The 136,356-nt window shown below is 34.6% G+C and overlaps 4 protein-coding genes, 2 non-coding genes and 1 pseudogene across 6 annotated transcripts; 3 read left to right on the top strand and 4 right to left on the bottom strand.

The window, feature by feature from the left end:
* Positions 1 to 29,201: 29,201 nt before the first annotated feature.
* Trnah-gug lies at positions 29,202 to 29,273 on the bottom strand. Its single transcript has one exon. It is a non-coding gene; the product is annotated as a tRNA-His (tRNA).
* A 94-nt stretch (positions 29,274 to 29,367) lies between these two features.
* On the bottom strand, positions 29,368 to 29,439 carry Trnag-ucc. The gene has a single exon. It is a non-coding gene; the product is annotated as a tRNA-Gly (tRNA).
* A 6,744-nt stretch (positions 29,440 to 36,183) lies between these two features.
* On the top strand, positions 36,184 to 54,373 carry LOC119766502 (annotated as a pseudogene).
* A 7,553-nt stretch (positions 54,374 to 61,926) lies between these two features.
* Positions 61,927 to 98,109, top strand: LOC6032174 (guanine nucleotide-binding protein subunit alpha homolog). Its single transcript, XM_001842767.2, has 6 exons — positions 61,927 to 62,744; positions 82,421 to 82,559; positions 84,688 to 84,896; positions 96,725 to 96,856; positions 97,203 to 97,342; positions 97,404 to 98,109. Exons 1-6 carry the CDS (start codon positions 62,511 to 62,513, stop codon positions 97,759 to 97,761), a joined length of 1,212 nt encoding a protein of 403 aa, XP_001842819.2. The 5' UTR covers positions 61,927 to 62,510; the 3' UTR covers positions 97,762 to 98,109.
* A 6,384-nt stretch (positions 98,110 to 104,493) lies between these two features.
* On the bottom strand, positions 104,494 to 105,666 carry LOC6032176 (methyltransferase N6AMT1). The gene has a single exon (XM_001842769.2). It carries the CDS (start codon positions 105,608 to 105,610, stop codon positions 104,942 to 104,944), a length of 669 nt encoding a protein of 222 aa, XP_001842821.2. The 5' UTR covers positions 105,611 to 105,666; the 3' UTR covers positions 104,494 to 104,941.
* Positions 105,667 to 109,402: 3,736 nt separating this feature from the next.
* On the top strand, positions 109,403 to 110,629 carry LOC6032179 (cyclin-dependent kinase 1). The gene is made up of 2 exons (XM_001842772.2): positions 109,403 to 109,565; positions 109,631 to 110,629. The coding sequence occupies exons 1-2, from the start codon at positions 109,417 to 109,419 to the stop codon at positions 110,376 to 110,378; spliced, it is 897 nt and encodes a 298-aa protein (XP_001842824.1). The 5' UTR covers positions 109,403 to 109,416; the 3' UTR covers positions 110,379 to 110,629.
* A 5,933-nt stretch (positions 110,630 to 116,562) lies between these two features.
* LOC6032181 (stress-activated protein kinase JNK) lies at positions 116,563 to 126,029 on the bottom strand. Its single transcript, XM_038257874.1, has 5 exons — positions 125,569 to 126,029; positions 117,861 to 118,012; positions 117,669 to 117,798; positions 117,398 to 117,595; positions 116,563 to 117,319 (listed from the first exon to the last, which is right to left on the bottom strand). The coding sequence occupies exons 2-5, from the start codon at positions 117,992 to 117,994 to the stop codon at positions 116,651 to 116,653; spliced, it is 1,131 nt and encodes a 376-aa protein (XP_038113802.1). The 5' UTR covers positions 117,995 to 118,012; positions 125,569 to 126,029; the 3' UTR covers positions 116,563 to 116,650.
* Positions 126,030 to 136,356: the final 10,327 nt, after the last annotated feature.

The following is a 136,356-nucleotide window of genomic DNA, read 5'->3' as shown; positions in this document are numbered from 1 at the left end:
TATTTTGCTTATTTTGCTTATTTTGCTTATTTTGCTTATTTTGCTTATTTTGCTTATTTTGCTTATTTTGCTTATTTTGCTTATTTTGCTTATTTTGCTTATTTTGCTTATTTTGCTTATTTTGCTCAATTTGCAAAATTTGCTAATTTTGATATTTTGCTAATTTTAATCAGTTCAATTATTGATCAGCTGTCAAAAACTAATTTGTATTTGAAAGTACCATATAAATGGAGTTTAAATATTTCAATGTGAAACCACGTAGGTTCAACCGTACCAGCTGAGGAGTCAAAGTCGAAGTCACTGCCACAGAAAAGTGAACTCAACGAAAAAAAAATCAGAGGTTTAATAAGTGCCGCGAATCGACCCGTCAACGCACGTGGGGCCAGTGCAAATTGCTAATTGAAGAGCTATCGCAACGGGAGATTGACGAGATGACCCACTTTTCCAAGGGAGAGAGATTGGGGAAACTCTTCTGGTTGAGGACAAAGAACAGTTGGTGACGATACTGAAGCAGTTGGGTGTAGTGATACTAACTTTTAGTTGTAAATTTTGTTTGTTACACATCAAGCAGACACTTCAAACAAATAATACATCATTGCTCATTAGGTACCCATAGCTTTAAACAGGGTTGCCAGATCTTCAATATTTTTAAGTCATTGTTTTTTCTCAATTTTTTTTTAAACCTGTTTCAAAATGAGGTAATTGGTAGTTTAAAGGAACGATTTCGAATAATTTTTCAGTGAGATTCTGTAAGACATTAATTTTCTTCAAGGAATTTAATAATAATCCTCACAAAAAGAACCTTTGCGGTTGCCCCTAAATTTGAAAGCCTCCCTTCCAAAAGAGCTTCCCCTTTCACTTTCTTGTAAAGTACAATTTCAAGAAGGAGGGAAAAATTCCTTGCCGTTCACTTCACCAACGTTTCGTGAAAAGCAAGCCGTGGAAAATCGCTACCCGGAAGGCGCATTGCAGTAATTTCTTCTCACTTTCCTGGCACCAAATCGACGACGCCAACTACGACGTCGACGACGATCGGCAGCTCTTTTGCGGGAAAATAATTGTAAATTTTCCCCGAATTAAATATTCATAATGGTAGCTTAATTCTGTGCTTCTTCTTCTTTTTTTTTGTTGCTGGTGGTTGGCTCACGTTACGTTCATGGCACCACGCCGTTCAATTATTAAATTATATGATTTATTCATTATTGCTTTATTGGCTGCCGATTTTTTGCCTGTATTTTTGCATTCAGCAACAAACCGTGGGTAAAGCGAGAAAGCCGGGGAAAAATACGCTGCAAGCGTACTTTTAATGCTATAATTTGGCGGTTCGATGGAGATGAGGGCTTTTTTTACTGCTGCTTCGCCGAAATTACCAATCGAGAGTGGATGAGATGAGATAAAGTTGATTATAATTTTTAATTGAGCAGATGATGGTGGGTTGTTAGCGAGAGGGGGTTTTCATTGGAAAATTGTTGGGTGAGATAAGATTAATAGTTGAAGTTAACAAAATGAAATCCTTTTTGATTTTGTGTTATTCATTTTTCATTTTTCCAGTAAAACTGAAATACAATGTTTAAAAAATATGCCTGCTCAGAGGCATTCTTCCCCATGCCTTCAAAACACGCAAAAAAGGTTCCAAAGCAAATATTCGCTCAAATAGTATCCGAGCTATTTTCCTCCGCATAACCCATCCAATCAACATTCCATATTTTCCACTTCTGACAGTCTGAACGACGTCGACGGCAAACAGGTATCGAGTTTCCTTGTTGGATTTTCTTGCTTTTCACTAGGGCTAATGTCACTATTTTGGGACTGCTCTTCAAAAAGATGGTTACTTTACATAAAAATTGATATTTCAAAAATAATTGTTTGGTTTAAAACAGTGACAATTACCCTTCGAATCTAAAAAAAAACTGTGGAAGAAAGGTTGGAAAATGCATTTCCCTTTTGTTTCTGGCGCTCGGAAAAGCCACTCCGAAAACACAATCCATCAATATTGTTCCGGCATATTTGCATCGTACAAAAAAAAGTTGAAAAAAAAAACATTTATTGGTCGCGTACAGGTAGTTGTTTTCCCGTCGTCTTTCAGGAAGCAGAAGAAGAAAAAAAGGTTCAATTCCTTAAAAGCGAAACCCATTCTCGCCAATCGGTGGAAAATTGACTTTTCCACCAGCAGCTTTCCAAAAGCACCGGGTAAAACCGGTATTCATCGTTTGAAGATTCGTCTGAAGCGAATCCTTGAAAAGACTCTTTTTCCCCCAAGCTCAACTGCAAGGTGGAAAGTGAGCCACACGAGCCAGACATAAGCAGGCGGTGAAAAATGTAAACGAGTGCGAATTAAAGGATCCCCGTATGCAGTTTTCCATGGCACACTGCTGTGATGTGACCTGGTGGTGGGGAGTCGTCGTCTTACAGAAGGTGGAAATTGTGTTTGAGATTGGAATTTCACGCCAACTTGGATGTCTCCGAAGCTGCTGGGTGGGGGACCAGCTGAGAAAATAAAAACCTTGTCCCAGAGAGTAACGTAGGGGAAATGGAGGGCGTTTCCGGGGAAATGCGGGCAAATGTGAATGGAATTTGTTAATTTGAATTTCTTTTCGCAGACGGTGCCGATAAAATGGTAATGTGCTTCCGGTTGTTTGAAAGAAGTGATGAAGTCTCAATAATTATAAGGTGAAAATGTCGTTTGATCTATTTGAGTTCGAGTCCTTCAATTTTGTTTCAAGGCAAGCAAAAAAAATAAATTTGAGCAAATCTTCCCACCAAATGATAAACAACCATTTGACATTGACCTCCCAGACCAAAAATTGAATTTTAAGGTTAACTAGGGAGAAACCACCCAAAAGCGCGACTTCGTTAACCTTTTTGCACCCACCCAACCAGATGGTCCCCGGCAACTGACCAGCACAAATTTCTCCCTGCAAAAAAAAAAAAAAAAACATAAAAACCTAGCACCAAATCCATCAATCATGATTCCACGCGCGCACGAAGTTTGGTCTAGCCTCAGTGGCCTAAGGCCATGGTGAGTAATTGGTTGGTGGAAAGATTTAATCATCTTCACCGTTTAACGGGCACACGCACGTTTTGGTTGAGCAAGATTTGGTGATTTGGTTAAATTTGAGAGGATTGTGAAATTCTCTGGTGTCAACTTTTACTAAAAAAAATTAAGCTCCTTCATCCAAAATTACGCAGAATTCTTGAGATAAAAAAAAACTTCTAAATGTTGATTGTGTCACAGGTGGATAAATATCCTTTCAGACTTGAATTTTGAATAAAATATGTTTCATCTTATGATGAAATTTTCCGATTTTTTCGAAAAAAATATTTCGAAAAATTATTAAATAAAACAAACATTTGAAAAGGGCCAAACATTGAATATTACGCCCATTTAAAATACTAGTCTAGATTTAATTTTCTTCAAAATATTTTTTTGAAAAGATCGGAAAATTTCAAGAATGTTTCATGTACTAACATTGAAAATCGGACCATTAGTTGCTGAGATATCGACATTAGCAAATGGTGGGTTGTTTGGGTGAGACTTAAAAAACTTCAATTTTCGTGTTTCTTTTCCTTAAAGCGGCTGTATCTCAGCAACCTGAGGTCCAATCTTCAATGTTTCATAGACAATTTTATTGCAAATTTTTTGATCTTTTAAAAAAATGTTTTTAGAAATGGTCACTCATGGTCACTATTTTTAAAAATCGAAAAACTGCAAATATTTTTCTCAAATCAAACTTTCGGTGGCTATATCTTGAAAACGGAGCCCTTTATCAAAAAATCTGTAAAGTACTTTTCGATTGGAAATTTAATTTTACATAAAAATTATTTAAATTTTTTTTGCGCGAAATTCATTTTTTTTTTCTAAAAATCACTTTTTTCAAAAAATCATAACTCGGCGGCAGATTCTTTGACCATGTTTCTCTATGGCTCAAAAGTTGCGGATTTTGTCCCCTAAAACATATAAAAAAACTCGAAAATAAAAAAATACGTATTTTGAGAAATTTAGTTTTTGTGAAAAAAAATTGATCTGCATTTTTTTCCGTGTACCTATTTTTTTCTCAATAGATTGTTGAGAACCTACAACTTTGCCGAAGACACCAAATTGATCAGAAAATTCACTCAAAAGTTACAGCTGTTTGAATATTTACATACCATTTTTGTATGGACAGCTGCCAAAATTGTATGGAGACTTGTATGGGTGAACCAATGACACAAAATAGCTTTTTTGGTCATAGGAAAGGCCCCCACAAAGTTTGAGCCAACTAAAAAAATACAAAAAAAAATCCATTTCCGGTTTTGGTAGAGAATTGCTCTTATATACAATTCGGAAAATTGCAATGAATTGAAATAGAGAAAATTGAATTTTTTTTACGTGTTGTTCAACTGAGCAACTCTCCACGATGAAAAAAAAATGCATTTTCAGAATATTGACTACGCCATCAAAACATTGGACGCTCGATTTATATAAAAATCCCTTTGACACCAAATGTCTATCTAATCACCTTTTGATGCTGCAAAAGATTGAAAAACATGCCTTTTTTCATGTTCAAAGATTAAAAGGGTCGTACCGCACCTCCGTCACGAGATATCAAAAAACGGACCTCGGATTCCTGTTCAGGCACAAAAATTCGGGGCAGCTTTTCCCGATTTCGTGTGAGCTGGTAGAGAAATACCCACATATCAAAATTTCAGAAAATGTAAAAAATTGTATTCTAGCAACTTGACTTCAAGTTAAAAAAAATATTTATAAAAAACTGGATATTTTTTTAAAGTGTTTCTATTTACTTTAAAGTTCTGGCTAAAACATAAAATTTTGCCTAAGAGTACCATACAAAATTTAACTTTTTTTGTTTGGACCTGGGTAATTCTCTACCAACTCACACGAAATCGGGAAAAGTTGCCCCGACCCCTCGTCGATTTGCGTGAAACTTTGTCCTAAGGGGTAACTTTTGTCCCTGATCACGAATCCGAGGTCCGTTTTTTGATATCTCGTGACGGAGGGGCGGTACCCTTCCATTTGCACATGCGAAAAAGAGGTGTTTTTCAATAATTTGCAACCTGAAACGGTGATGAGATAGAAATTTGGTGTCAAAGGGACTTTTATGTAAAATTTGACGCCCGATTTGATGGCGTACTCAGAATCCGAAAGCGTATTTTCATCGAAAAAACACTAAAAAGTTTTAAAATTCTCCCATTTTCCGTTACTCGACTGTAAAAAAATTTGGAACATGTCATTTTATGGGAAATTTAATGTACTTTTCGAATCTACATTGTCCCAGAAGGGTCATTTTTTCATTTAGAACAAAATTTTTCATTTTAAAATTTCGTGTTTTTCCTAACTTTGCAGGGTTATTTTTTAGAGTGTAACAATATTCTACAAAGTTGTAGAGCAGACAATTACAAAAATTTTGATATAATCACATAAGGGGTTTGCTTATAAACATCACGAGTTATCGCGATTTTACAAAAAAAAAGTTTTGAAAAAGTTGCTTTTTGCGTTTCTCTTTGTTTCGTCGTCCGTGTCTGTCGCGGGTGACCATGAACGGCCTGGATCGATGACGACCAACTTTTTCAAAACTTTTTTTCGTAAATTCGCCATAACTCGTGATGTTTATAAGCAAACCCCTTATGTCTATATATCAAAATTTTTGTAATTGTCTGTTCTACAACTTTGTAGAACATTGTTATACTCTAAAAAATAACCCTGCAAAGTTAGAAAAAACACGAAATTTTAAAATGAAAAATTTTGTTCTAAATGAAAAAATGACCCTTCTGGGACAATGTAGATTCGAAAAGTACATTAAATTTCCCATAAAATGACATGTTCCAAATTTTTTACAGTCGAGTAACGGAAAATGGGAGAATTTTAAAACTTTTTAGTGTTTTTTCGATGAAAATACGTTTTTCGGAATTCTGAGTACGCCATCAAATCAGGCGTCTAATTTTACATAAAAGTCCCTTTGACACCAAATTTCTATCTCATCACCGTTTCAGGCTGCAAATTATTGAAAAACACCTCTTTTTTCGCATGTGCAAAAATGGAAGGGGTCGTACCGCCCCTCCGTCACGAGATATCAAAAAACGGACCTCGGATTCATGATCAGGGACAAAAGTTACCCCTTAGGACAAAGTTTCACGCAAATCGAAGAGGGGTCGGGGCAACTGCTGTGTGAGTTGGCGGAGAGTTACCCACCTATTTGTATGATAATAAGCTAAATAACATTCGATTACCTAGCGCCCAATTTCAATTTATTCGATTTCGGACGGGTCGTAAAAAAATAACAGTGTTTACTTTGACGTGGGGCTAGATCTTTTCTGCTGATATATGTAAAATTGTTTTAACGTTTTTAACTGATGGTATCATTTGGGCAAATTTACTTATTTCTGATAAAAGATAAGAAATGCTTTGATGGATGGTTGTTCCTGAAATATTCTGTCATTTTTGTAGTTGACATGGGTCCAACCGGTTGCAATTTGACGCTATTTGTCTTACTATCATGTATTCATGGAGGAATCTCATCAGTGGGCACAGTTAATTACATTGTATCAATCATTGAATATTTAGCGAGCACCGAAACCGGCATCCCTCGATTGGTAGCATACGGAACATCCCAGGATAATCCATTCAACAACACACTGGGAAGAGTTGTTGAAGATTCTCGGTTGAAGTATGTGACAAAATTTATAACAACAGGGGAATTGTTTGAGAAGGGGGATCAGTTTCCAGTGAAACCCTTACTTGTTTTAGTCCAGGGTGAACCCAGCGTGGCAAAATTTCGTAAATTGTTTAAACACTTAAGTGATTATGATCCCAGTACGAAAATACTCATTTTGACTAAAAATTTCGGTGCATCATATGCAGGGTATAAACTAATCCTTAGCCATCTTTGTTTCCAGAATGTGGTTTATCTCGATGAGGAAAACTCTCGAACAATATTGACTGACATAGTTTCAAGTGTTCAGTTAGATTTTCTGGCAGAACCAAATAAACTTTATAAGAAAACAGCTGTAAGAGATATTCAAGGAAAACCGATTACTTACTCCCTTAGAAGTGCTTTGAATATTAGATAGCCCGCTTTGAGATGGTTGAAGGAAACGTCCAAAGTTTTGAACACAACGACTCGTGAAGTACCACACTCTTGTAATTCAACAGCTTTAAACGATCTTATGGACAAGTGTTTCCTAAATCATAAGTTGGTGCACAAGGTAGATTTCGATCCATGGTCGTATACGATTAAGGAATTAGATAAAACATTTTTCATATTTCTCCTCACCACATTGACAAAAGAACAAATCGTGCTGATTCCAAGGAATCCCATTAGCACTGAAGAGCTTTTCATGATTCCGTTTCAATGGCAAGTTTGGACCGCTATTCTGGTGCTTCTATTGGTATTTGAAGCGGTGACACTGATTTTTCCATCAATTTTCCGAAACGATCCGTTTCTACTAGCCATTTGTGGGTTCGAGCGTTACAACCTTCACAAAGCTAGATGTTTGGAACGAATACTATTCATATCCTTAATCGCACTCATGTTCTTCATAATCCGAGCTTACGAGACGAAATTTTTATCATTTATGATGAGCAAGCCGGTGACTCGTGACATTAGAACGATTCAAGATTTGGTTGATTTTAAGGCTAGAATCAAATACAACAGATTGACTATTCCCTTCGTTGATGATCAGCGAGAGCTGAACGGTTTGCTAGTGAACAGCAATGACAGCTTGCTCAAAATGGACCTGATTCATGCGTATATTGCAGAGCGAAGTTTTGGCCAATTGAAGTTGCTGCCGAGATATTACGACCCAGTGAACAAATTGTACCGATACAGCATTATGGAGCAAACGCTCGGAATTTTTCCTGTTGTGTATGAATTCGCTCCACGAAGTCCACTCATTGATAGTTTTGGCTACGCTTTAAATGTTTTTATTGAGAGTGGAATATTTAGTTACTGGGATGAGATGTTTGAATACCAACCTGGACGATGTTCAAGGTTTTATCAGCAAACGCATTCTAGTAGTATTTTACTGTTCGATGATATTTTTTTCTGTTTTATCTCTAACTTCGTATGGATTCGTTGTAAGCAGCTTAACTTTCATCATAGAAATTGCTTTTCGAAAACTCAAATTAAGATTTATGTTTATGGAACAATCATTGTTCTTTAATACAACAAAGTAGAAATCTATGAACGGTGTTCAAACTCAGCACCACCAGCAAGGACTGACGCCTTAGCCCGCTCGGCCATCAATACGATGAAGATTGAAAAGGTTAAACACATTCGGTCAAGTACGTTTCCCATACTGGTGGGCTACGTATTTCAGGGTGTAATATAACATACAATTTCAAAAAATAATGCAAAATTTATTTTACACCCAGGCCATTAACACGCAGCTGGATTATTACTTTTTTTGCTGTGAACGTTTGAACATTTGTTAAAGTCAACTATTTTCGATATTTGTTTAGAAACAAATTCATAACAGATTCACTAAGTAGATCTTTATCTGCGATCAGGACAAAGTTCGTTGCTTTCGCGAGTTTACAAGATCTGACATTTAGTGGAGTTGTATTAACGGTTAGAGTTTGTCATCAAAACACTTTTTTACGGTTCAATAAATTCAACTTAAACTAAATAATCCAACCAAGTCTTTATTTCCAATGACATCAAAATGTAAGAAACATTTCTCAATTTAAGAACGAATAATTAGGAAGGATTGAATGAACAAACGTAATGATAAACAAGCAAAAATTGCAAAACGTAGTCCCACGTCAGCTCAAACACATTTTGATAAATTTATCGTCATCTTTCTTGCAATTTCGGCTGTTTGGTGTGACTTTTGGCAGGTGTGTGTTTTCGTGCCGTTTTACGATGGGAAACGCAAACTCATCTTTTCTCTAAAGACCAACACCAAGATCCAACCCATTTGCGTCACTTGGCGCTTCTTGGGAGGGTGAGCAAAAAGGTGAACATGTTTTCTGCAGTTTCCCAAGCCCCAAAATTGAAGCAGCAGTGGCGCCAAACAAAAAGCAACACGCATGGGAAAATTGCCAGATGACAGAGGTTTTCTTTTCGACAGTGTTTTTCTTCAATGTTTTAATATTGTTGTGTAAAAAAATGAAAAAAAAACACCTACAAAAAAAAACAAAACAATTTGCCAATTAAAAATTTTGTTTTTTTTATTGCATTTTTGCATAAAAAAAAGTTATGAAATGTTCAAATTTACACCGATTCAAAGATTTTTGTGTTAAATTTTAACGATTAACGTAGATCTCATGATTGAAAAAATCTAATTACAAAAATCTGGAGCGAAATAGCCTTTTTTTCAAGCACATTGAAAGGAAGAGTATGTTGAGACTTCTAAATTGCAAGTTTCAAATTGTCCAAAAAACCAACCCAAGAATGTTATGTTAAGGTTCAGTCTCTTCCGCTTGCAATTTTCTTTTCCCCCAAATTATTTGGGGAGCAAAAAGGGAAGCCCCAACAGTAGATTTATTGCTTCTCTGTTGGTTTTTGCTCTACCTCACACAAAAATCGGAGGGAAACCGTTTTCCAGGAAGTTAATGAAGCCTACCCGGATAAACGAAAACTATATGAATTCTAGTGAGGACCTTAAAACAACCTTATGAGTTATGGTCACCATTTGTAATAATGTTATTTGGCGGACCTTGATAACTATTTGTCAAACGGTCACCATAAGTAATAGAGTTATTTTAATGTTTGTAATGGTAAACAATTTTCTTGATGACTTTAAAAAACTATTTGAGGATGTTTACTCAAATGGTTACCCTAAATCATAAGGTGATTTTTAAGTTCAAATGGTTCATATTGATTCACGATTACCATATAGAAACATTAAATACCCATTTGAAAAATAGTTAGAATTTGCAAAAAGCGTTTACCAAATTTGACTAAGTTTTGTTTTCAAATGAAAGAATCAAACTTTTTTGTCTGTAGCTTCATAAAGGGTTGGGTTTGTGCTGGAGTCGGATTTGGGCAACTTTCGGAACAAGATTTTGTCTGACTAAGTTGCCGGAAAAGTGTACGATCTACTCAACGATGGTGGGGCTGATAAAAGCGAAGAATTACAACTTTGGCGGAGAGTTTGTGAACCATATGGCAAAGGCATACACTTTACGGTGAAGTGTTCGTCGTGCAGCTGCACCAGTAGTACCAAGTTATGTGGACATCATTTGGCTTACTTGGCCCTGGATTTTACCCACATATGAGCTGCCAAAGGAAGCCAATCCGAAGTTTACCAATTTTAATTGACAGAATCTAAACCAGGGGTGCCCAAAGTACGGCCCGCGGGCCAAACGTGGCCCGCGAGGTGATATTTTGTGGCCCGCGGACCCATTTTGAATGATCATGTAAAATGGCCCGTTGACCACTTGTAAATTGATTTTATACTTTTTCAAAATTATGGTTTATTTTAAGCTTTTATATGCTAATCTTTTTTATTTTTCTGTTAATAAAAATAAACTTATAATTTATCAACATTTTGATCCCCACTTAAGGATACAAATAATTTGTTCAAAATATTTTATAATTAAAAAAATTTCACACGTTTCAATGTGAGTGAAACTAGTAAATATCGTCAAAACTTTCATGAAACATTTTTAAAAAATATAAAAAAAACGTTCAAGTTTGACTTAGGTAGAATTCTGTAATAGATGCAGAAATAAAAGTTTTCTTTAGTAATTTGCAAGTCATATTGACCCTTTTATGAACTGACCCTCAAACTTACATTGCACTTCCTTAGGGATTCAAACTCATTACAGTTAGATAACGAATCTGATTGACTATCAACTGATTCAGGCAGATAAAATGTGGAAATCGGAGGATCAAGCTTGCAGCAAATATTTTACAAAGCTTTCGTCGATCAACCCACCCCTCCACCATTATTAAAAAATTGACTCGAAAAACCAGGAGTAAAAATATATTTTCAAAAAACTTAAAAAAATTGAATTTAAGTGCATTCAGCTGAAATTAATCAAATAAGCATTCCTTTGCATTTAAAATCATTCGAGCATATTTGGGTTTATTAAAAATAATTTGAATTTTAGTAAATTTTCGATGAAATAAATAAATGTTGTGTTGCTTTTTTGAAAATAATGATTGCAGGTTAACTATACGGAAGCTTAAAACATGTTGAAATTCTGGATCTCAACGATTTTTCATTAGCCCCAGTTAACTTATAGAAGAATTGTTCAACATGTAATGTCACCACCATTTTCGAAATATAAAAACAAAACTTTTTTTTTTTTTTGGAAACACAAGTACTTTCAGCTAAAAACTTTTTTTTCAAATACCAGAAACAACAAAATCAACAATACCGATAGAAACCTGTTATTTTGTGGTTTCTATTATTTTGAAAAGACTTTTTTTTTAAATAACAGAAATGTAATCTTTTACATTAAAATAACGTAATTTTTTTTAACAACTTTTTTTTGTAAATTTGGCCCGCACGCTCATTTAAGCTTCAAATTTGGCACGGCCTTCAAAAACTTTGAGCACCCCTGATCTAAACCAACAAAAAGAGAAAACAAACTGAGGAGCTCAAGAACAAAAAGGCTCGAAAATGTCGGTTCCTTTTGATGCACTACAATTCCTTTGAGTTTCGTTGACGGTTTAATTTTAAGCATATCATGTTTGTGATAATTGTTACTTTATTTCAATTGTATGAGCGAATCATTTTTCAACAGTTGATAATTTTGGATTTACGGCATATTTGCGAGAGCAGGTAACGAGCGTAGCGAGAGAAGAGAAACGAAAGAGCGCGCCAGGCAGAGTATTATTACTCTGCTTTGCGCGCTCTCTCGTTTCTCTTCTCTCGCTATGCTCGTTACCTGCACTCGTTGCAGACAGGCGCAGGCAGAAACAGTCTGAAGTGAAACGTTTGTGCGGCTGGTTGTTGTCTACGTTTTGTGCGCAGGTATAATTTTCAAACAAATCATTTGATTTACCAGATACTTTGTTTACATTTTTCTTGTTGATCATTTCAGGATCATCAACGGAACAGCTGGTGCTGGAGGATTCGGCGGCGGCCGACCGACAAAACAAAATCGAAGCGAACGCACGATTGGCATTAATCAAGGAAATCATTTGAATCATCAGATAAGTACACATATTTGAATGTTACATTCTACTCGATACTTTGTGATTTATTTTTCTTATTTTTTCAGGTTTGGACGACTTTGGCAGTATGATCAACCGAACAGAATCGGCAATCAACTAGAATTAAAGCAGAAAAAGTTTTAATATTATTGTTGTGAACCATCCGTCAAAAAGTGAACAATTCTGTAAAAAATAGGTAGGTAAAAATGCTAGAAAAACTATTAAAAACCATTTCAAAACTATTTCTCAAATAGTGGAACTGGGAGAAAATTATAGAATTAACCTTAAATAACCATGTGAAAACTATTTCTAAAACAGTAGCGCTCGGTAAAAATAGCAAGAAAAACCCTAAATAACCATTTACGAACCATTTGTAAAACAGTAGCAGCAAGGTTAAAAATTGTAAGAAAAACCTTAAAATACCATTTAAAAACCATTTCTGAAACAGTAAAAACCGGAGGAAAAAGGTCGCTTCCACGCGAAAATTAACTTCATTTTTACCATTACACAAATGGTAATCTGACGAAACGTTGTTCGGAGATTTTTAAGGTTACCGTTGCTAACCACCCTCATCTCAGATGGTCGAACTTTATGAAAAATGGTAGGGTACCATTTCCGATATGGTATTTTTAAGGTTTTCCTACCATTTTTCAAATAGTGGTTACGATCTCTGAAATGGTGAGAAAACCATTTAACACATAGTTTTTTTAAGGTTCTCGTTTATGCGGGTACAGCCTCGAGGCTTTCTGCTTGAAACACTGTTGGGACCACATTTCGTCAGTCGCCTCGTCGAGCAAAACTGGGTGCCGGAATTTAATTTTGCTCGTGTTTTGCTGTCGTCAGTCAGTCACACAAGTGGAGTGGCAGACATTCGGACGGACAGGCGGCAAGCAGATTCCGTGTTAGTAGGTAATTTTTCGGGAGGTCCCCAACTGGTGCGCAAGTGACAGTCATTACCGGTGACTTTGTAGGTCAAGCCGGTGCTCTTGGAGATTTTAGTGTGGAGTAGGCCAAATGAGGATTCGTAATTTTAAGGTTTTTTGTTGACAGAAATTTATTTTTATTTTTTTTAAGAGGGAGATTATTTTCAGGATTTTTTAATGTGCACACTAAGAAAAATAAAAATGTTACCTAAATGTATGTGTAACATGTAGAATTATACATAAGCTATGTAAATTTACAAAACTATCGAGGTAACACAATACATTATTAACTTTTTTTATAGTGTTCATACTGTTGTAGATTTATTTATTTTTTTACTTTATGTTATGTGTTGTTTCACATTAATCATGTTCAACTTTTTAATGGTATTCTACCCTTTCCAACTCCAAATCAGTTACAGAAAATAAAGGTGCATTTTAAAAACGTGTCAAAATCAAATCAAACCATCCACATTAACGACCCCCGGGTCTTTTGTGGTCTCTATTGCAAGTTTCTGCTCGAACCTAGGAGTCCGAAGGCTTGAATGGGGAGAGCACCCAATCCTCTGTTTACTCCAAGGAACCTTCCACCCCAGTGTTTGAACTGACGACCTTTGGATTGCGAGTCCAACCGCCGCCAGCGATTCCACCGGAGTAGGCTTGGTTTGGTGTGTTGTTTGTACTTATGGCATGGAGACGACTCCTACACCTGGAATGACTTAACGGCCTAACAACCAAGGCCGGGACCGACATTTTACTTCCTCATCCGATGGAAGGTTGGAGCAGATGGGAATCGAACCCAGAAACATCCGCTTACAAAGCGGACAGCGTAACCATTCGGCCACGCACTGCCACAACTAAAACCGTGTCGTGAATTGCTATTTTTAGCTTCAGCTTAATGGAATATCTATTTGTTTTGCTCAATTTTAATATAAGGGTCACACTTGGTTGTACGTAATGCATCATTGCAATACTTTATTGCACAAAAAGCTTTTTGATTGCTGTAATTTAAGCTCATGGTTCTGAACGAACCATTAGTTTGACGGTCACTTGTAGTTGAATTTCTTTTTTTTAAATAAGTTTTTTCTCAGTTGCGCATTAGAAATGGCTCAGGTTGGAAGGACTTTTGGATTGGCCTTACTCCTTTTCTCTTTCTTCAGGAAAGCTCATTCTGAAGACACATCCAGCTACATTGTCACAGTTATCCAACACCTGGTAGAAACCAGTGAATATGGTACACCGAAACTGATATTCTACGGAACCTCACCGGAGGATCCGTTCGATAATGTTTTGGGAAGAGTCCTACAAGACCAACGACTTCAGTTTACAGCCAAGTATCTACTCAACTGTGACGTTCTGCTCGACAATGAGAAGCTCCCGGTGCAACCGTCATTACTTCTTATTCAAGGTGAACCACCTAAGGAAAAGTTCCAACACGTTTTCGCACAACTAAAAGCATTTGATCCCAATACTAAGATATTGATTGTTGTTAAATCATTGATGAGTGCTTGCTTCAGAGTGTACAAACAAATCCTTGGTCATCTGTATTATCACAACGTGGTTTATCTAAGTGAGGAAAGTCGTCAGGTTGCAATATCCACTATAGTGGACAGTGTTCAGATGGATTATTTCCCCGAATCGAAAGACTTGTTTAGAACAACCCAGAGGCAAAATCTCAAAAGAAAACCAATAACGTACACCCAGAGAAGTGAGTTGTCAAATGAATTGCCCACGATGAGATGGTTAAAGGAAACTTCGTGCTACTTGAACGCAACAACGCAAGAGATATCGCACACGTGTGATTCTTTCCCAGACCACGAACAAGCCCACGAGTGCTTTTGGAAGCACAAGTACGAGCATAACATTGACTTTGATCCTTGGATCTACTCAGTGATGAGGGTAGATAAGGACTTGTTTCAAACGCTGCTGACTACGTTGACAGACAGCCAGGTCATCATAGTGCCGAGGTTTCCAATCAACACCATCCAGTTGTTTACGATGCCATTCAAGTGGAAACTTTGGTTCACAATTATCCTGCTACTGATCGGTTTGGAAATCGTAAAACTCATTTTCTCAACAAGATTTCGGAACGATCCGATTTTACTGGTAGTCTGTGGTTACGAACGCTACACTCTTCATAAAGCGCGAAGTTTTGAAAAAGGCTTGCTTCTCTACTTTATTTTACTAATGTTTTTCATAACCAGAGCTTACGAGACCAAAATCCTATCATTTATGGTTAGCAGACCCGCAACGAAGGAGATCAGAACTTTGCGTGATTTGAGAGAGTCTGGCATCAAAATCAAGTACGATCCTTCATCTCACTTTTTTGTCAAGCAACAAGAGGAATTGGCAGATATGTTAGAGCCCAGCAATGACAAGTGGGATGAAATGGATCAGATTCATGGATATATAGTTGAAAAACATATGGCTGAATCTTGGCTGTTATTTAAATCATATGATCATGTCAACAAGCTTTACCGGTACAACGTTATGGATCAAACCCTCGGAATGTTTTCGCTTGTTTATTGGTTTTCACCTAGAAATCCAATGGTGAGCATTTTTGGTTACACGCTGACTGTTTTCATAGAAAGTGGAATCTATGATTTCTGGGATACAATGTCTGATTACGTACCGGATTGGAATTTAAATTTATTACAAGAATTTGATTTGAGTAGTTTTATATCCTATGGAGATATTTTCCCCGTACTTGTGTTGATTTCCTACGGCTTTGTAGTGAGTGTTGCTGTGTTTATTGTGGAAATAATGGTAAACAAATTACCGTTTAAGTGTAAGAAATTTTAACGTTTTTCTCATCGCATCAATCACATATCAATTTAGTATGTCTTTAAATCATCAAAACTGTGTTAGTGTTATCTGTGAATCAATATTAAAAATGAATGTAATTCATCGTACATTTACAAGAAAATAAATCAAACTGAATCGACTTTCACGGAATTCAATAGAGATGATCTTGCCAAATCGTTCAATGAGAAATGCATAATTTCAAAAATGTCCCATAGCATACACACTTTTCACGACTACTTTTATAAGAATGCGTTTATACAAACCTTGGTGTTTTTTTCTCATTCTCAAGTGCAATAAACTGAAATCAATTTAAAATGTATTTCTCTGCAATTAGAATCAATTTTTGCATGTTTGGGTTTTTCCATCACAAAGCATTTTAAAATTGCAAAAAAAAACTGAACATGTCTCTAATAATTTCACCTAAAAATGCCTAATGCTTGAAAACGGTTCAATCAAAAATCATTTTAGATTGCAAATTGGTATTAGCATCTCACATTGATTTTCGTAGTTTTGCTTGCCAATATTTTTGATTTTTTTTCCAAAAATCACAATTTCGATGCCTTTGTGCTCTCTTATGCTAAATAGATAGGAAAACTAGTAAGCTGAGTACTAGAGAGCACAGAAGATTTTGCACCATCCTTATTCTAGCGCAATTAAGCAAATAGTAAAATCGGGTTTTTTCTGTGTACAGTTTTTTCGTATTTTTTTGTTTTCTTATATTATTTCGTATGGGTTCTGGGACCCCATTTTAGTTAAATTTGCATGGTTGAATGAATTAAAAAATACTTCATTTCAATATTTCATCACCGCCATTTTGGCCGCCATCTTGGATTTGATAATTCTAAATCACTTTAGAGTAGTCATACTAAAGCTCAACAATCAAAAATTAGGCAACGAAACAATTTTTTCCATGATTCGATTACCCGAAATGTAATTTTGCCAAGGCCTTTGAATAATGGAGTATCAAAAAAATAAAAATAAAATAAACATAAAAAACTGTTTAAGAATGCATTTTATACTAAGTTCAGTCGTTTTGCAATCATTCGTTTTCAAAATATGTAAGATGTGTGTGTGTGTGCAACCAACCAAACGGGACCACGCGGTCACTTCTTACAAATTGAGTTGTTTCCATGTATTTTTAGATCTACATTCTATACATGCAAATAACTCGCATAGGCATTTGGAAGGTGTTAGCTCTGCCGAGCTTCGGTGACCCATTTCTACGCTGGCTAGCCGAGCGCGAGGTACTTCAGCTTTATCGACAAGCCCCGCCCTGAAGAACGTTTGCACCAATCGGGTTCAAACGTTATTTAGAACTTCCGAACCCTTGTCAAATGGACAAGGACCCAGCGCGTATATAGTTGATAGTAACAGTATTCCTAATTCCATTCATAGCTCACCAAGCCGTGATGGCCTAGTGGTTAGCATTTTTGCTTATCAATCCAAAGGACGGGGGATCGAACCCCGACTCGAGCGAGTTTGATTTTTCGTTCATGTTCAGAGTTTCAAGATTTATAATTCCTATACTTTCTCGTTGGGAGCAGATGGGAATCGAACCCTGGACCATTCGCTTACAAAGCGAACACCGTGACCAGTCAGCCACGGCCGCTCCTGCGTTTTCAAAATATGTAAGATTTGACGAAAACAAAAATTTAACCCCAACATGCAAAAAATGATTCTAAAAGCAGGGGAATACATTTTAAATTTATTTCATTGAAATTTCAAAGATTTGTTTGCCCCCTAATTTTTCGGCCCGATTTTTAAGAGGGGAGGGGAGGGGTTGTGATAAAAATTTGTGACAGTTTAATAATTACAAAAAAATACAAAAAACTTAAATTTATATTTTTGTGATACAATGCTAAAAAATTAGTTTCATTTATCATATTAAAAACTTTTTTTTAAAACGCTTGTTGTTAAACACTCAAGCTTTCAAATCACTTCAATCCCTTGTAAATTGTTGAAGTCCTTAAATCATTTTTTTACCTTTCCCGAAATAATTATTTCAGAAAGTTCAGTCACATGATTTTGTTGAGAAAATAAATACTTTTTCAGCATTGTATTGAAAAAAGCAATCCCGTTATTTGTAGCAATTACACTCCCGAAACTCAGTTCACACGTTTCGTGCTGGGATTTGTGTGACCTCATTTTATTCACTCCTATAATTAACGCGTTCCCTTTGAAACCTTTTCCAAGTCACCTGTGCTTCATTTTGGCAAAGATATATTTGGCATCCTTAGCAGCAATGCAACTGATGCTGGAAAAAGAAAGAATAATTGCTGGTGGCCCATTTCATTTAAGAAACTGGAATGTTTCTTATTATTAAACTTTTTTATATAAAATTATATCAAAGCTTACCAAACCACTAAAGATGCATCCCAAGTGGCTTCAAAGCCCTCAAGTAAATTCCAATCCAGTTCACATCTCACCACAGTCAGCAATCCTATCGATTCCACACAACACACACAAACCGAGAGATGGCCCGTAATCAGATTTCAATTGATGGTAAATTAATTAAGTTCGAATGTAAACGATTTTCCTTCCGCCTCTCGAGAGCGATATTGAGGGAGGGGTAATGCCTAGAAAGGGTGCACTCGCCTTTCAATCTTCAACAACAAGAACAAGGAAACTAATTAAACTTCAAGTGAAATGCGAAAATTAAATTTAAACAATTGCCTCCTTGCTCCCCTCCGATTTTGATCCTGCCCCCTTCTTCCAAGTGTGGCTTCACATTTCTTGTTGCACTTGGCAACATCGATTGGAAAAGCGAGCGAATGTTTTCACACGACGGGCAACAACAGCAAAAAAGAAAAAGTGACGAACGGTTGAGAGGCTTCTTGAAATTAATTGAAAACCATTGCCTCCTCCTGCTCGAGCAGGGAAAAGCACGCCCCGGAAAAATTGGAGCGATCCTCTTTTTTGAAGGGTGAGAGGGAAGGGGAAGTTGTCGAAACAGGAAACAGAAGCTGAAAATTTATTTCCCACTTAATTTTCTCCTTCCGGTGCAGTGGCATTGGGGTTTGGACGGGTTCTTGCTCGGATACTTTGCCAATCGTCGAATGCCTTCGAGCAAGCCCGGAAATTCTTTTTTTTTTCTTTGAGTCTTTTTCAATCTGGGTGGAGCACGTTCTTGGAGGCGATAATATGGTATGAGGATGTGTTTTTGACAGATTTTAATAACAAAAACAATTTTTGTGTTTTGCTATCAAATCCAATTTTCGAAACTCGTAATTTTAACACACTGATAATCTAAATAATTCTTTAAAGTGTTTCAGAGTGTTCACTAACAAGCTTTGATTTGATTTTTGAAGTGTTGACATCTAAATAAATTTTCGAGATTTTTTTTCATAATTTGCCGTAAAACCTGAACTTTTTGCAGTTCAACAATAGCTTGCTTATAAAAACTTCAATCGTGAATACAACTCCACCAGCAACATGTCCATATGAAATGACCAAAAAAGCAGGAAAAATGTCCCTAAAATAAAGTACACTATTTGTATTTATCTGTTTCCAATACTTGGAATTCTGTCTTGATTTATAGCCATGTGATGTTTCCCAATGATTGAAAATTCCACTTTCAATAAACTTAGTTAACGTAAAGCCAAACACAGCTTTTAGCGGGCTTCGGGCAGAAAACTTGTACACAACTGGAAACATCCCAAAAGGTTGCTCCATTACACTGTAGCGATACATTTTGTTCTCAGAATCGTAATACATCGGGAGTAGTTTCAACTCGCTGATGCTTCTCTCAGCTATGTAGGCATGAATCAGGTCCAAGTTTGGCAAAGTATCATTGCTTTCTACTAGCAATTCTCCCAGAGCTCTTTCTTCGACGACAAAAGGATTCACTTTTGGGTTATATTTGAGTTTTACGCCAGATTGTGCCATATCTTGGAATGATCTGATCTCCCGCGTTGCTGGTTTGCTAACCATGAACGAAAGGATTTTGGTTTCGTATGCTCTGGTCATGAAAAACATCACAAAGACGAAGAAAATCAGAACCGATTTTTCCAAAATACTAGCTTTATGGAGGTTGTATCGCTCATATCCGCAGACAATCAGCAGAATCGGATCGTTCTTGAATCGCACTGGAAAAAGGAATTTGACGACTTCCAGTGCACCTAACAGCAACTGTAATGCGATCCATACCGGCCACTGAAATGGCATCGTGAACAGTTGAAACGTGTTGATGGGAAATCGTGGAACCAAAATGACCAAATCTTCCGTCATAGATGTTAGCAGAGCATGAAACAGTACTTTGTCAATCTTTCGAACAGAGTAAATCCAAAAGTCGAAATCCACCTTATTGGTTACCATATGAGTCATGAAACACTTGTCCGTAAGATCAACATTCACCGTTGAGCTACACGAGTGTGGAACCTCACGTACGGTTGTATAAAAGTAGAGGGAAGTTTCCTGTAACCACCTCATTGGAGGATAACCTGCTGAAAGTGGACTTCTTTGAGAGTACGTAATGGGTCTTCCTTGAACATTTTGTCTGTGCAATCTGTCGATTAATTCTTCTGCATTAGGGAAACAATTAAGTGGAGTAATTTCCCAAATTTTGAAACTCACAGTCCAAGTATTTTCTTCATCCAAAAATATCAAATTGCTGAAGAACAAATACTCGCTCAAAAAAGCTTTGTAAACTACAAAACTTTCCGAGTAAACATCAACCAATACAATTACTTTAGTATCAGGATCAAATATTTCCAATTGATCGAAAAGCTGTTGATGCTCCGAAGAGACAATTTCACCTTGGATTACAAGGAGTGTAGGTCTAGCGGGTAACTGTTCGTTGTCGAGCCGAGTTTCTCCGGTGATGACAAATTTGGTGATGAATTGCAGCCTCGGATCTTGGAGAACCCTACCGAGCCTGTTGTCGAATTGATGGTTCTGTGAGGTTCCGTAGAAAATCAATCTTGGGACACCAACTTCAAAAGCCGCCAAGTGTTGTACCACCGACACAATGTAGCTGGTCATGTCCTCAGAAGAGCTGGACCCTAGCAGGTAGCAAAATAATGCGAATAAAATACGTAATCGCGAAGCCATGGCTGACGACTTACAAATGGATGTTTGGTTTTGTGAAAGGATTCATATCTAAAATCAATATTTAGTACGGTTTGTCACGATTTGTTTAAGTATATACTTTCTCTTCTAGTATTCCGTTTTACCAAATCGGAACTTTTTGCATTATTTTTATGAACTGGAAGTGTTGTAAACATTATTCATTTTTATACATGTGTTTATAAAATGTTGCTGGCCATTGATATGAAATAAGCATATACCTTGAAATTTTTTATATTTTTTTGGTGTCATCTGCAATTTTTTTTTCAGGAGCGGCCGTGGCTGACTGGTTACGGTGTTCGCTTTCTAAGCGAATGGTCCTGGGTTCGATTCCCGTCTGCTCCCAACGAGAAAGTATAGGAAATATTAATCTTGAAACTCTGAACATGAACGAAAAATCAAAGTCGCCCGAGTCGGGGTTCGATCCCCCGTCCTTTGGATTGGTAAGCAAAAATGCTAACCACTAGGCCATCACGGCTGGGTGAGCGATGCCTGGAATTAGGAATACTGTTACTATCAAATTATATACGCGCTGGGTCCTTGTCCATTTGACAAGGGTTCGGAAGTTCTAAATAACGTTTGAACCCAATTGGTTCTTCAGGGTGGGGCTTGTCGATAAAAGCTGAGGGACCTCGCGCTCGGTTAGCCAGCTTAAAAATGGGTCACCGAAGCTCGGCAGAGCTAACACCTTCCAAATGCCTATGCGAGTTATTTGCATGTATAGAATGAAGATTTAAAAAATACATGGAAACAACTCAATTTGTAAAAAGCGACCGCGTGGTCCCGTTTGGTTGGTTGCACACACACACACACACACACACACACACACACACACACACACACACACACATCTGCAAATATTATTTTTTTCGAATCAAATTGGAGCGATTATAAGCAAAAAACTATAAGAAAAACTTACTAAAAATAATAAGATCTTCTCATTCTAGCAATGCACTAGCCATTGCAAGCATTTTAAGGGTCGTTCTTAGGCAAAATTGGCTGAAATTTTAGAAAAAAAAAAACTTTGAAAAGCACACGATTGAGTTTTAAGAGTGAAAACTTTAAAAATCGTTTTTTGACGAAAATACGTTTTTTCCGGAATTATTGGTTATTTGAAATCATAATTTGGTTTCATAGCTTTTTTTAAACAAAATAGTTGTCTACAAAATAGCGAAAATCTTGTCAAACTTATTTTAGAGACAAGACTTCAGAGGCAAACTAAATTTAATTATAAAAAAGTGCCACACAGAAATTTCGGAAAATAATTGTTCTATATTTTCACACTTCCAAAATCAAGTTCAAAATACTAAGGATCTACTGAGGATCTACTAAAATAAATACTATCGCATGGCTTGAAAAAAAGTCTCAAACTTCTTCTTCAAACATGAATAACGCTAATACAAATTTTATTTCAAAGTTTGAGAAGAAAATGATACTGATGTAAACAATATGTATTTACATAAAAAAATGGTCAAACGCTGTTAACTGTTCAAAATTTGAAAAGGGATACATTTCTCGAGCAGGGGAAATAACTGGAAAAATTCAAGTGCTGTTTTGTCAGAACGTCAGGAATTGTTATTAAAACGCCTGGATTAGCCGTCATAAAACCAGAAAAAAATATAAAATAATCCGATAACAGAGAAAAAACTTGTTCCCGGTACCTTAATTTTGTAGTAATTAGCTTGTTATTAAATTTGATTATTTGGTGGGATCGAATTTGATATTATTTTTAAATTTGAATTTTTTCGAACAAATTGTTGATTTCCTTGTGGATTATATCATTTTAAAAAAATCTACCTTTAAATATTATTTTTTACAATATTTTGGTCTAGAGACCACATTTCATGGCCAAAATAATGTACTTGACAAAATTGGTCAACATTTTCCCATAGTTCTGATCATATTTACCAAAATAACAAATTTGTTTAGGCACTAAAAAACTTTTCGGACAAAATGTTGATTTTCTTGGTGGGTACATCGATAATAAAAAATAAGCTTTCAAATTTTTACTTTTTAGAAAAGCTTTGATATAAAGACCACAATTAATGGCAAAAAAATGTCCTTGATAAAATTGGTCTAACTTCCCCATAGTTCTATCCATACAGCAATTCCATTTGAAAAGAGCCTAAACCGAAAAAAAAGTTCTCCGATCGGGCTCAAAATTTTTCTGGGGGTTCCTTGGCCAAAATAATTAGACCCGTATTTTTTTGTTTGGCCATTAGGGTGACCTACATCGTGCTAGGGTAGTTCGAATTATGGCAATTTTCGTCATTTTTCGCAAAAACCACTTTTTTCGAAAAATCATATCTCCGCGCCATTTCATCCGATTTTAGCTGTCTTAGATGCAAAAGAAAGGTGATGAGTTTGGCTATTTGGGAAAAATAGTAAAAAGTTCCAAAAATCTAGCTTAACTATTGAAAAGTCTTATGAAAACATAAAATGGCGTTTTGACCGTGTCTGGACCAAAGAGCCTATGTCTGAAAATATTTTATCGGATTCCTCGAAAATTTCACATAATATATCAAAATTGGCGATGTCGAACCGTACGTTTTGGAGATACGATTTTTGAAAATAAAAATGCGTTTTTCGACGCGCCACGCGCAAAAACGGGAAAATGACGAAATCGGCAAAAAATCAACTTTTTTCACTAAAACTGCGATAACTTTAAAATTTCAGCGATGACCTATAGATGTTTGGGTATCAAAATTTTTGTAATTGAAAGACGCAACTTTTGGTACCATAACATCTATAGGTCATCGCTGAAATTTTAAAGTTATCGCAGTTTTAGTAAAAAAAGTTGATTTTTTGCCGATTTCGTCATTTTCCTGTTTTTGCGCGTGGCGCGTCGAAAACTCAGTTTTATTTTCAAAAATCATATCTCTGAAATGTACGGTTCGACATCGCCAATTTTATATTTTATGTGAAATTTTCCGAGGAATCCGATAAAATATTTTCAGACATAGGCTCTTTGGTCCAGACATGGGCAAAACGCCATTTTAAGTTTTCATACGACTTTTTCAATAGTTAAGCTAGATTTTGGAACTTCTTACTATTTTTCCCAAATAGCCAAACTCATCACCTTTCTTTGCGTCTAGGACAGCTAAAATCGGATGAAATGGCGGAGATATGATTTTTCGAAAAAGTGGTTTTTGCGAAAATGACGAAATTGCCATTTTTCGAACCACCCTAGCACGATGTAGGTCACCCTAATGGCCAAACAAAAAAATACGGGTCTAATTATTTTGGCCAAGGAACCCCCAGAAAAATTTTGAGCCCGATCGGAGAACTTTTTTTTCGGTTTAGGCTCTTTTCAAATGGAATTGCTGCATATTTACAAAAATAAAAAAAATAATAACAAATTTGGATGTAGTAGAATAAAACCAGAGAGAAGGGAAATGAAAGCTCTTTGATAAACATTCTACAAAAAATAACAAAGTTGTTTATGACTGCTGATTATCACATGTTGTAATTGTTTTACTCTTTAGCATCCTCTCATAAGATTTATTCAACAATAAATAAAAGAAAAAAAAATAATAAAAAATGGAATGGAGCCACTTGCATGAAAAAAGTGTTATAAAATTTATTATATACTGAGTGTTAAATTATTTAGAAATCATTAATTTCAAAACATGTAAGATTTGACGAAAACAATAATTTCAGCGAAAAAAAGTGTTTGCGGTACTGTACATCCAAAATTCACAAAAAAATCAAAAGATTTTCGAACATAACCCAAACATGCTAGAATTGAGTCTAAATGCAGGGGAATGCATTTTAAATGTATTCCAATTTACATGAAAAATTGGAAATACTTTGAATACGTTTTTTACACCCTGATTTTCCGGGCCGACTTTGAGGGGGGTGACAAAAACATTACAAAATAATTGTACTAGCCTAATTTGAAACAAAAAAAACTGTTTGAAAAAGAATATGTTAATTGAAAAATTCTGAATATTTTCTGAAGTGAGATCATTATTAAAACCTTCATCAGCCCGAAATCACACTCCTTCACCCTCGCACCAAACGATAACCAAACTCAAGTGGGTGAATTTTCCACGTGGGTGAAGCCTTTTTGTTGGGTGGGAAATGCTACAGAAAGAAAAACAGAAGAAGAACAAGAAGCATCAAATAGTTCAACATGGGTTTTGTATTGTGCTGTAGCAGTTTGTTTCCTCTCGTTCTCGGGCGGGGTTTGCTGCTCCACACTTGATTTAATCGCAATTATTTATCAAGTGACAGTTGAACATGGCATACTGGTGCACAATCGCAATTACAACTAATTAAACATTTTTTGCGACACTTGCTGCACGCGCTGGTGGGAGGTGACACGGACGGAAGGGGCTGTAAATTTTCTCGTTTCAGCGGGTTTCTTTCAGCGTCAGATATATATGGGGTAATTTATGGCAATATTTTATAAATTTGTGGGAAATTTATCAATTTCGGCGCAGGAAGCTTAAACAAACAGCCCACCGAAACGTTATCTCATGTAAATTCTAATTGTGAAAAATGAACTGACCAATTTGACCCGACATTCGAAAGCCAAATCGGACAAATCGATCCCTTCGTTAAGGTTGGGCTCTTCACAACCGGATTAACTTCCAGCTGAGCGCAGCATCAGGTTGGGGGAAGAAAAAGAGCGTGGAACCAAATCGGCGATCGATTTATCAACGGCGCCCACCGACGGGGTTTTTCTGTGTGTGGATTAATTAGATTTATTAGAGGCCCAACTAAATCATCCGCGGCGATCACAACAGGGCGATATTAACTGTCCCAATGTTGGGATGCTGTAGCTGGTTTATGCGTGTTTGAGGTGGTGACAGCAAAGCTAGGTCGCGATACATATTTATGAGCTTTTGAGACCATGGCACTGAGAAATGCAGTGGAATGTATTTTTATTTTCTCAATTATTACTTCAGTAATTTATATTTGCAATAAACGATCTCAATAATGAACACCAAAAAACTTAAAACGAATCCGTACAAAACTGTTTGAAATACTGGAAATAAATCCGAAAAGGTCAGCAAATTTGTTGCATTTCTTGATATCGAGGTTTTTTTCCTTCTTGATTATCATAAATCAAATCCCAATAGCGCAAGATCCCACTTTCAATCAGGACAGTGTGCGTATATCTGAAAGCTTCCTTCAGTGGATTTCGTACTGAAAATTCATGAGCCACGACAAACATTCCAAGCGTTTGGTCCATAATCCGATACCTTTGTAATCTGTTCTCCGAATCGTAATATCGGGACAAAAGGCGCTCCGTAATCCTTCTTTCACTAACATATGCATTGATGTAGTCCATTTGTGAGACATCTTCACTACAATTGATCAACTTGTTCCGAAGTGTTGCATGATTTGCGATGTCAGGTGCTCCAAGAAGATTCACTTTAAGTTTTACTTCTGAATCTATTAGTTCTTGGATAGATTTAATTTCTCGTGTTGCCGGCCTACTTATCATAACAGAAAGAAATTTCGTTTCAAAAGCATGAGTAATGAAGAAAGTAAACACTATGAAACCGAGAAGAACTAGTTTTTCCATTGATCTAGCCTTGTGTAGATTGAATCGCTCATACCCACATACTACCAGCAGAATGGGATCGTTTCGGAAAACCGCTGGAAAAGTCAACGATAAAATTTTGACCGCACAAAACATTGCAACTATCAACACCCAGACATTCCACTCAAAAGGCAAAGTAAACAGCTTGACAATGCTGATTGGTGATCTGGGAACCAGAATTACGTTATCTTCTGTAAGAGTCGTCAGCAAGAACTTGAACAAAGTATTCTCAACTCTTCGCAAGGAATACACCCAAACCACCTCAACTCTTCGCAAGGAATACACCCAAACGTCGAAATCAACTTTGTTCGAGAATTTGTGATTTATAAAGCACTGATCCATCATATTAGTTGTTACAGTCTTTGGACACGAGTGCGATATCTCACGAGTGGTCGTATTCATGAAGGTGGCTGTCTCCCTTAACCATCTTAGTGAGGGCTTGCTTGAATCCAAGGGACTTCTTAGAGAGTATGTGATGGGTCTTCCGCGGAGATTTTGCCTGGGTGAGGTCCTGTACAGTTTCTTTGGGTTAGGGAATCCTCTCAGTGGAACACTTTTCTCTAAGTTAGTAATAACTGTGCGATGATCTTCGCCGTCCAAATATACTACTTTGTGATAAGAAAGATATTGACCGAGAAATGTTCGATATACTCTGTAATCGTCTGAACTAGTGCTAACCAGGACTATTATTCTGGTAATGGGATCGAACGTTCTTAATATTCTAAAAAGTTGAGGAAATCTTGACGAATCGGGCTTTCCCTCAATCAGAAACAATGAAGGTCGTACCGGTAAATCTTTTGTATGCTCAGTGATTACGAATTTCGTAGCATATTCCAGCCGTGGATCTTTAAGAATTGATTCAATATGGTTTTCAAATGGATACGTTAGCTATGTTCCATAAAATATCAATGTCAGAGTACCAGATTCGATTTCCGATAAATGACGAATGACAGACACAGTGTAATTTACCACATCCATATCCATAGAACAACTTGTAGAAAACAGGCAGTACAGAGGAATAATAGAAAGGAAAAATCTTCTTTTCTGGACCATGGTTCGATAGAAACTGTGAACACATTACGTACAAAGTGCTTATCTGAAAGGTTCCCGTATCTTATATCTTCCACTTTTATTTAAATTTAGTGTTTTCTCAACACTCACCTATTAAAGATTGATGTCAGCGGTTTCGAAGCTCAATGAACAAAAAAATCGGTAAAAAGGAACATTTCTGATATTTTCTGTTCGGATCATATAAAACGAGTCCATACAAATTAAATTTTATCAGCGATTTGGTATCTTCGACAAAGTTGTATTTAGTAGTAATACATAGTAGTTTGAAATACTTTTTTACATCGAAAGTTAAATTATAACATAAATCTGCATTTTTGAAGAATAAAAACAAGGGATTGAAAAAACAAAATTTCAAGCAACAAATTGAGTCAGCAATTTTTTAAATATTAAATCAAATTTGCAGTAAAAAAAGAACACAAAAATTTAGAGTTATAGCCATTCAATAACTCTAATACCTTTTTTCGATTTTTCATCATAGTGAGTGCACATTTCTTAGGCCCTTTTGAACTGTTAGTATTGGATTTATTTATGTTTTTAAGAGATCAGGAAATTGTGATGAATGATCCAATTAAAAAAAGTAGAGTACTATGCGATTGCAAATTCGATTTAAATCAAAAAATTATGTTTCACAAATAATAATTTTTTTTTCATCTTCCCCTAAAATTCATGATTTAAAAAAAACCATAGCTCGGCGTCAATTTTTTTTCCATGCTTCTCTATGGTTTCAAAGTCTCCTAAAACAAATATAAAAAAAGAAAATTAAAAATACGGAATTTGTGAATTCTACTTAATGTGTTAAATAGTTAATTTTTAAACTTGGTATTTTTTTTAAAGAATTCAGCTATTTTTTCTGAATATGTAGTCTTAAGCAATACCTACAATTTTGCCAGAATTGTATGGAGCTGATAAGAGCAAACCAATGATGAAATTTTGCTTCATTATTCATAAGGTAGCCTACAAGAATTTTTTTTCAAATTAAAAAAATGTCATGAAGTCGGCTGATTCAGTCGACAATTGCTACATTAAACATTATTTTTTTAAAGAAAAAAAAACTCAATAATCCGTCCACAGATTTGCAATGTAAAAAAAAATTTAAGGAATCTTTTAGAATTTATTTTTATTTTTTTTTTGAGTCCATAAAAATTGAAAAATTGTAATATTTCTCATTTTTTTATTGCAGCATATTATTTTTTTTAAACACTTTTTTTGAATATAATTTTGTCCGTTCTTGTTCATGGCTCAACAGTTGCGGGGTTTTGTCCCCTGAAATATATAAAAATAGAGACTTCGTAAAAAAAATGAAAAAAGTTTATTTAAAAATTAGTAAAATAAAATATCTACCCATTATTTTTTTTTTAAGTTGTCATAGAAACTTTGCCGATCGATCAGAAAACTCCTTAAAGATTTTCGAATACTACTATTGTTTACTGCCAAAATTGTATGAAGACTTGACACAAAACGGCTTCTTTAGTAAAAGGGAAGGCCCCTACAATTTCCGGAATTCGGGGAGAGCTGCTAAAATATTTTTTTTAAACACTCACAAGATGAAATAAATCAGTTTTTCATAACATAAACTTGCTCAACCGAAATCATCGAAGGGCAAAAATAACATTTAAATCAGCGTTAAAAGGCAAATAAAAAATTCACCCTCATCCGTGACAATGTACTCAATTTGCACATTGCCGTGACCAGGATTCGAACCTGGGTTACTACGGCCACAACGTAGGGTCCTAACCACTAGACGATCACGGCTATTGAGGGTGCTACAATAATCGCTTCGTCACTCAACATCACCAGTCCATCGTAAAAAAATCTCGTTAAAAAAACAACTCACAAAAAAACATCCTGCGTCGGCCGGGAATCGAACCCGGATCAACTGCTTGGAAGGCAACTATGCTGACCATTACACCACCGACGCCTTGTGATTAAGGGGAAGTTCAGTTGACGCCGGGAATGGGTGGAAGCCAAAATTCATTATATTTTGACTCAATGTTTTTGTGTGGCACTCAGCAGCGCAATTCAATGTCATAAATTACTCGTAAGCAAAGGGCCTTGAAGCTGAGATGGCAGATAAAAGTTATTTTGCGATTGTTGTTGAGAGGTCGCGTGACATGGTAACACTTTATACCCTTGCTGTGCTAGTTCAGTTTTAAAATATTTAAAAAAATATATTTTGCATTTTTTTTGTTGTTAAATTTGAAGTGAATATTAACAAAAATATTGTCATGAAAATATCTTATTTTAATTGATAAAAAATATTGACTCTAGAACTTCCACAACTTTGCACAACCGATTGCAAAATACATCACCATCTTGTATTGGATCACCATGCGTCCAACCAGAAAACAGATGTCATATTTCCCTGTCATCACGAACATCACCGTTGACTTGCACTGGCTGACCAAAGAAGCACGCGCCACATTCAAGTAGGCAGGCACACGTGCTGCGTCCGTAAGCTGAGAACCTCAACCTTCAAGGCCAACTCGATCTATTCCCGGATCATCAGCTGGTCAATGGGTTGTATTTGAGATGTTTTTTTTTTAATGAAAATTAAATAATATTTTCAAAATATTGGCAAAGTGTACTTGCTCTCTAAAAACTTAATTGTCCGATCATCGAACAAATGAATCCCCATGTTGCAATCAGCATAGTTCAGCAACATTGCATAAATTATAATTTTAATTGAATTAAATTGCTGCTCGGTGATGGAAATGCATGTTTCTGTCTCACAATTTGCGACTCACTATCGAGTGCCCAAAATGCTCGAGCGATATTCTTCTATTAACGCCACATTTATCATCGATTTCGAACGCAACGAACTGCTCGTTCTCCCCCAGGACTTCGCTCCAGCCAGGCCTGACACTAATTAATCATTTAATTCAATCCAAACTGTTGAAGAGGAAACAAATGAGATGGAAATGAAGAGGATTTATGGCACGTGCACGCATATCATCGTCCTCGCGGCGTCGTTTTGTAAAACAGTTTGATGTGCTGTGGGAGGGGGTAGTTGGGAGGCACTTGAAAATTACCGAATTAATATTCACTTTGCGTCGCAAAATCACCGTAATCAGCGATGATTTATGGATGCTGGGAAAGCTCACTTTTGCGGATGCAAAAATTTCTTTAAAATTTAATGCATTTTCAACAATTTTCAGGAAAATTCGTGCAAATCCAAGCCAAATATTAGTGCAATTTCATCAGCCATAACTCATCGATGGATGCGTTCTTTCTCCAAAACTTATACACAAAGCTTTTGGTGAAAGTTTACCCTAGGATAGAGCGCGCAGCATACAAAAAAAAAAGTTCAATCAATGCAAGAGTAATCCTCGGTGCTTTCAAAATTGCTGCAGTCTGCTGGATGTCTCTTGGAGCAACGAATTCAGGGACGACGCACCGACGGACGACGGCTGAGCACGTCTGCTCGAACGAAGGGAAATTTATGGCACACCGTAAGCCCATCATAAATCAACATTTTTCCACCGAATGTCCTATGGGCAAGTGTTGAAAATGAAACGGGTTAGAAATCATCGGGAGAGGAAAGAAAACTGGATGCAAATCGATCTGCAACGAAATTGGATTTGTGCAAGGCAACGGCTCAATTTGCAATTGTTGCAAAGTTTATGCGGTGGTGATGAACGACAACAAAATAACAAAGTCATTAAAAAAATGTCAAAAATATCAAGTTTATTTTTATTTTCAAAATTTCATAATTTGCAAATTGCGGATAAAGAGACGCAAAATTTCCAACAGAATTTCAGAAAAGTTTTTAGTAAAAAATACTTTTTTTTTACAAAATGCCATAATTAGCCTTACATTATGAAATTTTGAATAGATGTTAACGACATTTGATTATTTGGTATAAAATAATGAAATTTGACAAAATACCGTATTTCAAAAAAACACTCAACTTTTTTTTGTATCTTTTGCTCCATAATTCGTCCATACAAGTTTTCATACATTTTTGGCAGCTTTTGTATGGATAAAAAGGTTATTACAATTTTCTAAAATCTGCATCTTGAGAATGGATTTATAATCGATTAGTGTCTTCGTTGAAGTTGTAGGTATTGCTTAGGACTTATAAGGATAAAAATACCCTACTATTTTTCTCTATAATTCAAAACTTTTTTTTTGGTTAAATCACGATAACTCGTGATGTTTATAAGCAATCCCCTTATGTTTATATATCAAAATTTTTGTAATTGTCTGCTCTACAACTTTGTAGAACATTGTTACACTCTAAAAAATAACCCTGCAAAGTTAGAAAAAAGCACGAAATTTTAAAATGAAAAATTTTGTTCTAAATAAAAAAAAAGACCCTGGGTCAATGTAGATTCAAAAAGTACATTAAATTTCCCATAAAATGACATGTTCCAAATTTTTTTACAGTTGAGTAACGGAAAATGCCAGAGTTTTTAAAACTTTTTTAGTGTTTTTTCGATGAAAAATACGTTTTTTCGGAATTCTGAGTACTCCATCAAATCGGGTGTCTAATTTTACATAAAAGTCCCTTTGACACCAAATTTTCACCGTTTCAGGCTGCAAATTATTGAAAAACACCTCTTTTTTCGCATGTTCAAAAATGAAAGGGGTCGTAACGCATCTCCGCCACAAGATATCGAAAAACGGACCTCGGATTCGTAATCAGGGACAAAAGTTACCTCTTAGGACAAAGTTTCACGCAAATCGTAAAGGGGTCGGGGCAACTGCTGTGTGAGTTGGCGGAGAATTACCCAGTAACAAAAAATAATATACTAATATTTTTAAATTTTTTTACAAAAAGAATGAAACTGCGGAAAAAATCAATTAAAAAAACGTTACTTAATCCACCTTTAGGTGGTTGGTGCCTTCCTCACATTCATAAAGTCAATACATTCAGTAAAAATAGCAACATTCCCTTAACATGCATGTTTAACAAATCAACTTTATTACTAATTTATTTTGATAGGGTTCGCAGACCTTTAATTTTTCTGGCTCATCGGCACTTAAGTGCTAATAACTTTTGAAAGGGGTGGCAGATCCTCGATGTATTAGGCTCATTTGAAAGGTCTTTCGATTGTCTAACTAACGACAGGTCGCATGATGGACCCGGACATCATTTTTACTGAAATATCTGAGATCCGGCCTCCAAAAAGTGTATAAATAACAGTTAAGTCCTAATAACTTTTGATAGGGTTGTCAGATCCTTGATGTTTTAGGCTCATTTGAAAGGTCTTTCGATTATCTAACTAACAACAGGTCGCATGATGGACCCAGACATCATTTTTACTGAAATATCTGAGATCCGGCCTCCAAAAAGTGTATAAATAACAGTTAAGTCCTAATAACTTTTGATAGGGTTGTCAGATCCTTGATGTTTTAGGCTCATTTGAAAGGTATTTTGATTATCTAACTAACGACAGGTCACATGATGGACCCGGACATCATTTTTACTAAAATATCTGAGATCCGGCCTCCAAAAAGTGTATAAATTACACTTAAGTGCCAATAACTTTTGATAGGGTTGTCAGATCCTTGATGTTTTAGGCTCATTTGAAAGGTCTTTCGATTATCTAACTAAAAATGGGTTGCATGATGGACCCGGACATCATTATCATTGAAATATCTGAGATCCGGCCTCCAAAAAGTGTATAAATAACACTTAAGTGCTAATAACTTTTGATAGGGTTGTCAGATCTTCAATGTTTTGGGCTCATTGGAAAGGTCTTTTTAATACCTTTCTGAAAATGTATAACATGATAGGGTTTCTTGCAAAAACCACCCTTTTTACAATCTTCCGGACATACGCCAAAATCGTTTTTTTTTAGCATAACTTTTGAAGTACTTAACTAAACTTGCTGATTTTAAATAGAGACCTATGGGACCCCAAGACGGATCAAATGAGACTGCTACGGTCAAAATCCGTTCATCCAGTCCGGAGATAATCAAGTGACATTTTTTTTGTCCACCCACCTACACACATCCACACAGACATTTGCTCAGAACAAAATTCTGAGTCGATAGGTATACGTGAAGGTGGGTCTACGAGGTCAAATTAAGAAGTTCATTTTTCGAGTGATTTTATAGCCTTTCCTCAGTAAGGTGAGGAAGGCAAAACATTCTTGACCAAAAAAAATAACTGTAACTACATGGAAAAATGTCGATTAAAATCAATTTATCTTAAACTACACCATTTTTGACTAAAAATTAACTAAAAAAAAAACATTTAATTTTCATTGTAAATCACTCAGTGCTTTACACTGGAATTCCACAAAAATTGAAAATATTTTTGATCGATCCCAGACATGCTAAATATGATTTTAAACGTAGGAAAATGCATTCCTAATTGTTTTCAGTTGGTAAAACTTCTATTTCCTTTAAAATTTAGAAGTTTTCTGAAACAAAATTTTTTTAGCTCTCTGTTTTTCGAACCGATTTTGAAGGGGGCGAAATAAACTTTGAAAAATATTTGCAACGGTCTTAACGACATTTGGTTATTTGATATAAAAGACTGAAATTAATAGCTATAATTCGTCCATACAAGTTTTCAATCATTTTTGGCTATCCATACAAAAAGGCTACTACAATATTCAAAAATCTGTATCTTGAGAACGGATTTTCTGATCAATTTGGTGTCTTTGGTGAAGTTTTACGTGATGCCTAGGACATCCAAGAAAAAAATACAATAAAAAAAATTACGAATTTTTTACTTTATTTTTCATTAAATTGTAAGCCCAAAAAAATTCATTGCAAATTCATCATTAAAAAAGTGCTGCCGATTTTTTGAAAAAATCATAATTTAAGAATTACATCAAAAAGGTCGATAATTTGAAGTTTTTAAATGTTAACACAAAAAAAAAATAGCGTTGAATTTTTAAGTGACGATAACTTAGCAAATATCAGATTTCAATTTCCTCAACTTTTCCAAAGACACTAAATAGATCAGAAAATCCGTTCTCATGATACTGATTTTGAATTTAGCCTTTTCGTACAGCTGTTCAAAACTTATTTGAACGATCTAATCATGCAAATTACAGCTTTCGTCATAGAAAAAGTAAACACAAAGTTTTAGTCAAATTCAAATTCCAAAATAATTGCAGATTTTTGGGAGATTTAGCCTTTATTAAAAAAAATCAGTATTCATAATTTTCAATACGCAAAACGAGAAAGAATGAATTTTTACAACATTAATTTTTTTTTGTTTAATTTTTAAGTGTTCATAAAGCTGCTTTTTAAAAATAATACTAAAATTTTCAAAATATTATCCAGACTAAACAATCCGAAGTTTTATTGTTCGACGTTTGATTATGCAAAGATTTCAAAAAAAAACTTCAGGTAATAGAAAAGGGAAAAGTTTCACGTTTTTTAACAATAAATTTTTGTTCATCGACCACAAATGACCCATCAAGTTTGAACTCACCGACCCTAAATTAATCAAATTCGAGTAGTAAATTGCCTGTTTCATTACCAAATCAACATCAATACTTCACCACCAGCATAATTGCCGCCATCTTGAATTACATATTCTAAGATAAATTGAGAGCAATTTTGGGGTCATGTTCGTGCTCAACGATCCAGAATAAGATAATGATTTATTTTTATTTTTCGCTAAACATATGCATGAACCAATGAAAAAATATGTTTTTATAACTGTGTTATAAATTTCAAAAACAAAAAAGAATAAACCGATTTTACTGAAAAGTAGAAAACTGATACATTTTTAATAGTTCCTAACACGTCATGCAAATCTTCGCTCCCACGGTATAAAGCTTCTTCCGCTGGATCGCAAATCAATGGTTCACATTTCACTTGCTCGAAGGCTAATGGCGACCCAAATTTCCGGTGACGTTGACCACGACCTTCCCTTCCTTTATTTGGTTCCGCATCACCCAGGGGGGAAATAGAAAGGAAATAAAACAAATGTTATTGGCTGCCGCCCAGATTTAATCGTCACCTTTTCAGCAATATGTTCAGGACAAATATTTGAAAAATATAACATCAAAAATTTCTTTTTATCGAATTAGGTAAAAAGCATAATTTTAAAAAATTCGCATCTCAATAAAAAACATGTTTAACGTAAGCCCTTTTCAAAATTACACCCACCTTGTTCATCCGTGGTCAAAATCTCCCAGACAAGAAATGGATATTTGATGAGGCCGAGTTAAGACACTTTACACCTCTCTCTAGTTAGGCGAGACCACGGGGATGCTACGGCTGTCATTTGCATACAATGTCACTGAAGCCTAAAAAGTACCAAAGTTTTGGTGTCTAGTGTCAAAATTATGGGGAGTAACATGACGAAAAGGGCGCAAAATCGAATGGACGAAAATCATTTTTTCTTTATTTTTGTTTTGTTAGTTAAAATTAAATTAAATGTGTACAATTATCCGGGGCAAATCGGGACACATGGGTTGAATTGGGAAGTGATTTTATCATTGTTTTAGCCCAATATTTGGATATTTTTTTATTGGTTTCAGTTATAGATTAGACGCAAAATTAGTTTCTAAATTTGAACTTTTATGTTCAAAAACAGCTGTTCATAGAAGGTTTTCAGGTCGAAAATTTACCAACACATTCAAACCACAGGTACCATAGAAGTTGGTTTGTTTGACTCAAAAACGTAAATGTGGTAAAATGTACCATGCTTCCTCGAAACTGTATGGTGAGCTCCACGACGTCCCTAACAATGGACTATGCCCTGTTCGTGGACTCGCTCTTAAGGTTTCCCAACAACATAGTTGAGCTCACATATTGGTTCAACCGCCTCAAATTGCAGATAAAAATTAAAATTATGATGATCTGTAAGTTAATTGGCCAAATTAGAATTTGCGAAATTCATTTCAGATGATTTTAAAAAGACACCTGCTGGTAAGCTTTGCCTGAGAACTGATGCTAGACCATATATTGTTGTTTGTGGCATTTTTGGTTTATTTCAATTAAAAGAATCATTCCGAGCAGCAACAGGACTTTTTTTTCCAAAAAAATTAAATAAGATTTATTATATTTTGATTTGTGACCCTCTGAAATGTTAATCCCGAAACAGCGCCACCAAACATTTGGTGGCGGCTTCAGCAAGCTACGTCAGTATCACGGGCCTGGGCGAGACCCCTGAAGGCTCAGTCACGAACTTTGTGGCAGTCGTCAGCGAAGATCATCATCATATTGGCGCGAAACCCCGTGCGAGCTTTGACCCAGTTTCCCGGCCAACTATTTCGCAATTTTCGAACCTCCGCCACCGATCGTTATCGGCTCTTCTCTCTCTCGATTCGTGGTACGGGTTCATGAATTGACCAAAGTTTGATTGATGGCCTTTTAGTGAGTGTTTGAGCCCTGAGAAAGTGAGAGCAACAATTTGAATTGAATGGAATCGGATCCGATGGGGGCTTTTCGGTTTGCAACTGTCAAGATTGATGACAAAATTGGAAATTTATGATGATCTACATTAATCCCACAGCACGAGTGCTCACGAGAAAGCTCATTTCGGAGCTGGAGGTAAAAGTTGCATCCAAGCAAGCAAACCCAGGTGACATTTAGCAAGCAGACTTTAGTCCGGTATCGATCATCGAAGCATGCTTGGACGACGGTATGCGCATCGAGTGAAAGGTATTAGCTGTGTAGGAAAATAATCGAAACAGAGAGAAAAAAAACATAGATTTATGACATCGACCTTAACCGTGTTTTGCGGGAAAGTGGAACCGTTTCGGTCGCGGCCGTTTGAAGTGGCTGGGCTGCGACATAAATGTTCCGTTTAGTGCTGCTCGAGATTGCCTGCTTTGATAGTTATTGGTTTTTAGTTGGAGATTTTCCTTTTATGGTCATATCGAATGAGACAATATTTATTGACCTACTTTATGGAGGATGCAATATTGCTCTCTTTTACAATATATTTTTTATTCTGCAAACCAATCATAAAAGATAAACAATCAAAATTAATGGTTTATTACCTTGATGAAATGGGTATTCTATGCGCTTATGATCATTTGAAAACACCGACCAACTTTTTTTGCACGGTTTTAAAATAAATTCAAAATTTATAATCATTTTTTTTTTGACACTCATTTATTTTAAATAAATGTACAAATCTTTGACAGAATTTCAATTTAATAAGGCGTCATCCATAAAGTATGTCACGCTCTGGGGGGGGAGGGGGGGTCTGAGCAAGTGTGACATTGCATGTTAAAAGTATAGGAAAAGCGTGACAAAGGGGGGAAGGGGGGGTAAATTTTGACTGATTTTAGCGTGACGTACTTTATGGATGAAGCCTAACATGATTTTTAACAACTTTTCTCAGTTTTAAAAATGTTCAAAGCCATTGTAATTACGTGAGGAAAATGCAAAAAAAAATGGCAATTCTCTAGAATTTTGCATTCCATACAAGTCTCCATACAATATACGGTCTTACGAAATGGGCATGTGAATGTTCGAAAACCTGTGGATCGAATATCAGGACTTAATAGGAAAAATAGGTACACGGAAAAAATAATTCCCGATTTATTTATTTTTCTTTCTTCACTAAAAGGGCACTAAAATAGGCAACTTTTGTGTAATTTTCTAATTGTCGGTATTTTATATGTTTATGGGACTGAAAAAGGAATCTTTTGCGCTAGGGTTTAGGATGCTGCAAAATGTAATACAAATGATAAGCACTTTCAAAAAAAAATAAATCGATAAACATTTTTGAAAAAAGAAATGTTTGAAAAAAAAATATTAAAATTTTTTGAAAATTATTTTTCAATGCAAGAACCAATTTGCAACCGAAAACGACTTTGTCCATTTTTTTATAAATTGTACAATTTAAAAGCTATAGACACTGAGAGGTGAAATTTTCGAAAAAAGTTTTTTATAACTATTTGTATTTTACTGCATTTTATAATGTTAATCTTGATTTCAAAATTTTCAAATATATATTTTTTTGAAGATGTCAAAAAATTCCACAGATGTTTCATTTTTTTACATAGAAAAATGGATCATTAGCTGCTGATATATTGACACTAAAAAAATCGATGCTGTTTTGATGAGACTTAGAAAACATATTCTTTCCAAAACATTTCACAATTATTTTATTTAATCCGCAGTATCAGCAACCAAAGGTTTTAATTTCAATGTTTCTCAGACCAATTTATTGGAATTTTCTGAACCTTCGAAACAATTATTTTTATAATTGGACACTATTTCAAAAAAAAAATTAAAAACATAAATTATATAGTTGAAACCAAAATTAAAGTGGCAATATCTTTAAAACGGTGTACTTTTTTTAAATTTACGTAAAAGACTTATCAATCGCAAATTAGATTTAACATTAAAGACAGAATTCCAAAAAATGAGTTTAATTTATTTTAAAAAAAACATTTTTTTTATCTCGGTTTCAAAATTTTTATCTGTATTTCTCTAAGGCCAAAAAGTGGCAGGATTTTGTCCCCTAAAACATATCAAATATTTCAAAAAATGAAAAATACGGATATTGAGAAAATGATCTTTATAAAAAAGGTTAAAATAAAAAAAACCAGGAAAAAAGAAAATCATTGCACGTTTAATTTTTTTATACTAATATTAATTTTGTATGCGGAATGAAATTTGCAACTCTTAAATGTTTAACATATTTTGATATAAGTTGTTGATATACAGCCAAAATTGTGTGTTTTTGTTATCCTAATTCCAGAATATCCAGAATGTTTTTTTAATAATAGCAAATTGCGTATCGTTTTTAATTGAGTTTTAAACAGCAAAATTTAAAAAAATAAATGGAATCTGATATTTCACTGCCAGAATTTCACACCACATTCTCATCAACACGAGCACCATCAAATATTGATTTCCTCTCAAATTAAAAAAAAAACGTCACTTCAAATACCACAATCCTCGCAGCAACAAGCTCGACCAAAACGAGTTAATTAAATTTATCAACAGCAGGATTTTCCGCTTTTGGGAAAATGCGCCTGTCATTCTTCCGATTATCTCCAATCTCTCAAACCACTGCTGCTACTCTGCATTTGGTATCTGCATTTGAATCTGGCACCGACCAACCGGAAATGGATGGTGCACAAAATTCTTTCCGGGCCCAGGCCAGCGTGCAAAATCGTCCTCAAAACATGCATAACGGATGCACTGATTCGTTGTGTGTTGTTCGAGAGAGAGAGAGTGTGCTCGTCACAATCACAGAAAATAATAAAACGGCATAAAATTTTCATCGAGTTTGTCATCCGCGAGAAGTTTTTGGGATCGGAAGCAGGGGGGTTTGCGGGGAAATGGGAGGATGATGATGTTTAGACATCATCAAGTGTGGGACTAAGCTCCGTGATGGGCTTGGTCAGAAAGTTTTCCAAGGACGATGTTCTGTTTTGGCACGGTTCCCAGTTTGCTCTCATGCATGGCACAATTTAGCAACCATGCCACAACATTCCCATTTGTTCGACTGTCATTGATGCATACATTTTAAATCAGATTAGTTGTACCCCCACTACACACGTGGTCGCTCTCCACGTGGTCTTCCGCAGGCCCCAATTCCGGCGTGTGTGTGTTTGTGCTCTCTGGACTGTGTAAAACGAGACTTCTGTCTGTGTCGGATTGGATTATAATTTGCGTTGGACATTCCAAGTCCTAGCTGGGAAACGTTGAGAAGGAATTGGAAAAGTATGAAACATTCAAAAATCCATCAAATTTAACGTTTCTAGAGAATATCCAACCTAGTTGGCAAATTTCATTCACTCTACATCAAGCGACCGCAGCTTACTTGGTTAGGTCGCTGGTCCTAATGTCACTGACTGGGTTCAATTCCCGCTCTCAACAAGTTTTTCTTTCCTACACTGCGCTCGATATTCTTTTCCATGATTCTCCCAAATTGCATGGCTTAGATAAGCTTCACAGAGAGTCCATCGAGTTCACTAAATCCTGTCGTCGAGTACCCTCCTCTGAACGCCGGTTCTGGAAAGGGCGTCCGTTTTATGAATTTATAACTGGATCGCCGTTGTTTGTCCCGCACAATCACTAATCGGCTCGAGGGACGGTCAGTTTGTCCTTTCTAGGCCCGGAACTGGAATGCAATTGGTGAGCGACTCTTGAACGTTTCAACGATTTCTGAGGGGGTCGTTCAAAGACTACGTAAGATTTTTTTCTGATTTTTTTTTAAGAAAGTTCAAAAAATACATGAATTTGATTTGGAAATGTGAAGATTACAAAAAAAAAAATGCGTAACATAACTCAAGAACGACCCCTAGAGGATAAATTCGCTTAGCTTGGCATCACGTCGACTCACTTAAATGATGAGGGCTGGTCCAGCACTACGGCGGTGATTTATCTAGCCCGGGGCGGTTTGTGTTTATTTGTCCGTGTCATGTTTATAGTTTTCGATTTTCCCGCGATTTCGCGTGACTTTATCCTAATTTACGTTCGGCAAAATATCTGAAAAAAACAACGTAAATCCAGCAGAACCAAAACAGTTGACCAAATTTATTTCTTTTTCCGGACAGTTTTTTTTTCGCTCTCTCGCTAGTTTAGAGGTAGATTATATCACGATTTGATTTATTCGCTGTCTGGAGAGGCCGGTTGTTGCCGAAAAAAGTGCCATCGTGACAACATCCAGAATTGAGGGCGTGGGCGGTCGCAGTCGGCGGCGTGTTCTCAGCAGATTCTTACTGGCCTTTTTAGTGGACAAGTGGAATTGAAAAATTGTTGAGAATAAATCAATTTGTCCACTTTGGAGGATATTATTACCGTCGGGGTGGGACACTACATCATCCTTTTTAGGGGGAGTTTCATAACGCGAAAGAGGTTTAGTATTAACATGAATCACGGCGAGTCACGAGTTTGTTGGCAACCTTGTTAGTTTGGTCTAAAAGGTGAGACTAGTGTGGTGTGTCACATTTCCTAATTTAGATTTATGAGGATGTTTTTAATCGGTCTATTTATGATGATGAAAATACAAACTCTAAATCGTGTAAAGAAATAAGAATGAATTATAAAAAAAATAACATTTTGTAATTTAATTGTTCTCCTGAACTATTTATCAAATTATGTAATTCTATCTTAAACAGTAACAAATAAATTACAACAAAAAAACCAGTGAAAAAATTACTTCAACTTGCGTTTACCTTTTAATAATCTTTACTTTTAAAATTATGAACATTTGCGGTCCTAACGGAACATTAAAGAATTTCTGATGTTACTCATTTTTTTGAAGACGCTTGGTAGATTGAACACGAGTTTGTAATGTTAAATTTTACTAAGAAAATTTTGTTTTTTAAATATTTTTATTTTGTGTTTCTTAAGAACCATTGAGCAACTTTTTTTAACAAATAATATTAATGTTCACTATAACCTAGTTTAATTTATGTTTTTATTTTTATTGTTTTATACCAAATATCAAAAGTTTTTAAATTTTTCATGTTTTCTGTGATATTTTAAAACATGAAACTTACCAGTGTTCAGGTTGGTACTACCAATTCGGTAGTCGAAAACTGAACTTATGTCTTAATCATTTCGTGATGATTTTAGTTAAGTTTTTTTAACGAATATGGATCATTTTCCACAAACTTCGCTCTCTTCGATTTCCATGAAATTTTGCAATCAGGAGTAATTTTTGGTCCCTGATCACGAATCCGAGCCAAGCACAAGCTACAAAAACGTTCAAAGGGTTCTTATTCATAATTTGCACAATTTTCCCAAAAAAAAAAACTGTCAAAAGCACACGTTCAAGTATTAGGGATAAAAATTTCGAAAATCTGGTCGAAATCATCACGTTTACAAAAAAAAAACACTTTTACGTAAATTTCTATAACTCTCTTTCCTTATGTTTATATATCAACATTTTTGTTTTTGTCTGTTCTAATCTTTGTAGAATATTTTTACACTCTTAAAATTAACCCTGCAAAGTTACACAAAAAACGTGATTTAAACATATTTTTGTTGCTATATTTGCCCCCCTGGTATCTCAATTTTTTACACTTGAGTTATGATAAATGGCAGCAATCTTAAAACTATTTTTAAACATTTTTTTTATGTAAATTTTCAGGCAGAATTTTAAACTCAGAATCGTCAATAATCAGAAAATACAAATTGTTTTACTGAGATTTGTTTGTCAAATTAAGTAAAAATAAATCTAAATATTAATGTAAAAAGCAACAATGAGAAATTCATTTTAAATCGCTATCAGCTTTTTAAAGAATAGCATTGAATAGCATTTCGGTCCTATGATTCTTTAAGCTTCTTTGAAATGTGAAATGGGATTGTAAATATAAATCTACGACCGAAAACGCAATATCGACTAAGAAATCATAATAGTTTATGGAGACTTCCATAGAGTGATGACTTTTATGCACAGAAATGGATGGTAACATTTAAATTCAGTTAAAAAATCACAAGAGATTCAAACAATGTTGCAATATAATCATACAAGTATCGTCTTCCTTTATTAAAATTTCAGTTACATCAACTCATCGTCACACAACCGCCCAAAGCTGCATAATCACTTTCCTCTTCTGTAAACCCGTCCAAGTCTTCTTCCCGCTGACGTTGGCAGTCTCCAAGGCCCCAAGTCATCTCTCGCAGACAACACTTTCTCCTTCATTTCGCGACCGACGTCTGTCGTTCGTCGACCGACCTTAAGATATTGCCTGCTTCTTTGCTGCATCACCCTTTTGATGATCGACAAATTCGCTGCGATGCCAAGGGCACTTCCACCGACGCCGTCGAGTTGCTTTTTCGTTCGTTGTGAGATGATTTATTGGTGAATTGGAATTTCCCCCTGCGAGAGTAGATGACGTGTTTTGAACTGACTTGTTTTGCCTAGGGTTCATTCATATTTGACGATAGTAGAAATTAAACTTTATTTATTATTTACTTTGAATTTATTATCCAAATTCAAGCTTCTTAAAGTGTCTGAATTGACCCAAAATTTTCAAAATATGATATTAAAATTGATGATAAAAGAGTCATTTCGTAATTTATGAATGACCCAAATTTCACGCGGAAGTAGCACCGCCGATCATGATGTTGTCGCAACCCGATTACTTCGAAATCTCTCACCCTCAATTTTCGGTGGGGAGACCCAATTTGTCACCGATTTGGCTGTCGGCACCTCTTTTCTCGACCTTGAAGCGTTTTTTTTTGTGTGCCACTTTTTTGTGCCATGACAATCGGATCAAATGGTTTTGAGGTTTTGCCTTTTGAGTCTCCTTTATTTTTTTATTTTTTTGAGTTTATCAGCGAAACGGTGCGATGTCTATTATCGCCTTTGTGCTAATTTTCGTCAGCTGTGAAATTAGCTGTGACAGCTTATATTTGGCTCAGATTAACATTTTCGGGCATTTTTGCTTAAACTTATATGGTTAGTAATATTGTTGATTGAGTCCATAGAATGACCTTAAAATATTTATTTAAACCTTATTTAAGGTTTAGGTAGAAAACAAAATTGATTACGTTTCGATCAGACCCTCAGCATTCCATACCTCAAACTTGCGATCTTTATCTCCAATCCTTCAACTTAAGTGCCCGAGTACAGTGACTTAAGTAACTCATAAGTAGGGAAAACCCCCCTCCAACAACCTCCTACTGACACAGAAAATTGCCCTGCACAACTCGGGCGAGAAACTGTACCTCAACAGATGACGTAACGTTGCAGGATCGATTAACATTAGCTCAACACACATGTTCCGTGAGTGGAATGTCGGTTGGCTGAGGTCCATCAGGGGGGGGCCTAATGACTCTGACGGCGGCATGGTATCATTATGGTAATTATGGCCACACCACACTCTACTATAGTAGTTGAACTATATGCACTTCCCTTTGATGATTACGTTGGGTCAGACGACGAAGTGGCTTAGCGTGTAGGGGCTTGCTGACCGATTGACTGTACAAATACTACTCAAACTTCAAATAAAAAAATAAAAAAATACCGATCTTGCAAAAAATAAATTCAATGAAAAGTTTCTGATAGTGCAAGACTTAAGAAAAACTTCATCGTCAAAGATAATGACGAACGTCACGCATACCTAAGTCACTTATAATGGACCGACTGGACATCACAACGTCACAGAGCAGCGACGACGTCTCGCGATATTCCGGTCACGCATGACCGATAGACGACCGAACGTTATGATATCAAATCTAGCGCGGAACGTTGACGCCGTCTCGTCACTCGGCAGTCACCACTTGGCCACACGTTTGCGGATCTTTGCGGCAAATAAGTTGCATAATATTGCTTTATCGGACGAGAAAAAAACCCAAATATGAAATATTGATATTTATAACTTGGATTTTCGGATATCTAGAAAAAAAAATACAGAATTCAAAGTAGACTTTAACTTAATCCCAATTTATATGTATCATAACAAATTCTAACTTTTAAATAAGTAATAGTAAATAAAACAGCAATATTTCACGCAGCAATTAAAAATCTTTTATTTTATAATAATTGTTTAGTTGTTATCATCATACTTTTTCTTAAATATGTCTAGTAGGTACTTCTATCTATATTTTATCTGTTCATGTTACTGATTGTGATAATCTTACATGTGTTAACCACAAACTGTTACGTTGAAATCTTTGCAATAAAGCATGGTCAAAACACACATTTTATTCAAGCATTTTATTATTATTGTTCACTATATTTTTAACAATTAAACATCCAAGCTCGATAAAAATAGCGAATTTCTATGGAAACTCCTCCTTTTTCTCATGCTTGGAAGTTTAGGTGTTCATGTTTTGTATGTTTAATTTTTTGTTAGAAACGTGACTTTTTTACGTTTTAAAGTCATGATGGAACATGATGATAACTAAAAATATTTTTTTCGAAAAGTCAGGCTTCAATTAAAAAAAATGCCAAGAATCCATTTATCAACCATTTTTGATCATTAAGTTTTGGAAAGAAGAACTCTTAAAATTTTAGAAAATTTATGGGTGGGAAGTTTTACTTGTTTTATGTGACTTTGCCAATTATTTTAAAAATGACATTTTTTAGGGGTCAACTTTGGCTGTGTTTTTGACTAACGTTTCCTATATTTTAAGTAAAAAGAAGTAATTTTTCAATTGTCCCAGACTATGTCTCTACGCATTTTTTTATAATTTAAATGAAAATGGTGCCATTTTAAAGCAGAAATGTGAAAAAAGCAAAAAAATTAAAAAGTGACTGTAAAAACATGAAAAAAGGCAAAATGTAATGATAGTATGTGGTAGAATGGGCCAAATACTACCAAAAACAAACATAAACTAAACAAGATAAATGCAAAATAAAATACTAAAAATGAAACAAGAAAAACATAAAACAAGAGAGGTTAAGTTTTTCGTAGAACAAAAGTTGCTCAAAATGACCTCCTGAACACGGGAAAAATAAAAACTTTCGAAAAAAAAAATTGGGCAATAGAGGATTAAAAAAACATTAAACATTAAAGATTGGACCAATTCTAAGATATAGCCTCTGAAAGATTTCATAAATTAAAATTTGTAGTGTATTTTCTGATATTTTCCAATAAAAATGCTTTATGAGATTGTGAGATTTACTTCTACAAATAACATAAAGCCACATTTATATCAAGAAATAAATTCAAAGAAACTATAACGTCGTGGCAGTTGTTTTGATAAAATAATAAGTGTTTACGAGAAAATGCTTACTAAATCGTTTTCAGTTGTTTGCAAGTAGGGTGACGAGCGGGAATTCTTGGGATACAAATCCCGGGAAATTGGTCATTCTTGAGCCTCTCAATTCCCGAGAAATTTGGTCGATACTCCCGGGAATTGTTTTTACTAATAAATATTGAGCCAAAAAAATCCAATCAACGAAATGTTTAAACAATTGTTGTAAAAATAAATAAATAACAAGTTGATGTCTACCCCCACCAATTACGACACAGACTAATTCATTAAACTCAGGAAAAATCATTCAGTGAGAGTAAGAAATGAAGAAAATCATTCGGTACAGTTTTGAAACCCAACAGAAACATTGAATTGAACTCGTACTAGAAGATTTGGAAAACTTTTTCAACAAGCAAAAATATTTTAATAACTATGACTTAATAATATAATTTTTTTGAAAATGTTTTAATTTTTTAATTCTTTAAAATTTGTGTCAACAAATCAATTATTTAGCCAAAAATTTAGTTTCCCCCCCGGGAAATCCCAGGAAATTGTAAAATTCAACATTCGATTCCCGGTAAATTTAAAATCTCGAGAATCATAATTGCAAGACTACTTGTTTTATAACTTTGTTTTTAAAATATATTTCCATCTGAATTTGTGGACCCAACTTGAAAGACGGACATAAACTTTGAAAAATATTTGCTAAGGACATTAAAGAACCTATACATGTCCAAAATGATCAAGAAAATTTGATCCCCCTTTGATAATTCTGTTCTTATCACAAGCAAATAAAGGTATTTTAATAATGAAGAAAACCTTTTACAGAATGAGAAACTTTTCCACACTGAATTTTTAATAAATAGAGAATATTTGCATAGAATTTTACAAGTAATTTGCAAACTTTTTTAAGATCTGTATTTATTTACTGTGAGCTTGGTAATGGTTTTACGTTTCTGCATTGATTTTTTATGAAAATAGTTAAGAATGTCTCGAAAAGAACAGCGAAGTTTCTTATTCCCCATTACAAGTTTTAGTTGAAAGTATCTGTAGATTTTTACGAACTGTTTTCTAACTTTTCTCTTGAAATCAACTATTTGCAACCAGCGATTGATTAACTCGCCAATAAACACAATTAAACCAAGAACGAATCCATACCAAATAACCACCATCACTGGCAAAATATCGTCAAAAGTTAAAACCCTGCCCGGTTCCAGGCATTCACCAATCATTCCATACTCTTCACGTTCGTACAGCTCATTCCAGTGCGTCCAGATTCCACTTTCAATTAATGCAGTTAGTGCAAACTCGAAAGTGCCAATAAGTGGATATCTCTCCATAAAACCATAACAACGTACTTCCATATTAAGGGACTCATCCATGACCCGGTAGCGATACATTCTATGCTCATGGTCGTAGTAGTTTGGTATCTCGAGGTTTGCCAAGTATCGAAATTTGACGTAGGCATGTTCTGTGTCCCAGGTTTGATCAAAACTTGTACTATTTGTTACAATGCTACCTATCAAACTATGATTAGCCAAATAAGGCATTAATAAAAGATTTGCTCTGATTTTAACTCCGGACTCCAACAAATCTTGCATCGTTTGAATTTCTCGTACTGCTGGTCTGCTGATCATCATTGATATAATTTTCTTCTCGTATGCGCAGGTCATAAAAAACATCAAAATCGTTAATGAAATCAAAACTAATCTTTCTAGAAATCCCGCCTTATGTAAACTTAACCTCTCAAATCCACAAACAACCAACAGTATTGGATCATTAATGAAATATGATGGAAATGCTATTTTAACAATTTCTGTAATGATAAGTACAATTGTGATGACAATCCATACCTCCATATCAAATGGAAACGTAAAAATCTGTACAATATCGATCGGAAATCTTGGAACTACGATCGCATGGTCATCGGTCAGTGTCGTAAACAGAACACTTCGATATTTAACATCAATAGCGCGCCAATACAACTGCGATGTGTCAACTTGTACATAATTATTGACAAAATGGTTTTTGTAGCAATCCCGCATAAACGAGAACCTTAAAAAAACTTTGTGTTAAATGGTTTTCTCACCATTTCAGAGATCGTAACCACTATTTGAAAAATGGTAGGAAAACCTTAAAAATACCATATCGGAAATGGTACCCAACCATTTTTCATAAAGTTCGACCATCTGAATTGAGGGTGGTTAGCAACGGTAACCTTAAAAATCCCCGAACAACGTTTCGTCAAATTACCATTTGTGTAATGGTAAAAATAAAGTAATTTTTCGCGAAAAAGCGACGTTTTTCCACCGGTTTTTACTGTTTGAGAAATGGTTTTAAAAAAGTATTTTAAGGTTTTTCTTACAAATTTTAGCCTTGCGTCTACTATTTTAGAAAGGGTTTGTAAATGTTTTTTTAGGGTTTTTCTTGCTATTTTTACCGAGCGCTACTATTTTGGAAAAAGTTTTCACATGGTTATTTAAGGTTAATTCTATAATTTCCTGCAGTTCCACTGTTTGCAAAATAGTTTTTAAATTGTTATTTAAGGTTTATCCATACATTTTCGACCCGTTTTTACTATTTGATAAATGGTTATTTAATGGTAAGTTAAGGTTTATCTTAAATTTGTACCTACCAAATTTGCACAGAATTGTTCACTTTTTGACGGATGGTTCACAACAATAATATTAGAACTTTTTCGGCTTTGATTCTAGTTGATTGCCGATTCTGTTCGGTTGATCATACTGCCTAAGTCGTCCAAACCTGAAAAAATAAGAAAAAAAAATCACAAAGTATCGAGTAGAATGTCACATTCAAATATGTGTACTTATCTGATGATTCAAATGATTTCCTTGATTAATGCCAATCGTGCGTTCGCTTCGATTTCGTTTTGTCGGTCGGCTGCCGCCAAGATCTCTTTAGATTGTCGATCGAATCCTCCAGCACCAGCTGTTCCGTTGTTTCAAGTTCTCCACGGCGCTGAAATGATCAACAAGAAAAATGTAAAAAAAAGTATCTGGTAAATCAAATGATTTGTTTGAAAATTATACCTGCGCACAAAACGTAGACAACAACCAGCCGCACAAACGTTTCACTTCAGACTGTTTTTGCCTGCGCCTGCCTGGAACGAGTGCAGGTAACGAGCATAGCGAGAGAAGAGAAACGAGAGAGCACGCAAAGCAGAGTAATAATACCCTGCCTGGCGCTCTCTTTCGTTTCTCTTCTCTCGCTACGCTCGTTACCAGCTCTCGCAAATATGCCGTAAATCCAAAATTATCAACTGTTGAAAAATGATTCGCTCAAACAATTGAAATAATGTAACAATTATCAAAAACATGATATGCTTACAATTGAATCGTTCACGATAAAGGAATTGTACATAGAAAAAATGTGAATTTACACGGCACTGAATCAATGTTTTTAATATAAATATGCTCAATGTAAATTTGTAACTCAATTTAAAGAGTTGTATTGCATAGAGCCTTCATGTAAAACGACTTTCAACCACGCTTTCAACCTAATGCATGTATATCATGTAAATGGTTTTGATTTTGTTGTCAACTGGTAATTTTAATTTATGAAAATCATGTAAATTAGCATTTAATGTAAATTTGATTTGAACTGTTGTATGTTCTTGTCAATGACAGTTCAATATTGTTGACGATTGCGGGTGAAGGTGCGGGAGAGTTTTGTAGACGAATGTTAACTTTTACCGTAAGTTCAAGTAATTTGTGATCATTTATGATACTAATAAACATTTTAACATGATTTTCTCAAGTTGACATAATATGAGAAGGGAACCAAGACCAAAGCCAAACTAAGTTCCATGTGCACTGTAGGGTTGAAGATCCAATCATAAACAAAACATTACTGGCAGCACACTAAAAAAATCTTATTATTACATGTAACGGAATTTCAAATTTAACAGAAAAATACAAGATGTAAATGATAATCTGATTTAAAATTATGATTGTTTTGTTGTAATGTCACTATTCCGCTTTCAAACCATCCAGCATCAGGCATCACATAAAAATAAGTTTAATTCGATTTGATTTTACATCTTATTTGATGCACATAACTGGAGCGTGTTTTGAGATGTAATTTTCAATCGAAGCAAACCCAATTTTAAGTTGGTTTGATTACATTCCCTTGACAGTGCAATTGTGACAGCCATCTTGGAAGCTTGTCAATTTTGGAACTGTGAATGTTGTTCGCAGGTCTTCGTCGAAAATAACCGAAAACCTACAAAAAACGTCCTAGAATCCCATTTTCTCGACCAAATAAGTTAAGGTGAGTTTAATAAACCTTAAGCTGCAACTAGAATTAATGCAATTGAAAGAGAAACTTTGTTTTCCCTTTTTTGCTAGCTGTACGTGATGGATCTTTCAGGAGCGAAGAGAAGCAAACGCTGGTTGCCGGTGCTACAAGACCAGTCTGGGGAATCTCCTTTCTCTCAGGACCAAGCCACTTTGCGAATATGTCCCACCGATCGAAGCGGAATAGCTAGTTTGGGCCTGGTCGGAGAGGAGCAGCTTGAGCAGTCGGCCACACCGAACCAGACACCAAAGAAACAACTTCTTCAACGATTCTTTTTGGGCTCCGATTAGGCTGCAGTTGCTGCGGGATTCTGGCCGACTCTGCTGTAGTCGATTACTGGGTCAGGTGATGTCAGAAAATGGTTCGTTCCCGGCCGCGGATTCGGATTGAAGTGAATAACCATCGTGAAATATGTGCTGACAGCTCGTGCTCCTGTGGAATATTACGGAACATTCCAGGTCTAGTGTGATCCGCAATGAGTTAAAAGTGAGTCTGATTTTTAAGAGTGTTTTGCGGAGTGTTGTAATTTTATGTTTTGTCAGTGAAAATAAATGCTTTCAAACATATAAAAGACGATTTTATTTCTAACCTATAAATCACGTTTCACCCAGCAGCAATCCATTAAAATTACATCAATTAGAAAATTACATCATCGTGTTTTCAATTAATGTAAAATTCAGTGTCAAGGTGAATCCTAGAATGGATCATGTAATTCTCAAATCCGATGTAATTTTGTGTTAGTTTTGACGCTCCAGTTATGTGCATCAAAATGACAGAAAATTACACGATTATTTTTAAGTGTGAGCAGCACTATAGAGCTTTATGACGTTTCGCGTACGCACACTAGCGCACCATTTGATTTTTCTGCACCGGACAAAATTTAACCTCACTTTTTTTCGTGTACGTACACGCTATACATGCGCACGTAGATATCTCTATTGGCTGATGCACGAAGTGATTTGTTTACTTTTTTCGGCACCCTCAGCAAACGTCAAACCATACAAAATTGCTGCCGGATCTTTTCCGGGAGAGTTCCGGAAAAAAGATCCGGAAGCAATTTGTACTGATTTGACGTTTGGTGAGAATGCCGAAAAGTTTGGTTATGTTACTGTTGCAAAAGACGATAGTGGGTCATCCTTTCCCATGTCGTCGCCAAGATTAACTTTTACGGTTCGAGTCGGGTTGAGAGAAATGATTCACCAACTATCAGCTAAAGTTTAGCAGATTAAACGTGTGAGTAAAATTAAAAGGTGACTAAATACTGTCAATTTACCTTCAGAAAACTCTGTTCGAGATCTAGGAAGTGTGATCCACTCTTAGTTCTGTAATTCTTCTTGTGCTGAATTGTCTCATCACAAACAAAGTAAATAATCTGGACCAAAACCGTCTCCGGAATCTTGCAGAATACTCTGATCAGCAACAATTCATAGAACAAAAACCCTTCCGGAAGCTCGAAAGGAAGGACGAAACAAACAGCGGTCCCGAAGAGTGCAATTTTGACGATTTGGTAATATCACTCACGAAATAACATTTTTTCACTTTTCAGATTAAAAAAAAACCATCGCCAACCACTGAATCATTCTGAAACTCGATCGTTCTGAGCGTGCCGTATTGCCCCAGCGGATATGTGTCAACAGCGTCGGGGGGAATACCAGATTAAGTTGCAATTCGGATCATAAACGTTCCGTCGGGATATTCTGCACCTCCATCCCCTCCACGGTATGCACGTAGAAATTCTAGCAGGTGCATTCCGTGTCGTGATCCATCTGGGCTTTGTATCCTTCGTCCAATTTGTAATCCGAGTGTACAAATATTTGGTTTGCCGTCTTCTGGCGGGGAACTGAACCTTACCAGTTGGTCGTCCGAATACGTTTTCATTGAGTTGTTCCGCATCCGCTCGATGCCGGAACCGGGTTTGGCAGAACGGCTGAGAACCTAGGTACTTCGCGAACATAACATTATTAAAAAAAAATCCTAAATTTTTCTCGACTGTGGAAAATTTTCAGACAGTTCGGGTGACAGTTGTTTGAAACTCAAACCTTTCGCACCAAACACTTCAAAATGGCTCTTCATACTGTAAAGAAAACTCATCTCACTCATTCAAATGGTTGTTGCCATGAGGTGTGAGCAAGATGCACGATTCTTTAGCAACTGGCAGTGCCCATTTGAAATGTTCTTTGCGCTTTGTCAGGTTCAGGTGGGCAAGTTGACAACAGGCCAAGGATGTAGAACTAGCAAGGTGCATGCATAAGAATGTCGGAGTTGCAGATGATCTTGATTTAGGGTGATCTCTATAATTAAATATTTTTGCAAATATTTTTTTAAAGATTTTGTCCTTCCTATTTTTTAAGAAATCTGAAAATTTAAATGAAATTTTCAGTGGAATCAGCTGAAAACAGTTTTAAAAAACACGCTTGAGTTAATGTGAGTTTAAAACAACAAATTGCAAACCGACTGTACTGCTGTATTATGCATTTTACATGCATTTTTCCATTAAAATTTTGAAATTCTGACTTTTTATTTGAATTTTTATATTTTTTATTTGAGCAAAAGTTTAACATACCAATTTTTTGTGCTTTTCGGGTGTTTTTTCATAGCTCTCTCAAGTCAAGAATTAAAAACACCCAAAAAGCAAAAAAAAATGACATAAAATACTCAAGGTATACTCGCATTCTTTTTCAAAATGTCATTAATAAAGAACGTCACTCTAAAATCCCCCTCTTTGTCACGCTTTTCCTATACTTATATCATGCAATGACACGCTCAAACCCTTCCCAACCCCTCCTTAAGGCTAGTATGCAGATCGGAAGCAAAGGGGTCAAGAAACAGCTTTACGAACAGCAGAACAAAGGAGAGGGAGCGTTTTCTTGGGGCTTTTCTTCACCCTCTCTGACTTGCTTGCACTGCCGCTGCTGCCCATTTGATTTTTTTCTTGACCGTTTCCTTCCGAAGTGCGTATACCGCTTTAGAACGTTAAATACTTTAAGAATGACGCCCAAAAGGAAATTTTTAGCAGTTTACCCCGACAACAACTCCGACATTTCAATGCCTACCTTTACCAGTCTATTTTCTGCATTTTCCATGACAGCTTCAAAACTCTAGACGTAAAATGACGTAAACGACCAACACCAAACAAAAACAGTTTGCTGTCACTTTTTTCGCGGAGACGATTAAATTTGTTCAATTTCGGATTGTTGTAATATGTTCCGGAACCGGGAATGTGTTATTGAGGTGGAAAAGACAGTCTTAAAAACTTATCCACACGTGCTTTGAGGTGGTCCCAAACAAGGAAAAGGACGCCGTGGCCCCGAAAGGGCCCGGCAAAACCGGTGGTGGTCCAAAAGCAGAAGCGCGAAAACCGCAAGAACGCGCTGTTGGCCGATGGAGTACGTCATTTTAAGAAGGGCACGATCGCCGCCCGGAAGGAGCATTTCTCGCTGAAGAGCCTGAAGATGGTCCACACGAAGAAGCCCAAGGTAATCATTATGGTGGTGAAGAAGATTGGCGGTGCGAAGAACGTTGGTGAGCATAAGGTACTGGTGAAGAAATAAATGAGCTACCTGCCGACCAAGTCGCTGATCCGTAAGCGGTCCGCCAAGCGGTGCTTCCGGAACCACAAGCGCTACATCCACAAGACGCCGAAGAAGGTTAAGGTGATGATCCTGTTGGCCGGTCGCCATAAGGGAAAGCGCATCGTCCTGCTAATACCCGCAAGTCGGGTCTGCTGCTGGTAACCGGTCCGCACAGCCGCCCGGTTCATCGCGTCTCGCAGAACTACGTCATCGTGACCAAGCCCCGCGTCGATCTACGCAAGGCCAAAATCTCGAAGCACATCAACGACGGTTACTTCCGCTGGGCCTGCAAGAAGAAAACCTGTACCGAGAAGGACATCTTTGCCGAAAAGGAGGTGAAGTACGTGCCGTCGGGGCAGCGCAAGGCCGATCAGAAGTCCTTGGACGAGGAGGTCCTGAAGGCCATCAAGGCGCACCCGTAGAACAAGGTGATTCGCCGGTACATCAAGACAATGTCCTCCATGCCAACGTTAATATTTACTTAATGTTAAGCCTTTAGAGGGTTAAGCTAAAGAGTTGAATCTTTTCTTTTAGGTCGTGTGCAGCACCAGTCTGAGAATTTCTTGGGCCAACAGAGACTTAGCAGCACATGCAACGCAAATGCTGAAGGAATCCTCATGGTACAGCTAAAGAAGACTCAACCCACAAACACATCATTGAGTAAGTACATTCCGTATTGCAAAAATCACCAGATTAGATTTGATTTCTACTATCAAGTACAAAAATTAAAATTCGTTTGTGTATAAAATTTGCCCCATTGAATCTAGATTTCGATTCTATTTTCAAACACTGTTTTGTATTGATGGCTGAAAGTTATACTTTTGAGAATTGTTTGATTACCATTCTTGAGTATTCAAACATGTTTGTATAATGCTCAAATTTGGTAAACGCTTTTGCAAATTGTAACTATTTTTCACATTGTTATTTAATACTTCTATATGGTACTCGTGAATCAATATAAACCATTTGAACTTCAAAATGACCTTATGATTTAGGGTAACCATTTGAGTAAACATCCTCAAATAGTTTTTTAAAGGCATCAAGAAAATTGTTGACCATTACAAACATTAAAATAACTCTATTACTAATGGTAACCATTTGATAAAAAGTCATGAAGGTCCGACAGTTGAACCATTTGAAGTTTAAAATTACCTTATGATTTAGGGTAACCATTTGAGAAAACATCTGCAAATAGTTATTTAAAGTTATCAAGAAAAATGTTTACCATTACAAACATTAAAATAACTCTATTACTTATGGTGACTATTTGACAAATAGTTATCAAGGTCCGCCATATAACATTATTACAAATGGTGACCATAACTCATAAGGTTGTTTTAAGGTCCGCACTAGAATTCATATAGTTTTCGTTTATCCGGGATGATTAACAAGTTTGCCTGAGTACTTATGGCACCGGTGCTTAACTTCCACGATCGTTGCATTGCTGAAAATTCTCGTTTCATTCACCCATTTATACGTAGGAGCGCTAGGTTTCAAAACACCTTCAGTTGAATACGTGATAGGACCCCCCTGCAAGTCATGTCGTATAGAATTTTGAAACAACTCGTGGGATTTGGGCAAATATTTTTCCCATATACTTTCGGCAATGCGAAGCTGGAATGTTTGCTGATTAGTTTCGTCCAGATATGATACGTCCCCAAACAATAAATATTTTGACAGGATATCCATGAACGCGCCAAAGTCAGGCGTTTGGGTGTTTGTCAGCACGACAATTTTGGTGTTGGGATCAAAAATCGTGAAAGTTTGCACGATTTTTTCGGAAATTGGTGCAATGTTCTCACCGTGAACTAGAACCAGAGTCGGTCTCTTTGGCAGTTGGGTATAGTTGAGCGCACTTTCCGCACTTAAAACGTATTTCGTCACAAGATCTAACCTTGGTGAGCTGATCACGCGATCTAATGCATTGTCAAATGGATTTTTGGATGAGAGTCCGTAAAATAAGCACCGCGCAGTACCGCCTACCACTTCCGCGAGATGTTCTATCACTGACACGAGATAACCGGAAAGGTCAAACGAGGAGTTTGATCCAGTAAAAGATGCGAACAAGGACAATAGCAACAGCTTTTGACCGAACGATTCCATTTCTGAAGTTTAACTAAATAATATTCGCTATTTTTTTCTGACTGTACAAAGTTCAGCACGTGTAGTTCAACTTTCCATACATGCAATCATAGATACATTACAATTAAGGTTAATATGAAATAATGGTGATAATCATATAAGATCATCCAGTGTTGGATAGAATAATCAACAAAAATCTTTACAGATGATGCAACTTTTTATGAGAAATTTTGTGAAATTCAAGTTCGGTGGAATTAACGTCTAAAATAGTTATATTAATAAAAAGTGAAATGATTCATTGACTTGAGCTTAATAATTTAGGAGTTTATTGACTTTTGATCTCATTGAAGTAAAAAATGAATCACAACTGATCTAATTAATTTTGAATAAGTATGTATGTCATTTTGTTCTGGCCGGATGAAATCAATTTAAAACAATGGCCTCAGTAAATGAATAATGTTGTCGTACAGCAAAACCATTACTTTCGCAAAACAATAATATATAATATTTTTGCAAAAAAAAGTTGCAGTTGTTAGTCTCACAAAACGAATCAAAAATTTAACAAAAATATGTATTTTGGGTCTCGTGGCGCAGGGGTAGCGGCTTCGGCTGCCGATCCCGATGATGCTATGAGACGCGGGTTCGATTCCCGCCTTATCCACTGAGCTTCTATCGGATGGTGAAGTAAAACGTCGGTCCCGGTTTCTCCTGTCTCGTCAGAGGCGCTGGAGCAGAAATCCCACGTTAGAGGAAGGCCATGCCCCGGGGGGCGTAGTGCCAATAGTTTCGTTTTTATGTATTTTGGGAAATAGTTTTTTTTTTGTGAAAAGAAGTTACAGTCATCCCATATATTCGGAACACCCACAAATTCGGAACACTTTTGTGATAATTTGTCAATAACATGGCAAATGCAGCATTTCTGTCGACCCTACTTTTTTAAGGACCTTTATTTGGACATTCTCTTGCTATTTCACTAGTAAAAGTAGTACTTTTTGAACTTTTTATTCATTTTAAGACTATTTCATTCAGAGCAGCAAAACACTGCCTCGAAATTGCCTGTTTCATAATTGTGGGATGTTATTGTGCCTCCCACAATTGTGGAACACCTGAATTCTACTGATATTTTCACAAAAAAAGTTATCAGACCATTCATAAAACATAACTAAGCTTGAGTTTCGTTGGTTTCAGTGCGTGAAGACATTATTTTGTAAAAATTATGTACTCATGGAGAGAACCAAAGTTTGTTTACTCCGTAAGAAAAAAGTGTTCCGAATTTGTAGATTTCAAGGGTCAAAGTTTTTCAAAAAAATGATATAAAAGTTAAATTTGCAGTTGTTCGATACAGCACTCGAAAGATCGCAAGAAAAGCTTTCAAATGAAGGTAAAAGCGAATCATTAAGTTGAATTATCGATTTGCTATGATTTTTTGAACATTGGCCGATCTGTAAACTGTTCCGAATATGAGGGATGACTGTTATTAAAAAAAAGTTAAAATTAATTTTTTTTCGTATTTTTTTTTCGAATAGTCCTTATTAATACCTACAACTTTGCCGAAGACAACAAATTGTTCAGAAAATTTCTACAAAAGTACTGATTTTCAAATACTCACTAACCATTTTCTATGAACAGCTGCCATAATTATATGGAGCCTTATATGGGTGAACCAATTACACAAAAAGGCTTCTTTGAACATAGGGAAGGCCCTCGAAAAGCTTGAGCCAATGAAAACAATATAAACAAAATCCAGTTTCTGTGTAGAATTGCTCATTCGAAAAAATGACTTTCGATTATCCGAAGAGAAATTCTAGAGTTTTCTTAATAGGTCCTACAAACATATGAAAGACAATAGTTTATAGGACCTTTTAAAAAAGGCAATAATTTATCCAAGGCATTCAGATAATCGAGTCTGGACTGTGATTTGATAGACAACATAATCCAGCTGAATAACTTGAATTTCACAGACCACGAACATTTTTTTTGTGGTTTTTAATTTCACTTTTTGTCCCTAAATCTTGATTTGCAAAAAACACTATTTTTATTTATTAAAAATTCTGAAAAAGAGACATCAAATGACAACTTTTCAGAAATTTCCAGAACGATCTTTTAGAAAACAATGTTATTATTTTTTAAATCAAGACTAATATTTCAAGAGGTCCAAACATTCAATATTACACAAAATTAACTATATAAAGATTGGTCTTTTGGAAACAAAATACAAAAGCTTTTGTGATTCAATTTATTATTTCTCGTTTGTATTGCACATTTTTAATTTTATAAAACGCCTAATTTGGTGCATCTCCACACGCTCTCAACATACTATTTGAGCAACATAAACATAATCCCGAAGCTCACGGTAAATGAGCTTGCCCCGGACAAAACAGCTCAACAGCGATTAAACGGTGCGTTTTGAAGGATTTTTGAATAATTTTCCCCGAAGGTCCTCTCAGCCAGCGGCAGCAGCAGTAAAAAGGGGTTTACGGTGCAAAATCCTCATTAGCTCAAATGGTAAGTAATTGCTGGAACGTGGTGTTGTTTTTTGCTGGGTAAAACAATGCCAAACCCCGGTGAGGGGACAAAATATTAGCCTTAAAAAGCGAAGAGGTGAAGAGGCAAATTTTACCTGGTTAGAAAACGGTTCGGCTACCTTTCGAAGGTTAAGTTTGCTAAAAAGTATGGATGATCTTCAGTTTAAAAAATATCAATCCACCCAAAAGTGTAGTAAAAAGTTCTTTCTGGTAAGTTAATTTAATTTCACTTTTTTTTATTTATAATAAATGCAAAAATATTCCAAATTGTTTTCATTTCAAATAAGAAAAGTAACATTAAAAATGCAAATCCTTCCGAAAAGCTAAGCCATAACCACTTCGTGACGACTTAGCTAGAAATTTCTCCCGAAGCTTTATTGCCAATTCCTGAAAAGCATAACCCCGAAACATCGATCATAAAAACATAAAAGGCGCTTGCACTCATCCTCGGTTCGGTTAAAAACGTTTTGCAGCTATTTTTTGCCCCTTTCTCCGTTTTATGTTTTTGGGATCTCTTTTTTCAAAGGTCTTCCAAATGTACGCAAAAGAAGGATCATCGGGGTTTTGCTTCATTTTTTCTGAGACCAGCATAATGCACAGTTTCGTAGAAGAAGGGAGAAGAGAAAAACAACAACAATAACAACAGCAACGAGCATAAACTTTTTTGCACAGAACGCACACAATCCTAAGCATGCAAATATCAACGAAAACAACAACAACAGAATAAGCCAGTTATGCGAAGCAAAAAGAGAGAGAGAAAAGAGCATAGATTAGAATGAGGAGTGAGATAGTTTTGCTTTTTGGGTGGGAGTGAATAGTGGAGAGGGAAGGTGGATTATGCTTAGTGAGAGAGTGAGCATAGAATGGATTATGCTTGAAGAAATTTTCCTTGGTATGAAATTCGGGTAGTTTGAACGGTGAAGGATTTTTTTTATAATATGAATAGTTGTGAATCATAATTAAGGCCATTGCAAATAATTTTCAAAGTTTATGTTACCCCCCCCCCCACCCCTACCTTTTTAAAGTAGGCCTGCGTAATCAGAGGGCAAAAATTTTTTTTCGAAAAACTTCAAAATTTAAATGAAAATTAAACTTTTATCAACTGAAAACCAGTTTAAATGCATTTTCCTGCGTTTATAATCATATTTAGCATGTTTGAACTCCTTTGAAAACATTGAAAATTTTCATAAAATACCAATGTACAATCCACCGAAAAGCTTTTTTTTTCGCGAAAAAAAAAATTCCGACGTTACATCGATATTTTGAAAACTATTGATTAGAAAGCAACTGGGCGCGTGTAAAATGCATTTTAAAACACTTTTTTTCATAAAAATGTTGAAACCTAGGCTTGTAATTTAAATTTTTATATTTTTTTGTTTTTTTAAATTGTATTGTTGAATATAACCTCTTTTTATGAAATTTTACATCAGAACAAGTAAAATTATCGTAAACATACGACGTAAACTTACACATGATAAGATGTAATATTTCATATTTTTCTGACACAAAATCTGTCAACATTGAGATAAAGTTACAAAAAATAAGGTAATATTAAACCAAAAAATTGTTTAAACTTCTAAAATTTTATTGTGAATATTTACATTTTTTCAATATGTGATTTGAAACATTCCAAAAGGTTTTTTGCCTTCCTCACTTTACTGAGGAAAGGCTATAAAATCACTCGAAAAACGAACTTTTTAGTTAGACCTCCTAGACCTACCGTCATTTGTACATATCGACTCAGAATCACCAGCTGAGCAAATGTCTGTGTGTTTGGCTGTATGTAGACATGTGTACCAAATCAATGTCACTGGAATATCTTGTCACAGGCTCAACCGATTTTGGCCGGAATGGTTTTAATCGATCTGTCTTAACGTCCCCTAAGTTGATATTTAAATTCATGCAGTTTTCTCATGTATTTAAAAAGTTATGTTAAAAAAAACTGTTTCATATTAAATTAAAATTATGGTAAAAAGGGTGGTTTTTTCATGAAACCCTCACATGTTACATATTTTTAGAAAGCATATGAGAAGACCTTTCTTGTGGATTAAGAATTTTCAAGATCTGACTTTCCTATCTAAGATAACAAGCAGTTTAAAAAATGGTCTGAATTTACATAACCTCAAATGGTCCCGTCTGGTCGTCACGAAAAAAGCCTTGTAGAGGGATGCCATTTTCTTGAAAGGCGGTGTCTGTATTATCTTGACAAACAGTCTGTAGGAAGTCTGTTTTTTTAACTCGTCACTTATTTTTATTAGGACCTCTCAGGTGCTGCGATCACGTTAGGGGAGATCCATAAACCATGTGGACACTTTAGGGGATTGTAATCATTCTATAAATGAGAGGAAGGCACCAACCACCTAAAGGTGAATTAAGTTACGTTTTTTAATTTTATCTTTTGATACGAAAAACTATATAATTCATGATTGTTAATTTTTTATAACTTTTGTTGGAAAAAAATCAATAATATCAGGGTTAGGGCTGAGGTTGAGAGGGAAGGGGGGTAACAATATTTAAAAAATATAAATAAAAATAAAATCAAGAATTTCAACATTTCCATGGAAAAAATGCATGGAAAATTAATTATGTAACAGTACTGTTTCCAATCATTAGTTTTAAAAAATCTCAGATTCATAGAAAATATTTAAAAAATAAAATTAACTAAAATTTTAATTATTTGTATGCGAATTTAAATCAAATTGTAAATGAAATGAAATTTTGAAATTTTTGAGAGACAAAACTTTGAAAATATTTTTTTATGTCCTTATCTAGTTTATAATGCTTAATTTAAAAAAAAAAACAATTTTCCTCGTTGTTTTTTTCACATGTCCAGTAGTTTTCATATTTTTTTTTCATATTTTTATTTTTCAATGCAACCAAAATCATTACAAAAAACTACTGTCAGTCGAATTACATCTTTTTACTATAATGTAAAAAACGGTTTATTATAAACAAGTTGTAATTACATTTTGTTAGACGCTGATTTTGAAATATTTTTCTAGTTATAAGAGGTGAAATTTATAAAAACGCACCAATATGCTAAAATCCATAAAAAATATTTTTCTTGGAAATAGCAAAACAAAATTGTAAAAATAAGATATTTAAAAAAATAATATATCATAAAACAATTTCTAATCTGAAATCTAATTCAGGGTTCAAACAATCGCGCTGCTCCATTCAAAACGTCTACAGAATCCACCTCTACACCAACACAACAAACTCAACCCAGTCATCCCTCGCATTCTCACCCCTCACAGCCCTCTGACTCACGCCCCAACACGCAACGGGGAAACCTGCTCACTGGCTCACCCTCTCTCTCGTTCGCGCTCACTCGCTCTCACTGCTGCGCTACTGTCGTCCGCGGCTGGCGAGAGCCCGTTTAGTCTACGTGAAAGAGCTGAAATTGTCGGGCTTGACGTCGGTTCGCTCGTACCCAAATTGGCCAAATTTGTCGTGTTTTCCGGCGCGTTCCGGGTCGAAAGTGTGCGAAAGGCGGGGGTGAGTGTTTGCGAGGCTGATCTGGGTCGAAATTTGGCCACTTCCGGTGGGTTTTCCCAGGGAAAAGTGCGTATTTCCCTTCGCGACGTGTTTCCCCTTTCGCGAGAGTGACGTTTCCCAGCACGTCCACACACAAGCAGGCGACGACAAGACGGGGTGTGTTTTTTTGTTGTGTGTGAGCGATGGCGATGCGGTTGTGTGCGTGAGAGCAAAGGATTACACGCACACACACACACAGCGGCAAGGGGTTGGTGATAGAAAAGTGTGAGAGCGCGAGCGCTCAGTGAGAAGTGAGACGGGGGTGAGCAAGTGAGCAAATATTTCCGAGTGTAAAGAAGCAAAACAAAACAAAATAAGCTGGTGTTTGTTATTGTCAAAGTTTCCCGGCGATGGTGGTGTGGCCGCCGTTGTCGTCGTCGTCGTTGTTGTTGTTGATGCTGTGATGCGATTTAAAGATGGCGACAGCAAACAACCGAAGTAGGCACGTTGATGGGGGTGGGGGTAGTGCAAGGGGAGGGGGAGCAGGTGAGGGTGCCTTATCGAAGCTGGCCTGCTCCCGGTCCTGCTGTGGGGACCTGTTCGGATATCTGCTGCGGCTTCGGGTCAGTCCGGAGGAACTCGAGCAGCGGTACAAATCGCGAGAGATTGACAAGTTTCTCGAGAAGGATAAGCATGCGTTTCGGAGACAGGTACGTTCAAAGAGGGGATTGTTATTGTTTAGGGTTTCGGGAAGGTCAGGGTTGCCAGAATGTTGTTGTCACCGTTTCTAGCCTAAAATCACGGATACGCACACCCTGTGCCTGTTGTACTTCTACCGCGGCACCGTCAAAATCCAAGACCTGCGGCGGACTAAAGCGTTGGACGGTTTTTGGGTAAACTGGTGGACGTAGCGCAATGCCACCATTGCTCGAACTACCACCGGCAGCCCCACTGCGTAAAGTTTGGTGAAATACACCTCTCGAAAGGCGGACAGAGCAAACCAAGTCGCACGTCAAGTGTGCGAACTGTGACGACAACCATACCGGCAATTACCGCGGATGCAAAAAGTCACCGGTGAAAATCTCTTTACCCTGCCGGATTTATTTGCACTTGCTGAGCGGAGATGATAACGGGGTTTTGGACCTACCGTAATAAGGCGGAGCAATTTATGGCCATCGGGGAGCTGATGATTAAGCACATCTTCGAAGGACATAAAACCAATGATCTGGATATAATGTTTCTCTACTTCTATCCACTTTCCGTTGCATTTTTACCAAGTTTTATTTTCATTTTTTCTTACTCTTCGTAGTTTAAAGAAATAATTGTTCCAAAATGGATTATGATGCAACAGACATCTGAAAGGAACTCCAAAACTCTGTTATGTACTGCAAAAGAACTTGATGTATCTTGATCATTCACATATGACTTATATGACAATATATTATCATGCCGTTGTTTTCTGATCTATCTTGGCCACATCTTGGCCAGATCTGGATACTAATGAGGACACTTTCCAAACATGGAAAGAAATCCTATCATCCAAGTTCATTAAGATTGATATGTCGGATAATAGGGTTTCTTCCAAAGTCCGAAAGAGTCCCCAAGCGGCCACCTACGACCGGTAGATTGTCATACCTTTCAATTTCATGAAGTTTGATATTCAACATTGTTGTGTACCCGGGGGCGCGAACCAAACGAGCGGCCACAAAGTCGCAAGAATAAACTAGACTTTAGCTTAACAAATAGAACACGTTTATTCTCTAACAGCGACTAACAGTAATGATCGCAGAAAAACTAAAAGTACAATTGCATCTCCGATCGCGCCTCTCTCGACCTGGGTGCTACCAAGGAGCACAGCGAGTCGCGAAATTGTTGGAACGGCTGGTGGTTCTGTGGGAACCCAACATCTCCCCCCTTTAAGCCCAGAGTCCCGGGGTGTAGCGATCCGGAGCTCTGCGGTCTCGTTCAGAACGGCGCGGGAAAGGTCGATCGTCTCCAGGTAGAACCGGTGAATTTCCGCTCGGCAGTGGCTGCGTCTCGATCTCGAAGTTGTCCAGCAGGATGTCCAGCGGAAGTGTGCCAGGTTGAACTTCCGCCGATGTTGCGTTAGCGACGCGACGGCGTCGTATCTGGTTGGTGTGCACCTTGATTGGACGGTTGGATCCTTCGAGCTTGATGATGATGTTGTTTCATCAAATAGTCTAGTTGGGATCTCGAATAGGTCTTTTTCGGTCCCGTTTCCCCATCCTAAGCTTTCATTTGAGACTAAGAAAACAAGATTTCGGTCAAAGGCAAACCTATTGAAAGTTTGGCAAGCTTTCCGGTAAAAATATTTTCGAGACTGAATCAAGTCTTATAGAAATGGACAAAATCAACAAAAATGGCTAACATTTTTTTGCCGTGTTTTTGGACTTAGAACTCGAAACTATAGTCAATATGAAGACTTGTTTTTTAAATTTATTCGAAGAATCGATTTTCGCGATCGGTTTTTGAAAATTTTATAAATATATATTTTTATAAGAGACGTACCACCCTGTGTGCAGCATCTAAAGCTTCACAAAAAAAAGCAAATTATAACGTGGGCTCAAATTTTACTTTTAAACTTTAAAAGCAAATAAAATCATAGAGAAAGCGTATCTCACCGGATTAAGTAAGCTTTGCCTACCTCACCTTACTGAGGAAAGTCTGTAAAATCACTAGAAAAATGAACTTCTTGATTTCACCTCGTAGACGTATACCTATCGACTTAGAATCAAATTCTGAACGAATGTTTGTGCGTGTGTCTGGATGTGAATCCGTGCACCCAAAAAAAATCACTCGACCGATTCTTAGCGAAGCTACACCAAAATGTCACTTTTTTCAATTTTCAATGTGATTTTTAATATGAAAGATTTCATTTTTATTTTGATCCAATAATTGCAATGTGCTTTAAATGCTTTTTCTTACCTCAAAAGCCAAAAATATTGACCAAATATGGTCTGCAAGCCATTGAATGGGAGAGGAGTTTTTTCATAAATCTGCTCCTTTCGTTGTCCCGTCACAAAAAGAAATGGCTGGCAAAAACTCAAATTTCAACCTATTCGTTCAGTTCAAGGAGCAAAAGATTCGTTTTTTAATTTGTGATAATGTGTAGAAGAGCAAAAAATTTTAAAAAACAAACTGGCAAAACTGTAGCGATTTTGGTAGTGTGCCTTTTAAAAGTCCAGTTTTACGATGTTGTCCCGTCACGCTACATTTTTATTTCAGGGGAAGCACAAGTACTATATGGTTCATTCTGCATGATATTTCTTTGTAGAAAAATCAATTAGCTTTCCAAATATGTAATAACATTGGGGGGTTTCTTCTTTTATTTTGCTACTACAGCCAAAACGCTGAAAAAAACTGATATTTTTTTTGAAAAGGAGCCGAAGAATCGGTCACTCGATCTCCGGACTGAGGTCCCGTAAGCCCCTAGTCAATAATATAAAGTTTAAGTTTAAGTTATGCTGAAAAACGATTTTGGTGTTCAGAAGATTGTAAAAAGGTCGGTTTTTGTAAGAAAACCCGACTTGTTGTATATTTTTAGAAAAGTATTTGAAAACCCTTTCCAATGAGCTCCTTTCCAATGAGCTGAAACAACGAAGATCTGACAACCCTATCGAAAGTTATGAGCACTGAAGTGTTATTTATACACTTTTTAGAGGCCGGATCTAAGATATTCCGATGGAAACGATGGCCGGATCATTCAAACGAGTCCAAAAGATTAAAGATCTGCCAACCCTATCCATTTATGAGTATAAGAAAGCTATATTTCGAGAACATTTTTGTAGGTTGGACATTTTTATTTATAATGTGAGGAAGGCATCAAACTCATACGGTGGATTAAATAACTTTTTTTTTTTTTGATAAAGTGGAACATACAAATGTAAACATTAAGTGTATCCCCTCACACATTATGTCAATGTCCATCGGATCAAGCGGGATACACTCAATGTTTATACTTGTTTATTTGACCATCTCAAAAAAAAGTCCAGATCCACACCATTCCTAAGTAAAATCACTCATCTGCCACCACTGACTAGCTCTTCAGCGCTACTGCTTTCTGTTTGACTCAGTGGTTTATCCATGTTTATCAACGCAACCCAAGAACACACACACCAACACAACAACCGCCGCATTTCAAAACATCTCACTCAGCTCACCTCAGCCAACTCACTGCTCGATCTCTCACCGACTGCTGCTGCTGTTGAGTGTCGATTTCGCGAGCATTTCGCACACGGCCAACCGCGATGAGTGAGCTGTGTTTGCAAAATATCAGCCCTCTCTCACTAAACTGACCGACTGATGGAGGGTGAGCGAGAGAGGGGGGAAGTTGGTTGAGCAGCTGGAGGATTGATGAATGTTTTGTTGTGGTGGATCGTGAAGAAGTTTCTCGCAATGAAAGCGAACTCGATCTTTCACTCTTTGGGACTGACAAGTTACACTTTTTTTGTAATTTTGTTTATATTTAAATGCTTTTTGAACAGTTAAAAAAAATACTTAAAGTTATTCCCGGAAATCGCCAACCTACATTTTAGTGGTGCCACCTTGCAAGTCGTGCCAAATCATTTAGTAACCGTTCGTAATGAACTATAATTACCGTTTTACGGTGAGTGGAAAGTCCAACTTTAGCCATTTTTCTCTTGCATCCGTTTGTATTATGTACTTAAAAGTTGGCGGGTTTAACCTTAAGCTACCGTCCTGAAACCCTTGGAACTTTCCTTTATTACACCCCGGTTGAGTAACAACAAGTCTGCATTGTAGTTGCTGGCAGTCGTGGCACAGTCAGTGCTGTAGATTGTTGTGATTATACTATATTAGGGGCTGACTAACTAATTATAAATAAACGTGCGTGTGCATGATGGAAGTCTCTCTGGTTCATATCACGACGACGACCCACGGATCTTGGGCCCGAAGACGATGACGTCGACGACGCCGATCGGTTTGACTTTGCATGTCATCAGTTGGGCACAGTTGAAAAAATCAACTGAATTTTTATCTAATTCAACTCAATAACTTGTTGAAAAGACTGTTTTAATCAATTTTAAAAAATGTTTCTAAAATCCACCTTCTCAACAATTTCTTACTGTCTACACTGTCATAACCGAACTAAAATCCGTGTTGGAAGACACGACTAGTCCAAGAGGAGTAATAAGTAAGCAGTGTGGTAGAGGTGGTACCGAGAGATAGATGATGCAAGATCCGTCGACGACGACGTCGCGAGCAGGAACTCGCTGTTTGGATTTGGATAGGGTTGGGTGGACGGTGATGTAAACAACACAAACGGTCAACGGAGTTTACTGGGTCAGTCGCCAGAGAGCTGTGGTAGTGATTAGCGAATGGAGCATAAGAAATCTCCAATTTGTCACACGCGCTTGTTGGTTTCTTGGGAGGTGTGGGGATTTCGGACGAAGTTTTGCGAACGAATGTGCGATATGAGATTGATTAGTCATGGCTGAGTCTTATTCGTGAAATCATTCTGACTCCGTCATCCCCTGAAATGAATGGTTAGTTTTAGGAATATGGATTCATTTGGATTTGATTTGAAAACGTTACCTTATCCACCTTAAGGTGGTTGATGCCTTCTTCATATTGATATACAGTACAGACTCTATTATCCTAAGCCTCTATTATCCGTATGGGACTCCGGATCGATTTATGTTACAAAAAAAAAAAAAAAGTTTTTCAATTTTCTAGCTTTTAACATCCAATTCGAGTTCTGCGACACCATTTAAGTCAAATTTGAATATGATTGTCTTTTAAATTAAAAATTACAATTTTTCAATACAGTCCAGACTCAATTTTCCGAAGGGCTTAGAAAAATTTCACTTCAGATAATCGAATCATTGAACAATCAAATCACGATTTTTTTTGTTGTCTTACTTTTGTTTGTTGAGCTTGAATATGTCCCCAAACATGCTCTAAAGTGATTTAGAATTTTTAATTCCAAGATGGAGGCCAAAATGTCGGTGCTGAAATACTGAGAAATTTGATATGCTGAAAGGCAATAAGCAACTCAAATTTGACTAAAATGGGGTCGAAAATTTGCCATTTTTGTGCCCCTTGATTCCCTGGAAATTTGGTCGAGACTCCCGGGAATTTTGATACTTATAAATATTGAGGCAAAAAAAATTAAAAATACAATCAGTGATAAAAGAAAAGTTGAATTTCACAAGCAAGAAACAAACATAAAGCTATTTTTAAGTTCGATTTTATCAATGCTTCTTTGATTTGCAAATTCTGAAAGTTTAAAATCAAAGTTGTAAAAAATCCTAACATTTGAAATTGATAACACGACCACTTAGATATGGAGCCAAATTTTCTATTAAAAATTTAGCAGTTACAGTGCATAAATTTAAAACCAAGGTATTTAACATAAGCAAACTTCTTTCCTTCAAGATTATATGCAGAATTTGAGGCATGTAATTTTGAGTTTCGAAAATAAATTATTAGGTATTTAAGTAAAAAAAAAACTCGGGCATTTTCTATATTGTTAAGAAACGCCTACTGTTCTTACTCAGTTAAATTTCCCTTGAAACTGTAAATATTCCTTTGCTACTTATTAAAATTTCAGAACGAAAAAAAATTCAAATAATGCTTAGGAATCTTAGTTGTCAGCAAAAAAATACGATCTTGCATACCTATATCTATATACCTATATACATACCTATACCTATATACATACCTGTTCTTTAAATTCTGTACAGTCATGAGTCCAAACCATTGAACTGAACTTGTACTAGCAGATTTAGAAAGCTTTTTCAACAAGTAGAAAGTATTTACAAAAAAAATCACTATCGATTCTCGAGAATCGTCACCCTCTAGTCATACTTAAGCTTCACAATCAAAAATAAGACAACAAAAAAGGTTTTTTTTTTCGTGATTCGATTATCCGAATTTTATTATCCGTCGCCTGAGAGTCGTTTTCGCTCGCGAATGGTTGCGAGCTCCAGTCGGCAAAGATTTGCTCGGCGATGAGTGAGTGATTTCTGATCTTTGAACCGAAAATCAGGAATCTTAATTCTAGGTACATGACGTTCACATCTATGTTAGGGCAGTGCATTTTCTGAGGCAAATTTCAATATATTTTTTTCGACTTTTTACATTGAAAATATTTGCATAGGCAAAAATTGTAAAAAGTAAAAAAAATGCATACATATATACTTAGTAAAAATAGATATTTTTTCATAATATAACATTTTTTCCGAGCAGTCCTAAGCCATGGCTACATTTTTCGAAAACAACTAATTTCTCAGAAAAGCATTTCTCAAAATACAGATTTTTGAATATTTTAATAAGATTTTTTTTGTATGGAGAGCTGCCAAAATTGAATAGAGTCTTGTTTGGACCCCCTTCAAAATTGTTCTCAAAAATCAGTGGGCAAAAACATTTTTTTTTTTTTTCAAAAAACTTCAAAATTTCCATGAAAATAGAAATGTAACCAACTGAAAACAATCTAAAATGCATTTTTCTGCATTGATAATCATATTTAGCATGTTTGGGCTTGTTTAAAAATGTTTTGAATTTTTATGCAATTCCAATGTTATTTGTCGCAAAAAAAAATAAAATTTTCGTCAATACTTAAATATTTTGAAAACTAATGATTGCAAAACAACTGGGCAGATGTAAAATGAATTTTTTAACACTTTTTTCATTCAAATGTCAATACCGTGGGTTGTAATTTAAATTTTAATATTTTTTTTATTTTTTTCTATGAAAATGAATCCAAATCGGAAAACGAAATGCAAGTCCGGATTCATTAGTTTCTAAATAACAAATTTTCTATTAAAAATTTAGCAGTTACAGTGCATAAATTTAAAACCAAGGTATTTAACATAAGCAAACTTCTTTCCTTCAAGATTATATGCAGAATTTGAGGCATGTAATTTTGAGTTTCGAAAATAAATTATTAGGTATTTAAGTAAAAAAAAAACTCGGGCATTTTCTATATTGTTAAGAAACGCCTACTGTTCTTACTCAGTTAAATTTCCCTTGAAACTGTAAATATTCCTTTGCTACTTATTAAAATTTCAGAACGAAAAAAAATTCAAATAATGCTTAGGAATCTTAGTTGTCAGCAAAAAAATACGATCTTGCATACCTATATCTATATACCTATATACATACCTATACCTATATACATACCTGTTCTTTAAATTCTGTACAGTCATGAGTCCAAACCATTGAACTGAACTTGTACTAGCAGATTTAGAAAGCTTTTTCAACAAGTAGAAAGTATTTACAAAAAAAATCACTATCGATTCTCGAGAATCGTCACCCTCTAGTCATACTTAAGCTTCACAATCAAAAATAAGACAACAAAAAAGGTTTTTTTTTTCGTGATTCGATTATCCGAATTTTATTATCCGTCGCCTGAGAGTCGTTTTCGCTCGCGAATGGTTGCGAGCTCCAGTCGGCAAAGATTTGCTCGGCGATGAGTGAGTGATTTCTGATCTTTGAACCGAAAATCAGGAATCTTAATTCTAGGTACATGACGTTCACATCTATGTTAGGGCAGTGCATTTTCTGAGGCAAATTTCAATATATTTTTTTCGACTTTTTACATTGAAAATATTTGCATAGGCAAAAATTGTAAAAAGTAAAAAAAATGCATACATATATACTTAGTAAAAATAGATATTTTTTCATAATATAACATTTTTTTCCGAGCAGTCCTAAGCCATGGCTACATTTTTTCGAAAACAACTAATTTCTCAGAAAAGCATTTCTCAAAATACAGATTTTTGAATATTTTAATAAGATTTTTTTTGTATGGAGAGCTGCCAAAATTGAATAGAGTCTTGTTTGGACCCCCTTCAAAATTGTTCTCAAAAATCAGTGGGCAAAAACATTTTTTTTTTTTTTTCAAAAAACTTCAAAATTTCCATGAAAATAGAAATGTAACCAACTGAAAACAATCTAAAATGCATTTTTCTGCATTGATAATCATATTTAGCATGTTTGGGCTTGTTTAAAAATGTTTTGAATTTTTATGCAATTCCAATGTTATTTGTCGCAAAAAAAAATAAAATTTTCGTCAATACTTAAATATTTTGAAAACTAATGATTGCAAAACAACTGGGCAGATGTAAAATGAATTTTTTAACACTTTTTTCATTCAAATGTCAATACCGTGGGTTGTAATTTAAATTTTAATATTTTTTTTATTTTTTTCTATGAAAATGAATCCAAATCGGAAAACGAAATGCAAGTCCGGATTCATTAGTTTCTAAATAACAAATTTAATGTGCTTTTGAAGCAAAATTTGAAAAAAAAAAAATCAAAATTGTGCGCATTTTAGGTAAAGCCAATTTCATATAAAATGTGAAAACTTTTAGGTTCGTGCAGCGAATTCAGTTTATAATGTTGATCTTTATCTATTATAAATTTATATTTTTAAAACCATAACTAGTATTAAATAATGTTAGGCACAATACTAACTTTTTTGCCAATTTTATCTTAAATTTATTTGTTTTTTGTTGCAAAACTTATAATCTTGGTTAATAAAACAATAACATTGTTTTTTTCCTCAAAAACTTTAGCAGAAATCTGAGTAATATTACATTTGACCTCAAAATAAATTTTGCACAATGAAAAACTAGTCACCCCGGAAAAGAGAAGAAAAGCAACTCGCGACAAAATTTTGAGGCTAGGAATTTTGACAGGTATGATTTTCATAAAGTATTCGGCTCCTTTTCTCTCCCACAGAAAACTGGGGACAATGTAGCTGTCAAACTATTAACTGTTAAAGTCACTCACAAAAAGAACTTTGAGGGATTCATTTCATTCGTCACGATTTTCTCCTCTATTTAGGATGGAAATTTCTGTCGCAATTTTTCTTCCTATTGATTTTTTTTTTTCGATAAATATTGTGGAACCTTGAACCGTAGTTGAATCTTGAAAATAATAATCTTGAGACAAATCTTTGAAACAAATCAAAATTCTATCAATGTAACCCCGGTTTAAGGTAATCATTTTATGTTATTAATTTATTTTGTTCTTTTTGTAATTTTGATTTTGAATTATCAAAGTTATTACTCAAATACACGAATACATTCAGATTTATTAGTATAATCTCATCAGAAGTATCATCCAACAGATTCTGCAAAGTGCCCAGAGCAAATCTCGTAAAATAACAGAACAAGTTCGAAGAAAAACTCCCATAAAACTCATCAATATCGAAAGCAAAACAACGTTCTTTCTGCTCCGTGTTCGTGCCGTTTGGATTTCATATCCGGTTTCCGGCTGTATCGAACGCCCCAACCCGCCTCCCCTTTCCAGATCCCCCCACCTTCACCTTATTTCCCTTGGGAAATTCTTACTACTAAAATTGCGGTGCGCGAGAGAGATGAGTGTAAACTGCACCTTCAACATATTGTCGTCAGCAACTTCAAGACGACATGCCACAAACGATTCAGACCGCGTCGTTTTTTGCTTCTTTCTTCTCTTTATTTTGCTCATGAAAATCATGACTCAAACGACGTCGGCGAAGACGTTTTGTTATGCTTTCTGCTTACGCGTGGACTTTTTCCCTTCAACTTGGTTGGTTTTATTTTCGTTTCAGCTTTAGCTTGGCTCGCAAAAATTCAAGTTCAGAGATGAGTTTGTCATTGGATTAATCTTTTTCGAGGAATCGTCACGATTTCGATTTGACTTTTTCAAGTTGTATAGAAATTTCACTGTTTGAATTTTTTGACAATTTTGTTTTTTCAAAACATTTTTTACAATAATTCAACATCTTTGTCATGAATAATTAACAATACCTCAGTTATATTAATTCGTAGTTAATTTCCAATTTGCCCAACCAAAACCAACTAAAGCAAGGCGAAGGAATTTGCGTCACGAGGTCGTTTGAGTGAGTTGCTGGGTTCGGACCCCGAAGCTTGTTTGCCTTCAGTGAAAGGAATTGTTTGCGAAAAAAAGATAAATAAAAACATGCAACATGAAAAGTTACCCACAACACACACACACACACACACAAACAAACTCAAAAGGGAGAGAAGAAATCCAGTCAAAGAGCAGTCACTCAGAGTCAGCCGGTTTCGTGTTTCCGGATGTCTGCGTGTGTGTGTTGGTTTGTGTGTGTCCGGATGCACGCAGTAAAATTTCGAAATTAAAGGTCGACCAGTTTTCATCCACGCGAGAGGTCTTTTGTGCGTGGCCAGACGAAAAACGGACCCCGGGGAACGATAAAAAGAGCATGCGAATTTTGTTATTTTTTTTCTTTTTCGCTTTGCCAAAAGAAATTCATTCGTAAACAAACTGTATCGACTCAGGCGAGGAGCAGCGCAGCACGCAAGCAGGATGCGAATCGCATTCGTTTTGTTGGCTTTTGTATTGTTCAGGTTGGGTTGGGTTGGGTTGTGTGGGAAAATGGGTCTGCTGAGCTGGAGTGTAATTTCAAAACATGAAAAAAAATAACTAATAAAAGGCTGATTTTTTTTATGAAAGTAAGGTTAAAATATTCAAAAAGTTAGTTTTTACCTTATCCGTTTACATAAAAAAATTAATAGATTAAATATTAATATAAAAATAAAAGTCATTTAAATTTGTCTAGTAAGATTAAATATTCGAACATTCTCTAATATTCGCTTCTAAAAAAAAAAATGACTAAATATAAAGCAAAACAAATAGAACATACTTTGGAAACAGCATGTCCTTTTTTCCATCAGTCACTTTTGCGTTCGATTACAGCTTCCAAAAATGTTTTAACCCTTTCAGGCCGTAATTTGAAAAAATAATAATATTTTTTTGGCTAGTGATGGGAAAATGATGTTTAGGGTTATATGAAAATTCTAGATTATTTAGAAAACTTAGATTTTTGGGTCAATATGACCCATCAGGCATGAAAAGGTTAAACTGATATCAAATAAATAGCTAAATAGGAAGTGAGCAAGTAAGTTTATTTTTATTTACTTTTTTAAAAACAAGTAAGGCCGTTGCAAATATTTTTTGAAGTTTAAGCCCCTCGACTCTGATCAAAGTCGAGAGGGGGGGGGGGGGGCAAAAAAATAAAAAAAAAGTTAAAAATTGAAATTACAGGCCACCATGTCAACATTTGAATGAAAAAAGTGTTTTAAAATGCATCATACACCTGTCCAGTTGTTTTGCAATCATTGATTTCCAAAATTTCTAAGTATTGACGAAAATTTTATTTTTGCGAGAAAAAAAAGTTTTTGCGGTGCTGTACATTGTAATTTCATAAAAGTTCAAAATATTTTCAAACGAGTCCAAACATTTTAAATATGATTATAAATGCAGAAAAAGGCATTTTCGATTGTTCTCAGTTGATTAGACTAAATTTTAAAAAACATTGAAAACATTTTCAGAATCTGTGCAACCAAACTGCCTCTGAACTTGCTTTAATTTAAATATAATATTATAAAAAATTTCCATCGGAATTGTTATTTTCAAAAAGTTTTTTTTTACAAAATATGTGTTCGGTTGTTTAACTTAACTTTTTAAGAAATTTTTGTTTAAAAGTACAAAAATAAACTAGCAGTAAGTAAAAAAAGGACTGGTTAAAAAAAGACACAAGATTCAGCTATATACCATCAATAGATAAAATGATGCAACAAAAAAAAACTAAATAAAAACATAACGAATTGTGTTCTGAAAACGGGAAATGTTGATGTCTTTCAGCTTAAAAATTTAGCATGTGCAATAACATTTCTCGCTTACTTTTTCAAAGGGTAATATAAACATAGGAAACCCATGGCGCATTGGTTGTATTGAAAAAGTAAACTAGGTTTGAAACTTCTTTTCAGATTTTTATTTTGATGTCAGATTGAAATGTTTTATAAGCTTGTTTTAATAAAGAAAATGAGCTTATGCAATACATTTTACAATGAGATTATTAATAATACGTTATGTTAAAACTGAGTTTAGATTTTTGGTTTTGCGAATGAATTGTAGATTTTTTTTTATTTCAATAAAATCGACAATTCGCACATTGCCGAAATTTTCGCAAGACCCGTGTTATTTTAAAATCATGTTAAAAATTACCGACTTTTATTTTAGTTTATTTCTAGCTTATAAAAATATCGTAATTAATTTGACAAATCTCAAGTAAAAAATATTATTTTTATTATATAAGTACAGTCCAGGCTCGATTATTCGGTTTGTATGGGACTTCGGATAATCGAATCATTAAGAAAATGTTTTAATGGCTGATTGCCTGTTAAATAAAAAAAATGCAGTTTATCAATATTTCATCATCGTAATTTTGGGCGCCATCTTGGATTCTAAAAATTCTAAATCACTTTAGAATAATTTAGGGATCATACTTAACCCTCTACTGCCCAATTTTTTTTCGATTTTTTTTATTTTTGTTCAAGAGGTCATTTTCAGCAACTTTTGTTCTACAAAAAACTTTACTTCTCTTGTTTTATGTTTTTCTTGTTTCATTTTTAGTATTTTAATTGGCATTTATCTTGTTTAGTTTATGTTTGTTTCTGGTAGTATTTGGCCTAATCTACCACCTCCTATCATTACATTTTGCCTATCTATTTTTTTCATGTTTTAATTGTCACTTTTTCAATTGTTTGCTTGTTTTTCACATTTTCTGTTTTAAAATGGCACCATTATCATTTAAATTGTAAAAAATGCGTAGAGGCATAGTCTGGGACACTAGAAAAATTACTGCATACTTCTTTTTACTTAAAATATAGGAAATGTTAGTAAAAAACACAGCCAAAGTTGACCCCTAAAAAATACATTTTTAAAAACATCGGCAAAGTCACATAAAACAAAAAAAAACTTCCAACCCATAATTTTTTTTAAATTTTAAGAGTTCTTCTTACTAATGCTTTTTAAGGATCTAAAATTGCTTGAAAAATGGATTTTTGACGATTTTTTAAATCGAAGCACGTCTAAAGGCGGGGTTAGGTTGTAGAGGGTTGAACTTGACCACCAAAAATAAGACAGCGAGATTTTTTTTTGTGATTCGATTATCCAAAGTTTCGATTATCCGAAGTAAAATTTTGCCAAGGCCTTCGGATAATCTAGTCTTGACCGTATAACTCATGTTTTTTGAGGTTTCACAAATGTTAAAAAAACAGTGTTTTTTACAACGTTTATCGAGCAACCTAAGAAAAAACACAAACATTAAAAAATAACTCGTTTTATTATGTATATTCAAAAGAACATTACTGCCCATAATTGAAAATTCGGCTATTATGCCAAATCAAGTATTCCGAGAAAAACGCGTTTTAGTGTTTGTGACAAAATCTCCGTCAAGGCAATTTCCCATAAGAGTGGCATATTAGCCGTTTGGTTTTTCGCATCGGCAGCCAAGTCTAAGCACTATTTCAGTAAAATTCAAGTTCCAGAAGATGCGTTGGAACATCCTCTACCACCTGGTGCTAATATCTCGTTTTTGCCAAAAGTGGATATCAGCCGTTTTTTCAATGGTGGGCAGATTATACAAGCATGCAACACTCGATTCCCGTGAATTTCAAAATCTCAAGAATCGTCATCTTCAGTTGTATCCAAAATAAACGTGAAAGTTATTTTGTAATAAAACTTGAAACGATAAAAAAAATACTAAATATAATGCATAAATAGTTATCAGAGGAACAAGGAAAATCCCATCACTTGTTACTTATCTTGTGATAAAACTAACACTTTCATCGCAACTGTACCCAATATCAAACCTTATACTTTGTGTGGCAGTACCACCAGTGACCGACTTTCGTTCCGCGCAATTGGTTCATTAGTGCTCCATTAGCACCCCATTTATCATTCCTTTGCGTTGAGGGTTACTGTCACCAGCTTTCCACCACAACCACCACCAGTGATCAGCAGTAAGATCGTTGACAGGCCACCTCAAAGATTGTCCGAATCCCCCCTCTGCTACCGGTTTCTCTTTGACATTTTTGAGTTTTTCGAGCTCGTAATGTTTTGCTCGTCAAACGAACTTACAATAGAACGCAAATTAATTGCTTCCTCATCAGCATCAATTTCGCTGCTCTTTTTTCTTCGTCCTAAAGTCACCGGAATCTTCCAGACTTGAGTCAGCGCTTCAACCTTGAAGGTCGGATCAATGATCGCGAGGGAAAAAGTTCCTCCTGAAGGTCCACCAACGGCTTATAGCTTTCATCTCGGCCGAGTTGAAGTTGACAATCCGGCTTGGCTTTGAGTGGTCAGCTGACGAAGTTGCGCAGCGGCCTCGACTGACATTGACCTAAACATGTGACGACAAGCTTGGGGTTTTTTTGTTTCGTTGGCCTTTAGTCACTTTCTCGTTTGATACCTCATAAAACACGATTCAACACGAAGCGGTGAAGCCGGATGCTTACCGCATATCATCACTTCACTTGCAGGCAGGATTTGCAATCTCACTCTCATCACGCGGCACAGCATTTCAACACAGAGAGAGAGAGAGAGAATGAGATAAAACCTTGTAAACAATGTTAATTACGCCGAATGGTGAAAGAAAAGCCGATTGAAAGTTGGTTGACTCCTTGCTGGGTGACCAAAGAGACTGGGCTGTCGGCACCGCGTCTCTTTATCTGAGATTGCACAGAAGAAGCAATTTGTGATCGACTGGATGGGTCACGATGGTGTCAAACGGCGCAGGTTGCAGTGTACTAGAATGTACGCGCGAGGTATTTATGATGGCAAGTAATGCGAAAGGTGCTGAGATCTTTCATTTTTCATTGTAGGGGTCGCAGGTTGGAGAGAAATTTATAAGAAATTATCCTTATGAATTTCGCAGTTGTTATTTTTTGTTAAATCTTTTTTATATTTTAAACAAGCTGTCAACTTCTTAGTATACCATATCGATTTTGTTAAGCTAAAGTTTTGTAAAATTTGCCTAATATTCTAAATTTCTCAAGTTTTCCTATAATTTTCATGTCTATCTAAGAATATCACGTTTATATTTTTTCTGAAAAATCAATCCAGTCCAATCAAGCTTTAGTTATATCAAAACGTTATGACAAAATAAATATTTTAAAAGAATTTAAAAAAAAAACAAAAAATAATCTGTAGTTTGACTAGCTCAAAACTAGGAGACTCAGAAGATTTTGAAGCCGGATTCCGGATTTCAATAAATAAAATAACTGATACGAAACTGAAAGGACAAAATGCCATCTTTAAAGGGGTATTGATAAAGACAGATTCAGTATATTAAACAAAAAATTGCTAGAGTAATTTAAACTAATTACTTAGATTTTGGAAAAAGTGATTGACAGCCCTATAAAAAATTGGCAACGTAATAGGTGTTCCTTACGACTATCAGTAACTAAACCTTAAACTCTGGAGTTTTTTTTGAAAAGGTCCAATAAACCAAATTTACAGTTTTTGCCTTTTGGGTGTTTTTGAAACCGCCTTGAGTCAGGGGTATTAAAAACACCCAAAAAGCAACAACTGAAAATTTTGTTTATTGGACCTTATCAAAAAAAAACTCCAGAACTCTTTTAAAAACGCTTTACTCTTAAGCACCTAAAATTGGATCACGCAAAATAATATTTTTTGAAAATTTTCATTTTTTATAGGTTTTACATAGTGCGTCCATCCCGGGAATTCCAGGGATTTTTCTAAAACCGGAAATTCCCGTATCCCTGGATTTTTATAATTTGTCCCGGGAATTCCCGAAACTAAAAAAAAAAATTGGTCTGCAAATTCAGATTTGGTTGTAGAAATAGATAACAAGTTGAATATTTAGTAATCGATAAGAATTGAAAAATTAAATATCCCTGACTCAAGGTGGTTTTAAAAACGCTCAAAAAGCTAAAATTCACAATTTTGTTTATAGGACCTTTCAAAAAAATTTAGATATCAAAATTAATTTGGCTTATAATGGAAAATTGTTGAAATTTAAGATCCACAAAATGCTTAGCGCTTTATATATTTTTCATTTATTTTTAATTTTTAAAAGACTGGGTATTATATTTACGTATATGTAAGGCTACCAACTCTTGCTGAGCCAAAATCCGTATACTTTACCGATATGACACCATGGTATAACAAAAACTGTCAAGGAATTATTTAGATAAGTTTGGAATTTGGGAATTAAAAATATTTTTGTTCAACGTTTAAAAGTTAACGAAATTTCAAGTTTACTTTTACGAATAATATCGTTGTTAGTGTTTTCACGAAAACATTTCTAGAGTTTTTATTGGAAAGTTCCTATAAATACAAGCATAACACAAGGTTTTCACAAGCCAAAACTTGATCTTTTATTTAATAAATATGTTTTGTAAGGAATTTGAAAAGAACAATCATTGACAATCAAGTTTGAACTGAGGAAAACCCGGAAAATTATGCAAGTTATCCCTTTAAAATCAAACTGACAGTTAAATAAAAATATCTAATAAGAGAAAGCTTTGGCCCAATCAAAAAAGCAATGAATTTTTTAAAAAGTTGTTAGAATTCTGTACAAATCCGTATTATGCGAAAAATTCGTACAAAAATTCCGGCCTGTTAAAAATCCGCGGAGAAGGTCGAAAATCCGTACGGTAAGGAAAAAATCCGTACAGTTGGTAGCCTTACATATAGATTTCAAATTTGAAAAAATAGTACACTTATTTCCAAATTTACTGCTCTAAAATCTCCTGTACCTAGTCCTGATTTTCCCAGTTGGCAAAAGTAACATATAGATAATTTGTAAAAAATGTTTTATATTCATGAAATTCAAAAATTGTTTAAAATTTTACATTGACTTTTGTCAGTTTATTTTTTTTTGCTTTTGTATTTTTCTACATTTTCATAGAAGTTTTTAAATTTTTCTAGTGATGTCATACAAAAAAATATATCAAAGAAATATATTTATAAAATACTTATTTAATGTGAATCACATTGGATTAAAAATTGTAGTTAATTCAAAATCCAAAGCACAACAAAGAACAAGAAAATATAAATTTTAATTTCGTTTAAGCTATTTTAAAACTGTGGGGTGTAGATTATCAACTATTAATATTAATAAGCTAATTCTATGATTTTAAGCTTTATATGCAAATATAATAAAAAACATATATTTTATGACTTTAAAAAAAATCCCTAGATTTCATAAATATTTTCCCCGTTTTTCGGGAAAATCGGGAAAAGTAGGGTGGGGTGCGGGGGGGTCACCTTGGGGGTGTTGGGGGGGGGGGGGGTCGGATTTTAGTGGTGTGATCATTTTCCGGGGGTTTTTCGGTTTTTTTGGGGTAACTTTTTGGAGTGATTTTTTAGGTAGGAAATCGACTCCTGAGGTGGGTATGACGCCCTAAGTTTTACATGACCGAAAAATCTATCTTTTATGTTATAACACAAGATAGTCGAAATTTATATGGCAGTGCTGCTAGTTAAAGTAAAATAAGGATTAAAAAAATGTCGAAGAAAAGAGCGATGGAATTTTTGAAGTAAATTTTATTTGTAAAATCATCAATTATCAATCGTTAACTTTTTTAATGTGTTATGCAAAATATGGAAAAAAAACAATTGCGCAGAACGCATCAAAGTTTGATTCTAATCGAAAAACTGATAAAGCCATTCGGTTCAGCATCCAATTTCCTTTGAAAATAGCTGTCGAGTTTTGCTCTATCATTTTTTGTTTCCGAGATATGGCCATTTGAAAAAAAAGAGGTTTTTTGAAAAAAAATACGAAAATCGCAAAACTTTAAGGCGATGCCAGAAAAGAATGGGTGGTCCAATTTGGTTCAAAATCGGGATTGTTACCTGTTTTGATAGTATCAATAGCTCCACCAAATTTGAGCTTGATCAGAGAAAGTCCATTTCGAGTGCCAGTTGGCGCGGAATGATCCATATAATAAACAAGATAAATGCAAATTAAAATACTAAAAATAAAACAAGAAAAACATAAAACAAGAGAAGTTAAGTTTGTAGTAGAACAAAAGTTGCTCAAAATGACCTCCGGGAAAAATAAAAAAAATTAAAAAAAAATGGGCATTATAGGGTTAATCAACTGTGGCCCCTTATGGCCCCATAGAACGAGCTGTCAAGCAAGAATCTTTCCGTTAAGAAAGTTTGCGAACCAAAACTCACAATAATAATGCAAAAATAAACCGGGGAGTGTAGTACGGTATGTCCACGCATCCTCCCCTGTAGATTCTGTTAAATGTAATCCGTCCTCAGAATCCTCTCTGTAGTAAACACAACGCAGTAGGACTGGCCGATTCAATTTTTGTAATGTATTTCCGGGTGTTCTCGGATGTACCGCAATTATTAAGATTGACAAGAAAAGTGCTCGGGACGTAATCTAATCACAAGACTTTCCAGCATGCTTTCATTGGACTGACTGCGTTTGTGTTAGACTAGATTAGAGATTAGATTTGAAAGGTTGCGAACCAAAATTTACAAAATTTTAAACTTATTGTGGTCGTTCAGTCATTGGGTTCAGGAAAATCAGCTTGATTGGCGTGTGAAACTAAATCCGCAATCTAGGATCGACAAAATAACCCAAAAATTTTAAATTCAAGCTTTGAGTGACGCAAGTTTGATCTACGTTTACGTATACTTCTCAGAATCATTCTCTCCCTATGACTTTTCCCACAAATCACACACCTGATATCTACTTTCTGGGACTTCCTACGGTCATTTCCCAGCAGGACAATTGCAGAACTATCTTCGGTCAAAGCTGCCGGTGTTGAGCAGAAAATTTCACCCAGCAAAAACGACCCTCAACTATCAACGCAATGGCATCCCCCTGGAGCCAATTCCCAGAAGTAAAAAATCCTCACAAGAAAGGGGTATGTCCAATGGTTCGGATAGTAGGTGTCAGATTTTACAACCCAACTTTATGGAGTTTCCCAAAAACTAAAGAAAAAAAAACTATTGCCTTAACCGGAGAGTTGGTTGTTTGGCTGGCCGATAGAGACAGACAGACAAGAAAGAAAACAAGTGTCGGTCGTTGTGGAATTCCGGGGTGAGTCACATCACAGGGGGGAACGGCAAAAAAAAAGACAAGTTGGTAGCAATAAAAAAACAAAAAAAAAATCTGCACGACTCCGACAGGACGACAAGATTTGGGCAACTTTACTGACCCACAGAATCTGCAGGAAGAAGTGATGTAACTCTTTTTTTCTCGGGTAGATTCGGGTTCTGCTGGATTACCAGCAATAAAACCATTAAGTTTAGGTTTACGACTCTGTTTTACGAACGAACCTGTGTGTTGATCTTCACTTGTGTCTATCGGGTACCTCAAATTTGTATATTTTTTCGCCGTTGTTTTTCTTCCGCAGAAATGCCATGAAAAAAAAAAGAGAAGTGAAAATATTCAAATTTTCCTGTTGCGTCGTCGTCGTCGTCGATATTTACTACACACTGACGGAGTCTGGGCCTGAAACAATAACAAAACGACCCCAAAAACATGCAGACAATTTTTATTAATATTCATCTGTTTTTTTTTTCTCCTCCTCCTCAGGTTAAACTGCTGCTGCTGGGTGCGGGCGAATCGGGAAAGTCCACCTTCCTCAAGCAGATGCGGATAATCCACGGGATCAAGTTCGAGCCCGAGCTAGTTAAGGAGTATCAACATGTGATCTACCAAAATATAGTCAAAGGTGAGTGGTTATGATTTCAGTGAGTAAACTTATACAAATACAGGAAGAAACTTTGAAACAATTATGCAGTCATATTTTTGTTTGTACTGTCATATTTGGTCATAATTGAGTCTGGACTGTCCATCTCATCTTACAAACTAACAATAACATGTTTTTTTACTAAATTAACAGATATTCTGCCTTGAAATTTAGAAAATTAGAAAATATTGAGATTTTATAAACTAACGTAATGTAATAAAAAATGTGTAATAAAAATCTACAGATAAAATAAGTATTCAGAAAATTGAAAAAAAAACTAGAACTTCAAGAAATTACAAATTTCAATAAATTCAATGCATTAAAAAAATAAGTTCACAAAACAATTAAAATTCAAGAAACTTTGGGAACTTAAGTGATTTGAGTTTTTCAAAAAAGTTCTTAAGAAACCTATAATATTTGTTTGCCTAATTAAAAATTATAAATAAATTTCAAATAGCAAAAATGTCAAGAAATTTCAAAATTTTACGAACATGATAAATTCACACATATTTGACATTAAGAAAATAAAAAAAATCTAAAATATAAGATGCATTTTTTAAAACTAAGAACATAAATAATTAAGTTTTTTTTTCTCAAAATTCATAAATTTCACGAAATGTGAAACAAGATTCCAAAAAATTATAAAATGTCAAGAACATAAAAAATAATAACTTAAGACATTCTAAAAAATTTAAAAATTGAAAAAAATAAGATGTACAAAAATTCAAAATAAATCATGAAAATCGAGAAATTGAATAAATTCCACATAAATAAGAAATCCTAGTAGCTAAGGGTTCATAATGTTCTAAATATTTTAGGAATTCTGAAATAAATTAAATAATTCTAGAACTTTTAAAAAATTTATAAAATTTTAAAATAGAAAAAAAATCAGGAAATCAAGAAATTCTAAAAAATAAAATAAAAAAACAGAAATTTTCACAAAACAAAAAAAAACAAGAAAATCAAAAAAAACAACAATTTTACATTCCAGAAATTTAAAAAAAAAAACAAGAAATTAAAAAAAATCAAGAAATTCAAGAAATTCAAGAAATTCAAGATATTCAAGAAATTCAAGAAATTCAAGAAATTCAAGAAATTCAAGAAATTCAAGAAATTCAAGAAATTCAAGAAATTCAAGAAATTCAAGAAATTCAAGAAATTCAAGAAATTCAAGAAATTCAAGAAAGTCAAGAAATTCAACAAATTCAACAAATTCAACAAATTCAACAAATTCAACAAATTTAACAAATTCAAGAAATTCAAGAAATTCAATAAATTCAAGATATTCAAGAAATTCAAGAAATTCAAGAAATTCAAGAAATTCAAGAAATTCAAGAAATTCAAGAAATTCAAGAAATTCAAGAAATTCAAGAAATTCAAGAAATTCAAGAAATTCAAGAAATTCATGAAATTCATGAAATTCAAGAAATTCAAGAAATTAAGAAATATGAGAAATTCAAGAAATTCAAGAAATTCAATAAATTCAAGCAATTCAAGAAATTCAAAAAATTCAAGAAATTCAAGAAATTCAAGAAATTCAAGAAATTCAAGAAATTCAAAAAATTCAAGAAATTCAACAAATTCAACAAATTCAACAAATTCAACAAATTTAACAAATTCAAGAAATTCAAGAAATTCAAGAAATTCAAGAAATTCAAGAAATTCAAGAAATTCAAGAAATTCAAGAAATTCAAGAAATTCAAGAAATTCAAGAAATTCAAGAAATTCAAGAAATTCAAGAAATTCAAGAAATTCAAGAAATTCAAGAAATTCAAGAAATTCAAAAAATTCAAGAAATTCAAGAAATTCAAGAAATTCAAGAAAATTCAAGAAATTCATGAAATTCAAGAAATTCAAGAAATTCAAGAAATTTAAGAAATTCAAGAAATTTAAGAAATTTATGAAATTAAAAAAAACACAAGAAATTCAAGAAATTCAAAAAATTTAAAAGAATTAAGAAATTTTATTTTTTTTAAACTCAAGAATTAAAAAAAAGTTGAGATGGCCGAAGTTGATTTAATTACTGCCTTCCGATCACAAAAAAATCTTTGTAAATTTTGTCAATTTTAAATAATTTACTCTATCGCCCTCTCTGTCTTTCCCTTTCCAGGCATGCAAGTGCTGTGCGACGCTAGGGATAAGCTAGATATACCATGGGAGAATCCGACCTCCCAGCTGGCCGCGAACCAGGCGGTCATGTTCCACAGCGGCATCCTGCTGGACGCGGAACAGTTCCACCAGTACGTGCCGATCGTGGCGATGCTGTGGCAGGACCGGGCCATCCGGCGGGCCTACGACCGGCGGAGAGAGTTTCAAATTGTGAGTAAAAAGTTTGCTATAATTTCAAAAAGAGAGGGGGAAACCGAGGGAAGAGCGTTAATAAAGTCTGTTAAATATTGAGGAAATTAAGTAGCCCGAGTTCGATTCCGGCAGATTTTGCCGCTTTCCATCCCAATAAAGTCGAAATCTTGAGTCACTTGAAAATAGCAACACAACGCAGGAAATTGAGAAGAGAGAGCAGCTTGACAGCATCCAACTGCCGGAACGTGACACCGGGTTTTGCTTGCTGCTGCAACGGACGTAAACAAACTTGACATTCCACGTGCAGGGTAGGATGGGTGATGGTTGGATTGATCTGTTTGAATATTTTGAAGAAATATGTTGCAATTGATATTAAACATAATTAATTGTAATGTTAAACTTATTTTTTAACACAATATAATATTTACCTTTTAAAAGTTTTGCGCCCTAAGTTTTTTTTAAATATTAGTAGTTAGGCAGCTCATTGGTTTTCTGTTTATTCAAATTCAAGGTTTTGCATATTTCTTGCCAATTTTTTTATTTTTGTTCGCGTTTATTTTATTTATTTATTTAAATCACGTTGTAAAATTTTTGTTATGCTGCTGCTTTTTATTTGACATTCAATTCTGAAGTTTTTTTAAAATCTAAAAAATCATTTTTTTCAATTCTTGCTTTCTGGATATTCTTGTAATCTCCTTGAGTCAGGGTTATTTTAAAACACCCAAAAAACCTTTATTTTCTCAAATTTGTTTTTTTTTATTTTCCGAAGCTGTAATTTAAAAAAAATATTTAGAATTTTTGAAAATCTTGAATTTGTGGAATTTTTTGTATATCAGAACTTAAAAAAAAATACTTCAGAATTATATTCTTTTAGCTGAGGTTTTTATTTTGTTGCCTAGTAAAATCAATGTTTTAAATACTTGTTATTTTTTTTATTTGAGTTTTAAGCTTGAACTTCTTTTCATTTATTTAACCTTCTCTCTTTGTATTATTTCAACGAATAATTTTTTTTTGTTTAAAGTGTTTTTTAGCGTTTTTTCTGTTATATCTACTTCGGATTACTTTATGTTTCAGCTTGAAGATTTTGTACGATTTTTTCTATTCGAAGATTTTTATAGTTTTTCAAATCTAGAATTTTCTTAAAATTGATTTATTATTGTCCAGGTTTCCAACAATCTTCGTGTTTACTTTCTAGAAAATTTGTTTTCGAGGAACATTTATTTTTATTTATTATTTTGCACAATTTTCAATTTCAATTCGGTTATATTTGTGAATAATCAAATTACAATTTGTAAATATTAGGAACAAACCATAGTTTTTGTGTTCATAATTCGGTTAATAGCAATTGTAACTGTTAATTAATGCATAAATAAGAGTAATAACAAGTTTTCAAAAAACTTATAAATTTTTTTGCATAATTTTAAGTTTAGATGTTTTTAACATCTTTGTATATTTTTTAAATAAAATAAATCATCGATTTTTTTGAGTTGGTTTCACTTTCCATCTGTTTGTTTAGTTATATTCATTTTTATGATTTTTATTATTTTTATTGTATTCAAGAACTGACACAGATAACAGTTAATTTAAAGCTTTTTTTTGATTTTTTTTTTTTTTTTGATAGAAGAGATTTTTTCTGCGTTTTCGCAATTTAGCTTTTCTTTATATTTTTTATTTGAATTAAATATAAATAATTTAAACCACATAGCAAAAACAAAAAGTAGAATTTTGGAAATTGGAAATTTGATCGGTTGAATATACCTCTTTTTTTGTTAATTTTATCAAAAAAAATATTTTAAAAGTGCAATTCAATAGAAACTGATGAAATTTTCACCAGTTCTTGATGTAAAATTAAACACAAAAATACATTTCTCAAATGTAATATTATCATCATTTTGTGTACTGTGTTTTGTACAATTTTCGGCTTAAAAAAATAAATTTAAATTGAAAAAATTAACGAAATGTTTAAAATAGTAAAAACAAAGTTTTTTAGCTTTTTCAAAAGGTTACAATCGTTTTTTTTTATTTTAAGAAGCTTAGAGAAAAGAGAGTAAAGTTTTTTTTTTTATATTAGAAGAAAACATTTTTTTGATAAGCTATCTGAGCAACCAGCAGTCAAATCAACAATGTCAAAATAAGAAAAATTATAGAAAATTTTCTAAGCTTGCTATGACCTTTTTTCATATAATATTTCTGAATAGAGGAGAAAAGCAACTCGCGACAAAATTTTGAGGCTAGGAATTTTGACAAGTATGATTTTCATAAAGTATTCGCCTCCTTTTCTCTCCCACAGAAAACTGGGGACAATGTAGCTGTCAAACTAGGCCAAAATGTTAAAGTCACTCACAAAATGAACTTTGAGTGATTTGAGTTCATTTCTGACGTCACGATTTTCTCCCCTATTGCAAAAAAAAACGAAAAATTTAACCTTAAACATTTTTCAAAAGCATCGTTTTTTTAATATTCTATCTCCAGAACAAGATTTTTAACCACCCTAAAGTCTAGCACAAAAAATGCCTTTGTAAGCCTTATCAAAACAAAAATATCTTAATTTGGAATTAAATTTTAGTAATAAAAACTGAAATAAAAAAAATTCTCTCCGTGTTACTATTATTTTCTAAACAGTCTTAACCATAACCTAGAACTTTGCCGAAGACACCAAATGGAAGATACAAATTTTCGAATATGCCTATTTTGTATGCCCAGCCCCAAATTGTATGAAGCCTATTATGGAAACACTAATTATGCAAAATGGCTTTTTTTGATTATTCCTCTAAATTATTATTTTTTATTTATGAAATGCAAAAAGAAGATTTTCCAGCAACTTTTTTTGTATATTTGGTTTTGAATAGATGTATTTTTTATCATTGAATAATCATTTTGGGCCCACACATCTCAAAATGACGTAAATCTTTAGGGAAATGATGGTTCTAAAAATCTTTTGCTGATACTGATACTTTTTGCTTTAAAATTGTGGAAATTAAGTTTGGCATGCTGTTTTTTTTTTTAATTATAAACCTTCATTTGAATTAATATTCTCATTGTTTCTGTTTTTAACTTAAACGTTTTACTGTTTTTTTATCAAGATTTTTGCAGACAATACTTTTATGGATATGAATGCTGTTTGATTTATTTTTATTTTTTATGCATGTTTTTTTTCTGACTGCTTTTTTCTGTTAATGTTTTTTTTTCTTTTTTGTTTGAAATTTCTTGTTGATTTCTGTTAAAACTATTTCCAATTTTCATGCCAAAGGTGTTTTGTTTTTCTTGCTGTTTTTTTCTCTCTCAATTTCGACATCAACCCACCTACCTTACTATTTACGATACTGAACCGCCTTGTCATTAGACACCACACTCGCCCTCCCACCTTCTGGTTGCTTTTCACTGTGTTTAGTGTTTAGTGTGTGATCAACAGCAAAGTAAACAACAACAACAACAACGCCACATTTAATTACATCAAATTTCCAGCGGACCACTTTTCCGGTTTGGGGGGTGCAGTTTTACTAATGTGTGTTATTGCGGCTGCATCCCGCGAACCAATTGATTGCAGCTTCTGAAATCATACCGTGTATCGATTCAGTGTGGTGGCAAACCGGTTTGAAGGTTGGGATTTCTTGAGAATATTTTAAATTTACCTTTTTTTTGTTAATCGACTCCAGATAATTCCAACGATTTTGGTACCAAATCATTTTTTATCAGAGTTGAGAGGGGTTAGGGTGGTTCGGGAAGGGGAAATGGTTTATTGTTTTAACACACAAACACACATGTCTGTGTGTGTGTATCAATACCGGATTGGCTTAAATCCAAAACAAACCAGCAAATATTTACACGCGGCGTTGCATTTGGCTGCTGGCCTCTGTTTGCCATCAAGCTAAAAGGACTGAGAGTCGTAAAAATCGAACCCCGCGCGCGCGTGATTAAATGAATGAATAAAAAGTGCAAATAATGCGCCACAATAAGTGTGTGCAATCAATTTCAAATGCATTTGAAGTTGGTGGTGGTTAAGGGGAGGGGAGGGGGAGGGGAAGGGGATAAGACAAGCATTTCAATTGCACTAATTAAAGCGAAAATATTGAACTATTGGCTTCAAGTTGTTGTTGATGTTGATTTGATCTGCCTGCTGTGTGGTGGGATTAAATGGGGATTGTGCAAGTAATGCCCTCCAAGTTCTGTCGCAAGTTGGCAAGCTTACCCGTACCACCTGTGCGTGTTTTTATGTGTTAAGTACCAGCTTGAGAGTGAAAGGGATTTAATATCAACCCTCGGATCAGTTGGAATATTGGATTAGGTAGGTAAAATAGCTACTGCTGCTTTTGTCGAGAAATATTGTTAAAAGAAGATCATTTTAGGGAGAATTTCCAAGAGACTATCGAGGAAGTGAATCTTCAAAAATATTCTTGATTAATGAGGAGTTCCACTGATATAAAGTATATCTCAAGAAATTACACAGTATCGATATCAAGCAATTTACCACACGGCACCTTGCAATCGAAACCCTTCACAACTTTTCAACTATCGCGAATCTAATTCAATAATTCCGCGCATATTGCACTTGACGTAGATCGCGTTTAATACCTTTGCCAATCTCCTAATCCGCGTTCTCCTCTATTACGCTGTCGCTGGTTGTGCAAAATCAGGTCTCATTAGCGTGTCCCACCTCCCCATAACGTACGTACCTTGCTACTTCAAGACCTCTTTTGAGAGTCGTCGTTTTTTAAAACGATTCGTGCGTGGGAGTTTTCGATAAATGGTAAAAAGGCAATTTACTGCTGCTGCTGCTGCTGCTGCCTCTACTAAGCACGTGGGGAGGGCTGTCATATTCTAAGCAATTTGAGAGATTTAAGACACGTCTACACGCCTGCGACAACCGGCAACCTGTTGTGCTGGACTGGAATCGCGACTTAAAATTGAGAGAGAGAGATGGATTACACAAACCAGTTGGAAACCCTTTTTGATTAATGCTGCCACACTTGTAAGATTTCCCTCCGTGTATAATTTTTGTGTTGAACCGTGTAAAATGCACCACCATTTAATTAAGGGCGCCAACACGCGGCTCTAATTACCGATCCCGTCGACGTCAATCTCAAACTGGTTTAATTTCATTTGCGGTTAAATTTGCATCTTGGCTGAGTGATTTGGGAAAGTCCCCCAAACGTCATTGACTTCGGAGTGCTTGGTTGATAAATTAACTTCTATTATAACTTTAATTATTTTTCAATGATTGATTTATTAAATATTTTATCTTAATCAATTTACAATGATTTACATGATTTATTTTTCTGGCATTCTAATCGTATTAAAAGTGTGCAAATTGACGTCAATGGACCATTCATAAGGTTGCTATTTGTGTTTCTTTTGAGAAAAAAAAATACATTTAACTACCGATATTTATCAAACTAAGTCACTGCTACCTAACTAAGTAAATTTTAACAGAATTTTACCCAAAATTTATCATAAGAAGAAGTCTTCATAAATAATATCTATGTTTATTGTCATTAAAACCGACATTTAGTTTGTAAATTTGTTCGTTGCCCCAAAATTTCAGGTATTTTTTTTATCTTGCTAACCCTCAACTGCCCAATTTTTTTTTCGAAAATATTTATTTTTCCCGTGTTCAGGAGGTCATTTTGAGCAACTTTTGTTCTACGAAAAACTTTACTTCTCTTGTTTGTCTTGTTTCATTTTTAGTATTTTAATTTGCATTTATCTTGTTTAGTTTATGTTTGTTTTTGGTAGTATTTGGCCTACTCTACCACCTAATATAATTACATTTCGCCTATCTAATTTTTTCACGTTTTTACAGTCACTTTTTCAATTGTTTGCATGTTTTTCACATTTTCTGCTATATAATTGCACCCACTAGCGTGCCCAGATCCTCAAGGAAGGTGGGGCAACAATATGAGCGTTTTGAAAATTTCGTCGTTTATGGACACCCCCTTGGCAATTTTAGAACATTATTATTATTATTAATTTGTATAATATTTTTTTTTTTTTAATTCTTAGCATTTTCCAAAATAAAAGGATGAGAGCTTCGAAACAACTTGTTGAGTTTTTATATTATTGTGATATTTCATTGTTTTATTGTTATAAGGCCGTTGCAAATATTTGTTGAAGTTTATGTCCCTCGACTCTGACCAAAGTCGAGGGGGCAAAAATAAAAAAGTATAAAAATTGAAATTACGAGCCATGGTTTCAACATTTTGATGGAAAAAGTGTTTCAAAATGCATTATACACCTGTCCAGTTGTTTTGCCATCATTTGTTTCCAAAATATCTAAGTATTGACGAAAATTTTATTTTTTGCGAAAAATAAAATTATTGCGGTGCTGTACATTGCAATTTCATAAAAATTCAAAACATTTTCAAACATGCCCAAACATGCTAAATATGATTATCAATGCAGAAAAATGCATTTTAGATTGTTTTCAGTTGATTAGACTTCTATTTTCATGGAAATTTTGAAGTTTATAGGAAAAATATTTTTTTTGCCCCCTGATTTTTCAGACCAATTTTGAAAGGGGGGGGGGGGGCGACATAAACTTTGTAAAATATTTGAAACGGTCTAACTATACATTGATATATCTTTTAATTCATAACATTGATTATTAATTTTTTATCATATATAATTATATTTCAAACGCCTAACCCCCCCAAAAAAAACTAACCCCTCTCAAAAAATATCCCAGGGCCTTCATATATTTTATGGACTGGATGAGGGAGTCGTGGATCGCCTGGCCCAAGTCACATGAATGTCATTATCTATTTAATCATATCATAACAAATGGTTGGATAGAGAATGATAATCTTCTAAGGTCCTTAAGATATAAGTCGGTTACTAACCGAACCGTCTCAGTTGAAACATACTGTGGTCATGGCCAAGTCCTGCTAAGACGGGGGACTAATACATACATACATACATACATACCCCCTTGGCAATTTTAGAACAAATTTCTGAGGATGGTGGGGCAACTGCCCCATGTTGCCCCACCCTGTGCACGCTAGTGGTGGGTAGATTTATTTGCTTGGTTCTCAGATGTTCAATTTTCTTGCCTTTGCCAACTCCTTGGACTTTTGCTTCTTCTTCGTTTTGTTGGCTAAAACAAAATTAGAATAACTAAATTTCAAGCCTAATTAAAAAACGTTACTCAATCCACCTTGAGGTGGCTGATGCCTTCCTTACATTAATGCAGTTTTATTTTCTACTAAATAGCATCGCAAATACAAATTCAATTAAAACATCATCTAATCATAACTTTTCTAAACATTGTCAGAACTTTTGAAGTACTTTTCTAAACTTCATAATGTTTACTAGGGCCTGATGGGAACCCAAGACGGATCGAACCGGAGATAATTGAGTGCAGTTTTTTGGTGCACGGACTTACAGACATACACACGCACCAACATTTGTTCAGAATTTGATTCTGAGTCGTTAGGTATACGTGAAGGTGGATCTACGAGGTTGAATTAATAAGTTCACTTTTTGAGTGATTTTATAGCCTTTCCTCAATAAGATGAGGAAGGCAAAAATAAACAAAACGGGTCACAAAAAGCGTTTAACATTATAGTTATGCTACTGTCACAAAATTGCAAGCATCAATGCATAAATAATTTTTTAGATCTGTGTACCCAAAAGTTTAAAATTTGTTCAAAGATTAAAAGCCTATATTTGAAATAAAATAATAAAAAGAAAAAACGCGATGCAGATAGTTTACAAATTACAAGTTTGTTCAATGAAAATTAAATATTTGGCAATCATTTTGTTTTGCCCCTGATTTTTTTTGTATATTTTTGTAAGCGGGCGTTTCGGAACTACAGTCTAAATAGGGACACCACGTTTTAGAGCACTTAAAAGCTTCATATTTGGGAATGAATGAACACATTTTGTTGCTCTGAATCTGAAAAAAAAAACATTGCTTAAACTGCTGTCCCAATTCGCCCCATGTGTCCCGATTCGCCCCAGATGACGGTACCGCTGCTTCAACCGTTTACAATACTCTTTGCCACAAATAAATAAATATTGTCTTATCCGTAATCACAACCAATTCGATCCATGCAGTTTCAAATGAATGTATGTAGTTTTTTATTACAAAACAATGTTCATTATTTTAAAAAAAGGACACTACATAATAATGCTCCTTTTATTTTGCTTTTGATTAATTTTGGTTCGTTGTCTTTTTAGCTGAACATTGCTATAAAAACCATTGAAAGTTTTTTAAAACTTTTTAAAAGTTCAACCTTTCCAAATTAACGAGGTTTGACTGTAGCCCAAGCTTGCATAATTATACCAGATTTTATCATGGCGAAGCTGGACTGTTGGTACGAGATGACGGCAAATCGGTGGCTACGACAAATCGTTGCAAACTTTTTAAATAATGTTATAAACATTGCTTTTTCTAATTTTTAATTTTAAAGGTATTCAGTGATATGTGATCGCTACGTTATGCATTATTACGGTAAACTTACCCTTTCGACTTGCACGACGCGTCCTTAAATTGCTCAGGGAGGAAATGATCGGAGCAGATGAACAGGTTTTTCACCGTCCACAGCATTTTGGGATCGAAGAGTAGCGACCACTAGCGTGCCCAGGTCCTCAAGGAAGGTGGGGCAAAAATATTAGAGTTTTGAAAATTTCGTCGTTTATGGACACCCCCTGCCCAATTTTAGAACAAATTTCCGAGGATGGTGGGGCAACTGCCCCATGTTGCCCCACCCTGGGCACGCTAGTGATTGCACCATCATTATTTAAATTGTAAAAAAATGCGTAGAGGCATAGTCTGGGACACTACAAAAATTACTGCATACTTCTTTTTACTGAAAATATAGGAAATGTTAGTAAAAAACACAGCCAAAGTTGACCCTTAAAAAAATTACATTTTTAAAAACATTGGCAAAGTCACATAAAACAAGTTAAACTTCCAACCCTGAAATTTTCTAAATTTTTAAGAGTTCTTCTTTCCAATGCTTTTGAAAGATCATAAATCGGTTGAAAAATTGATTTTTGGCGATTTTTTAGATCGAAGCCCGTCTAAAGGCGGGGTTAGGTTGTAGAGGGTTAAGATAACTTCAATATCAATAACTAACATAAAACTTCTTATTCAAAAACTAATTTTACTTTGATATAATAGCATCATGAAAATCATGAGATCAAAATACTGAGTGTTTTTATATGATTTCAATTTTTTTTATTTCAATGTAATTTTGTCAATGCATTCCCAATGTCAATATGAACATGCTAACATCCTATCCTATAAACATATAAAACACAATTGCTAATAGGACCTTTAAAAAAACTCTAGGCTTGAATGAAAAAAGTGTTTTAAAGTGCATGTTACACTAGTTCAGTTATTTCAATCATTAGTTTTCAAAAAAAAAAAGTATAATTTGACGAAAACAACCAATTTTGCAAAAAATAACTTTTTTCGGTACTGTAGATCAAAATTTTTCTTAAAATCAATAGATTTTTGAATAAACCCAAAAAATTATGCAAAAAATGATTCTTAAAGCAGGAATGCATTTGAAATTGATTTCAGTTGATTGCACTTGAATTTTCATTGAAATTTTGATTTTATTTTGAAATTTAAATATCGGAAACCGGAGCAAAAAAATATTAATTATCATTTTTTTAAAACGATCAAACTTGCAATCGAAAAATACTTCCCAATTTTTTTTATTATAATGTAGCGTTTTCAAGTTATAGTTACTTTTAGGTAGAAATTTTCGATTTTTTTTTCGTTTTTTGCATTTGAACAATTAGTTTTTGACTTACAGCCTCACAATGAATTCGAATCGATGACAATGATTTTTTTAAGTGTCGGTATCTCGAAAACTGTTGGTCCGATTTTTAATGTGAAAAATGAAATGAAACCTTAGTATGATTCCAAGTGCGTAATTTATAAACATTTTTATTTTTGTAAAACGAAATCTTCAGCCTTTTCAAGTTACCCCGGTTTACGGTACACAAATGTTTTGCCTTATTTCCTTATTTTTCAGATTGTTGCGGGCAAAATGTTAACAAAAAAAAGTACAAAAAATTAAATGCCTGACAATTTTTCATTGTTTATGCGAAAAATTGTTTAAAACCGAAATCCCTCTGATTTTAAAAATTTACAGAGATTTGAATTGAATTAAAACGGGGTTTTCATTATGTTATAAATTCAGTCCAAATTTTTAGTTTTGGTTTTATTATTGGACCTTTTGGAAAAAAATCCGAAATTTTCTCATATTTTTAACTTTTTTTCTAAAAATATTTCTTTAGAAGAAATTTTCTGATAGAATTGGTGCTTTCAGGTATCAATGAAGACTATTTTGTTTTTTTTTTTCATTAAAATTAAATTTTATAAAATCCTTATTTTTTATATGTTTCAGGAGCCAGAAACCCGAAAATTTGGAGGCACAGTACGGCCAGAATTTCTGCCGCCGAATTTTTATTTTTTTAAAAAAGGGTGTTTTTTGAAAAAAAAAAAAAAAGAAATTTTATCCAAAAGCTGATAAAGTGCACCGTTTTCGAGATATCCGACCTGCAAAAAGTTTCTAACCCAAACATGAAGCAAACCAAAATGTCAGTTCACTGCTAGCATGTGACTGTAAGCCTACTGTGTATGTTCAACCACTGCCGCCTGACTCGTGCCGGTCGGCTGCTGGAGAATGAGAGACGTGAAAAAATGAGCTCAATTCGTGTCATATGACTGACTATTTTTAAACAATTGAATGGTTCTAGACTGTGCAAAACACTTAAACAACTTACAACTCATAACTTATATTCAAAATTACATTTCCACGCATAAATACAAACTTTTTGTGTAAAAACTTGTTTCTTTATGTGTGTGCGTACAACGTCGAATGAGCGTTGATCGACTACTCCCTCGCATAGAGCTATCTAAGCCCGATTTCACACACACTAGCACACCATTTGTTTTGCTGGCTGGTACAAAATTTAACCTCACTTTTTTTCGTGTACGCACACGCAATACATGCGCACGTAGATAACTCTATTGCAGCTGCTCAATAAGCTAGGGTATTCACGACTGCGCCGGATTTGTTTATGTCACGTTTTTGCGGTTCAGTGACTGGATCTGAAGAAAACGTGTCAGCGTCGCCGATTTTCGCGTCATGACCCCTGACATTTTCAGCACTGCCTCAGACAAAATTATCAATGTTAAAAATCAAATATTTGTAAAATTGTATGATCTTTTCAAACAAAATATTTTAAGCATTTGGCAGTTCAAAAAGGCGTAATTTTGAATATTTGAATATTAAAACGTTAGCCTTGATTCCAAAATTTTCAAAATATCAAAAAAAAAAAATGAATGTAGCTGAGATATTGGCATTAGAAAACGAAGGCTGTTTGGGTGATGCTTTTAAAACTTTCGATTTTTTTTCGTTTTTTTTTTCTGAATTTTCTTGTTAGGTTGGTCTAGTCAAGTTAGAGTAGTTCCAAAAAATGATTTTCTTCAAAAAAAATTAAAAAATAAGTTTTCAAAATCAAATGTCTTCTACCTTTTTGTCGAGATTTTTCTTTTACTATAGTTTTTAGTGCTTTTAGACGCAAATGAAATGTTATTAGTTGGATTTCTATGGAAGAATAGTATGAGAATCAACAAATCTAGCCAATTATTTTTAAAGGTCATATGAAACTTTAATATTTCGTTTTTACGATGTCTTGATCAAAAAGCATATACCGGAAAATATTATTATCCGATTCCTCGACAAATTTCACAAAACAAAAATCTCAAAAATGGGAGAGGTTCATCGAGGGGCCATCCATAAACCACGTGAACACTTTAGTATTAAAATGTTTGTAAAGTAATGTCATGTCTAATATAATTTTCTTCTCTTTTTCCCTTTTTCCAGAGTGATTCCGTTAGTTACTTCCTCGACGATCTGGACCGGATATCGCGGTGCGACTACGTTCCCACACACCGCGACATTCTGCACTGCCGCAAGGCGACCAAGGGCGTGTACGAGTTTACAATTAGAATACAGGTAAGTTGGGCGATTCAATTCAACTATACTCGTCTGCCTGGGTGGGTCAATCGGACCGCGCACTGGACTCACAATCCAGAGGTCGCCGGTTCGAATCCCGAGGCAGACGCAAAAATTCTTAGTGTTAATTTAGGTATTCGGTGCCCTCTCCCCGTGCCATACCTTCACACTTAGGAGACCCGGGAGGCGGAGTCTTGTCGCAAAAAGAACGATACACGCTTGTGGATCCGTTGACGAAACCGCAAGGTTTAAGAGGGCCACATTATAAGGTGTTACGTTACGTCGATTCCGTTTTTTTTTTCATACTCGTTATAAGAAGCTGATTTATTATTTCGCCTTTCCACAGAACATTCCATTCGTGTTCGTCGACGTCGGCGGCCAGCGAACGCAGCGGCAAAAGTGGACCAAATGCTTCGACTGTTCCGTGACGTCGATTCTGTTCCTCGTGTCGACGTGCGAGTTTGACCAGGTCCTGGCGGAGGATAGGTAGGGGATTGAGCTACTCTAGAATATTAGGAATAAAATGAATAAAATTCTCTCTTTGTAGGAAAACCAACCGCCTCGAAGAGTCGCGCAACATCTTCGACACGATCGTCAACAACACGACCTTCGCCGGCATCTCGATCATCCTGTTCCTGAACAAGACGGACCTGCTGGCGCAGAAGGTCAAGAACCCGGACACGGACATCCGCTGGTACTACCCGCAGTTTACCGGCAACCCGCACTCGATCCTGGACGTGCAGAACTTTATCCTGCAGATGTTTACGAACGTGCGCAAAAACACGAAAAAGTCGATCTACCACCACTTTACGAACGCCGTCGACACGCAGAACATCCAGGTCGTGTTTAGCTCCGTCAAGGATTCGATCCTCAAGCGGAACCTGACGGAGCTGATGCTGCAGTAGAGTGGGAGAGAGAGAGGTTTGAGGTTTAAAGAAAAAAAAAAGTTCTTTGTTGATTATTGGTTATTCTCGAAAGTTAGAAGAAGATGAAAAGGTAGCAAGAAGAGGGTTTAAGTTTTGCTCTAATTTATTTTTCAGCCCACCACCAATTTTTCATTTCGTTGTTGTTTCCTCAATTTCAGAAAGCAAACAAATAAAAAGTAGATTTCAATGTCGTTCCAGAATGCAATAAGAGCAACAAAAAAAAAGTGCAGAATACGCACTTTGCAAAACAAAGTAACGCAATTTTGAAGTTCAAGGATTAGAAAATGAAAAAACTAAACGAATAAATCTCAGTTTTTACTAGCGATAGCCGAGTCCCACGTTCTCTCTTTGAAAATCTGAAATGAGTCTCTCCTTGAGCGAGCTCAAACCAAACAAATCTTACTGCCATATTTTTAATCAGTTTGTTTTTTTTTTTTTTTTTTGTTCTAAACGGGTACTTTTATTGATGCTTTTAAAATAATGGCTAAACAATATATTTTGTCATTTGGCTCGAATTATTCGAAAAAAAAAACTACGATTTCATTTGAATTTTTAAACTGGTGACATAAAAAAATTGCAAAACGAAAATACACAGAAAAAAGTTGAATTTTGGAATGTTGAAAATTTGGTAGATTGAATATTACCTCTTTTTTGGGTAATACATAAAAAATGTGTAAAAATGTGAACCGAACGTGCGAAAATATTAATCAAAAACTTGACACAAAATCTGTCACCATTTCCTGTTGAATATTACAAAAAAAAATTCTATGTATGTTTTAAAAAAAAATGTAATTTCTATTCGTTTTGTTGTCTTGTAAATATCTGAGTTTTTCTTAAATTAATGAATTTTCATCTGATTTCCTACACAAGTATTTAATTTTTCACATTTCTTAACATTTAAAAAAAAAACAATGAGTGCTGAAAAATCGAGTTTTTTACGCAATTTTGCATTTCTGAACAAAATTTTGGCGTCGTGTGTATTTGGTCAACTCTAAAACCAAAATATTGTAGAACAGTATTAATTTTCGATACAAGTGCTGAAAAATTTAACTTTTCAGCACTCAAGTAAGTGCTATAATGAACTTTCTAACTCTGTTATTGTTGTTGATGATAAGTAGGTAATTTCGTCACTATAGAATATTTGGAAAAGTAAGTTTTTTTTTAACTTAATTGCAAAAAGTTTATGATGGTGCAGTCACAGAGTAAGACAGAGTCACTACTGCCATTTGATTTTTGGTTCCACTTTGTGGTACATCGCACGCCTGCTACCAGCAAACCTTATGGAGCCAAAAAATAAAATGACATTTCTTCGAACTGCTCGCTCTGTGTTACTCTGTGGTGCAGTGTTCTAGATTTTCACAAATTTGTTACACTCTCTAAAATAAAATAAAAGCCTTTTTTATATCCGCTTTTCTTGACAAAAACTGGAGCTTTTAATTTATATTCAATTTTATATGTTTTAGTGCATTTATGTCCGCTATAATAAAAATAAAAAATCTAATAGTATAGTTTATGCAACAAGTTGCAAAAAGAGGATTTTTTCAGCACGAGTCGTACATTTATCCAACGAGGTTCACCGAGTTGGATAGTTACGACGAGTGCTGAAAAAATCAAGTTTTGCAACGAGTTTCATACAACATTTTTTGCAATTCCAAAAAACACCCATTGAGTGAAATTTTAAGTCAAATATTCAAATTACAATAAGGCCGATGCAAATATTTTTCTAAGTTTTTGTCCCTCGGCTCGGGCCGGGTTCGAGGGGGGGGGGCAAAAAAATAAAAAAAATAAAAATATTGAAATAACAAGCCATATGTTCAACATTTACACGGAAAAGGTGTTTTAAAATGCATTTTAAACTAGTTCAGTTGTTTTGCAATCATTAGTTTTCAAAAAATGTAAAATTTGACGAAAACCAAAATTTTAGCGAAAAAAAACTTTTTGCGATAACAAACATCGAAAATTTTCAAAAATTCAAATAATTTTTAAATCAACCGAAACATGCTGAAAATGATTCTAAGCGCAGGGGAATGCATTCAAAATTAATTTCAACTGATTGCACTTAAATTTTCAGTGAAATATTAGAGTTTTTTGAAAAAATATTTTTTTTGCCCCCTGATTTTTCGAGCCAACTTTGAAGGGGGGGGGGACAAAAACTTAAAATAAAATTTGTACCAGCCTAAATCGAAAACAACAAAAAAAATTGAAAAGTGTTACTTTTCAGCATTTATTTTGAAAAGTGTTTCTATTCGATTCTGTTATTTTTGGTACAGAAAAGTAGGCTATTTCGTCGTTCAAGAATGACAGGAAAAGTAAGTAGTTTCACGACGGAATTGCAAAAGCTTACTTTTTGGCTGTAAAGTCAATTTAACAATTAATTTGTATTTGCTAAAAGCATTGTAGGTCTCACAAAAGCACTTTCAATACAAAAACTTGTGAAAACATACATTATCAGAATTCCGCCGTCAAAAATTGTCAAAGCATCAATGAATTTATTGGAATATATTTAACTTTTAGTTTAACGTCACTTTCCGAAAATTCAAAAAAGAAAAAAATAAAAAAAAATCCCGATTTGATTGAAAATACATAAAATAACTTTTTTGCTATTCCGTCGTGAAACTACTTGCTTTTCCTGTCATTCTTGAACGACGAAATAGCCTACTTTTCTGTACCAAAAATAACAGAATCGAATAGCAACACTTTTCAGCACTTGTTTCGAAAAGTAACACTTTAATTTTTTTTATTTAAACGATTTATTGACAAAATACATGAAAATTGGAACTTAAAATTCACTCAATGGGTGTTTTTTGGAATTGCAAAATAGTAGTTTATGCAACAAGTTGCAAAAAGAGGATTTTTTCAGCACGAGTCGTACATTTATCCAACGAGGTTCACCGAGTTGGATAAATACGAAGAGTGCTGAAAAAATCAAGTTTTGCAACAAGTTCCATACAACATTTTTTGCAATTCCGAAAAAACACCCATTGAGTGAAATTTTATGTCAAATTTTCATGTATATTGTCAATAAATCATTTAAATCAAAAAAATGTTGAAAAGTGTTACTTTTCAAAACAAGTGCTGAAAAGTTCAACATTTCAGCACCCATTTCAGTGCTGAAAAGTAAAACTTTTCAGTATTTATTTTGAAAAGTGTTGCTATTCGATTCCGTTATTTTTGGTACAGAAAAGTAGGCTATTTCGTCGTTCAAGAATGACAGGAAAAGTAAGTAGTTTCACGACGGAATTGCAAAAAAAATTGTATGGAACTCGTTGCAAAACTTGATTTTTTCAGCACTCTTCGTATTTATCCAACTCGGTGAACCTCGTTGGATAAATGTACGACTCGTGCTGAAAAATTCCTCTTTTTGCAACTTTCGCATTCGCATTCGCGCTGAAAAATTCCTCTTTTTGCAACTTGTTGCATAACTATTAACAATGCAGAACACCTACAATAAAAAAAAACATTGTTTTTGGAAGGTTGAAAATTTGGTTGGTTAGATATTGCCTCTTTTTGAGTAATTTTACCTAAAAAATGTATAAAAATGTTAACCTGATGAAAATTCACCAGAAACTGATAAAAACTCACCAGTTTCTGGTGTAATATTATACATTTTTTTGACACCAAATTCGGTCACCATTTCCTGATGAACATTACCACCTTTTTTTCTGCGTATTCCAGAAGGTAAAATTTAATAAAAAATTGATTTTTCAAAAAATTGTGAAGTTTCGGAGCTTTTGCTGAAGGGGCAACTTTTGACTTGGTTGATAAATAAAATTTAACTTCCCAGGTATATTTTTGGGAATATTTCTCTCTTCTAGAAAGTGATATTGTTATCTCTCAATCTACGCCTTCTATGACAAATTTGGCAATAGCATCAGAAAAAGCTTTAAAATCATTTTTAAACGTAGAAATTTAAGGTTAAGTTTAAAAGAAAAGTTTTGTTTAAAAACAAACGTTTTTGGAAAAATAATGTTGGACTTGAGGGTCACGTGTTGCAGCCATTTTAAGGTAAAAAAGCAGTTATAACATCTCGAAAAAGTGCAGGTAAAATTGTATGCGCTATTTTTCTTTAAGATATCTTGATTGTATAATTTTGTGATACTTCGAAACTTCACAATTTCGAAATAGTTTTCAAGCGATTGTGCTAGTTTTTTTTATTGAACTTCCTACTTTTGACAAACCATTATTTGTTAATTTGCGGACGAGACAAAATCTTCAAAGTTTTCAAAAAAAACTTTGAAACATTAAACAAAATTTAACTGCTAGTATCCGTTGTAGAAATAGCATTTACACACTTTGAAAAGAATTGAGTTATTTTCGTCACCTCTATTACGGACTTCACATTGAACGATCTGAATGTTATCATATAACGCATGATCATATCTATTCACCAAAAACAGTTAGAACATGCATCCGGAAGAGTTATAAAATTTCTTGCGGTTAGAACAATCTAAATCGAAGAAACTGTACTGATCAGTGCTTACTTATTGCGAGCATTCAGGCAGTGCACTCTTGGTACTTTGGACATTGTCTTGTAAAAACGATAGGACGAATTCGCCGACGAGCTGAGAAACTCTTTTGTTGCAATGGTTTTTTATCTGGACTTGTTGACGTTTTTTTGATCTAGAGCCGGTAAAAGGCTGCATATGCCCATAATTTCTTGTAGCTCTACTCTCACCAAGTGCCTGCTACCGAATTGTGTTTATCGCATTATCCAATTTAATGCCAAATTAAAGCCCTCCTTATCGAGGTTTCCATCGCAGCGTCATGAACCTTCTTGTGGGTCTCTTCCGACATATTCTTCCAGCGTTCGATATTTTGGGAACGGTTCATTGCCTCTTGTTTGATCTGATAACAGTTGGATCGGTTAGCTTTTAACATGCTCAGCCTCAGAAGAGAAACTGTTCTTCAATGACAAACGTGCAAAGCAGTCCGAACCTAACCTTTAAAGTAATATAAAGTTGGTGAAGTATTTAAAGCTTCTGGTGGAATATGCTCCTAGTTGTATCAATAACATGAAAACACGGTGAAAGTTTTCCAAGATACGCACTAAAAAACTACGTTTACATGAGTTTTCACATTTGCAGGACAACACCAGAGATAAAATTCTTTCGCACTGCTCGTATCAAGAAAAATAACCTTTTGAATCGTTTAATGAATTGAAATGTTTCAGCATTCGAGAACGGTATGCAACTTGAGCCTTCGGAGAAACTAGAAGCTTGTACAAACAAACCAAAGGAACATCAGATCTTATTTCAGAAAGAGCCTCGTACGATGTTTAATAAATCATTATGTGTGACATACCATTGTTTAGTATGATTAAGTTTTTCTGAGCTTCAATGTGAAGTCCGTAATTGTAGTGTCGATCACTCCAGAATTAACTTTACCTTTCTTTAAAACGTTTATTCCCGCAATGAGTTCATTTTTTCGTGCTAAATAACGAAATATCTTGTTAGCCAAAACACATTCTCTTATCAACAATCTCTGTATTATTTTTATCTTATGACTTTTGTTTATTTGATAACAAAACAAACAGTATCGTACAACAGCAACTCTCTCAATATCGTTGTAAATAGTAAAAAATAATCTCTTCATCTACAATAGATAAATTTACGACGATCAAACGAATGCACCACTAAATCTAATAAAACAAGAATACACTCACAATTTACATTCTATGCCCTCATAGCACAAACATACACGCAAATCATCATTATCATCATCAATGGAAACACACACTCACAAAAACGATAAAATAAATTAGATAAATAACATCCCTCAGCAAAACGCAAAACAAACAACATCATAATTACAATCTAATGAAACCAAAAAATAATTTTAAATAAAAACACATCATAAACGCAGGTTAGAAGAGAATAAAAATGTATCGCTAGCTTTTAGTGAAATTCATCAAAACCGAACAGAAATTGCAATTATCGAAACATACTCAACGTCATTCCTCTAAAAAAAAATCAATAACAAGAAGAACGCGAAAACTTCGCCACAATCACAATCAAACATGCACAAGAAGTCTTAAACAACAGCGAGGAAAAAAAGGCTAAGTTTTGTGCCTTTCGCAAATCGTTTTTTTTTTTGACAAACTTTTCGTTTTCTACACGCGAAAAAAAAAGTTAAGCTTAATCAAAACGATAATAACATCGGAAACGGCAAACGAATAAGACTCGATTTTTAAACGATCCTTTTAAAAACGCAACCTTTTTGGTGACGACGACTTTTTCTAGAATCAATTCGATGTACGTGTAGCAAAACGTTTTTTATAGCGATTTTGAGAACCCACTTTTTCCCCCCTAAAAAAACCCCGTTGGTGTTGTCTTCGTATACAAGTTTACAAAATAATATTGCAGTAGGAAAGTAAAAAAGCAAGCTTAAGCCAAACCAATCAAAAAAGAAGGAAGAAAATGCCATTTATGCTAGCAAAAGTAGGCATTGAGTCGCGAAACATCACCGCGCGAGCGCGCGCGGTCCTGCTAAAATAATTCTAATTAATCAAAGAGTGCCATGGGCGAACGAGAGTTGTCAATGAAGGTTTAAATTAACATGAAAAAAGACAAGGCAGGCCGCGCGGAAAAAGCGCGCGCGCGCGCAGAGTTGAACGCCACGTGGCTTGAAGACCTCGACTACTTGGATTGCGAGCAAGCAATCAGGATTTCACGTGAGCTCTAGTTTTAGAGAAAGAAAAAAGCAAAACGGACGCAAGTTTAACGATCGCAAATATTTATATGTTTTTTCTCTCTTTTATAAGTTGTTGTTCAATGTTACAAAGCAGAAACGTAAAATAAAACCCTTTATTTGTATATTTGTGGATACGGAGCAAGGAAAGCAGTACGAGAACGGAACAAATTCTGAGTGTAAATTTAGCGAGATCAAAACGGGCAAAGAATGCGTTTCTTTTTATTATGTTTATTTTCTCTCTTGAAAGTATGTAAAATAATCAATAGAAGATACAGTTACAATGTAGTACGTAAAACAATGCGAACAAAATTACGAGAGATAATGTAAGGGAAAAACAAAATTTCTGTCTTGTGTAAAAGTTATTTTAATTTTCTCTGTATGTTAAGTGTATATACAATAAAACAAATCCCATTTTACTAAAGTAATAAAAAAAATATATTACAAAATGTGAACACAATAAATCCTTAAATTATCGTTTATTTCTCACTATTTTTAGAACAAAAAGATGCTCTCCCCTAATCTTCCTTTCCTTAACCACCCTCCCCTCAAATCCATCTCTGGCCAACCTCCCAATCACGTCCTCCGGGTTGTTCTCCTTCACCAGCAGACAGTAAAACACTCCGTCCGGGCTCAAAATCCGGTCCAGCGTGGCCAGCACCCGGTTCGTCACGGCCATCCCGTCACACCCACCCGCCCAAGACTTCACCAGATCATGCAACCCCTCGCCAAACTGCCCAATGTGCTCCTCCAGCTCCTTCGGGCAGTCCTCCTCCGAGGTCGGAACGTACGGCGGATTAAACACCAACAGATCCACCACCCCCGGAACGAACCCCCCAACCAGATCCATATTAACCACATCCACCGGGCACTCGTTCATCTCGCGCGTCCGCGCCGTCATCCGGCACGCCTTCGGGTTGATGTCCACGCCCAGGAACAGCGCCCCGTTGGCCAACACCTTCGCCAGGGCGGAAATTATGATGCCACTGCCGGGCCCAATCTCGAGGCAAACCAGCGGGCGCAGGGCACGGATCGCCTCCAGCTCATCCTCCAGCGCGTCCAGCAGCAGGAAGCTGTCCTCGGCCGGTTCGTATACGGCCGCGTAATCGTCCGGCGAGAATTTGTACAGCGGAGTTTGCATCGCGCTCGGGGTCGTCCGCGGGCGAGAAATCCTGGGATTTTTTGTTTACGTTTTGAGCGAGTTTGACAGTTTGGGGAAAATTAGTGCCCGGCACTGAAACTAGCTGGAAGGGGTGCCAGGTTGTTATGTTGAAGTCTGTATGTTGGTGGAATTTCTGTACTCTCTGGAGAAAAAATCTGTAGTTAGATAATCTGTATAAAACTTGGTGTACAGAGAAAATACGCTAATTCGAATCCCGCGTATTAGAACCCCTAAAATTCAGAATTTGCTAATTTGAATTAGTTTCTTCCTCATTCGAATTCAAACTAACTCAAACGCAAGCTGAAGCGTCTAAATTCAGCTGTCAATCATTAAATTACGAGTCCGAATTGGTGAATCTGCTCTGTATTGCATTCTTTTTTTACGTAAAGGCTATAGTGTTGATGTTTTTTGGATTTGCTAACTTAAATGCGACTGAAAATTACTATTGTTTAAATATTTTTTTTTTGAAGTTCGATTATCCGAAGATCTTCGGTAACTTCGGAAAATCGAACCAGGAAAAAAAATCGTTTTCATATTTTTAATTGTAAAGCTTTTGACTAAAATTGGATCGCAGAAGTAGAATTTGATGTTAAAAATAAGATATTAGAAACAAAACAAATTTTTGTCCATGATTCGATTTTTCGTCCCATACAAACCTAGGGATAATCGAACTTCGGATAACCGGAGCTTAAGGCCAAATTTCAAAAAGCAGAATCTTGAACGAAAATCATTTATTTTTTTGGCAAAAAAAAATCTTAAAATTTACGATAGCTAGAAAATTATAAAACTTTAAAAAAATAACTATAAAATCTTTTAAACTCTGAGAATCTAAAATACCAAAGATTTAATTTTCTATTTTTAATCCTTTGTCGTGGACCCAATTGTGTGATTCTTAAATTCCATAGTTCAAAGATCTTCAATTTCTAAAATTGAGAAATAATAAAAAAGAATTATATATTATATTGATTATTTCAAATAGATTTAAATTCACCAGATCCAATATAATATGTTTAAAAATACAAAAATGCAAACGGTTGCGAATTTATAATATGTAAGTAAAAAAAAATAAAAAATTGGAAATACCAAAAATTAAAACAAATCATCATTCAAATTTATAAGGCTAGTAGACATTTTATTAAAAAGGTCTCCCCCCCCTTAAAGTTGGCCCAAAAATCAGGGGGTAAAAAAAAGTTCAAAATTTCAATGAAAATTTTAGTGCAATTAGCTTAAATCAATTTCAAATGCATTCCCCTGCGTTAAGAATCATTTTTAGCATGTTTGGGTTTATTTAAAAAAATGTTTTCGTCAAATCTTACATTTTTTGAAAACTGATGATTGCAAAACAACTGAACTAGTGTAAATTGCATTTTAAAACACTTTTTCCATGTAAATGTAGAAACTATGGATTGTCATTCCAATATTTATATTTTTTGTGAGCCCCGGCCAGATCCGAGGAACAAAACTTTGAAAAACATTTGCATAGGTCTAAATTGAGATTACAAAAAACAGATTTCCTTAATTTTAACAATAAAAAAATCAACTTTTTAAAAATTACCAAATTTTTCATTCGCAAATTTTAGAAATCTGGCATAAAATAAACAATTTAAAAATAAAAACCAGAATTTAAGAAATTTCAAAATTGATTATTTCTGAATAAAAATCATAAAGTTATTTAAATTTTGAAATTCTATGTTTCTAAAATTAATAAAATCTAAAATTCAGAAATTAAAAATGTAATTAAAAATAATAAAAATTAAAAAATTAAAAAATAAGGAATTCAATTAATAAAAAATTCTAATATTTTAACATACAAAAATGAAAAAAGTTTCAAATTTAAAACTCTTAAATTGAACACTTCAAGAAATAAAAAAACCCAACATTTACTAATATTGGGTCGCAGAACTCTTATTTGGTTTGAAAAGTAAGAAAATAAAAAAATACGATGTTTTTTATCGTGATTCGATTATCCGAAGTCCCATAATCATCGAACTTTGGATAATCGAAACTTCGGATAATCGAGTCTGGTATTCAAATTCATTAATTCTGAACATTGAAAATTCGATTTGTTTTAAACTAGTAACCAGCCCGTTCTCAATTATCTGAAGTCCACACCGCAAGGTTACTTCGGATAATCGAACCCGATTTTTTTTGTCAAAATTTGGGTCTTTTATCAAAATTTTTATATATTTTTTCTGATTTTTGATCTTTGTAATATTCAATTTTGTATCGATAATTTCCGTCGTATCTCAACATTTTGGAGTTTTATTCTTCACAAACCCATATTAAAACATTCAAAGTATAATGAAAGAAAAAGTTTTTCAAAATCGCCAATTGGTGACATAATAAGTTGCTAAGCCTATAACTTTACTTAAGACATCTAATCGATCAGAATATTTTCAAATCGTTTCACAAAACAGAACACAGAACGGATTCGTTAATTCGAACTTTACTACTTCGAATGGTCGCTAATTCAAATATACACTCAAACCCCGATGGTTTCACACCAACTGCTGTCAAACGAACGGGGTCACTTTTTAGTTTGACACCACTTTTACACGGAGTTAACATACACTACCAAACGTTTCTTTTGATAGTGTGCGTGAGCGCCGTATAAAATGTGACAGTTCGTAACTTTTTAGTTTGACTTGGACCAACCAACGGGTGTCAAACGAAAAAGTGACCAACCACCGGGGGTTGATTGTATTCGAATTGAAAAGCACTTAATTGTTAAAACTAGTTGTCAAACTGATGTTGACGTTTTACACATTGTTCGACAATTTTCAAATAAGTGTTTACAAGCTTTAGTCGTTTCAATCAGTGTTGGTATTATAGCGCTCTCGCGAGAAAATTTTCTCTCTCTCGAGTTCTCGCCGCGAGTCTCGAGCTTCCGAGAGAAACTCACCGATTGCCCGTGCTCTCCTCCGCTCGCGAACGGGCTTTCTCGCGAGCCAGAATTGCTCGTTCGCGAGAAGTTGAACGTGTTAGAAACGAACAAAAACCAACACAGCGATTGAAGTTACACCTTTATACCATCGTCTGGTTCGTATTCATAAGCCTGATGAACAAATTGCTAGTTTGGGACGAACGGCTAGCACGAGGCGCTCGCGAGCGCTCGCGGCGAGAGCGAGAACGCGAACGAAAATGCGAGCGCGAGCGAGAAGAAAAAAGTACTACAAGTTCTCTCCCTCGTTCGCGAGCGAGAAATGCTTTCCTTCTTCTCGCTCGAATTCCAACAATGGTTTCAATTAACGAATTCAGATTTTCTATATCGAATCAGATCTGTAAAGTTATCTAAGCGGGATTTCACACGCTTCATCACATCATTTGTTTTACTGGCTGGTACCAAATTTAACCTCACACGCATACATATTCACGTACGGAATTTCTCATGGGTTTCTGAATCCCATTCAACTATACAGACTTTTCAGCAAAATTCGCACAGACATTCCTGACACCCTCTCCCTGGCATCCCTTGACATCCCAAGGCGACCTTGTCTGTCACTTTCAAATTTTCCCAGAGCAGCCGCATCGCAGCAACCGTCAAAAAACCCCGCTCGAAAATTGTTTACAGCCGTTGTTCAAGTGCTTTCGTCTCTCACAACTCCCTGCGTTCCGCGGCAGAATTTTGGTGAAATTTTTGCCTAAAATTGCATCAATTGGCTGCTGGTAAGTGGATGAATTGATTGTTTATTGATTTAAGATTAAATTAGTGGAGAAAGTTGGTGAAGGGTGATAGTTTCGACTGAACTAACCTTACATTTGATTTCGCAGAAAAAGACACAAAAATGGAGGATTTCCAGAAAATTGAAAAGATTGGCGAGGGAACGTACGGAGTGGTGTACAAGGGCCGCAACAAAGTCACCGGCCAGATTGTGGCCATGAAGAAGATCCGGCTCGAGTCGGACGACGAGGGGATTCCGTCAACTGCCATCAGGTAAAATGTCCACACAGTCTATGTTTGTGTGTGTGTTCCAGAATTAACGGTTTCTTCTTACACAGAGAAATTTCTCTGCTGAAGGAGCTGAAGCACCCAAACATCGTGTCCCTCGAGGATGTCCTGATGGAGGAGAACCGGCTCTACTTGATTTTTGAGTTTCTGTCGATGGACCTCAAGAAGTACATGGACACACTTCCGGCGGAGAAGCTGATGGACCCGGACCTGGTCAAGAGCTACATGTACCAGATTACGGCCGCGATGTTGTTCTGCCACAAGCGCCGAGTTCTCCACCGTGATTTGAAGCCCCAGAATCTCCTCATCAACAAGGACGGCATCATCAAGGTGGCAGATTTTGGCCTCGGCCGATCGTTCAACATCCCCGTCCGGAACTACACCCACGAAATCGTCACCCTTTGGTACCGCGCGCCGGAAGTCCTGCTCGGATCGCCTCGTTACGCCTGCCCGGTTGACATCTGGTCCATCGGATGCATCTTTTCCGAAATGGCCACCCGGAAACCGCTCTTCCAGGGCGACTCGGAAATCGATCAGCTCTTCCGGATGTTCCGCATCCTGAAGACCCCCACCGAGGAAATCTGGCCCGGCGTAACATCACTCCCGGACTACAAACCGACCTTCCCCTGCTGGACCCAGAACAACCTAAAAGATCAGCTCAAAAACATGGACTCGGCCGGACTCGACCTGCTGCAAAAGTGTCTCATCTACGACCCGGTGCATCGGATCTCCGCCAAGAAGATCCTCGAGCACAAGTACTTTGACGGGTTCGATCGGCGGGTCGTGCCAACGGATTAGAAGAATCTTGCTTTTCCGCTCCCTTTCAGCTGCGTTGCTGCGTTCGCTTTGGCTGTAAATATCAGGCGACTTTTTCCACCTTCCACCGTCTCCCCTTTTTTTAAATATCGTATTCAATTAAACCTAAGATTTTCTCTAGACTAAGGTATTCCAAACCAGAACCGTCATTCCGGCAAAACGATTCAGCGTCAAACTGTGCGTATTTTTTGTCTCTAGGTTGTAATCAGAAAATAAAATACACGTATGACTCGGATTTTAGTGCGTCTTTTTTGTTATTCCAGAATACCTCAAGCAAAACAATGTAAATAGGTCAAAGTGAATTGCTAAACAAAGAGTGAATCCTGCTCACGTCAGTGGATTTTTACTATAGGAGAGAGCAGAAAACAATCTTTGTTTACAAACTCACATTGGTCTGTTGACAATGTTTGCTTGATATCTGAAAGTATATTTCTTATTTGAAATCGTAGGTTTACGTTGTGATTGCTGCAATTGATCGTATAGTTTAGAAAAAAAATGCAATGGCCTTAAAAAATCAGGTAATTAAAAAAAATCAGAAAACATTAAAAGTATCCAAATTTAAAACAAAAATAAAAAAAATAACATTTAAAAAATTCAAGCAAAATAAAAAAGTTAACAAAATCGGAGGATTTTTAAAAAATTCGAACAAAAATAAAAACTAAAAAAACAAGTTTTAAAATTTTAAAAGAATTTATAAATAATAATTGTTTAATAAAAAACTTTTTTTAATTTTTGAAAAAAAAATTGCAAAAGACACATTCTCCGGCAATGTACACCTTAGAATGAAATTTTGAAAAGCGTGTATGAGCTATTTGGATATTTTTCCTCGATTCTAGACTACTTGAAGCTTCAAAAATCATGGTTTTCATTAATTGAACTTTTGAATATCATTATGTACAAGTTGATTAAGTTATGCAACAATTTGTGATAAAATCATCGTTTTAAAACATATTTCTAAAAACTCCTGGTTTTCAGCGAAATAAAATCCAAAAAATATTCTTTTGATTGCATTTGATAGGTTTTTAGATGTACTAAACGGAAATGTCATGGATTTGCAGTTTATCTTATGTTAAGTATTTTTTTCAAACTAGTGTAAGTTTACCATTTTATTGCGTTGCAACGTCACGAAAAAGGGACAGTTGCTTATGTCAACAGAAAACTAAACATTCAATCATTTTGATATTTCGGATGCTCTTCGTACTTGGAAAGAGCTTTCAAATGCAACCTAGAGCGACTAAATTGGTTGTATAGATCCAAAGTTACAACAGGTTTAAGTTTGCGTTGCAACGTCACGAAATTTTAAATCATATTGGTCACATGGCAAAAAAGGTGTATGTGTAGTTGATTGTTGGAGATCAAAGGATAATAAATATTATATATGTTTTATATAATGTTTCCGAGCCTATTTACAGAAAAATTGTGCATGGGTCATTCACAAATTCCGTCACTTAGGTTTGTAGCAACTCGAAAAAAGTAGGTATTTTATAAAACTTGTTGAGTAAATCAAAATAGACCGATGTTCACAATTGGGAAAAATTCTATAACTTTCAAAAAAATAATCACGTGGTTACTGGATGGCCCCTTTATGATAAACTGATTTATGTGAGGGTTCATTCTAATACAACGCAACGAATTTTTTTATCGCACACCCTTATGTAGGCCAATTTACGGTGAAATTCACCAAACAATAATAATCACGTGATTCGATTGTTTTTTAACAAACTTTTGTCACTTTGTTGTTGGACGAACCCTTACCTAAATAAGTTGTATGCAATGTTTAGTTGTTCGCAATTAAAAATGTTATTGTTGCGCAGGTAAACAGTTTTATTATTTCATCAAATTTAATTTAAAAGCACAAAAGTCAACAAAATAAGTTACTTTGTTTGCAGATCACCCCTTAGGGGCCATCAACAAACGATATGGGCACTTAAGTTATAAATTTCTGCCCTCCTGAAAACTTGAAGCTCCATACCTCCCTTCTAAAACTTCCACGTGTTTTGTAAATTTCCAAAAACGATTAAAATATTAAGGGAGCGTTCTTGCATTACGTAACAAAACATTTATATTTTTAGACCCCCTCCACCCCCTGGTAATACATTTCCGATACATTTTTTTTGTATAAATCCTCGAACCCCTCCCCCTCCCCCTTGATATTACGGCGTTACGTAATGCATGGACGCCCCATAACATGGATAGAGGAGGTGGGAGTGGGGGGGGGGCTGTCCTTCGTGATAATGGAATAATACAAATATTTTTTTTACTTTGAAAATGCTTGGAATACTTCGTATGTCGTACTGCTACTGTGAAAGCGGTATAGAGGGAGGGGGCGGGGGGGTCTAACATGGGCGGGCCAATCAATTCACATGTCCTTGTACTGTCTATTAATGTCTTATAATAAAATCATAACCTGAAGTTGCTCAAACTAACAAAAACTATGATTTATTTTGAAACTAAAATTTCGTGACGTTGCAACGCAACGAAAAACCCTGTTTTCAAAAACAGTGCGTTGCAACGTCACGAAATGTTAATGGTCTTTAAAAATCGAAGTTTGATTTTTTCGAAAAACTATTGATTGCATTCGATTTGTTGGCCAATTTTACACTAAAAATGGAAGAAGAACTCCAAATTTGCCATTTAACAGAGCAGAGTTAATGGCGAAACATCAATTGGGTCAGGATTGAGAAAAAGTCACGCGTTGCAACGTCACGCTACATATTCCCCTCTCAAAAATAGAATATTCGCTTAAAATAATGTTTCAACATTGTTTCTTATAGGAAATTTAATGTACTTTCCGAATCTGTAATAACATATGTACCTTTTCAATGTATTTTTTGAGTTACAGCCGAAATACTGAAAAAAGAAAAGTCAAAGCGTTGCAACGTCACGGCGGAATGTGTCAAAAAAATCTATAAAATAAAACAAATTAAAAAAAAAAACACTTGGTGGACGCCAATATTTTTCAATGTTTTTGTCCCTTTCGTTTTTGAAAAAAAAAAACAAGCCAGAATTTCAACACTTCAATGAAAAAAGGCATGGAAAATTATATCAAAATCGTAAGTTTTCAAACAATCAAAGCTTAAAACAAGAAATTTGCCTGAAAAAATCTCAGCGTACTGCACATTGAAAATTCATTAATACCCAAAATATGGTTTCAGCTGCATTTCAAATTTCATTGTAATTTGGACGTTTTTTGAAAAAAAATAAACAAAAAAAGGTAATGTGTTTGCAACATCCTTAAAAAAAATAAAAAGTAAATAAAATCTGCAGAATTTCAAAAATAATAATTAAAAAAACCAAGCCTAAAAGAATCTAAACTAAACAAATTTTATATAGAATAAAAAATATAATCTAAAGAAATTATAAAGATTAAAATAATTTATTTATAATTAAAATATTTAAAAAAAAATTACGTGCTTAAAAATTAAAAAAAAATAAAAAGTTTAAAGATTAAAAAAAACAGTTGCAATTATTTTTCACAGATACATAAATTTGCAACGGCATAAACAAAAATAAAATAAAAAGAAATATATAATTTCGCTGCCAATATTTTTTTTAACTTTTTGGCCAAAGCCGAGGGATCGGCAGAAAAACAGTATAAAGTATAAAAACCTTTTAAAATGTATTCAGCACATTTTAGAGAAAAAAATGTTTTAAAATATGAAGTTTTTCGAATAAAAATTGTTTCGCTACCTGATTTTTTTGGACCTTTAAATGGGGGCGACATAAACTTCTAAAATTTGTGTAACGGCTTTTAAAAAATAAAAATATATATTTTTAGATTTTGAAATTTCTATTACATAAAAAATTTAAGCTTAAAAATCCAAAACATCAAATCATCAAATATATCTAAAAAGATATCAAAAAAATAGAAAATTTGGAAAAATATAAACAATAAATAGTTGACCCTCTAAAGTCCAAAATTTTTTTTCGAATATATTAAATTTTCCCGTGTGCTGGAGGTCATTTTTAGCAATTTTTGTTCTACAAAAAATGTACTTCTCTTGTTTTAGGATTTTCTTGTTCCATTTTTAACTAGTTTTATTTGTATTTATCATGTATGGTTTATGATTGTTTTTGATAGTATTTGGCTTAAAAACATAACAAACAACAAAATATTTTTTTATTTTTTTTAAGACCGAATTATGCATATCCAACTGCAACTGGAAGTTGGAACAAAGAGATTCAGAGATACGTAGAAAGTTGTGTTTTACCGGCCTGAATCAGAATCTAAAAAAAAATGAAAATATTCTCTCGATGAAAATTGTGTTTTTAAAAATTGTACGGTTTTCGAATTTGGTACGGATTTTTAATTGATCTGGCCTTATAGGTGGATCGATCTTTAACCCTCTACAACCCAACCCCGCCTTTAGACGGGCTTCGGTTTAAAAAATCGCCAAAAATCCATTTTTCAATCAATTGTTGATCTTTAAAAAGCATTGGAAAGAAGAACTCTTAAAATTTTAGAAAATTTATGGGTTAGAAGTTTTACATGTTTTATGTGACAGGCAAAATGTAACGATAGGAGGTGGTAGAGTAGGCCAAATACTACCAAAAACAAACATAAACTAAGCAAGATAAATGCAGATTAAAATACTAAAAATAAAACAATAAAAACATAAAACAAGAGAAGTAAAGTTTTTCGTAGAACAAAAGTTGCTCAACATGACCTCCTAAACACGGAAACAATAAAAATTTTCGAAAAAAAAATTTGGGCAGTAAAGGGTTAAACGATTTTAATAGCAAATTCTTGAAGAAATCTCTTACCTTTAAAACGCTTTTTAGGGTTTGTAAGTCTGTTTTGATTATTGAAAGATATAAGAAGAACACCTAAAATTTTTGAAAATTTTAGGTTTGGAAATTAAACTTGTTTTCTGTGAATCTTTAGGCTAATTTTAGAAACCGATATTTTTTTAAAAACTTCAAAATTTCAATGAAATTTTTAATGAAAACAGCTCAAAACAATTTAAATTGCATTCAACTGCGTTTGAAATTGTGTTTAACATGTTTCAGTTAATTTAAAAAAAAAAATGAGTTTTAGTGAATTTTCAATTCACAGTATTTCAAAATGTTTTTTTTCCTCGATAAAAATATATTCGTTAAAACTCAGCTTTTTTAAAAACTCATGATTGTAAATCGAATGTATTGCTGTATAACGCATTTTCCATTCCCTCGACATCGGTCAGAGCCGAGGGACAAAATTTTTTAAAAATATTTGCATCGGCCATGCATTTTTAAAAGTTTGCGTTTTTTGTTGTTGTTTGAATTGAAAATATTCAAAAATGCTACACAATTTTCAATCGTTATTTTTCAATCGACGATGGAGATTTTTCGAAATTAAAATTTCAGTTATAATTTCTCGATGGTAAGTCGTAATCTCACTATCGAGAAATCTCGATTGTGAATCGAGAAATTACGATCGAGACTATAATCACAGCGTTAATTTCTAGAGCTACATATTTTTTGTAAAGGTCCTAAAAGCTATTTTGTTTCATATGTTTATACTGCCCCTGATCGCATAAATGTCCCATATGCATTTTCATCGATTTTGAGTTAATGATGCAGTTTGGTTCAAAATTGTGTGCTCTTTCGAAAGAGCCTATAACATCCAGTACTTTGTTCTAGAAATCAGGAGGAAATCAAGTTTTTTCGCGAAAACTTAACACGTAGCCTTATGTATGGGACAAACTTCAAATGCGTTTTTCTCAGCTTGCTGTTTTTGCATATGGGACATTTATGCGAACATGGGCAGTATAGGACATTTAAAAAACTCTAGATTTGAACCTTTCCCCGTAAAAAATGAGAGTTTTCGATCTGACGACAAACCCTACGAAATCTACAATCAAAGCTAATTTACAATTTGAAGCACGAGTCCTTTGGCCCCCTGAGAAAAAGTGTTATTTTTTATATATCAAAATAAATAGATAGTTATTTACCTCCAGATGAATCGTAGTTTAATTAGTTTGCAAGTTCCTTGAGTAAAAAAATATAGTTTTATCCTTAAAAATTACATAAAATTTATTTCATACTAATTTTGTACACATAGTTTATACTTTCGTTTTGAATATCCTATCTACTATCGTTAATAACAAAATTTTCAAATTACCTATTTCTAACTACAGCTTAAAATGCGTCACTTTCGATCGAATGTTTACGAGTTCGGGTTTTCAAAATATCCTACACGGAAAGTCGTCGAGAATGCTGCAACTTACTTAAGAAATAGCCTTAAATGCTTCTATCTTACACACGTCTCAACTTCACTCCGCCTCCAACGTCTCCGCCTGAATCTCCCGAATCTCCTGAAACAGCAGCGCCTTCCACTGGTCCAAGCTGAGCTCCTGCTCGTCCAGCGCGTGATCGTACGGAACGGGCGCCTGTCGATTGACCTCGTCCTCCTGGAACCACAAGCTAATGTACGGATGGGCAAGCGCCTCCTCGGTGGACATCCGATCGGCCGGATCAATCGTCAACATGCGGGCCAACATGGCGCGTGCGTTCGCGTTGTTTAGTTCCGGCGAGCCGGCGGCCGTCGCCAGGAAGGACTCGTCCGGGAAGAGCTGCTCGATCGTTGGCCGCGGGTGAACGGGGAGGGTTTCGATGTACCGGCGCTCGGAGCTGGGCGCCTTGGCAATGAGCTCCGGTGTTGGCGTTCCGAGCGTTTCGACGATCTTGTTCCACTGGTCGACGTGGTCGGTGCCGGGGAAGAGCACCCGGCCGGTGATGAGCTCCGCCATGATGCAACCGATTGCCCAAATGTCCACCTTGGTGTCGTACTCCATGTTCAGGATGACCTCGGGGGCTCGGTAGTAGCGCGTCACCACGTACTGGGTCATCATGAAGTTCGTCCCGACGACCTTGGCCAGGCCAAAGTCCAGAATCTTGAGCGAACAGTCCGCGCGCACGACGATGTTCGTTGGTTTGAGATCCTGATGGCGTGGAAGAGAACAATAGAACGAGCTGTCGTGAAAAAGCGCCTTTGCGTAGGCAACCAGTAATTCACTTACCCTATGAATAATTCCCGCTGAATGCAGGTACTTGACGCCGCACAGCATCTGGTACACGAGGAAGGACAACCGCTCGTGGTCCAACGGATTGCCGATCACGACGCTCAGGTTGGTGTCCATCCGCTCGGTGAACAGGTAAATGTCCCGGAAGGTGTCCAGCGAGTTTTGCGGGGAGTAGGCGTGCAAGAGTTTGATGATCTGTCAAAGATTAAAAAAAAAGTGAGGTTAGTTTTGAGAAGTCTTCCTTTAATCCGAAGTATCTGTAACTTACAAAGGGATGGTCAACCAATCGCATCAGTTTAATCTCCCGGTAGGCACGTTTGGCGTGGGTTACGTCCTGGAATGGTCGCGAAAGCTTCTTGATGGCCACGGGTCGTCCCGTCACGACGTCCATTGCGGCGCTGTAAAAACAAGTGACTACATTAGACACGATTTGTAATTAAAATGATTGAGATAATATTACCACACGGCACCCTGGGCGCCGATGCCGATCGGAAACAGGTTCTGGAAGCGGCCCGGGACGGTGAACTCGGTGTTGCTGGCATTGTTGTTGATTTCGTTGAGTAACTCAGGAAGGGGGAAGTTTGCGTAGGCCATTTTTAAGTTGAAAGGGTTCTGGAAGAAAACAAGGTTTTTTTTAAATTAAATAATTCGAGATTTTAAACATCCACAAATTTCCAAGGCTTTTATTTATGTCTTTTGGTCCCAAAATCTAAATATTTTTTTTTGTGAATATATTATAACTTTAGAAAAGGGCCATCATATATATATATATTTAAGATTAGGGGATCGGCATGTAATTTCATCCACCTAATGTTGGCATACCAACACTTTGCCGATAGATTACAGCTGAGCAGTTCTCTACGAAATCGGTCTTTTTTCTTTAATTTTAATTTTTGTATTTTTTAATCCGGCTGGAACTTTTTTGGTGCCTTCGGTATGCCTAAAGAAGCAATTTTGCATCATTAGTTCGTTTACCGTAAACTGGGGTCAATAGGGACACATGGGGCGAATTGGGACAGCAGTTTTAACCATGTTGGAGCACAATATTTTGATTTTTCTGGTTGGTTTCGGTTAGAACAGACTCAGGCCAACAAAATGTGTACATCCATTTCCAAATTTAAAAGCTTTAAGTGCTCTAAAAACTGCTGTCCCTATTCAGGCTGTAGTCCCGATTCACCCCAGATTACGGTACATAATTTTCCATACAAAAATGATGTATCAAAATTCAACAATCTGTATCTTTTGAAGGAATTTTTTGATCGATTTGGTGTCGTCGGCAAAGTTGTAGGTATGGATAAGAACTACAATGAAAAAAATGATACATGGTAATTTTTTTTTCGTGATTTTTAATTTCACTTTTTGTCACTAAAACTTGATTTGCAAAAAAAAAACCCTTTTTTAATTTTCTGATATGTTTTAGAGGACATCAAAAGCCAACTTTTCAGAAATTTCCAGAATGAGCGGAAAATCTTTGATCGAGTTATGATTTTTTTAATCAATACCATTTTCGAAATCAAAATATTGGTCGCAAACATTTCCAACCTCATTTTTCGATGTAAAATCGAATTTGCAATCAAAAAGTACTTTATTGAAATTTTGATGAAGTGCACCGTTTTCAAGTTATAGCCATTTTTAGGTAACTTTTTTCAAAATAGTTGCAGTTATTTATTTTCATCAAATTCAATCAAATTTAAATCCAAGACGGCGGCCAAAATGGCGGTGATGAAACGAAAATATTTTTTTTTTGCGGAGCGATGCATCTTAATTTCTTTATGTTACAAAAAATCCACATATCCGAAACAATAAACTATGTAGGAAAATATATTTTGAGTAGTTTTCAATTCACTGCTCTAGCAATTTAGATGCTCGATTTGATGGCCGATTTGATGGCGTACTCAGAATTCCAAAAAAAACGTATTTTGCATCGAAAAAAACACTAAAAAAGTTTTAAAAATTCTCCCGTTTTCCGTTACTCGACTGTAAAAATTTTTGGAACATGTCATTTTATGGGAAATTTAATGTACTTTTCGAATCTACATTGACCCAGAAGGGTCATTTTTTCATTTAGAACAACATTTTTCATTTTAAAATTTCGTGTTTTTTCTAACTTTGCAGGGTTATTTTTTAGAGTGTAACAATGTTCCACAAAGTTGTAGAGCAGACAATTACAAAAAATTTGATATATAGACATAAGGGCTTTGCTTATAAACATCACGAGTTATCGCGATTTTACGAAAAAAAGTTTTGAAAAAGTTGGTCGTCATCGATCATGGCCGTTCATGGTCACCCGCGACAGACACGGACGACGAAACAAAGAGAAACGCAAAAAGTAACTTTTTCAAAACTTTTTTTCGTAAAATCGCGATAACTCGTGATGTTTATAAGCAAAGCCCTTATGTCTATATATCATTTTTTTTGTAATTGTCTGCTCTACAACTTTGTAGAACATTGTTATACTCTAAAAAATAACCCTGCAAAGTTAGAAAAAACACGAAATTTTAAAATGAAAAAATTTGTTCTAAATGAAAAAATGACCCTTCTGGGTCAATGTAGATTCGAAAAGTACATTAAATTTCCCATAAAATGACATGTTCCAAAAATTTTACAGTCGAGTAACGGAAAATGGGAGAATTTTTATACTTTTTAGTGTTTTTCGATGAAAATACGTTTTTCGGAATTCTGAGTACGCCATCAAATCGGGCGTCTAATTTTACATAAAAGTCCCTTTGACACCAAATTTCTATCTCATCACCGTTTCAGGCTGCAAATTATTGAAAAACACCTCTTTTTTCGCATGTTCAAAAATGGAAGGGGTCGTACCGCCCCTCCGTCACGAGATATCGAAAAACGGACCTCGGATTCGTGATCAGGGACAAAAGTTACCCCTTAAGACAAAATTTCACGCAAATCGAAGAGGGGTCGGGGCAACTTTTCCCGATTTCGTGTGCGTTGGTAGAGAATTACCCAAAGATTTAAATAAATTTAAAAAGTATTTCTGTTAAAACAAAACACAAAAGCAACAAAAATCTGATTAGCTTTTTTTGAAAATTTGTATTAATTTTTAATAAAATTTTGCTTTTTTTTAGATTGCTCATTGCAAAACCCACAAACGCCAATTTCTTCAAAAATAAGGAAAATAATTTAAAAACTCGTTTCACTTATAGTGTTTTGTTTTGGTTTTTGGAAAGTGATAACGTTTCCGTAATTAACATAAAAGGTTTTTCTCTCATTTCAAATCATATCAATTTTAAGTGTCATTACATTATGGATAGTTTTTACGAGATTTTTAAAAATGGTCTTATTTATTGCCAATTTTTGGTTATATTTCACTTGGAAACTTTGCTTGTACCCAACTAAGTTTGATGAAATTTGGGGTTAATTTTATTTAAATTCATCGGTTCAAATTGAATACTGATCAATAAATATATTTCCTCAGAGAAATTTCTTCTGTTCTCTAAAAGTCTCTTATGCTTGATGTGGAATCAAATTAAATTTCGTATGAGTCACCTTTCAAGGTCCACGTTTTGATGCAGAAATTTCCATTCGACTTTGTTTCAAGATGGTTTAATTGTATCTTATCACCTCTCTGGGCGGTTATCGCCGAATGATTTACTATATTTGTGGGGAATAATTCGTTGCGAGATTAAACATAGTTTACACCTGTATAATTTGTGTTTCGAAATTATTAGGTTCAAAATAAAAAAAAAAATCGAATTAAGAAAACAAAGTTTAGAAAAACATTCAAATTTTAAATAAAAAAGAACCATTGCACTTGAAATATTTAACACAAAAACCGCATTCTCGAAGCATTCAAGCTCTGACTCAACGGTTCAACGCAATTCTCTGTTTACAAGTCGCGAGACGTGCGCACGTGATTCTGTTAAGCCGGCACGCGTCCAGCTAAGTTTGTTCTCTCTTGCTCTTTAAATTCCACACATCGCTTCTCTTTAAACCCCTTTTTCTCATTCTCTTGCTCAATTTACGTTTTGAGTATGACCGATGCTCGCGGCACGGAATTGATGCATCATCAGTCATATGTGGAGCTAAAAGTAACCCACTTCGTCATCGGCTCCCCGCTCGTAATTGGCACAATCGACCGGCTGACCGACGTCGCGCAATCGCAGCAAGCCGACGTCATCGAAAATGTGATGACGTGACGCGCGTAGTAGACGCCACCGCCAACGAGCGAGTGCTCTAGACTAGTGCAAGCGGCTTGCTTGGGTTTTTCCTGTGGAAGAACGGGCGGCGTGCCTTCACGTTCGAGACTTCAACGCGGCAACGACGACGACGAACGCACTGTTCGATTACTTAATACAATCGGAAGGGGGCCTAGGCGGATATGTTTGGGTTGGGTTTTATTCAGGATGTAAAAAAAGTCTGTTCAAATCAAAAATATTTAAATTTCTAAACAATTTAATATGTTATACAATTAATACCTATTTGGCTTTTCTTTTTTATATCTGGTCTATTTCTACGTTATCCCACCGGAGGTCGCGTACGTGTACTTTGTACACAGTTTGTAAGGGCACTTGTAAGAAAGGCGAAAACACGCGACTTCCCGAAGGTTATCTCTATTTATTTATTTTTGTTTATAAATAAAAGATTGCAATGGGAGACACTATAGTGTTTTGTAGAGGTTTCGCTCTTTTTCATAATTTGGATGAAAAGGTTTGGAAAATCGTGTGATTTATAAGTTATTTCACATTGGATTTTTATAAATTATTTGATAAAACAAATTAATACTGAAAACGAGAACCATAGGTCTTGGTGGTCTCTTTGTCAATATTTCTACTCGAACCTAAACTTTCGAGTAATTGAATGGCATCCAAACTTAAATCTAGGATGCTTGAAAAAATGTTTTTTAATTTTAAAATTACGTTTATTTTTTCGTCGTTTTTTATTTCTGCACGAATTGAACTGATGCTGATATTTTATTTGGAGAAAATATTCTGTGAACTCTTTTCTACATTCTGATTTAATCGATAAAGTCTATAAACACTAAAGTTTGATCGGACAAAAGAGCTTTTTTTTTTTTTTTTCAAAAATCTCTAAACTATTCAGTAGATTTTTGATAATATTTTACAAATTATGCAATTTGAAATGCTCAAATTTTTATTCCAGTAATACTTTAATGTGCAATCAGTTGTACATTGATTTTTGGAAATTCAATAAATTATATAGCATATATAGCATAACCTATAACCTATAGCATAAATCATACCATCTTGAAACGGTTCTTTCAAAAAAAAAAAAAAAGTTTAAAAAAAACCGCGGATCTTTTTTTTGTGAGCTACGGTTCGTTCGCTCTTTTCAGTGAACCGGCTCTTTGAGCGACTCGCTCTTATTTTGCCCACCTCTAGTGTTTTAGAATCGGGATGATGCCAGCTACCCATTGCAATCAAAATTACATATTTTTTTTAACAAAATATGTATTTTTTTCGTATTTTAAAAATGCAATGATTCTCGAAAAACTACACGAAATTTTTCATTAATTTCGATTGTATTAATATATCTTTTTTTTAGAAAACACTCGAAATTTTCACAAAACTTCGTGAAAAATACATCAAATTTCGATTATTGCAATATGGGAACCATATTATCGGGAATTTTCAATACATTCCGAAAGACTCGATTATCCATTTTTATTTTTTTATTTTTTTATCATCAAATTCAAGTTCTGTGACCCCATTTAAGTCAAATTTCAATGGTTGATTGTCAATAAAATGAAAAAATGCTTTTATTTCTATATTTTATCACCGAAATTTTGGCCGCTATATTTAATTTAAAAATTCTAAATTATTTTTGAGTAGCTTAGGGGTCATACTTAAGCTCAACAATCAAAAATAAGACAATGAAATTTTGCCAAGGCCTTCGGATAATCAAGTCTGGACTGTACTAAATTTTTTCCACAAAACTACGTTTTTTTTAAAGACCGGTGGGTTTTGTGAATATTTGTAGTATTTAAAAACTAATATTATTGCTTTCGAAATTATATTGAAATTGCTATTGAAAATTATCTTTCTCTTGATATCCAGAATGTAAAACAAATAAATTGCTATAACAATTTGGAAAATACACGGTTTCATGATTTTTTTAATATTTAAAAAAAATCAAGGTTAGTTTAACATTTGATGTAATATGAAAAGAGGATCGAAAAATGTAGGTTTAAAATTAATAATTTAATTAAAAATATTCAAACATTTGATAGAGAGCCATTAAAAATGCATTAGAAATGCGTCATGTATCATTTGCATTTTACCTCGGACTCTTGAAAAAATGGTAATCAATTATGTAACATTTTTCCTTTTTTGTTGAATAAATTTTAAAAAGAGAAAATTGAAAAGAAATGCTTCAGCAACCTTTTAAAAAAATGTAGAAAAGGAAAATTATTTTTTGTTCTTTAGGATATTTAAAATTTATCCTCATATTTTTTAATATTATTATCTTATGCAACCCATGTATGCATAAGAGTTCCAACTTTTTAGAGTTAAGCTTTTTAGAAAAAAAATCTTGCTTTATATTCACTTTATTAGGAACCATGTTTTATAAACATAAACTCAAAAGTTATTAAAATACATATGCCAACATGAAATCATCTTCTCTCAATCTAAATTGATAATCCTGAAAATTATTCGTTATTATTTTTTTAAGCTCAATTAATGAAGATATGTTTGCACCAAATGTTTAAATAAGGTTGTTACTTATATTTTTAAATGTTTAAAAATCTCTTTTCAAAACTTTCTAAAAAAATTATGAATGGGTATGGATTGCCATTCTATTTAGGTTTTTTTTAGACAGGCAACAAACTATTCTTGCTATCGATAATTTACCGACAACATTGTATTTTTAATAGTGAATTTTAAATTTTAAAACAATTTGGGATATTATTCAACTGAAAATTTGATTTAACGGAGAGGTACTGAACTGTACCAAAAAAAATAATAATTTCATTTCCAAAAAAAAAATTTTTAAACGTATTTGGCGGCATCATTTTTGTATAAGCTTTTTATGGCTCAAAAGTTGCGGTTTTGTCCTATACAATATTTGAAAACAATCAAAAATAAAAATACGGATTAATGTTAAAAAATTAATTGAAAATCGGAAAAAATCGGCGTACCATTTTTTTTTAAATTGTCTTCATCAATACCTACAACCTTACAGAAGACACCAAACCGATCAGAAAATTCCTTTAAAAGATACAGTTGTTCGAAAATTTACGTACTATTTTTGTATAGATAGTTGCCTGCAGCCTTGTTTAAGTGAACAAATGACACAAAATGGCTTCTTTGGTCATAGGAAAAGTCCCAAAAAGTTTGAGCCAATTCAAAAAAAAAATCATTCCGGTTTTGGTGGAGAATTGCAATTTATTATTTGTATAATTTATTTTTTTGCTCTTTGAATTTAGGGAAAAAAATATACAGGGAAGGAAAAGGCCAATTAAAATGTCTAGAAACTCAAATAATCAGTCAGTTTCTCACTTATAAGTAAAGAAGGCAACTTTCATGTAATTTTTTCATGAAGAAAGAACATTTTTACATAAATAAATCAAAGAACAATCTCTTACAACTGAATCAAGATTACCTTCAAAGTTTGAAAAAGAACAAAACGGCCTCCCTCGATTTTCGCGGTGCGTACCAAATTTCACACCGTCCACTTCATGCCTCCCGCCTCCTTTGACCCCCTCGATTCTGCCAGAAGACTCTTATCACGACTGCGTGACATCATCATCAGAGACGCGGCCGCGCGGCACGCAGACTCTCGAACCGGTGAGTAAGAGATGATGCTCAAAATTCAAGATCTTCCATGCTCTGCAAGTTTTATTCGCGCAACATTTTCGCACCCATTAATTAAGGCTAAACTGGCGACGACTATCATGATCTCATCGTCCTCCCCATCAAAATCGCTCACCGGAAATGGAAGGTCAATTTTGGATCACAAAACTAACTAACTCGCAATTTTCAGAGACAATTGAGCTTCCGAGACGCGCTTCGCGTCGCGCAGCTCGCGGATGAGTAATCAATTCACACTCTCCCGCTCGCTCACTCGCTCGCTCCGATACGCGCCGGACAATAGCCTGTACTACGCGTGTGTCTCACACAATTAGATGATTGGACAGCAGGTCGTTAGGTATTTCGCCGCCGTCACAACATATGACTAAGATCACTCACCTTTCCCCGGCTCTTCACGGCGGCTCCTCCTCTTCAGCTCCTCACTGGAGCCGCTCGCGCTCTCAGTTTTGTCCCCGCAGGCTAATTTATATTCAAATTAGTATAAAACAACCGCGGAACAAAGAAATCGCACTGTTTTCTCTGCCACCTCAACAAAAGATTGATTATGAGGTGGTTTCTAGCATCCAGAACTTGTCACGAAAATACTCCGAATGGTCACTTTGTCGACCTTAAGCAATGCTCAGGATTGACTCTTGCTGGAGCACGCGTTGCACGTTGCCCTTACAAAAAACTGGTCCAAACCACTTTTCCGTTGTTCCTTGTCTAATGCTTCCACTTTTCTTCCTATTCAAACACACTCTCTAAACCGGATTGCTCCTCACACTGCAACTCACTCGTCCGAGGAAGATCGATCGCGATCGAAGGAGCCCGCGCGCGCGCCCTGAAGAACCAACTCGAACTGAAGCGCGAGGACCAAGAACTAGATCCCGCGAGCCGAGCAGGCCATGAGTGCGCGAGTTTTTACGCGATGAATCATAATCGAGAGGAGGAGGTAGAGGCGAAGGCGGAGAGCGAAACGTGAGATAAGTGAGCGAGAGAGAGCGTGAGAGTTAAGTCGGTTGCGCGGACGTCATTGTTGGGGAGCGACTCGCGTGTGGTGTGAGGAGATTTTGCGCGAGCGCGCGGAATGATGCGCGATGCGGTAAGGGATGGTAAAAATAAACATTATCGAACGAAAATCTAGCGTTCCAGTTTTTTTTATTTTTCTTTTTTTTTATCACCTCCTTAGGTGATTTCATAATTGCAAGGTGCAAGATTGCAAGATATACATTTTGATTCACATGAAATTATTCTAAATTATAAATTATCATACATTTTGTTTTTGGATAAATCATTCTACAGATCACACATCGCGAAATTTTCACTCTGCCGTAATATTTGACTTTTGGGAAATGCCGTGAAATTTAGTTTTTCAAGATGTTCTGAAAAGTCGAGAAGTTCAAGAAATAAGAAATTCAATGAAAATATCCAAAAACTCAAAAAAATATTATTTTTGAAAAAAATATTTTTTAAAAATATATTTTTCAAAGTTTATGTCGCCCCCTTCATAGTTGGCCTGAATAATCAGGGGGCAAAAAAAATATTTTTTCGAAAAACTTCAAAATTTTAATGAAAATTAAAGTTTAGTCAAGTGAAGACCAGTTAAAATTCATTTTCCCGCGTTTATAATCATATTTAGCATGTTTGAACTCCTTTGAAAACATTTTAAATTTTCATGAAATACCAATGTACAGTCCCACGAAAAGTTTTTTTTTCAAAAAAAAAAAACCGTCAATACCTCGATATTTTCAAAACTAATGATTGGAAAGCAACTGTACGCCTGTAAAATGCATTTTAAAACACTTTTTTCATCCAAATGTTGAAACCTGGGCATGTAATTTCAATTTTTATATTTTTTATTTTTTTGCCCCCCCTCGACTTTGGTCAGAGCCGAGGGACATAAACTTCAAAAAATATTTGCAACGGCCTTAATATATAAAAAAAATTATGAGATTATTTTTTCTTGAACTATTGAATTTCAAAATGTTTTCGGATATCTTTATGTGTACCGTTAAAGAAATTCAAGACATTTAAAAAAAATAGGAATTCAAGAAATTCAATAAATCCAGAAAATTCAAGAAATTCAAGAAATTTAAGAAATTCAAGAAATTCAAGAAATTCAAGAAATTCAAGAAATTCAAAAAATTCAAGAAATTCAAGAAATTCAAGAAATTCAAGAAAATCAAGAAATTCAAGAAATTCAAGAAATTCAAGAAATTCAAGAAATTCAAGAAATTCAAGAAATTCAAGAAATTCAAGAAATTCAAGAAATTCAAGAAATTCAAGAAATTCAAGAAATTCAAGAAATTCAAGAAATTCAAGAAATTCAAGAAATTCAAGAAATTCAAGAAATTCAAGAAATTCAAGAAATTCAAGAAATTCAAGAAATTCAAGAAATTCTAGAAATTCAATAAATCCAGAAAATTCAAGAAATTCAAGAAATTCAAGAAATTTAAGAAATTCAAGAAATTTAAGAAATTCAAGAAATTCAAGAAATTCAAGAAATTCAAGAAATTCAAGAAATTCAAGAAATTCAAGAAATTCAAGAAATTCAAGAAATTCAAGAAATTCAAGAAATTCAAGAAATTCAAAAAAATCAAGAAATTCAAGAAATTCAAGAAATTCAAGAAGTTCAAGAAATTCAAGAAATTCAAGAAATTCAAGAAATTCAAGAAATTCAAGAAATTCAAGAAATTCAAGAAATTCAAGAAATTCAAGAAATTCAAGAAATTCAAGAAATTCAAGAAATTCAAGAAATTCAAGAAATTCAAGAAATTCAAGAAATTCAAGAAATTCAAGAAATTCAAGAAATTCAAGAAATTCAAGAAATTCAAGAAATTCAAGAAATTCAAGAAATTCAAGAAATTCAAGAAACTCAAGAAATTCAAGAAATTCAAGAAATTCAAGAAATTCAAGAAATTCAAGAAATTCAAGAAATTCAAGAAATTCAAGAAATTCAAGAAATTCAAGAAATTCAAGAAATTCAAGAAATTCAAGAAATTCAAGAAATTCAAGTAATTCAAGAAATTCAAGAAATTCAAGAAATTCTAGAAATTCAAGAAGTTCAAGAAATTCAAGAAATTTAAGAAATTCAAGAAATTCAAGAAATTCAAGAAATTCAAGAAATTTAAGAAATTCAAGAAATTCAAGAAATTCAAGAAATTCAAGAAATTCAAAAAATTCAAGAAATTCAAGAAATTCAAGAAATTCAAGAAATTCAAGAAATTCAAGAAATTCAAGAAATTCAAGAAATTCAAGAAATTCAAGAAATTCAAGAAATTCAAGAAATTCAAGAAATTCAAGAAATTCAAGAAATTCAAGAAATTCAAGAAATTCAAGAAATTCAAGAAATTCAAGAAATTCAAGAAATTCAAGAAATTCAAGAAATTCAAGAAATTCAAGAAATTCAAGAAATTCAAGAAATTCAAGAAATTCAAGAAATTCAAGAAATTCAAGAAATTCAAGAAATTCAAGAAATTCAAGAAATTCAAGAAATTCAAGAAATTCAAGAAATTCAAGAAATTCAAGAAATTCAAGAAATTCAAGAAATTCAAGAAATTCAAGAAATTCAAGAAATTTAAGAAATTCAAGAAATTCAAGAAATTTAAGAAATTCAAGAAATTCAAGAAATTCAAGAAATTCAAGAAATTCAAGAAATTCAAGAAATTCAAGAAATTCAAGAAATTCAAGAAATTCAAGAAATTCAAGAAATTCAAGAAATTCAAGAAATTCAAGAAATTCAAGAAATTCAAGAAATTCAAGAAATTCAAGAAATTCAAGAAATTCAAGAAATTCAAGAAATTCAAGAAATTCAAGAAATTCAAGAAATTCAAGAAATTCAAGAAATTCAAGAAATTCAAGAAATTCAAGAAATTCAAGAAATTCAAGAAATTCAAGAAATTCAAGAAATTCAAGAAATTCAAGAAATTCAAGAAATTCAAGAAATTCAAGAAATTCAAGAAATTCAAGAAATTCAAGAAATTCAAGAAATTCAAGAAATTCAAGAAATTCAAGAAATTCAAGAAATTCAAGAAATTCAAGAAATTCAAGAAATTCAAGAAATTCAAGAAATTCAAGAAATTCAAGAAATTCAAGAAATTCAAGAAATTCAAGAAATTCAAGAAATTCAAGAAATTCAAGAAATTCAAGAAATTCAAGAAATTCAAGAAATTCAAGAAATTCAAGAAATTCAAGAAATTCAAGAAATTCAAGAAATTCAAGAAATTCAAGAAATTCAAGAAATTCAAGAAATTCAAGAAATTCAAGAAATTCAAGAAATTCAAGAAATTCAAGAAATTCAAGAAATTCAAGAAATTCAAGAAATTCAAGAAATTCAAGAAATTCAAGAAATTCAAGAAATTCAAGAAATTCAAGAAATTCAAGAAATTCAAGAAATTCAAGAAATTCAAGAAATTCAAGAAATTCAAGAAATTCAAGAAATTCAAGAAATTCAAGAAATTCAAGAAATTCAAGAAATTCAATAAATTCAAGAAATTCAAGAAATTCAAGAAATTCAAGAAATTCAAGAAATTCAAGAAATTCAAGAAATTCAAGAAATTCAAGAAATTCAAGAAATTCAAGAAATTCAAGAAATTCAAGAAATTCAAGAAATTCAAGAAATTCAAGAAATTCAAGAAATTCAAGAAATTCAAGAAATTCAAGAAATTCAAGAAATTCAAGAAATTCAAGAAATTCAAGAAATTCAAGAAATTCAAGAAATTCAAGAAATTCAAGAAATTCAAGAAATTCAAGAAATTCAAGAAATTCAAGAAATTCAAGAAATTCAAGAAATTCAAGAAATTCAAGAAATTCAAGTAATTCAAAAAATTCAAGAAATTCAAGAAATTCAAGAAATTCAAGAAATTCAAAAAGTTCAAGAAATTCAAGAAATTTAAGAAATTCAAGAAATTCAAGAAATTCAAGAAATTCAAGAAATTCAAGAAATTCAAGAAATTCAAGAAATTCAAGAAATTCAAGAAATTCAAGAAATTCAAGAAATTCAAGAAATTCAAGAAATTCAAGAAATTCAAGAAATTCAAGAAATTCAAGAAATTCAAGAAATTCAAGAAATTCAAGTAATTCAAAAAATTCAAGAAATTCAAGAAATTCAAGAAATTCAAAAAGTTCAAGAAATTCAAGAAATTCAAGAAATTCAAGAAATTCAAGAAATTCAAGAAATTCAAGAAATTCAAGAAATTCAAGAAATTCAAGAAATTCAAGAAATTCAAGAAATTCAAGAAATTCTAGAAATTCAAGAAATTCAAGAAATTCAAGAAATTCAAGAAATTCAAGAAATTCAAGAAATTCAAGAAATTCAAGAAGTTCAAGAAATTCAAGAAATTCAAGAAATTCAAGAAATTCAAGAAATTCAAGAAATTCAAGAAATTCAAGAAATTCAACAAAATTCACAAAAATAACAAAATTTAATAAATTTAATAATTTGCAAATATTTGTATTTCATTTTTTTTACATTTTAGGCATGATCGATTTATATTCAATCCCGAAATGAAATTTCTCGATAACAATTCAGTTTTGCATTGGACGTTATGTCTGTATATAAAATGTTATATTATTTTTGCAATTTTGTCAATTCAGTTATTTAAATTTTCGTCAATACTAAAATTTTATCAATACTACAACCTGAGAAAGGCATTGCCCATTGTGTAGATAACGAGGAATTTTGAAAAAAGTAACTTTTTTAATTTACGAAATTGTCCATATCTTATATTATAATCTCTTATTTACACAAAGCTGATGTTTTTCACAGTATTTGTTTTGAACACTATTTTCTACAACTGCCACCACTTTTATTAAGAAATTAAAAAATCTTATCGAGAGACCGGATTTTGTTCCCAACTCTGAACTTCGTATCAAATTCGCACGTTTTTCGTATGCGTCACACTCGGTCTCTTCGAATGCCTCCCTCTCTCTCTCTCTCTGTTTTGCTCAACATGCATGCATCGGTTTGCGTCCACTTCCAGCATGGCTCTCTTGGATGAGTAACCACTTCGCGAACATGTGCTGCTGCCGCTGCGTACTATGATTACAGTTATTTGCGCAAATTTGTGTGCGCAAAGTGGGGCTCCTTCTGTAGAAGCAGGAACATTTTCGGTTTTGTGTTTAAAATTCTACTGAAATCGACAACTTTGCAGATTTAAGCCGTGTGACTTGCATCTAAAAGCGTGCAATTATCGATTTGCGACTTGAGGCGATATCACGACATTGGGGGTGTTTGTGATTTATTTTTCAAAGGAAGGTGTTGGCAAAACAAATCCCGAAAAGAACAAGTCTAAACTTGCTAAACTGGTTTGTGGAGTTTCTTGCGAATGTGTGTTTTTAGTTGTTTTGTCGTGGGTTTTCGGCTTCCTCTCTCTGCTGCTGCGTTTCTAATTTTTAACCTTTTCAACGTGCGGGTGCATTCGCGAAACGAACCCCTGACTGGAAGTGCACTTTTGAGTGGGTTACTTAGATGGGTTTTGATTGAGATGTTTGAATGGTTTCTGTGATGTTCTATAAATGAACCTTGTTTTGAGCTTATTTTGAACTTTTATGTTATTTTTTTATAATTTTCAATTCTAGACTTTTTCTTTTACTTATCAAAAGTTTTTTTTTGGTTTATTGTTTTTTTTTCATTTTTCAGGTTCAGGTTGGTACACATATTTTTTTGTCACCCTCCACCCCCTTCAAAATCGGCTCGAATAATCAGGGGGCAAAATAAATATCTTTTAACGAAACTTTTACGAAACTTCAAAATTTCAATTGAAAATTCAAGTGCTGTCAGCTAAAATCAATTTAAAACGCATTCCGCTGCATTCACAATAATTTTTAGAATATTTGAGGTCATTCACAAATTTTTTTAGAGGTTTTGTAAATTTTCGATATGCAGAACCGCGATAGTATTTTTTTCGCTAAAGTTTTTGTTTTCGTCAAATCATACCTTTTTTTGAAAACTGATGATTGCAAAACAACTGAACTGGTGTAAAATTCATTTTAATACACGTGTTGCATTCAAATCTCCAGACTTGTTATTTAAATTTTTATATTTCTTTTCCTGGACCCTTTTCAAGAAAAATAATTTTCTGCATGGTTTCCACGAAGAATTGATCAATTTTTATGTATTGCTTTCTAAAGAAAAAAATGTTTGTTTTTCTTTACTGTTTGAAAATTTTAACAAAAAGATCGCAAAAAATCATAGAATTTGTTGAAAAGAATGTGATTTTCAAAGATCCATTGCCAATTTTTTCTCCCTTTTAAAAATTTCCCAAAAATTCAGGGGGCAGAATAAAATGTTATGCCGAAGATTGAAATTTGCATTGAAAAACTTGTGAAATTGATTGTTAACTATTTTAAATGCATTGAATAACGTTTGATTTTGCAGTTTTAATCAAATAGGGCAATTTAAAACTGTCTGTAAATTTTAAATTTTGGGATCGATTGCAAAAGACAAAAAAAACTTTTGGGAACAAAATAAACTTCATAAATTCTATAAATTGTGATAATTTTTAATGGCAGTAAATGCAAAAATGTATAAACTGCCGCTCAAATCAAGTCCGTCCCATATGTAATTTCGTCAATATTGAGTTAATGATTCAGTTTGGTTCGAAATCATGTGAACTATCAGAAAAACCAATAAACTTTAGTACTTTGTTTCAGAAAACCGCAGAAAATTCACTTTTCCGAAAAATTCTAACACGTAACCTTATGGACGGGACAAATTCGACTTGTGTTTTTCTCGGCTTGCTGTTTTTACATATGGGACGGACACGATTAGAGCGGCAGTAAAGCGTATTGTGATACTTGTCAAATTAAAGTTTTGAAAGTTGGGCTAAACATTTGCCATTCATTTTCAGAGCCGAGGGCCAAAAACTTACAATAAAATTTGTACCAGCCTAGGATAATTTTTTTTTTTAGAAATTTTAAATGTAATTCAAAGGGCAAAATAGGTTTTTATAACCATATTTTAGAGTGGTTCAAATTATTTGAAAATATTGATAGTAAAAATCGAGATTTTTTTTAAAGCTATTCCATGCCTAACAGGGAATTGGTTGTACCCGACCCTCTCTAATTACAATGGAACCTTGGCTTATATAAGCCATTTTTGTGTATATGGAGCCAGTTGCACACGAGAATAACACTTGAGAAGTGGGAAAGTTATTTAAATAATTTTGTATGTCGTAATTTAAAAAGTGCTGTATCTTGAAGCCGTTGCGTCGGATCAAAATGTGGTCAAAGGCAAACTTGTAAAAGCAACATGAAACAATCCAGCAACATTATTTCTTTTCGGCCTTGGTCACCACATCGAAAATACGTGGAAACTCAAGTGGAAAAATACCACATAACTTTTCACGTGACCTTAACGTGGATATTTTTTTGAGTGATAGGAAATTGGACGGACTTTCTAAAAAAAGTACACTGAAATAAAAAAAAACACGCCACTTCTATAAGATTTTTAGATTGTTAAGTATAAAAGTGAAGTTTTTTCGTTCAATTTTTTGTGAAAAAAGCCTAGAATGTCGCAAAAAGTCTCATGAAAAATGCGGGATGGTGTGTTTCTCCTAAAAAATCAATCACAAATCATTAATTAAAACTGTTTTTTTTTTGAAAAGTGGTCCTAACGCTAAAATTTTCTCTCCGAAAAAATTCAGGAGTCTTCAAATTGACCATAGACCTCCAATCCAATCTAATCCTTGTGAAAAATCAGCGGATATAAAAATAAAAATGAGGAAAAATTGGTGGTGTTGGCCATTTTTTCGTTGGTTTTTGGTCATTACTATATGACTGACTTGATTTTTAAGTCTCGTAAATATTTTTACCGGAAAGCTTATCAAATTTCCCATAAGTTTGCCTTTGACAGCATTTCTATTGAACTCGTTTTATTATTGATGTAACACAGAAAAAAAAAGTTGAATTTTGGAATGTTGAAAATTTGGTAGGTTGAATATTACCTCTTTATTTGTGTAATATTACATAAAAAATGTGTAAAAATGTGAACCTGATGAATATTCATCAAAAACTGATGAAAATTCATCATTTTCTGGGGTAAAATTTATCATTTATTTTGCCACAAAATCTGTCACCATTTCCTGATGAATATTACCATCATTTTTTTTTTCTGTGTAAGCTGACTTTCTTATCCAGGTTATAACAAAACTGAAAAAATATCCTGTTTTATTAATGAGCAATATTTATGATACTGCAAAATCATGTCTGTCATATAAAAATGGCCAAAAAGCAAAGTTATATTGAAATCGGAGAGGGTTGAGTAAAAAAGTATCTGTAAAACATGTTTCAAGCAGGAATTGCTCTTTACATTTATTTTTTTATTAACTTTGCATTTGAGAAATGATTTTCAATTTTTTTTTTCATTATTTGCAAAGTAAATAATTTATATTTCAAAACTTAGCTATAAAAATATATTTGAATTGTATCAATGAAAAGAAATATTGTGAAAACCCAAGTTCAATAAAATCAGAGCTAGAATAAAACTATATAAAACAAATCAAACTCTTTTGAAACTTACCAACAATTTAAAGTTGGCGAGGCCTTCCCCAAATAACCAATTTATTAACTAACAAGAGGACTGCCCTTCATCTTGACGTAACCGCAACGAAGCAAGTTGTGCAAGTGAGCGTAATTTATAACGAATAAGATAACGAACAGTAGGCCTGGCACGAACGGTACTTCCCCAGCGTAAGAACAAACACCAAATTCACATTTCTTTTGTTGTTTCAAGGATTGTCATCTTGAATTTAGTGGATTTGGCGCAACTTTGTGATAAATAAGTTTTATTATCAGTAATTTTTCATTCACTTTTTATACTTAGTCTGTCTTATCATGTTTTATTTACTTTCATTTTGTTTGTTTTTTTTCTTCTTCTCTCATCTGTGTTTAATTTATATTATATTCCTTTTCTGTTATATTAATACACTTTTTCTTTCCCATTTTCCTGCACATCGTAGCTGACATTTCTTGAATCATTTTGTTGCCCCTCTTTATCTGGTTGGAAATTTTCCCCCTTTTTTTTGTTGCATAATTTGTTGTATTAATAGTAAGTTTTAGTTAGATTTGAATATTTTTTTTCACTTTTCGCCTCCACACGCAGTTCCTTTCCAATCAATTAATTACTATTTTTGTGTATCCTTTTTAACTGTCTCGTCCCTATGCTGCTTCTTTTTGTGTTGTTTCTTTCTTTTGAGAGGAAAATTAAGTTTGAGAAGAGAGATAGTTTTTTTAAGGTGTGTGCTGCCCATGTTCGCATAAATGTCCCATATGCAAAAACAGCAAGCTGAGAAAAATGCGTTTGAAGTTTGTCCCATACATAAGGCTACGTGTTAATTTTTCACGAAAAAACTGGATTTCCTCCTGATTTCTAGATCAAAGTACTGGATGTTATAGGCTCATTTGAAAGAGCACACAATTTCGAACCAAACTGCATCAATAACTCGAAATCGATGAAAATGCATATGGGACATTTATGCGATCAGGGGCAGTGTGTGAGTTGTGATATCTGCATTACTTTTTTTTTGAGTGTGTGGATTTTAACTTTTCCCTACATTTTTTCTTGTAACGTAATTCGTTTTCACAGAGGTTTTCTTCGCGCACTTTTCTCCAAGTGTATCTTTGTTTACTAACGCTACAAACGAACGAATGAACTGTGACAAAATGTGGCGGAACTTTCGAATGAAGGTTGTGATTGTTTTCTTTCTCTACTTTGGTGATGAATGTTTTAACGAGTTGCGAAATGCACTATTTTTTGCTTGCTAGTTCTTTTTTTGATGAAAATTTTAACATTTTACTGCTGTGCTTGCTATTTTAGTTGTTTGCGTTTTGGACGTGTCAATTTGTTGTTTGTTTTTATTTGCTGGTGCTGCATGGCTTGCTGAGAGGAAAAGGCGCTGCCAAATGGAAACTTAAAACAAGGGTTTTGGAAAAAAAACTCTCTTTTCGGGGGAAGCGATTGTCTCTAATCAATTTTCATTGAACTATTTCACTGCGTTTCCGACTGAGTGGCAAACTTTTACTCTTTATAAAATTCATACAATTCGAACGTTCAGGTTTTGCTTTGCTCACGAAAAATGAAAAATATTTAGCAGTTTTGTGTGTGTTGTTATCCTTGATAAATATTTAGAAGTGATTTTTTTTGTTTTGTTATCCCTCTTTTAACGATTTTCTTTTTTTGTGTTTTGT

Source organism: Culex quinquefasciatus, chromosome 2 (genome assembly GCF_015732765.1).
Source record: "Culex quinquefasciatus strain JHB chromosome 2, VPISU_Cqui_1.0_pri_paternal, whole genome shotgun sequence".
NCBI lineage: Eukaryota > Metazoa > Arthropoda > Insecta > Diptera > Culicidae > Culex > Culex quinquefasciatus.
This window is presented reverse-complemented; position numbering and strand designations above follow the sequence as displayed.

Excerpts from the sequence above, each read along its gene's own strand:
- LOC6032174 (XM_001842767.2), top strand. The coding sequence starts at position 62,511 with ATGGCGACAGCAAACAACCGAAGTAGGCACGTTGATGGGGGTGGGGGT. Across the intron at positions 82,560-84,687 it reads CTACCAAAATATAGTCAAAG|GCATGCAAGTGCTGTGCGAC; the intron begins GTGAGTGGTTAT and ends TTCCCTTTCCAG. Across the intron at positions 96,857-97,202 it reads AGTTTACAATTAGAATACAG|AACATTCCATTCGTGTTCGT; the intron begins GTAAGTTGGGCG and ends GCCTTTCCACAG.
- LOC6032176 (XM_001842769.2), bottom strand. The coding sequence starts at position 105,610 with ATGCAAACTCCGCTGTACAAATTCTCGCCGGACGATTACGCGGCCGTA.
- LOC6032179 (XM_001842772.2), top strand. The coding sequence starts at position 109,417 with ATGGAGGATTTCCAGAAAATTGAAAAGATTGGCGAGGGAACGTACGGA. Across the intron at positions 109,566-109,630 it reads ATTCCGTCAACTGCCATCAG|AGAAATTTCTCTGCTGAAGG; the intron begins GTAAAATGTCCA and ends CTTCTTACACAG.
- LOC6032181 (XM_038257874.1), bottom strand. The coding sequence starts at position 117,994 with ATGGCCTACGCAAACTTCCCCCTTCCTGAGTTACTCAACGAAATCAAC. Across the intron at positions 117,596-117,668 it reads GATTGGTTGACCATCCCTTT|ATCATCAAACTCTTGCACGC; the intron begins GTAAGTTACAGA and ends AATCTTTGACAG. Across the intron at positions 117,320-117,397 it reads CAGCGGGAATTATTCATAGG|GATCTCAAACCAACGAACAT; the intron begins GTAAGTGAATTA and ends CCACGCCATCAG.